This window comes from Loxodonta africana, chromosome 5 (assembly GCF_030014295.1).
Source record: "Loxodonta africana isolate mLoxAfr1 chromosome 5, mLoxAfr1.hap2, whole genome shotgun sequence".
Taxonomy (NCBI): Eukaryota; Metazoa; Chordata; class Mammalia; order Proboscidea; family Elephantidae; genus Loxodonta; species Loxodonta africana.
In genome coordinates, this window is record NC_087346.1 from 49,843,860 (window position 1) to 49,988,038 (window position 144,179).

General features: G+C 38.3%; 1 pseudogene; it reads right to left on the bottom strand.

The window, feature by feature from the left end:
• Positions 1–23,647: 23,647 nt before the first annotated feature.
• LOC100661344 (large ribosomal subunit protein uL16-like) lies at positions 23,648–47,932 on the bottom strand (annotated as a pseudogene).
• Positions 47,933–144,179: the final 96,247 nt, after the last annotated feature.

Here is a 144,179-nt window from a genome sequence, read left to right on the forward strand (position 1 = left end):
TGTCCCGTGTTTACACCATTACAGGATGTTGTGTTCAGCTCCCCTGCGCCCAGTCCAAAGCCCGGCGCCAAGGTTACCTGACGGGGACACTGGCTCCAGGCTCCAAAAACAGTCGCTGCTTCCCCGTAGTTGTTGGTTCTCCATCTCTGTCACTCAGGTCAACTCTTTAAATCTGTGTTTGTTGTTCAGGGTTTGTAGATTGTCATGTACGTGATCGATTCACTTGTTTTTCCAAGTCTTTGTTGCAAGAGGGATCTGAGGTAGCATCTACCTAGTCAGCCATCTTGGCCCCCTCTCCGATATGTTTTATTTTATGAGTCAATCTTCTGGGTTATCTTCCATTTGGCTTAAAGGTGATCTCCTGGAATAGTTTTAGTTCCAAGTTTAAAGGTATTCCCAAGGCAATAGTCTCAGAGGTTTCTCTAGTCTCTACCATTCCAGTAAGCCTGACCTTTTTTTTTGGAATTTGAGTTTTGTTCTACATTTTTCTCCCATTCTATCTGGGACCATCTATTGTGTCCTGAATAGTTGGTAAGGGTAGTTGGGCACTATCAAGTTCTTCTGGTCTCAAGGTAGGTGAAGCTGTGGTTCACGTATACTATTAGTCCTGTAGACTAGTTTCTTTGAGTCTTTGGTTTCTGTCTTCCCCTCTTGCTCTAGATAAGTAGACAGAAATAGTTATCTCTAAGATGGATGCTTGCAAGCTTTTAAGACCCCAGACACTACTCACCAAATCACAATGTAGAACATTATCTTTATGAACTACATTGTGCCAATGGACTGAATTGCCCCACAGATTAAGGTCCTGAGGCTTCATATCTAGTAAACCAATCCTGTGAGGTATTTGGTTATATCTAGGAAATACCCGTATCTGTGCCCCCTATGTGCTTTTATATATGAATATATATGCAGCATACATAAACATGTATGTACGTAGACTTACAGATACAACTATACGTGGACACCCGCATATTCATATGTGCCTTCCTATATGTATATATATGCACACATATTTATCTATGTAACCATTCACTTATTTTTTAGTCATTATTAGTGTTGTTGCAAAATTGTATATTATAGCATTTACAAAATGGTCCCTTATTCTTGTGTACTTCTTAGTATTACTATCTACTTTGGTCAAGTTGTGCTTCACCCTTATTTAGTATTCAATTTCCTGTCACCAAAACTAACAAGTGTCCACATCTAGAAAATGAGTATTAACACAAAAGTCAAAAAGAACACTTCAAGATTTATCCTGAAGTACAATACTGTCAGTGATAAGATAATATCCATACACCTACAAGAAAAGCTTGACTATTATTCAAATTTAAGCACCAACCACTAAGGTTAAAGATGAGGAAACTGAAGATTTTTAACAACTTCTGAAGTCTGAAATTGAATAAACATTCAATCAAGATGTATTGATAGTTACTGGTGATTGGAATTCAAAAACTGGAAACAAAGAAAAAGGATCGATAGTTGGAAAATATGGCCCTGGTGAGAGAAATGACGTGAGAGATTGCATCATAGAATTTTGCACGATCCATGACTTATTTATTTCAAATACCCTTTTTCAACAACTTTAAGGGCAACTATACATATGAACCTCACCAGATAGAAAACACAGGAACCAAACCCACCGTATTTGTGGAATGAGATGATGGGGAAGTTCAATATCATCAGTCATAAAATGGCCAGGGGCTGACTGAAGATAAGACCATCAATTGCTCATGTACAAGTTCAAGTTGAAGATGAAGAGAATTGAAACAAGTCTGTGAGAGCCAAAATGTGACCTTGAGTATATCCCACCTGAATTTAGAGACTATCTCAAGAATAGATTTGAAGCATTGAACACTGATGACTGAAGACCAGATGAGTTGTAGGATGACATCGAGGACATCACACATGAAGAAAGCAAAAGGTTATTAAAAAGAGAGGAAGGAAAGAGAAAACTAAACTGAATGTCAGAAGAGACTCTGAAACTTGCCCTTGAACGTAGGATAGTTAACATAAATAGAAGAAATGGTAAAGTAAAATAGCTGAACAGAAGATTTCAAAGGGCAGCTCGAGAAGACAAAGTATTATAATGAAGTGTGCAATGGATGTTAGAAAACCAAAAGGGAAGAACACACTCGACATTTCTCAAGCTGAGACAACTGCAGAAAAAATTTAAGCCTCGAGTTGCAATTTTGAAGGATTCTATGGACAAAATATTGAATGACACAGGAAGTATCAAAAGAAGATGGAAGGAATATACACAGTCACTGTACCAGAAAGAATATGTTGACATTAAACCATTTCAGGAGGTAGCATATGATAAAGAACTGATGGCACTGAAGGAAGAAGTCCAAGCCGCCCTGAAGGCATTGGTGAAAAACAAGGCATCAGGAACTGACAGAACACCAGTTGAGATGTTTCAACAAAGAGATGGCAATGCTGAAACTGCTCACTGGCCTGTTCCAAGAAATTTGGAAGACAGCTTCCTGGCCAACTGACTAGAAGAGATCCATATCTGTGCCTATTCCAAAGAAAGCCGATTCAATGGAATGTGGAAATTATCTAACAATATCATTAATCACATGCAAGTGAAATTATGCTGAAGATAATTAAAAAATGGCTGCAATAGTACATCGACAGGGAACTGCCAGAAATTCAAGCTGGATTCAAAAGAGGATGTGGAATGAAGAATATCATTGCTGATGTCAGCTGGATCTTGGCTGAAAATAGAGAATACCAGAAAGACGTTTACCTATGTTTTATCAACTATGCAAAGGCATCCAATTGTGAGGACCATATCAAATTATGGATAACATTGCAAAGAGTAGGAATTCCAGAACACTTAATTGTGCTCATGCAGAACTTTTACATAGATCAACAGGCAATTGTTTGAACAGAACAAGGAGATACTGCACTGTTTAAACTCAGGAAAGCTATCCATCAGTGTTGTATCCTTTCACCATACTTATTCAGTCTGTATGCTGAGCAAATAATCTGAGAAACTTGACTGTATGTGGAAGAATGTGGCATCAGGATTAGAGGAAGACTCATTAACCACCTGAGATATGCAGATGACACAACTTTGCTTGCTGGAAGTGAAGAGGACTTGAAGCATTTACTGATTAAGGTAAAAGACTACATACAGCCTTCACTTTGGACTACATCTCAACATAAAAAAAAAAACAAAACCAAAACAAATCCTAACATCTGTACCAATAAGCAACACCCTGATAAACAGAGAAAATGTTGAAGTTGTCAAGGATTTCATTTTACTTGGATCCACAGTCAACTTCCATGGAAACAGCAGAAATTAAATGACGTATTGCAATAAAAAATAAAAAAAAGGAATTTTTTTCTTTTTTTTATTGCACTGGGAAAATCTGCTACCAAAAAAAAAAAAACCTCTTTACGATGCTAAGTAAAGATTTCACCTTAAGGACTATAGTGTGCCTGACCAAAGTCATGGTATTTTCAATCACCTCATATGCATGTGAAAACTGGACAATGAATAACAAAGACCAAGAAAAACTGATACGTTTGAATTATAGTGTTGGCAAAGAATATTAAATGTACCATGGACTGCCAGAAGAATGAACAAATCTATCTTGGAACAAGTACAGCCTGAATGCTCCTTATAAGTGAGGTTGGCTATACTTTGTCTCACCTGCTTTGGACATATTATCAGGAGGGACCAGTCCCTGGAGAAGGACATCATGCTTGGTAAAGTAGAGGGTCAACAACAAAAAGGAAGACCCTTCAAGGAGATGGATTGACACAGTGGCTGCAACACTGGGGTCAAACATAACAACTATTGGGAAGATCGCTCAGGACTGGGCAGTGTTTCATTCTGTTGTGGGTGGGGTTATTATGAGCGGGCATCCACTTGATGGTACATAGCAATAACAACAACAAAGAATAGAATGGATAAATAGTGATATATTCATACAATAGAATATTATACAGCAATGAGAACAAACTACAATTGTAAAATGTAATATGGATGAACCTCACAAACATAATTTTGAGTGAAATAAGTCAGATGCCAGAGAGCACATATTTTTATTCCTTTTATATGTGTTTCAGAAATAGACAAAGCTAATCGTTGCTGTTTATATTTAAGATAGAAGTTATTTATGCAGGGTTTGTTACTAGGGGTAGGGAAGAAGGGGTGTTTTGGAGTTCTGGTAATGATCTATTTCTTGATCTGATTGATGGTGTTAAATAGGAAAATTAGTAACAGACATTTTACTTTGATTTTGAGGTTTTTCTTATCCACGTAACCAAATATTAACCATAAAAAGTCTAACTCACACTGCAAAAGCCTGCCGGACATAATATAGCCCATAAACACAATGTTCTACATCTAGGTTGGTAAGTAGCATCTGGGGTCTTAAAAGCTTGTGAAGGGCCATCTAAGATACACCTATTGGTCTCTACTCACCCAGAACAAAAGAGGAAGAAGGAAACCAAAGTCTTAAAGAGGAAACTGTTCTATAAAACCAAAAGCCTACGTGAACAACATGTACACCAGAAGAACTAGATGATGCCTGGCTACTACTACTGACCATTCCAACCAGGGACTCAATAGATGATTTTGGATAGAAAGGGAGAAAAATGTAGAACAAAGCTCAAATTTCTGAAAAAAGGCAGGACTTACTGGACTGGAAGAGAATACATGAAACCCTGAGAGTATTGCACTGAGATACCTTTTAAATTTGGAACTCAAACCACTCCGAGAGGTCACCTTTCAGTCAAGTGACAGATTGGCCCATAAAGTAAATAATATCACTGATGAGTACTGTGCTTCTCAACATAATCTTCTAGATGAAACCAGTTAACATTCTAAATCATAGCAACCCTATAGCACAGAGTAGAACTGCCCCATAGAGTTTCCAAGGAGCACCTGGCGGATTTGAACTGCTGACCTCTTGATTAGCAGCCGTAGTACTTAACCACTGTTCTGAGGCTGTAAATCTCTATGGAAGCAGACTGCTACATCCTTCTCCCTCCTCGGAGTCGCTGGTGGTTTCGAATCACATAACTTTCAGTTATAAGCCAATTGCCTTAACCACTGGGTCATGAGAGTGCCATTTTTTTTCTCTCTCCAACTCATAGAGAAAAAAAAAATTTTTTTTTTTTTTTTTTTTTAATCTATCATGTTAAGATTAGCCAGTGGTTGATCTTCTATATTTCTCCTTCCTCTTCTCTTTATGGAAAGGAACCCGGTGGCGTAGTGGTTAAGTACTATGGCTGCTAACCAAGAGGTCTGCAGATCAGATCCGCCAGGTGCTCTTTGGAAACTTCATAGGGCAGTTCTACACTGTAGTATAGGGTCACTATGAGTTGGAATCGACTCGATAGCAGTGGGTTTTTTTTTTTTTTTTACTTTTGGTTTTCTCTTTATGGAACCCTTGTGGCCTAGTGATGAGAGATCAAACACACAACACACGGTACAAAACATCAGCCCCTAGAGTCAATTGTTCCCTCACCACAGCTGGGGAACTAGGTAAAAATCTCCTGGGTTTGAATTCCACTCCTTTTGTGTTGAACTCTCCGAGTTTATATCTAAGAAGCTATGGGTGTCCCTTTCCTCGGTAGGTTAACCTTTCACATTGTCTGTTTGGGGAACTGGGTTCCCATCTGCTCTGTTCTTTTCTTTTCACTTTGGGGAATTTGTTTGGTGCTTGGGTTTTGTAGGGAGTTTCCCCATTTGCATTATCTAAATACTTTCTTTGGTGCATCCTACTTTGGTGAGTAGTGTCTGGGGTCTTAAAAGCTTGGGAGCAGCCATCTAAGATAGTTCACTAGTCCCACCCCCTCTGGAGCAAGAAAGAATAAAGAAAACTAAAGACGCAAAGGAAAGATTAGTCCAAAGGACTAATGGACCACAACTACCACAGCCTCCACCAGACTAAGTCCAGCCCAACTAGATGGCGCCTGGCTACACCACCTACTGCTCTGACAGGAATCACAATAGAGGGTTCTGGACAGAGTGGGAGAAAAATGTAGAACAAAATTCTAACTCACAAAAAGAAAAAAAAAAAAGACCAGACTTAAACTGGTCTGGCAGAGACTGGAGAAACCCCAAAAGTATGGCCCTTGGACAACCTTTTATTTCACTACTGAAGTCATTCCTGAGGTCCACCCTTCAGCCAAAGATAAGACAGGCCCATAAAACAAAAAGAGGCTAAATGGGCACACCAGCTCAGGGGCAAGAGCAAGAAGGCAGGAAGAAGAGGCAGGAAAGCTGGTAATGGGGAACCCACTGTCGAAAAGGGGGAGAGTGTTGACATGTTGTGGGGGTGGCTATGAATGTCACAAAACAGTAAATTGTTTAATGAGAAACTAATTTGCTCTGTAAATCTTCATCTCAAATACTATATATATGTATGTGTGTGTGTATATATATATATATATTCCCACCCCCACCACCCCCCCCCCTTTTGGGCTGCTTTCAAGGGATATCGAATTGAGCTCAATAAAAGAGGTTGGATTTAATCCAAGGGAGGCCTCAGGAGATAACTTGTGCCAGTTTGGATTCCAGGGCTACTAGTCCCAGTTTTGGAGCAGGGATTACTTGTCCGATTTTGGGGCAAGAGATCTTGAACTGTATCTGAGGGAGATATATCTCCAGTAATTTTAAGATGAGTATGCCTGACCGAAACAGCTCGACATAGCATAGCTATTTTGTGTGTGTGTGTTACCCTGTTTTGTGTTGTGCTGTTTTAAGAGTTATGCTGTTGCTAATTATCATAAAATAGAAAATTGTAAGGTAGAATATAGGCATGTTCTATAAGCCTGTTGTTTGAGCAAGCTCCAGCGATCCAGTGAATGTGTAATTCTCATCCAAAATGGCATTCCCATGGATGAAATTTGCAGTGGATCACCTAAAGAGATGAATAAGATTTTGTGTTGAGGGCTTCATTTTTCACCTAGAGAGAGCATTTTGTGTTTTTTTTTTTTTTTCTTTCTGTACACAGTCATGAGTTCCCATAATACTTAGTACCAATGTATGGACAAAGACTCAGAGTCAGAAGAACGTTAACTCTTTAAACAGATATGAAAAAAAAAAAAAAGTGATGGGTGAATAAAAACAAGTAAAATATTTTCTAAGCGAATTCTATGCAGATTGTACAGCTATGCTAACAAGCAGCAAGAGTTAAAAGAAAAGGAACTGTTTGAGTGGCAATGAAATTATGTTCTCCTGTTTGAAGTTCTAAGACTGATCTAAATAAACATTTGGAGTCTGAAAATTGTTATCAGCAGAGACTTCAGGGTAGCTAGTAATCTAAAAGTATTTTGGTAAACTCAAATTGTTTACAAAGATATAGGAAAAGAAAATTGTTTTTGGCAAAAATCACTTAAACTCAGCTGTAATGGAGTCAACTCAGACTTATGGTGCTCCCCCGTGTGTCAGAGTAGAACTGTGCTCCAGAGTGTTTTCAATGGCTGCTTTTTTGGAAACAGATCACCAGGCTTTTCTTCCAAGGAGGCTCCAAGTGAACTCAAACCTTCAGCCTTTACATACAGCATGTTAACCATTTGTACCACTCAGGGACAAAAGGTATTTCTTGTTGTGTGCCATCAAGATGATTCTGACTCATAGTGACACTATATAACAGAGTGGAACTGTCCCAAGGGTTTCCTAGGCTGTAACCTTTAAAGGAATAGATTGCCTGGTCTTTTCTCCCAGGGAGACACTAGTGGGTTCTAACCACAGACCTTTTGGTTAGCAGCTGAGCGCTTAACCACCATGCCACCAGGGCTCCTTCAAAAGGAGGTGCTTTATTCAATAATAATAATAGGAAATAGTGATATCTATTTTAATTTAAAATTATATAATTACTTAACACTTATAAATATTTCTGGGTGGCACAAATGGTAAACTTCTGGCCATTAACCAAAAGGTTGGTGGTTTGAATATACCCTGAGGCTCCTCCCAAGGAAGGCCTGGCTATCTACTCCCAAAAAGTCACAGCCATTGAAAACGCTATGGAGCACAGCTCTACTCTGACACACATGGGGTTGCCATGAGTTGGGATCAACTCAGTAGCAACTGGTTCAGTTTTTTGTTTTTTGTTGACACGTATGATTTCTAGAGGCTATGAATCTTTCAAAATAATAGACCTCTTGCCTTCATATCGATTTCTGTTCTCTCCAAGTTAATACAAATTTCTAAAATTCCTTCCTAAAATGTTAGACCCCCTGTACATAATAAAAACTAAAAAAAAATAAGCTTGTTTCTTCCACTAAATATGAACCATCTTAAATATTGTTTCTAAGCAAATTGATTGAAATTGCCTTCTATGAATCCTTTTAAAAATATCAAATTCCAAGCCTTTTCTCTGGATCTGGAGCCTCAAACCAGCAAATGAGTATACTCTCATGGCTGTTGTTCACTATCATAGCCCTAGAACGTAGCTGTGCGTGTTGTAGACACCTATTAAAATAACCGTTCAATGGAGTATTACTCTCTAAACTGACTTCTTCCTTCTTTTTTCTATGTAGCCTATTTCACTGTACTCCTTGTTGATAGTGGTAAACTCTCCCCATCTACTCCCTCAGCCTTTACCCTCCTTCACACCGCTCTTCTGAAATCCATTGGTTTATCATCAGTATTCTCCTTCCTCTCACTCTAAAATATCTGAAGTGTTTAAGAAATAGAGATATTTGCTAAGAAACAATTGGGAGTTTTTTTTATCTAGACCTGATCCTTGAATCAGTTATCATTTTAAAACAGAAAATAAGACTTTACATTTGTCTTCTCATTCAGTCTCCATCATCCAGTGTCTACTTGGATAACCCCAGCAGTGGGAAATCTAGCTCTAGTTACTGAGTCTTTTCAGCCTTCTGAGGTACTAAAAACTATTTTACATGAGAATTCTTCAAATACCTAAAGGGTACTTGTCATGGATTGAATTATGTGCCCCCCCCCCCCAAATGTGTGTATCTACTTGGTTAGGCCATGATTCCCTGTATTGTATGGTTGTCCTCCATTTTGTGATTTTAATTTATGTTAAAAGGATTAGGGTGGGATTGTAACACCACCCTCACTCAGGTCACATCCTTGTTCCAAGGTAAAGGGAGTTTCCCTGGGATGTGACCTACAGCACCTTTTATCTCTCAAGAGATAAAGGGAAAGGGAAGCAAGTAGAGAGTTGGACAACTTGTACCACCAAGAAAGCAGCAGCAGAAGTAGAGCGCATCCTTTGGACATGAGGTCACTGCGCCTGAGTTGCTCCTTGACCAGGGGTACATTGATGACAAGGAATCTTCCTCCAGAGCAGACAGAGAGAAAGACTTCCCCTGGAGCTGACACCTTGAATTTGGACTTGTAATCTACTAGACTGTGAGAAAATAAATTTCTCTTTGTTAAAGTCATCCACTTGTGGTATTTCTGTTATGGCAGCATTAGATAACCAAGACAGCCCTATATTCACTCTTCAAAGCTATATATTCTTTAGTTTCTTCAATCATTTATTTTACGACATGATTCCAAACAATTTCCTGCTTTGCATCTTCCCTTCTAAACCAAATCTAGGTAATTGTCTGTTTTAAAATAGGATGCTCTAAATTAAATGTAATTTCCCATATGTGGTCTTTCCTATACAAAATATAGTCATTGATTCTGTCCCACAAGCTGGATTGTAAACTTCTCTTGTTGTTGTTAGGTGCCATCAAGTCTATTCTGACTCTTAGAGACTTTATGTATAACACCATAAAATATTGCCTGGCCCTGCTCCATCCTCACTATTGTTGCTATGCTTGAGCCCATTGTTGTAGCCACTGTGTAAATCCATCTCACTGAGGGTCTTCCTCTTTTTCTCTGACCCTCTACTTTACCAATCATGATGTTCTTCTCTAAGGACTGGTACCTCCTGATAACATGTCCAAAGTACAGGAGATGAAATCTTGCCATCCTCATTTCTAAGGAGCGTTTTGGCTGTACTCCTTCCAAGAAAGACTTGTTTGTTCTTCGGACAGTCCATAGTACATTCAATATTCTTTGCCAACATGATAGTTGAAAGGCATCAATTCTTCTTTGGCCTTTCTATTTCATTGTCCAGCTTTCTCCTGCATGTGAGGTGATTGAAAATACCATGGCTTAGTCCTCAAAGTGACATTTTTGCTTTTGAACACTTTAAAAAGTTTTTTTTGCAGCAGATTTGTCCAATGCAATGGGTCATTTTATTTCTTGACTGCTGCTTCCATGGGTGTTGGTTGTGGATCCCAAAAAAATAAATTCTTGACAACTTCAATATTATTTTCGTCTATCATGATGTTGCTTATTTGTCCAGTTCTGAGGATTTTTGTTTTCTTTGTGTTGAGATGTAGTCCATACTGGAGGCTGTAGTCATCAAGAGGTGCTTCATGTCCTCTTTGCTTTCATCAGGCAAGGTTGTATCATCTGTATATCGCTGGTTGTTAATGAGGCTTCCTCCAATCCTGATGCTGCCTTTTTCTCCATATAGTCCAGCCTCTTTGATTATTTTCTCAGCATATAGATTGAATAATTACAGTGAAAAGATACAACCATGGCACATGTCTTTTCTGATTTTAAACCACACAGTGTCCCCTTGTTTTATTTAAAGAACTGTCTCTTGGTCTGTGTACAGATTTCTCAAGAGCACAATTAAGTGCGCTGAAATTCCCACTCTTAGCAATGTTGTTCATAATTTGTTATGATCCACACTGTTGAATGCCTTCACATAGTCAATAAAACACAGATAGACATCTTTCTGGTATTTTATGCTTTCAGCCAAGATCCATCTGACATCGACAATGATATCCTTTGTTCCACGCCCTTTTCAGGAGTTGTCTTGCATTTCTGACTATTCCTATCAATGTATGGCTGCAGCCATTTCTTAATTATCTTCAGAAAAAAATCTGCTTTACATGATATTAGTGTTGTTGTTGTTGTTAGGTGCTGTTGAGTTGGTTCCTACTCATAGCAACCCTACGTACAACAGAATGAAACACTGTCTGGTCCTGTGTCATCCTCACAATCGTTGTTATGTTTGAGCCCATAGTTGCAGCCACTGTGTCAGTCCATCTCCTTGAGAATCTTCTCTTTTTGCTGACCCTCTATCAGGCATGATGTCCTTCTTCAGGGACTGATCCTGATAACATGTTCAAAGTATGCGAGACATAGTCTCACCATCCTTGCTTCTAATGAACATCCTGGTTGGACTTCTTCGAAGACAGATTTGTTCGTCCTTTTTGAGGTCCCTGGTATACTCAATATTCTTCACCAACACAACAATTCGAAGCGTAAATTCTTCAGTCTTCCTTATTCATCATCTAGCTTTCAAATGCATATGAAGCAACTGAAAACACCATGGCTTGGGTCAGGCACACGTTAGTCTTCAAAGTGACCTCTTTGCTTTTCAACACTTTAAGGAGGTCTTTTGCAGCAGATTTGCCCAGTACAATGCATCTTTTGATTTTTTGACTGCTGTTTGAAGGTGTTGATTGTGGATCCCAGTAAAATGAAATCCTTGACAACTTCAATATTTTCTCCGTTTATCATGTTGTTGCTCATTGATCCATTCGTGAGGATTTTTGTTTTCTTTATGTTGAGGTGTAATCCATAGTGAAGGCTGTGGTCTTTGATCTTCATCAGTAAGTGACTCAAGTGCTGTTCAATTTTGGCAAGCAAGGTTGTGTCATCTGCATAACACAGGTTGTTAAATACCAATCCTTCTTCCTTGTTTCCAACTTTTTCATTTCAATCACCAGTAATTATCAATGCATTCTGATTGCCTGTTCAATCAATTTCGGACTGTAGAAGTTGGTAAAAATCTTCAATTTCTTCATCTTTGGCCTTCGTGATTGGTGTGTAAATTTGAGTAACAGTTGTCTTAACTGGTCTTCCTTGTAGGTATATAGATATAATCTTATCACTGACAGCGTTGTACTTCAGGATAGATCTAAAATGTTCTTTTTGATGATGAATGCAATGCCATTTCTCTCCAAATTTTTGTTCTGGCGTAGTAGACCGTATGATTGCTGATTCAAAATGGCCAATAACTGTCCATTTCAGCTCACTACTGCCTAGGACATGGATGATATCTGTTATATTAATGATATTATTCCATAATTTCTACATTCTGTTGAAGCACTTTCTCTGGAATGGGCATGAATATGGATCTATTCCAGTCAATTGCCCAGGCATGTGTCTTCCAAATTTCTTGGCTTAGACAAGTGATAGCTTCTAGCATTGCATCAATTTGTTGAAGCATTTCAACTGATATTCTGGCAGTTCTAGGAACCTTGTTTTTCAGTAGTGCCTTCAGCGCAGCTTGGACTTCTTCCTTCAGTACTATGGGTTCTTGATCATATGCTACCTCTTTAAATGGCTGAACATCAGTCATTTCTTTTTGGTACAGTGACTCTGTTTATTCCTTCCTAGTTCTTTTGACGCTTTCTGCGTTATTCAATATTTTGCCTCCAGAATCCTTCAATATTGCAACTTGAGGCTTGAATTTTTTCTTCAGTTCTTTCAGCTTGGGAAATGCTGAGACTGTTGTTCCCTTTTGGTTTTCCAACTCCAAGTCTTTGCATATTTCATTATAATATTTTATCTTCTCTATCCACCATTTGAAACCTTCCGTTCAGTGCTTTTTTCATCATTTCTCCTGTTCACTTTAGGTACTCTGTATTCAAGACCAAGTCTCAGAGTCTCTTCTGACATCCATGTTGGTATTCTCCATCTTTTTTTTTTTTATGACCTTTCACTTTCTTCATATATGATGTGCTTTATGCCATCCCACAACTCTTTTCATCTGCATCATTAGTGTTCAATGCATCACATCTATTTTTAAGATGGTCTCTAAATTCAGGTGGGATTTATTCAAGATCTTTCTTTGTCGTGGATTTATTTTAATTTTCTTTAGCTTTGACTTAAACTTACAGAGGAGCAGTTGATGGTCTGTTCCACGGTTAGGCTCTGGCCTTGTTCTGACTGATGATACTGAGCTTCTCCGTCGTCTTTTTCCACAGGTGTGGTCAATTTGATACTTGTGTTTTCCATGTGGTAAAGTCTACCTCTATAGCTATCATTTGTGTTGTTGAAAAACTGTATTTCCAATGAATAAGTCTTTGGCTTTGCAGAATTCCATCATGTGATCTTTGGCATTTCTATCCTCAAGGCCATGTTTTCTAACTATTGTCCTTTGTTTTCAACTTTTGCATTCCATCACCAGTAATTATCAATGCATCTTGATTGCATATTTGTGCAATTTCAAAATGATGAAGTAGGTAAATATCTTTACTTTCTTTGTCTTTGTCATTAGTGATTGGTGCATAAATTTTAATTAGTGTCCTAAAAGCTTTATTCTGTCCACATCATTAAAGTTGACTTTACTTTCAGGAGGTAGGTTTTCCTCAGTTGTAATCTGAGTGCCTTCCATCCTGAAATGCTCATCTTCAGCACTATATCAGATAATGTTCCACTGCTATCCTTAAGGTTTTCACTGGCTAGTTTTTAGGAAGTACGTAGATCATCAGATCTTTCTTTATAGTCTGTCTTAGTCTGGAAGCTCTATTGAAAGATGTCCACCTTCAGTGACCCTGTTTGTATTTGAAATACTGGTGCCATAGCTTCCAGCATCACAGCAACACACAAGCCACCACGGTAAGACAAATAGACAGACAGGTGGTGGAAACTTCTCTTAATGCAGCTCGAGTTGCTATTAATTCAACACCTGGCTTTAACCGTGAGCTGACTTTGGTAACTGATTATGGCAGTCCTTTTTCCTGGCAGATTCCAACTTTTAACCCACTTCTTTAGCATCTGTTCCACCAGGGTAGCTTAAAGTGCTCTTCTTACCCAGCTCTTCTTTTTTCTTAGTTTGTTCATCAATAACTTTATGAAGGTAAGTACCCTTACTTGCTGAGATTCTTTGTTTACCTATCTCACTCTGTCTATAGGACAATTTTATTTGTGTGTTCAAGCTTTATCACCAAGTCAAAATGACAGAGAAGAAGTCTATTATTTTTACTTAAAACAGTCCTCTCACTCGTCTGCATCACAATTAGCACCCACCCATTGTTGCTTTAAACATGCAGAATGGCAGGCACTCAAGGAATTTCCTAATTATCTTAACTGGATATTTGATGTTTCCCTTCCCCTTTTTTTAAATGCTATCAATGGCAATGGGTTTGGTTTGGGTTTTTGATGTGTGAACTAGAACTTAAATTCCTACTCTGAACTATCTATTAGAATTAAGCCATTACTTTGTGAGGAACACTGGCGACAATACTGATAAGAAAGAAATATTTATGTAATTGGATCATAGAATTTTAGAAGGAAATATTGTCTAGTGCAACACTCAAATCAGCATAGGAATTCCTCTTAACACATTCCTGCTATATATCCTTCCAGCTGCTGCTTGGAGGAGAACAATACCAGAGAGCTCACTACTTTTTTAGGACCATTAATTCAATTTCTAAACCTTTCAGATTATGAGAATCTTCTTCTTACATTTAGATAAATCTACTACTTTCTCTGTAGGTTTTTTACTTAACCTTTTTAATTATGCCTTCCTGTCAAAAAATAAATAAATCTCTTTCCCAGAGATAGCCCTAAAAATACTTAAAATTATTATATTTCACTGTGTTTTTTCTTGGAGAGGCCAATAGTAATAATATAAAAATAATAAAAACCTCTAATATTAAGCACTTTGTTAATTATATTATGTGTTATTTCTTTTGGATATCACAGATATCTACGGATATTTATTGAGATCATAATTTTATAGGTAAGGACTGTAGCAAGGGTCAAAGAAGTTAAAGAGCTTGCCCAGGATCACACAGTTGGTCAGTGATGGAGCTTGATTTTAAGCTCAGCGTCCTGCTCTAAAACCTGAGCTCCCAACTGCTTCATTATACTGCCTACAGTTTGGCATGGTTTCCAGATTTCTCACCATTGTGTTTTATCCCCCTTTGATTTGAGAATGTGCCTCTTTAAATATAGTGCTCAGAAATGGATGTAATACTCAACATGTGATGTGACCAACACAAATAAAATTTTCTTGCCATCCAGCAACTACACTTCATACATTAAGAATTGCAACATAATTTTACAAAAGCTTTTCTGTACTCACATTATAAATGTACTATGGTGGTGCAGTGGTTAAGAGCTCGGCTTCTAACCAAAACGCCAGTAGTTTGAACCCACCAGCCTCTCCTTGGAGACCCTATGGGGTGGTTCTACTCTGTCTTATAAGGTCGTTATGTGTCAGAATTGACTTGATGGCAACAGATTTTTTGTTTTTCTTTTTTTAAAATTGATTTATGTGCAAGTTGTGACCATCTTGTGTCCAACTCAAACCTTCTCTATCTCATCTTTTGAAAACAAAGTGTTGCTCTAATATTCTGTCTAGTCAGGTAATTCCACAATTGACTCCTTAAATGTAAAGGTAAGATTTACAGTTACCCCCATTAAATTTCATATTTTGATTTTGGACATTTTCCCATCTTTTTTGGATCTTTCAAAACTGTGATTGTTAACCATTATGTTAAATCTTCTTAGAGAATGCGTGTCATCTCAAATTTTCATCATAAAGTTGTTTACAAGTTCAACTTTAGGGTCTTCCCTCTTGGTTATTTTTGACCAACATGACTTAAGTGCATTTGCTCCATATTTCTCTATAAGTTCAAATGGGATATTATAAAAACAATTCAGTCTTACAAGAAATAAAATTGGAATGCTCCTTAGAAGCAAAGATGATGAAATACCATCTTGCTTAGTTTGGACACGTCTTCAGGAAAGGCCAACTCCTAGAAAAAGACATAATGTTTGGGTAGAGGGTCAGCAAAAATGAGAGAAACTCTCAATAAGATAGATTGACACAGTAGCCACAAAAATGGACTCAAATATCAAAGATCATAAAGATGCCACAGGACCTGCAACGTTTCACTCTGTTATAGAAAAAGTTGCCATGAGCCGGAGCCATGAGTCGGCAACTAACAACATCAACGATATTTACTTTGTAAAACATTGCCGAAATCCATACTTATTATGCCTACAGTATCTCTCTAATGCAGTAGTCCAAAAATTATTTTAATTTGGATTAGTGATAATAAGTACCATTTAACTTAGTTAAAATGTAAATTGCAGAACAGATTTTAAAGAAATGCGTTTTCTTTTATTTCCTAGTCCACACAGTGCTAACAAATACTTCAGAGTAAAAGTCTTTCTTAACTTCCTATAATTACTACATAAGAATAATTTCTAATTACAATGCATAAATTATTTTTCACTTTATAATAGGTTGAAAAGTAACCTTGAATCTCATTTGCATTATGAATTTGCTTTCAAACTCTTTATACATATTACATAGTACAAAGAAAAACTATTAATTAGTAGAGCTGGTTATGTTGGAATTGCACAGAATTGTTGGGAAGTTAGTGGAAAAGTATTCTTAATGCCTGTCTTGCTATTTGATTTATTCTTCCTGGAGAAAATCTCTTGTTTGTTTTGTGAGATATACATATATATATGTATGTATTTCTGACTTACAATCTCTCTATGTTAGTAATTTCACTATGTTAGTAATCTCATGGTAGTGGAGTTGTGTGGTAGTATGCTGTAGCCACATATCTAAACAGTGTCTCAGGCGAACTAGAATTCACTTAAATCTGAGTTATGCACTGATGATTCCTGAGGAGGACATGACCTCCAGATTAGACAATCAAGGCCTTGGTATTTTTATCAGATCTGCCAAGAAAAATCAATTACTTCCTTCAAAAACAAATTAAACAACAAACCTTTCCCAAGGAAGTTACACTTATTTGTTTTTGTAAGATGGGGTTGTTTTTGTGTTCCAAAATACCCATTTTCTTAAGAATGTATTGTAAGGAATGAGTCTAAAGAAAAAGATTTTGTTATTTTTAGATGGAAATTCAGTATATAAGCAATAGCTAGTTTAACTTTTGTAACTAGGGGTAGGGGCTGCACTAGGCTTGCATTTGATATGCTCCTTAATTAATTAATTAATTTAATTAATTTATTATACCAAGCCAGAAGACAATGAATCACTTGTACTGTGGGCATTCATTCTACCAACAATTTTTAGGCCTATGTAGTCACAATGGAAAACCCTGGTGGTGTAGTGCTTAAGCGATAGGGCTACTAACCAGAAGGTCAGCAGTTCAAATGCATCAGGCTCTCCTTGGAAACCCTATGGGTCAGTTCTACTCTGTCCTATACGGTCGCTATGAGTCAGAATCGACTCAGTGGCAATGGGTATATGGTCACAAAGTAATTATTTCAGTAACAAATGTTCTTTCCCTTGAATCTATAGCTTTAATGAAGTAACTGTATATGTATAGACTCACCAAAAAACCAAACACATTGCTGTCCAGTCCACTGTGACTCATAGTGGCTCTATAGGACAGAGTAGAACTGCCCTGTAGAGTTTCCAAACAGCAGCTGGTGGATTCAAACTACTGGCCTTTTGGTTAGCAGCTGAGCTCTTAACCGCTGCACCACCAGAGTTCCTGTATATACTTACCCTGAAATAATGCTGCAATACACCATTTATGTCTCATCTGTAAGTCTATTTCATTTCTTTAGCCAAAACTCGATACATAAAAGGAATTCACAGATGACTAAGAATTTTATTTAATAGAAAGGAAAAGAAAGTGCCACAAGCAATTATGTTACCATAATTATTTTATAAACAAATAAATATATATTATTGCAATTATTTTATGCTACCGATAAATCGTCATATATTTTTAATGGAAAAAATGTTGTTGTTAGTTGCCACTGAGTTAGCTCTGACTCATGGAAACCTTATGTACAGAAGAAAAAAGGTTGCCCTGTCCTGTGCCATCTTCATGATCTTTGATATGTTTGATTTCATTGCTGTGGCTATTGTGTCAATCCATCTCATTGAGGGTTTCCCTCGTTTTTGCCTACCCTCTACTTTACCAAGCATGATGCCCTTTTCTAGGGATTGGTCACTTCTAGCGATGTTTCCAAAGTAAGCTAATCAAGCCTCTCCATCCTCGCTTCTGAGGAACCACCCATCTGTCAGTTTCTAACATTGGGGTGGCTTGCTATGATACTGGAAGTTATGCCCCCGGTATTTTAAATACCAGCGGGGTCTGTGGGGCTCAGACTATGGCAGGCTTGGAAGAAAACCCTACCGATCTACTTCTGAAAATTAGTTAACGAAAACCCCATGAATCACTACAGAATATTGTCTGAATGGAAAAATACACCCACGTAAATATACTTTTTAACTAGAGTGAGTCTTGTTTACTTTAAACTGAGTGTTTGCAAACTGCACTATGTGAATGATGCATTGCGGAATAGGAAAACTCCAGTCTTATTAATTTGTCTAAAAAGATTCTTTGTATCATTCAAGAAAGCCCAAACTATATTTGGATGCTTCTTACCTCAACATGATAATCAAAATAAACCCTACTCTCCAAAGCCTGGACCTTTCTTTGTTGTCTTTGTATCTCCTGTGCCTGACTTTCTCAGTATAGAGTGTTGATGCACTTTGAACTGTGTCGTGGACCTGAATTGTGTTCCCCCAAAATATCTGTCAACTTGGCTAGGTCATAATTCCCAGTATTGTATGATTGTCTACCATTTTGTCATCTGATGTGATTTCCCTATGTGTTGTAAATCCTATCACTAAGATGTGATGAGGTGGATTAGTGGCAGTTATACTGATGAGACCTACAAGGTTAAATAGTGTCCTAAGCCAATCTCTTTCGAGATATAAAAGAGAGAAGCGAGCAGAGTGACGGGGGACCTCATACCATCAAGAAAGCGGTGCCAGGAGAAGAGTGCATCCTTTGGACCCAGGGTCCCTGCTCAGAGAAGCTCCTAGTCCAGGTGAAGACTGATGAGAAGGCCAACAGAGAGAGAATGCCTTCCCCTGGAGCCGATCCCCTGGATTTGAACTTCTAGCCTACTAGGTTGTGAGAAAATAAATTTCTCTTTATTAAAGCCATGCACTTGTGGTATTACTGTTACAGCAGCACCAGATGACTAAGACAGGCTGCCTCCAGAATTAGGTCGAGGTGGAGGCACTGCTTGAAGATTCTCATGCTCATGATGTGGTTATGAAGATGACAGTGACTATGACGATGACTAGCCGTGTTTTGCTGTCTCAGCATTTTGTCAAATATGCACTGTCACATTTGACCTTAAACTATCTTCTTCTGTGAAAGGGAAGACATTGTGTAAAATATGTATCAGACCAATAAGTATTTATGGGATGTTTACTGTGTCATTTCAAGATATAGCGTTTCCTTTTAAAAGATTAAAAATATGGATGGAGATACAAGATATTTATACATAAAAGTGAAATATTATCAAAACCTCAGATTTTATATGGGACATTGGTGAAGAAAGCAATTATATAATGAAAAACACATGAAAATTTATTCTTCGGTGTTAAGTGCTAACTTCTGCTATCAAGCAGGGTGAATGTCTGCAGAAGTATTTGAATATAAATCTCTGTGGTCTGACTTCTGACGGATTCTAAGTCTTGTAATTCCTTATTATTGCTGTTTAACTTCCATTTTTCCTTTTAAATGGTAGTCATTCGGAGGAGGGAATAAGCATTAGCTTTCTACATTGAGTGTGAATTAAATACTTCCATTGGACTTCCAGAGCATGGTAGCTCCTACCCACCCAGCACTATATCTTGAGGTTTATCAGGAAAGTTTCTGTTAGCTGCCAGATTGTATGTTGACCTAAGGAAATGAGTCTTAGGTTACTGGAAATACCTTGGGCCAAGGGCAACATTCCTTAATTGATATGGAAGGAGAGATCATTGTTTATGGTCCACCTCTTCACCCAGAAGAGTTGCTGAGTCCTAGTATTCCAAAAGGGCTTAGGATGGTGTAGTGAAGAGAGACTCAGGAGACCACTTGAAAGTATTTTCCCTACTTAATTAAGCAATAAAGACTCTCCAGGAAACTCTACTTCCTTAGATTAAGAAGTTTCTTAATATTGCAGATGTAAGATATTACAAAAATGTGTGTTTTGGGCTCTGTTTTCAAAATATATCCTAGCCATTTCACCACCTTCCACACTTGAGCATTGAAGCTAGCCATTATCATATCTCCTGAACCACTTGCAGTAGTCTCCTGCCTATTCTCTGTACAGTAATTTCTTCACACAAATGACAGATTAATTATTTTTAAATGTGAAGCATATCATGATACCATCTCACTTGAATTAAAAGCCAACATCTTTACAATGGTCAGTAGTTCTAGCTGACATTGTCTTTCTGCCCTCTCTCCCACTTTCCCCTCAATCACTGGTTCCCACAACCCTGGCTTCCTTGTTGTGCTTTGAAGATGATGCCTGTTCTCACTCAGGACATTCAAAATGTACGGTCCCCTCAGTGGGAATCTTACCACAGATACCTGCACAGCTCTTTTTTGTTCCCTCACACCTTTGTTTAAATGTTACTTTCTCAGAGGGGCTTTTCTTTGTGGTCTTATAAGATTATAACATTCCCCATTCTAATAGCTCATTTCCTCTTCTCTAATTTATTATCTCTATTATTTCAAAAGACATTATTATATAGCTCATTTATTTATTATCTTCCTTCTACTACTAGAATATAAGCTCTAGAATATAGAAAAAAATATTTGTCCATTACATTCATCACTAAATCTGAAAATTAGAAGAGTGGCTTGTCCAGAGTGGAGGCTCAACAAATATTTGTTGAATAAATAGAACAACAACAACAACAAAAAAAAACTGTTGAATAAATAGAATAAGTTGTGCTATAAATTAAAGTCTTTCTACTCTCTACAGATTTAAGAATGACCTTGAAGTTTTATCAATCACCTTGACCTTAAAGTCTTATCAAAATGTTTGAACTGCCCTCCAACAATTCAGTAAGTTTGAATAAAGCCATAGGTTAACTGACATTTTAGTTCTAACTCTGGGTTCCCTGGCTCTTGTTGGTAGCTGCTTTTGAGTCGGCTCCAACTCATGGTGACCCTGTGTGTGACAGAACGAAACACCGAACACTACTATAACATCTTCGTGATCATTGGCTGGTATGTTTGAGTACATTGTGACTATTGTGTCGGTCCCTCTCATTGAGAGTTTACCTTGTTTTTGCTGACTCTCTACTAAACATGATGCCTTCAGCCATTCATTTCATTTTTGACTATTACTTTTTTTTTTTTTTTTTTTAACTAATATCAAAACCTTCTGCATTACACTGGCTTTAAGGAGAATTCTTATGATGGGCTTTGGCACCAGAATATACAGGTGACAGATGCACACTTTCCAAAGTGTATCTAAGCACTTTCACGGAAGCCCTTTGTGATGGATTGAATGATGTCTCCCAAAAGTGTGTGTATGAGCTTGGTTAGGCCGTACGTGGTTGTCCTCCATTTTTTGATATTCCGATGTATTATAAATCATAATCTCTGCCTGTGGTTAAAAAGGATTAAGGTGGGATATAACACCCTTGCTCAGGCAACATCCCTGATTCAAGGTAAAGGGATTTTCCCTGGGGTGTGGCCTGCATCACCTTTTATCTCTCAAAGAGTAAAAGGAAAGAGAAGCAAGCAGAGAGTGGGGGACCTCATACCACCAAGAAAGCAGCGCCAGGAGCAGAGCGTGTCCTTTGGACCTGAGGTTCCTGGGCTGAGATGCTCCCAGACCAAGGGAAGTCTAATGCATCACAAGGACCTTCCTCCAGAGCCGATAGAGAAAGTAAAGCCTTCCCCTGGGGTTGATGCCCTGAATTCAGACTTTTAGCCTGTGGGACTGTGAGAAAATAAATTTCTCTTTGTTAAAGCCATCCACTTGTGGTATTTCTGTTACAGCAGCACTAGATGACTAAGACACCCTTGTAAAGTCCTATGGGGCAGTGACAGAGAAGCTCTAATTCTTTGGTGCTTCTCAACTGTCTTTCCAACATGGACATTTGCAAAAATTTCCCTTACCATGACTACAATGCAAATTCAGAAGAATGATAGAAAGTACACATGTAGAGAACTTTGACAATTTGTGTTGCTAGAAAGCAGATGAAAATATATAAATGTATATTTCACTCTAAGCATTTGGTATAAAAAATTAATAATTTTTGAGTTGCTTTGTCTTTTGTATGTATAATAGTCAAACAGATACAGCATAAAAACTCAATAGAGAAAAAAATTAAGGAATTTTAATTTCTATTTAAGGTACATGTAACACATAGGGTCACTATGAGTCAGACTTAACTTGATGGCAGTGTCTTTTTTTTTTTTAATGCATGTTATCTGGTATGGTAAAAAGGAAGGTATGATCTAATTTGATAATAAATGATTGGAAACTGACAAAGCTGGTCTCATACAAATGAGTGATACAAAAAATAATCCTGTGTAATTTTGTCAGACTTTCATTTTCCTGTGCAACATTGCCATCCTTGTGCTCAATCTGAAGTGAATTAAAAAAAAAAAAAAGGTATTTTCCTCAGGTGAGAAGCAACAAAGGGGAATATAAAGGATATATATGTATTTTTTAAGTTTCAAAAACAGGAAAGTCAAGTGACAGAAAACAAAAATGTAACTTAAATTCCACTTAGTATAGGATTTTATTATGTTAGGATAAAGTTCTCATTTTCATCATGAATGACAACTATTTGCCCTTGAAAGTTATATTTATATACTTTTATTAAATTTTAAAAATTCCTTGTGTTCTTTTATTTCTTAGATTTCACTCATGACTGACTCCTCTCCCATCATGACTTCTGACAATACTACATTGTCCTCTTTACACAAAAGTTAAGATTATAAATATCATCAGGGACCATTCACTGGTGTTCTACCAGGTGACAGACACTGTGTTGGGTACATTATGCTATTAACCCCCAAATCTTACAAGATTAGAAATTTCTATCCTTATTTTATAGATGTGAGGCTTGAAAACTGGACTAGATTGTAATCTGGGAAGGAAGGGGCATATTTAAGACTTGAATCAAGATCTTTGTGATTCTAAAGCCTATATTCTTTTCTCTATACCACAGTAACTTCCTAAACTACTTTTTTTTTTTTAAACTTTTCTTGATAAAATTTTTCCACACATGCGTGATAATACTTGGATCCATGTAAGGGCTAGAAGAAAATACTAAGTATTGAGAATTTACTATGTGTAAGCCTTTGTTTAATGTCTTACTTCCACTATTTCATAACTTCCAGTCAAATCACAGAGAGGTGTGTGTTATTACCCCATTTTACATATGGGAAAACTTAGGTGAAAAGAAGTATACACACTTATCAAGGGGATTAATTGTGATTTCCACTCAGATCTACCTGGTTCCAAGCTGTACATCATTATACACACTAAGACTGTTGACAGTGTGGAATAAAAATATACATAAGAAATCAGCGTATATAATTTTCATTCAAATGAGGCTATCTTTTTCTGATTCAGAGAGAAGTGACTAAAATGAAAATATAAGTGAAATTAGAATACTGAGTAATTAATTTTCTCATAATTTCTCTGTAAATCATGATCCACCTTTACTGATGTTGTAGAAATTAAATATCCCTCCCTCCCCCCCACCTTCTTTTGATAGGAAGTTCAATTTATTGGTGGGCAACATAGAGACAGGAAGGTCAATTTATTGGTAGGCACAAGTGAGATGGAGCAGTGCTACCAAGGCCCTCATGAATGCAGGGCCCACCACTTGTCCAAGGGGCCATAATTGGAGATATATTTGACTCCCTAACCATCTGTGATGAGGCACTTTTCAGCCGTCATGTCTTCAAATTCATTAGCATTAAACTTGGTAAAGCCCCAGTTCTTGGAGATGTAGGTTTTCCAGCATCCAGGGAACTTAAATTTGGCCTCAATGATATGCTCCTTGTTTTGAAGCTTTGTGAAGATGGACATTATGACTTGGGCATTGTGGACCCCTGGCTACTATACGCTGGAATTTTCCAAAGCCACCTCGCATACCTGTCTGGAGCCTCTCAGCCCCAGCGCAGGACATCTTATTAATGCAGATGACATGGAAGGGATGGAGCACACTAGATGTGAAAGCCATCTTTGCCACAACTTTTCATCATGTACTTGATGGCACAAATATGGGCAGCCTCCAGGGCTTCTGGGAAGATCTGCTTATATTCATCAGACACCATGTGGCCACAGAGCAGGAACTCATCCACTTTTGCCTTCTTCTGACCCAGGTCAAAGATGCGGATCTCGGCATCAGGAACACCTCAGCAGAAGCAGGATTTTTGGTAGGGCTTGTTCTTACAATACAGGGTAACACCAGGTGGGGTGGCAGCCCATGGCAATGCCAGGATCTTTGTGGATGCAACAAAGCAGAAAAAGTTGGAATAGAACACGAGAACAGGACTTGAACCAGGGGAAGGGGACAGCAAGGGCACAGTACTAGCCTGGCTATTTCTCTTGTTTTTATTGATGTTTTCTGAATATATTCAGAATTCAAAATATTTAAAAATAATAACGTAAGAAGAAAATATTTTCCTTAATTACTTGACTTAATTTCTTGTTGTTAGGTGCCATTGAGTTTGTTCTGACTCAGAGCAACCATATATAACAGAATGAAACACCACCTAGGCCTGTGCAATTCTCACAATCATTGCTCTGTTCGAGTCCATTGTGCAGCCAATGTATCAATCCACCTTACTGAGGTCTTCCTCTGTTTTGCTGACCCTCTACCAAGCATGATGTCCTCCTCCAGGAACTGGTCCCTTCTGATAATATGTCCAAAGAATATGAGACGAAGTCTTGCCATCCTTGATTCTAAAGGAGTATTCTGGCTGTACTTCTAAGACAGATTTGTTGTTCTTCTGGCTGTACACGGTGTATTCAATATTCTTTGACATAGTAATTCAAATGCATGAATTCTTCAGTCTTCCATATTCACGGTCTAGCTTTCTCACGCATGTGAGGAGATTGAAAATACCATGGCTTGAATCAGGTGCACTTTAGTCCCCAAGGTGGCATTTTTGCTTTTTAACACTTTAAAGGGATCTTTTGCACCAGAGTTGCCCAATGTAATACGTCATTTGATTTTTCGACTGCTTGCTTCCGTGGGCATTGATTGTGGGTCCACATAAAATGAAATCCTTGACAACTTCAACATTTTCTCCATTTATCATGATGTTGCCTATTGGTCCAGTTGTGAGGATTTTTGTTTTCTTTATGTTGGGATGCAATCCGTACTGAAGGCTGTAGTCTTTGATCTTTATCAAGTACTTCAACACCACTTGCTTTCAGCAGGCAAAGTTGTGTCATCTGCGTATCACAACTTGCTAGTCTTCTTCCAATCCTGATGTTAAGTTCTTCATATAGTCCCACTTCTTGGGTTATTTGCTCAGCACATAGACTGAATAAGTTTGGTGAAAGAATACAACCCTGATGCACACCTTTCCTGATTTTAAGGCATTCAGCATCCCCTTGTTCTGTCTGAATGATTGCCACTTGGTCTTTGTTCCACATGAGCAAAATTAAGTGTGCTAGAATTCCCATTAATTGCAATGTTACCCATAATTTGTATTATTCATGCAGTTGGAAGCCTTTGCATTGTCAACAAAACACAGATAAACATCCTTCTGGTATAGTTATACTTAAATTGGAGTCTTTATCCAAAGTGTGTAAGGGCTGCATTTACAGAGAAGAAAGTAGAGAAATGTTTAATGTGAAAAGTCAACTAAAAGAGAAACCATAAACCACCTTTATGCATGTTGAAAAGCTTTCCTAGATTTGAAAGTAATCTTCTTATGCTTGGATGATACCTACATTTCTTTCTTTCTTCCTTCCTTCCTCTTTCCCTCTCTCCCTCTCTCTCCCTCCTTCCTTCCTTCCTTCCTTCCTTCCTTCCTTCCTTCCTTCCTTCCTTCCTTCCTTCCTTCCTTCCTTCCTTCCTTCCTTCCTTCCTTCCTTCCTTCCTTCTTTCCTTCCTTCCTTCCTTCCTTCCTTCCTTCCCTCCTTCCCTCCCTCCCTCCCTCTCTCCCTCCCTCCCTTCTTCCTTTTTTCTTTCTCCTTCTTTCCTTTAAAACAGAAGGAAAGATATATGAAGTCAGCTACACAAATTCAAAACGGTTGCCACATTAATTGAGCATTTTCCGAGTAATTGAGATGCTTTATTATATAACCATGTAATGAGAGACCCTGTGTCCTGGAATAATCTTTACGCATAAGAGGTCAGAACTAAGGTTGCTATGGGAGTATTCATACTGGAATTTCTGACTTAATTGTGATTTAAACCAAAACCAAACCATATCCACTGCTGTCAAGTCAATTCTGACTCATAGTGACCCTCTTGGGTTTCCAAGGCTGTAAATCTTTATGGAGGCAGACTGCCACATCTTTCTCCTGCAGGCTGGTAGGTTTGAACCACTGACCTTTCGGTGAGCAGCCAACCACTATAACCACTGCACCACCAGGTCTCCTTAATTGGGATTAAGCTCAGATAATTAACATTCTGCAAATACAGCATTTGGGTTGAATTCATTTGGAAGCAGCAGTGAATTAAAACTAGCTTCTGAATTGATCTGTTCTGGACAAAAACAATGAAACTGTTGTTTTTCTATGGTCCTAGCTCTGTCTGTGGCCCACATGAAGTGCCCTTGTCCTCTCATACACAGTTGCTCACTTGAATCATGTCTTAAACATCTTATTTTCAATAGAAATAAGTGTAGAGAAAAGGAAAGAAAAAACAGTCAAGACTTTCCAAAAGGCTGTTTTCACAATTCCAGCAGGTTTTGTGAGTTGGGTGAAATAACTTTCTCTACCCAGAATTTGCAGTCACAAACCAAGGATAAGAAGTCTACTGCTGTTTCTGTTTTACAGCCAGTTCCGAAGGAAAAATCAAGTGTCACAAATTTTTACACATGCATCAAAAAGTATTAAATAGGAAAGCTGCTGAATGAAGGTGCTTGTATCTTTATGCCATTTTACAACTTCTCTACCAAATAACTATGGCCTTTAGAACCTTCAGTAATATTAATAATATTATTATATTTAATATTATAATATTATTACATAAAATATAACAATATTTTGCTTCTAGTTACTACCACCAGTTTGATTTCCTCAGCCTGATAGTTTGGGTATAGAAATGAGAAGGAAGGAAAACTACCTCATAGCTTTGCAAACTACCCATTTGGCCCCTTCCTCCCAGACTGCCAGTCCTGAAAACTGCCTCCCTTTACATCTCCTGCATTCACAGTTCAACACCAACCTCAGTGACCAACACTATTCGATTGACAAACCAGCTGGTAAATCTTTCAATTTCCATGGAGAAATATAATAGACACGTGTACATTATTGGATGGTGTATTCTCTCTGGTTGGAAAGCCTGTGAAACCAAAATAAGATCAAAAGAATGGGAGTTGAGTGTCACAACACATTAAAAGTAATTAGATGATTAATGAAAAATTAAAAAATGATTAATTAAAAGATGATGAGAATAAATTATTATAAAATACTCCTATTGTTTAATAGAGACAAATATTTAATTGTAAAAGAAAGAGAGAGTATGGAATCAGTTACCAGTAACCTGCTAATGGAGTTTTGATGAGATCTGCATGGGGATTTAAAACATTAAGGAACCATCTAGACTCGTTAAAAGATCTTACCCAGGAGATTCTTTTCTCCCTGAAGAGGAGCTGACTCTTCTATGAGACTTAGCGTCACAAGAGGAGGGAGGGAGTATCAACCTTGGCTTCTCTACTCACAATCTCTAATTGTTAAGAATGTCTTACAGTAAGACCATCTCTTCATGAGGTGAAAGAAGACCCCTCTTGGCAGCAGTATGTCAAAAGGCACCCTTTATGGCTGTTCCTTGATTAAAATATTATTTTACTGGGTTATTTCACTGAGGAATGCTTTACTTTTGTAAGCTTTTCAGTTTACATTTGCTTACAAAGCAATTGTCTTCCATAGTCTTTTGGATTTTAATTCCAAATGCAAATCCAATGATATTTCATTTTCCAAAGGGCCAAAAAAGTTTAAAAACATAACCTCATTTGCATTTCTTTGCCTCCTATAACCTTACAGACATGTGACTTTTCTGGCTCCCTCCCAGAGCAGAAGATAGAGAACGAAGGGTCAAACCACAACCCAAGCTCACACTGTGTCCAAAAGGCTGTGGATTTCCAAGACCAATTAATCAGAAGTAATTTTTGTCATTTCAGTTTGGGAATGGGGAGCTTTTTATCATTAAATCAGTTTATTTCAAGGTTATACGTGGGCATTTTCTTGTCCGTAAGTAATTTTAAGTAATATTTTAAAGTAACTTCTACAATCCAAAACTCAGAAAATGTGTAAGACAATTGCTTCTTAAGCAAGTAGAAAATGAATGAGAATTCTTAGCAAAGCTTACAAAACTGGAAGAATTACCTGTAACAGCATTTCTTTATCATCATTACATTTCCAAAGGCCTATTTGTTCGTAATTTCTTTCTTCCAGTTTATATCTTGGGACAAATATCCAGAGTTAAATTATTTCTATGAGCAAGCAAAGCAAACTCCCAATATCCCATGCTAATTATTAGTGTTCCCAAGAGGCAACTCTTCTGGGATGACATGATGCCACATAACTGGTGAAGAAAGTAAAAAACCGCATCTCCTCACCTGCAAAGAGCAAAACGTTTAGCTGTCCACAGACCACTGGCAAATGCAGCAGTGCTTTCCCAGGCCTTTTGACCCTAAAAATAGTTATGTTTTTGGTCCTTATTTTATTATTCTATTTGTATGGAACACAAGTAATTAGCGTAAAATTACAAATTCCTTTTTACACTTTTCTTCCAGACCTTTACATGTTGAGATATATATTTTTTAAATCCCTTTTTCTTTCCTATTTTTATTATAATGAATAGAAAATTCCAAACTTTTCTAATTAGTAAACAATAACCCAAGCCCTGGTGGCACAACTGTTAAGTTCTTGGCTGCTAACTGAAAGATTGGCGGTTCAAAACTACCTAGAGGCTCCATGGTAGGAACACCTGGCAATCTGCTCCCATAAAGATTAAAAACAAACAAACAACAACAACAACAAAAAGTCACTGTCGGGTTGATTCTGACTCATATCGACCCTATAGGACAACCCATAAGGTTTTCAAGGAGCGGCTGATGGATTTGGATTGCCAACATTTAGGTTAGCAGCTGAGCTCTTAACCACTGTTCCACCGGTGCTCCCCCATAAAGAGTACAGCCTAGAAAACCCTATGAAGCAGTTTGACTCTGTCACATGTGGTTGCTATGAGTTGAAATCAGCTTGACAGCACCTAACAATACCACCAACCAACCAAGTACAGGACCAATGTTACAAGATCAATAATGTCACCTTCATACATAAAGGAAAGCAGATTGTTCTTATTATAGTATTATTAGTTAAACATTTAGCATTTAAAATTTCACTGCATAAAAGAAGATAATTTTTATGATAGAAAAAATCATATTGGCATAATGCCACTTTCAAGCTATTGGTAGTCATGAGCAGTCTATTACAGTGCCTCTTTACTCATGTTAAAGACCTTTCAAGTATTTTTGAATGGGTGACACAGATTTTTTCCCTACAGCCCTTTACTGCTATCTGGAGAAGATGACGCCTCATCAGGAAAATAGAGTGGGTGGTTGCAGTGGCTGAATGGTTCCTGTTTCTCAGCCTGTAAGCAAGAATGGAGTTGAATCTAACCATTAGTTTCCAAGGTTAGAGATAAGAGTTAGAGATAGATTAGATACATGGGAAACAGCCACTCCTCCCATATCCTGTTCATGGAATATAGGAAATGACTAAAATAGGGACCAAAGGAAATTTGCTGTTTAACATATCAAGGATCAGGTTCCATAGTACAAAAAAAAAAAAAAAAAATCCCATCTCTTGTGTAAGAAAGAACTCTATTTTCAACGATAGATCAAGTGATTCTAGAATTTCTCAAAAACATTTTTTTCAATACATATTTGTCACTGAGTAAACAGAATTGTATTTATTCAAAGGAAATCTGTTATTTTGTTTTCTCAGAGTAAATAGAATGCTGCTGACTCATTCCACTGGGTGCTCAATAATTTGCTGCCTGCAGTCAATAAAAATACACTTCTCCTAACACTGACTCCAAAACTTTGTCAAAGTTCAGTGTGAGTTTAGACCGTAAACTGAGAACGCATGAATACAATTTGTGTACCTTTTCTCATAACCAGCATATTGCACTAGTGATTAATACATCATAAAGGAAGAAAAATGCCAAGCCATTTATTTATTTCTTTTTATAGAAATTAAGAAACGTGGATGGAAAAGCCCTTCCAAAAGGGTGGCATTAAGTAAGGAGAGTCAGTTTTTATGTTTGATTCCTCAGTCTTATCATTCCATAGTCCTGACATAAACACGGTGAGGAAATGTCGCACAATGTGTTGTAAGCAAAAGCAATCACATCAGAGTAAGGAATCTTTGGAAATGAAAACAATGTTTATGATAACCACCTACTGGCCTGTCATGTCTCACTCACAGTTTACACAGGCGAGGTGAGAGAGTCTGGTGATTGAATTCATTTTCCTAGGTGTCTAATCTCCTCAGGGGTGGACAGAGAAGTAAGGGATTTGTAGGTGCATGTATCTTTTTTACTTATTTACAAGAACATTGATAAAGGAAGGTAAACCACTGAAGGTACTGAGGAATAAATTTACCTTGGTTCCAAATCTAATGCAGTAATATGATGCTACTAGATAGAGTTCTGGACTCTTTGGCTCACCCCTTCGCCACTACCTGGGTGAAGAGGGCTGGCTAAGATCACAGCAAATCCTGGAATTGCTGCTAGACTCCCTCTCAAATTAAGGTGCTGGAGCATTTAACAATCTTTTTTGTTTGTTTTGTTTTACGTATGTATAAGTTCAAAACTACACCACCAGAGTTCAAACTTCTCCACCATTTGCTTCTCTGCAGTGTCCCTTCCTCTGTCTCACCCTGTTTCTTACAACCTTTTCTGATGAGACAGAGGTGTCCTGATCTGGCCTGTTGGTCAGGAGTGGTCCAGAGTATATAATTTAGTTTAAGAGCTGTTTCTAGCTACTAAGGAAACTTAATAGAAACTAAGAGAACTCATTGAGGATCTGCAAATTAAAAAATCTGTTCACATCATGAATCATAGGCAAAAAAATAGAACTTGAAATATCACATGGAAGATGCTCCACCTCACTCAAAATAAGATACATTTTTTCACCATCAGGAATGAAGATGATTAAATATGGGATATCACTCAGTATTGGAGTGGATGAGGAAATGTAAATTGTCACACTCTCTTTGGATAACAGTTTGTCCATCTATCAAAGCTTTGGGGAGCATTGGTGGCACAGTGGTTAAGAGCTTGGCTGCTAGCCATAAGCAATTTGAATGCTCCAGCTGTTCTTTGGAAATCCTACGGGGCAGTCCTACTCTCTTCTATAAGGTTGCTATGAGTCGGAATCGACTCCATAGCAATGAGTTTGTTTTTGTATTGTTTTGTTTTATCAAAGCTTTAAGTGCACGTATTCCTGGACCCAACAGTTTCATTCCTAGGACTTTTCCCTAGATCTGCTAATTCAAGCAGGCAAAGATGTGAATGCAAGGATATTTAATACAGCATTTTTTATATTAGTGAAAAATTGGCAAAAATTTTGTTGCCCGTTAACAAGGGACAAGTTAAATAAATTATGGCATATCCATTCAATGGATTTTATGAGAGATGTTAATAAGATAGATATATTGTTTGGATTATGGAAAAATGTCAAAGCCTAATAAATGAAAAGCAAATATATACACACGAAGCAAGAGCTATATAAACACAAGAAAATGTTAGCAGTCATTACCAGTGGGGAGTGACAAGGAAGGTCAGAAGTGCTTGAATTTTTTATCCTGAGCATATTTTTAGCTTTTCCATTAAAACAAACAAACAAACAAACACGTTTTTAAGTAAAGAAAATTAGAATGGAAGAAATAGTGGCTTTTTTTTTCTTATAGTCAAACCTTGTTTCCTGTAGTTTTTTTTTCTTTTTTTAAATTAGTTTTTGAATCAGATAATTGTCATAAAATTTCCTTACATTAATAAACTTATGACTGCAGTTTATGTGACATATTTTGTACTAAAATTTTTTGTACCTACACTAAATAATGAAAAAGCGCACCCAGCAAGAACTCCAGGCCAGGCTGGTGATGCTCCTAGAGATGCTGGCTTTGCTGAAGCCTTAGGCCACTGCCCACAACTAGCTCCCCAAAGAGAGGCCTGGCTTTTTATAAAAATCTCTCTCCAGACACAAACTCATCAAGTTCTGAAAACCTGCTTTCTTTAGTGCATAACTAAGGTTATGTTATACACTTACAAAATGCCATATAAACTTGATTTAATACTTCAAGGTGCATTAGTTATTTGGTTGCTGGGGGATAAAATCTTGGGTAAACACTTTCATTACATGTGAATCTCTCTTTTCCCTCCCTGTTTAGGAAAAGATAATTATTATTAATGAAAATTACATCAGACATTTACGTAAGAATCTTAGCCTCATTACACAGTCTTAAAACTTGCAAGATACTGCTGCCAGGTTGATTGTGACTCCTAGCAATCCCATGTGTTAAAAAGTAGAACTGCTCCATAGGGTTTTCTTGGCTGTAATTTTCAGGTAAGCAGGTCTCCAGGCCTTTCTTCCATTGTACCACTGGGTGGGTTCAAACTGCCAATCTTTAGGTCAGTAGTGCCACCCCAGGACTTCTAAAGATATTTTAAGGGATCACTTTGTCCACTAATGGTATCAGTTTCCTCTGGTGTGAAACCGTGGGGCACAGTGGTTAAGAGCTCAGCTGCTAACCAAAAGGTCAGCAGTTCAAATCCACCAGCCACTCCTTAGTAACCTTATGGGGGAGGCAGGGCCAAGACGGCGGACTAGGTGGACACTACCGCGGATCCCTCTTGCAACAAAGACTCGGAAAAACAAGTGAATCGATCACATATATAACAATCTACGAACTCTGAACAACAAACACAGACTTAGAGACGGAGAACGAACAAATACGGGCAGACAGTGATCGTTTTCAGAACTAAGAGCCAGCGTACCAGGCAGGTGACCTTCGGAGCCCGGGCTGGGGCAGAGCCCAGGGGGGCAGATGGCACAGACAAGGGGCCCAGTCCTACCCCCCCGAACCCATCCTGGGAGGAAGTCTAGCTGGTTGGCGCAGGCGGCGTAGCAGTGCAGCCGGTGGGAGAAACACCTGGGAGGCAGTGACTGATCTTGGAGCGGGGAGAGCAGCATCCCAGCTGGGTAGCCGTCCCGCCGGGAGTTTGGCGGGAAGGGGGCAAGGTGAGAGCGTGGGGATCACCTATATTTCCCTAAAGCGATCCCGGGGGGGTGCGCCCAGACGTTCGTGAGGGCCACGTCCACCCAGATTGTGCGAGCGGTGCGGCGCACCGGAGGGAGAAATCCCCGGGAGGAAGTGACAGATCTTGGAGCGGGGAGAGTAGCGTCCCAGCTGGGGAGCCGTCCTGCCGGGATTCTGGCAGACGGGGCAGAGCGTGAACGTGGGGATCAGCTCTATATTCTGTGGTGCTACACGCCTAGCTCTCTGATCCCTCCCCCACCCTCCCCAGGCAGCTCCATTAACATCCGAATACCCTGAGCCAGAAGGAGAATTCAGATAGGGATCTGACTGCATTTTTTTTAGCTGATTACCTGGAAAATCCAGTTTCCCAGTGATGGCTCGGAGACAGCAGTCCATATCAAACCACATAAAGAAACAGACCATGACAGCTTCTCCAACCCCCCAAACAAAAGAATCAAAATCTTTCCCAAATGAAGATACAATCCTGGAATTATCAGATACAGAATATAAAAAACTAATTTACAGAATGCTTAAAGATATCACAAATGAAATTAGGATAACTGCAGAAAAAGCCAAGGAACACACTGATAAAACTGTTGAAGAACTCAAAAAGGTTATTCAAGAACACAGTGGAAAAATTAATAAGTTGCAAGAATCCATAGAGAGACAGCATGTAGAAATCCAAAAGATTAACAATAAAATTACAGAATTAGACAATGCAATAGAAAGTCAGAGGAGCAGACTTGAACAATTAGAATGTAGACTGGGACTTCTGGAGGACCAGGGAATCAACTCCAACATAGCTGAAAAAAAATCAGATAAAAGAATTAAAAAAAATGAAGAAACCCTAAGAATTATGTGGGACTCTATCAAGAAGGATAACTTGCGAGTGATTGGAGTCCCAGAACAGGGAGGGGGGACAGAAAACACAGAGAAAATAGTTGAAGAACTCCTGACAGAAAACTTCCCTGACATCATGAAAGACGAAAGGATATCTATCCAAGATGCTCACTGAACCCCATTTAAGATTGATCCAAAAAGAAAAACACCAAGACATATTATCATCAAACTTGCCAAAACCAAAGACAAACAGAAAATTTTAAAAGCAACCAGGGAGAAAAGAAAGGTTTCCTTCAAGGGAGAATCGATAAGAATAAGTTCAGACTACTCAGCAGAAACCATGTAAGCAAGAAGGGAATGGGACGACGTATACAGAGCACTGAAGGAGAAAAACTGCCAACCGAGGATCATATATCCAGCAAAACTCTCTCTGAAATATGAAGGAGAAATTAAGATATTTACAGATAAACACAAGTTTAGAGAATTTGCAAAAACTAAACCAAGACTGCAAGAAATGCTTAAGGAGATTGTTTGGCCTGATGACCAATAATATCAGGTACCAGCCCAATACAAGGTCACAAAACAGAACGTGCTGATATCAACGCAATTCAAATAGGGAAAGCACAAAAACAAAGTAAGATTAATTCAAATAAATAAATAAATAAACAAAATAATACACATAACAGGAAATCATGGAAATCAATAGATAAACGATCACAATAATTAAAAGAGGGACTAAATATAGGAGGCATTGAACTGCCAGATGGAGAGTGATACAAGGCGATATAGGATGATACAAGTTAGGTTTTTACTTAGAAAAATAGGGGTAAATAATAAGGTAACCACAAAAAGGAATATCAATTCCATAACTCAAAAAAAAGTAACAACTCAACAAACATAAAGTTAAACATTATGAAAATGAGGATCTCACAATCTACTAAGAAAAACGTCTCAGCACAAAAAAGTATGTGGAAAAATGAAAAGGCCAACAACACACATGAAAAGGCATCAAAATGACAGCACTAAAAACTTATTTATCTATAATTACGCTGAATGGAAATGGACTAAATGCACCAATAAAGAGACAGAGAGTCACGGACTGGATAAAGAAACACGATCCATCTATATGCTGCCTATAAGAGACACACCTTAGACTTAGAGACACAAACAAACTAAAACTCAAAGGATGGAAAAAAATATATCAAGGAAATAATAAGCAAAAAAGAAGAGGAGTAGCAATATTAATTTCTGACAAAATAGACTTTAGACTTAAATCCGCCATAAAGGATAAAGAACACTATATAATGATAAAAGGGACAATTGATCAGGAAGATATAACCATATTAAATATTTACGCACCCAATGACAGGGCTGCAAGATACATAAATCAAATTTTAACAGAATTGAAAAGCGAGATAGACACCTCCACATTTATAGTAGGGGACTTCAACACACCACTTTCTGAGAAGGACAGGACATCCAGTAAGAAGCTCAATAAAGACACGGAAGACCTACTTACAACAATCAACCAACTTGACCTCATAGACTTACACAGAACTCTCCACCCAACTGCTGCAAAGTATACTTTTTTTTCTAGTGCACATGGAACATTCTCTAGAATAGACCACATATTAGGTCACAAAACAAATCTTGGTAGAATCCAAAACATCGAAATATTACAAAGCATCTTCTCAGACCACAAGACAATGAAGCTAGAAATCAATAACAGAAAAGCTAGGGAAAAGAAATCAAATACTTGGAAAATGAACAATACCCTCCTGAAAAAAGACTGGGTTATAGAAGACATCAAGGAGGGAATAAGGAAATTCTTAGAAAGCAACTAGAATGAAAATACTTCCTATCAAAACCTCTGGGACACAGCAAAAGCAGTGCTCAGAGGCCAATTGATATCGATAAATGCACACATACAAAAAGAAGAAAGAGCCAAAATCAGAGAACTGTCCCGACAACTTGAACAAATAGAAAGTGAGCAACAAAAGAACCCATCAGGCACCAGAAGAAAACAAATAATAAAAATTAGAGCTGAACTAAATGAATTAGAGAACAGAAAAACAATTGAAAAAATTAACAAAGCCAAAAGCTGGTTCTTTGAAAAAATTAACAAAATTGATAAACCATTGGCTAGACTGACTAAAGAAAAACAGGAAAGGAAACAAATAACCCGAATAAGAAACGAGAAGGACCACATCACAACAGAGCCAAATGAAATTAAAAGAATCATTTCAGATTACTATGTAAAATTGTACTCTAACAAATTTGAAAACCTAGAAGAAATGGATAAATTCTTAGAAAAATACTACCTACCTAAACTAACACATTCAGAAGTAGAACAACTAAATAGACCCATAACAAAAAAAGAGATTAAAACGGTAATCAAAAAACTCCCAACAAAAAAAAGTCCTGGCCCAGACGGCTTCACTGCAGAGTTCTACCAAACTTTCAGAGAAGACTTAACACCACTACTACTGAAGGTATTTCAAAGCATAGAAAAAGACGGAATACTACCCAACTCATTCTATGAAGCTACCATCTCCCTGATACCAAAACCACGGAAAGACTTTACAAAAAAGGAAAATTTTAGACCTATATCCCTCATGAGCATAGGATGCAAAAATCCTCAACAAAATTCTAGCCAATAGAATCCAACAACACATCAAAAAAAAAATTCACCCTGATCAAGTGGGATTTATACCAGGTATGCAAGGCTGGTTTAATATCAGAAAAACCATTAATGTAATCCATCACATAAATAAAACAAAAGATAAAACCCACATGATCTTATCAATAGATGCAGAAAAGGCATTTGACAAAGTTCAACACCCATTTATGATAAAAACTCTTACCAAAATAGGAATTGAAGGAAAATTCCTGAACATAATAAAGGGCATCTATGCAAAGCCAACAGCCAATATTACTCTAAATGGAGAGAACCTGAAAGCATTTCCCCTGAGAAAGGGAACCAGACAAGGATGCCCTTTATCACCACTCTTATTCAACATCGTACTTGAAGTCCTAGCCAGGGCAATTAGGCTAGACAAAGAAATAAAGGGTATCCAGATTGGCAAGGAGGAAGTAAAGCTATCACTATTTGCAGATGACATGATCGTATACATGGAAAACCCTAAGGAATCCTCCAGAAAACTACTGAAACTAATAGAAGAGTTTGGCAGAGTCTCAGGTTATAAAATAAACATACAAAAATCACTTGGATTCCTCTACATCAACAAAAAGAACATCAAAGAGGAAATCACCAAATCAATACCATTCACAGTAGCCCCCAAGAAGATAAAATACTTAGGAATAAATCTTACCAAGGATGTAAAAGGCCTATACAAAGAAAACTATAAAACTCTGCTACAAGAAATTCAAAAGGACATACTTAAGTGGAAGAACATACCCTGCTCATGGATAGGAAGACTTAACATAGTAAAATGTCTATTCTACCAAAAGCCATCTATACATATAACACACTTCCAATCCAAATACCAATGTCATATTTTAAGGGGATAGAGAAACAAATCACCAATTTCATATGGAAGGGAAAGAAGCCCCGGATAAGCAAAGCATTACTGAAAAAGAAGAAGAAAGTGGGAGGCCTCACTCTACCTGATTTCAAAACCTATTATACAGCCACAGTAGTCAAAACAGCCTGGTACTGGTACAACAACAGGCACATAGACCAATGGAACAGAATTGAGAATCCAGATATAAATCCATCCATGTATGAGCAGGTGATATTTGACAAAGGACCAGTGTCAGTCAATTGGGGAAATGATAGTCTTTTTAACAAATGGTGCTGGCATAACTGGATATCCATTTGCAAAAAAATGAAACAGGACCCATACCTCACACCATGCACAAAAACTAACTCCAAGTGGATCAAAGACCTAAACATAAAGACTAAAACAAGAAAGATCATGGAAGAAAAAATAGGGACAACCCTAGGAGCCCTAATACAGGGCATAAACAGAATACAAAACATTACCAAAAATGATGAAGAGAAACCAGATAACTGGGAGCTCCTAAAAATCAAACACCTATGCTCATCTAAAGACTTCACCAAAAGAGTAAAAAGACCACCTACAGACTGGGAAAGAATATTCAGCTATGACATCTCAGACCAGCGCCTGATCTCTAAAATCTACATGATTCTGTCAAAACTCAACCACAAAAAGACAAGCAACCCAATCAAGAAGTGGGCAAAGGATATGAACACATATTTCACTAAAGAAGATGTTCAGGCAGCCAACAGATACATGAGAAAATGCTCTCGATCATTAGCCATTAGAGAAATGCATATTAAAACTACGATGAGATTCCATCTCACACCAACTAGACTGGCATTAATCCAAAAAACACAAAATAATAAATGTTGGAGAGGCTGCGGAGAGATTGGAACTCTCATACACTGCTGGTGAAATTGTAAAATGGTACAACCACTTTGGAAATCCATCTGGCGTTATCTTAAACAGTTAGAAATAGAACTACCATACAACCCAGAAATCCCACTCCTCGGAATATACCCTAGAGATACAAGAGCCTTCACACAAACAGACATATGCACACCCATGTTTATTGCAGCTCTGTTTACAATAACAAAAAGCTGGAAGCAACCAAGATGTCCATCAACGGATGAATGGGTAAATAAATTGTGGTATATTCACACAATGGAATACTACGCATCGATAAAGAACAGTGACGAATCTCTGAAACATTTCATAACATGGAGGAATCTGGAAGACATTATGCTGAGCGAAATAAGTCAGAGGCAAAAGGACAAATATTGTATAAGACCACTATTATAAGATCTTGAGAAATAGAAAAAACGGAGAAGAACACATACTTTTGTGGTTACAAACGGGGGAGGGAGGGAGAGGGTTTTTTATTGATCAATCAGTAGATAAGAACTGCTTTGGGTGAAGGGAAAGACAACACACAATACAAGGAAGGTCAGCCTAATTGGACTGGACTAAAAGCAAAGAGGTTTCCGGGATAAAATGAAAGCTTCAAAGATCAGCGGAGCAGGGGCTGGGGTCTGGGGAACATGGTTTGAGGAGACTTCTAAGTCAACGGGCAAAATAATTCTATTATGAAAACATTCTGCATCCCACTTTGAATTGTGGTGCCTGGGGTCCTAAATGCCAACAAGCGGCCATCTAAGATACATCAATTGGTCTCAACCCACCTGGAGTAAAGGCAAAGGAAGAACACCAAGGCCACACGACAACTAAGAACCCAAGAGACAGAAAGGGCCACATGAACCAGAGACCTACATTATCCTGAGACCAGAAGAACTAGTTGGTGCCCGGCCACAATCGATGTCTGCCCTGCTAGGGAGCACAACAGACAACTCCTGAGGGAGCAGGAGGCCAATGGGATACAGACCCCAAATTCTCATAAAAAGACCATACCTAATGATATGAATGCGACTAGAGGAATCCCAGAGACAATGCTCCCCAGAACTTCTGATGGCACAGGACAGGAACCATCCCCGAAGACAAATCATCAGGTATGAAAAGGACTGGTCAGCAGGGGAGGGGGGAGAGAGATGCTGATGAAGAGTGAGCCAATTAAATTAGGTGGACACTGGAGAGTTTTTTGGCAACTCTTGACTGGAGGGGGGATGGGAAGATAGAGAGAGAGGGAAGATAGCAAAATTGGCACGAAACGAGAGACTGAAAGGGCTGACTCAATAGGGGGAGAGCAAGTGGGAGAAGGGAGTATGATGTATGTAAACCTACATGTGACAGACTGATTGGAATGGTAAATGTTCACTTGAAGCTTAATAAAAATTAAAAAAAAAAAAGTAACCTTATGGGACAGTTCTACTCTGTCCTATAGGGTCACTGTGAGTCAGAATCAACTCAATGGCAATGGGTGTGGTTTTCATTTTTTGATGTGAAAGGACTTTGCACCTCTGCCATTACTCAGCTATTTAAGTCAGAAAGTGAGGATCTTAGTCTTGTAACCCCATTCAGATAAGAAAGACAAAGAGGTCCCATAGTTTGTATAATTACAGTTGATGTCTACCTGAAAGAGAGAAAGACAGGGAGAAAGAGAAAGAGAATAAAACAGAAGAGAGAAAAAGGGAGAAGTAGAAAGACAAATGGAAGAGGTAAAAAAGAAAAGGGAAAAAGAAATGGGAATTCAGAGAAAAAAGAGAAAATGCACGAAATAAAGGGAAGGAGAGAGGGAAATTAATACAGAAAAAAAAAAAAAGAAAGAAAATAAAAAGGAAATTAGACTGGAAATTTATACTTGAAATATTTTAAGGATGATTTTGCCTAGGCCATTAGCTGAGGAACAGAAACTCAGAAAGTCTTCCTGAGAGTATAAGGAGACAGGATGGCTTTAACAATGGAGGGAGGTCCTAACTTTTCCTTTACCACCTTTTATTTTATATAGTTTGTTATTTATCTTAATAGTGAAATATTGCAGAATAAAATTAAAAGATAGTTCATCTTTGCATAAATAATACAAGTGGCCAAAGCTCTGAGTGTGATGGTAGATATACATGCAACTCTACTCATTCCAATTTGCAATAAATATTTTGATTCTTACTGCATGTAAGGCATTGTGCTGGGTTCTGGGCAGGACCAGGTTAGCAGAAGAAGTAATGCCCCTGGGTTCATTGTGTTTTAGTACTAGAATTCCTTAGCAGCTTGGCAGAAATAGGGTTTCTTCCTAATAATAATTGGAGAAATCTTTCAGGTAATCTTGCCTCTGTCAACTATTTTTGGTCCTTGTGGAAAGTCCTTGTCCATGTCAGTTTGTTGACCTGACATCACATTGCCTTTCTCCTATATAATCTTCCCTAGATAGATCTGGATAGAAGATAGATCTATTCTACTTTAAATTTACTTTGTGTATGATTTTAAAGTATGAAACATTTTACCTAAGTGTAATACACACATTTTCGTTTTACTTTATTTTAGACACATCTAAACCCAGAATGTGCAGTGCGCATTTGGCAATAACAACGCACTACCACCTTCCCAGATGGACAGAGCCATATGCTACAAGGGCCCCCTGTGGAGCCCATCTTTTTCTGCTCTAGAAATGAAACCAATCAGTCTCTAATATCTTCTGTGTTGATTCTAAATCTGGGTTGTTTTGAGGCCCTAGGGACAATTCCACTCTCCTTAGGGTTGTATAAGTGTAATTTCATGTCCTGGGCACTAAGAAAAACTAGCAGTTTAAAAACACACCCATCTGGGTTTGTGTTACTTTACAGTCTTTCTCCAGAAAATTTTGGGGAGTGGTGAAAACTTAAGGAAAACGATAAGAAGAATTTCTCCAATGCCAAAAATGTTGTAACATCAAAGTTTACCAACTGACCTGGTTGAAATTCTTTACTCCTACTCCTGCTTCTTATTTCTCCAACTTCGTAGCATGCTCCATCACATGATTATGGCAAGAACTTTTATTTCAAAATGACTTTACTTTTACATCATTTACAAATTTTTATCAATACTATTTTTACAGGCTACTATTGGTCAACTTTTGATGAATAGACTCAATTCTTTTTTATAAGGAATGGCTCAAAGAGGAATAAGTGGCTTATTCTTCCTGATGCAGCGAAGTCATCATCTTCCCTGTAGTCAAGAGTGCAGTTAAGAATGGCAATGAAATTTCCCCACTGTATAGTGGTTCTCTTATTCCCAGGTTGACTCAGGCTTTAAATGTGGGTCTTTTTGTGTAAGATGAACTATATTGGGGGGGTGGGAAGAAGGGACTCTTTTGGAAGAGTTTCCAGAGGATCGCAATTTAGAGTATTCAGCAGAGAAATTGCTCTGTGTGTGTGATTTTGAAATGTGGGATTGGATCTGAGCTTTTAATGTGAAAAACATGTGTCCAAAATTCTAAGTAGGTGAGTCTTAAATATAACTTAACATTTATTTTGGCAATTTCTTTTATGTTTTATAGGGGAATAGATCTTTTTATTTAAGCAATTTTATTCACCTCAACAAACATTTTTTTGAGCGTTTAGCAGGAACAAGACAGAGTATTTTGTTCAATAGAGGATTAAAACTAATGACTCTTTAGAGCCAAGGGACTTACTGGGAGAAATAGGTGTTACACAGAAAATTCTGTAACTCTACCAAAAGAAGCTGGGTCAAATGCTAAAATGAGGGCAAATAAAGTATTATGGTAGGGTAGAAGTGGGAGAAATTAATTTTGACTAAGAGAATGAAGGATGTCTTGAAAAAGGGTACAATTTCAACAACCATAACGCAAAACCTTTCAGGTGGTGATCACCAAAGAAAGAAGTGTGAAAAATTTTAATTGGGGAAGTAATATTGGGATCAATATTAAAGAAAATATTAAAATACCTTTTACTATTATTCAAACTAATTATTTGAAATTACTATTTTTTCTAAGGTACAAAATATGTGTTCAGTAGTATTTGTATTTAATTCATAATTCTAAAAGCATTTACTGGGGCTGCGTGAGACTGCTCAATTTTTTTACTAATGGAAATGTCTGTTCAAATACATTACTCTTGGGTTTCATAACTGGAAAGCATGTGTTAGATCAGGAAGTGATAGTTGGCCACTGCCCACAGATATTACCTTTTTAAGGCAAACCTTTATTTTCACCTTTTCCTGGGGCTTCTCTCACTTTAATTCTGCCTCTACTGCCCTACTTGCTGAGACTTAATAAAGACTCAATAAATACAAATTGTAAACATACACCTACCACACCACCACCACCACAGTAACAACTACAACAAACCTAAAAACAAATCAGCTTTTAAATGACAGATTTCTGGTACAATCACAGCTCAGATGCCTGTAAGAATTTCAAACAATGTATTATCCACTTCTTATAAACTAATCACAATCCACTGCAAAACACTTACATGGTATCTCAAGCACTTTGCTTCAAGTTTCTTTAATATCTCCGCATAGTATGTTTACCTTAATTCCTAGCATACAAGCTAATTTGCCTTTTCACCTTTACAATCAATGTCAAAAAAGCTCTACCATTGTTACTTGGTAAGTATTTGTCAAAGACTTTTATTTATTTATTTATGTTTGCTTTTTTTTTTTTTTCATTGTGATTTAGGTGAAAATTTAATAGTAAATTTGTTTCTCATTGAACAGTTAATAAACAAATTGTTTTGTAACCTTGGTTGCCAACCCTGCAATGTCTCAACACTCTTCCCTTCTCCATCCTGAGTTCTCTGTTACCATTTGTCCAGTTTTCCTGTCCCTTCACTGTCTTCTCATCTCTGCTTTTGGGCTGGTGTGCCCATTAGTCTTGTATACACAATTGAACCATAAAGCACGTTCTTTAAATGTGTTATTGTTGGCCCTATATATAGACCTGTCTAATCTTTTTTTTTTTTTTTTTAATCTTTGGTTGAAAGGTGAAACTCAGGAGGGACTTTGGTACTGAGTTAAAAGGGTGTCTGGGGCCACACTCTCAGGGTTTCTACAGTCTCTGTCAGACCAGTAAGCCTAGTCTTTGTGTGTGTGAATTTGAATTCTGTTCTACATTTTTCTCCAGCTCTGTCTGGGACCCTCTACTGTGATCCCTGGCAGAGCAGTTGGTGTTGGTAACTGGGCACCGTCTAGTTGTTCTGGGCTCAGTCTAATGGAGGTTGTGGTAGTTGTGGTCCATTAATCCTTTGGACTAATCTTTCCCTAGTGTCTTTGGTTTTCTTCATTCTCCTTTGCTCCAACAAGGATGGGACCAGTAGATGTACCTTAGATGGCTGCTCACGGGCTTTTAATACCCCAAATGCTACTCACCACAGTTGGATGTAAAATATTTTCCTTATAGACTATGTTATGCCAATTGAGCTAAATGCCCCCCGAGATCATGGTCCTCAGCCCTCAACCCAGTAGCTCAGTCCCTCAGAGTGTTTGGAGGTGTCTATGAAACTTCTATGACTTTACCCTGGTCAAGTTGCTTTGACTTCTCCAGTATTGTGTACTGTCTTTCCCTTCACCGAAGTTAACACTTATCTACTATCTAGTTAGTGTTTTTCTCTCCCCACCCCTCCCCTCCCTTGTATTCATCAAGGATTGTTTCCTTCTGTGTGGAAACATTTTCATGTGTTTTTTTAATAGTGGTCTCTTACAGTATTTGTCCTTTTGTGATTGACTTATTTCACTCAGCATAATGTCCTCCAGATTCATTCATGTTGTGAGATGTTTCACAGATTCATCGTTGTTCTTCATCGTTGTGTAGTACCCCATTTTGTGTATGTACCATAGTTTGTTTATCTATCCATCCATTGATGGGCACTTAGGTTATTTCCATCCTTTTGCTGTTGTGAATAATGCTGCAATGAACATGAGTGTACATATGTCTATTCACATGATTGTTCTTATTTCTCTATGAGTTTGGTTTCTTATTTGAGAGTTACATTTAAAGGATTACACTACCCACATATAATCACAGTGAATCATAGTGGTTGAGATTTCATTGTATAGAGCAAGAAGGAACATTGTCCCCAATATATAGCCACCGTATAGTAATACTTCAATAATTAGGATTACGGTCATAAAAGAATTATATGCTTAAGTAAGAGAAGATATATTTATGTTGCTGGGATAGGAGATTGGATAAGGTATTCTAGGTCAAAAGAAAAACAATTACAAAGACACGAAAAGTAAAAGGACAGGCTGCTTGGAAATCTGAGTAGTCTGGTCTGTCTATAATACGTAGTGTTCAGAGATAGTAGGGGAAAAGAAGGCTAATAAGGTATGTTTGGGAATATATTAAAGAGATTCCTATTTGCCATAACAAGGGATTATGGTGGTATTTTGCAGACCGATGGTTCTTAAACTTTGTGCCAAGGCATCTGGGGCAACACAGAAAATTCACATGGGTATAGAAGGATCATCTGAATCTTCTAGGTTGACCTCATAATATTCAACATCTGTTGGATACTGGATGAACTCTTTGCTCTAGATTGTTTGTGGTTTCAACAAGAGAATGAACTACATTATTTTTTATGACATCATATCTTTAAAATTTGGGTGTTTGGTGGTTAAGTGGAAGAATTGCTGTGACTAAATACAGGAACTGTGCAGAAATAAACATGGTACAGAAAAAAATGGCAATGTTCAATATGACTCCAAAATTTGAGAAATTGTGCAGTGCCCAACAGGCACACATATCCCATTACTAAGTAATTGTAGTTATTTAAGAATGATATAAGAATGATCATTCTTTTAATTTATGCATATTATTATTTTTTTTCAATCATTTGTAAGTTGTTAACCAAATCAAAACCAAACCAGTTGTGGTCAAGTGAATTCTGACTCATAGCGGCCCTACAGGACAGGGAAGAACTGCCCCATAGGGTTTCCAAGGAGCAGCTGGTGGATTTGAATTGCCAGCCTTTTAGTTTGCAGCCAAGCTCTTACCCACTGTGCCATCAGGGCTCCTCTAAGTCATTAAGGCATAGTAATTAGGTTGTTTGGAGCCAAGTACTAAGTAAACAGAACTGGGTGCCTATGAGTTGCAATTGACTCCATGGCTGTGGGTATGGTTTTGTTTTTTTGGGTGGTGTACAAACTGTTAATGCCTTTAGCTGGTAACTGAAAGGTTGGAATTTAGAGTCCACCCAGAAGTGGTTCAAAGGAAAGGACTGACAATCTGCTACTGAAAATCAAACATTGAAAACCCCATGGAGCACTGTTCTACTCTGACACTCTTGGGGCCATTATAACTTGGAGTCAACTCAATCGCAACTGTTTTTATTTGTTGTTGTTGTTTGGTTAGGTATTTCTTTTGGTCTGGGGTGGAAATTTCTTGTGAAGAAATCACTGAGAGACCAAGGGTTCTATGAACAGAGAAAGTTTGGGAGCCTCTGTCCTCACAATTCCCAGTATCCAATGCATCAGCAAATTCTATTGGGTCAACTCCCAAAATTTATCCCAAATCCATTAATTTCTGTTCATTCTACTTCAGATAACTAATACATATCCCTACAGCTTGTGCCATTCTCCAGCAATAGCTTCTTAACTTGATTATTTACTTGCTCCATTCTGTCATCCCCCAATTTTTGTTTGTTTTGTTAGAGTGTCTCAGTTTATTCTCTATACCTTCGAATTTCTGTTTCATATATTCCATTTCTTTACCTCTGAGCGCTATGCTAAGAGATTTTCTAATTTCTATTTTCAAATGCACTAATTAGCCTTTTATCCAAAAGATGTTCATTTTTTTAATTTTGGTAAGCCTATAACTCATATCTATAATTTTTGATTGACATTTTGTATCTGCCTGTTCATTCATATTAATTTGTTGCCTCATGGAAGCTATTTGTCCTTTATCTTTTTAGTCATTTAATACTATTTCCTTAAAATACTATTTAGATTGATCTATTATTTCTATTTCCTTGGGCATGCATTTCTCTTGGACGAGATCTTTTTCCTGTATTATCATGCAACATGTGATTTTAAATCCTGCTTGTGGGTTGATTTTTCTACCACATGCATCTTCCCTATAGGATTGTTTTGAGATAGTCTCTGCTTCAGTCCTACATAGATTTGGATTAGATATTACGTTGGTCACTTGGATGAAAGCACTTACCCTGCATAGAGTGTAGAGCAAGCGCAGTCCCAAGTCCTAGTTTTAAACAAACATCTCAGCTTCTGCCCCAGGCTAGATTCTGGATTCAATCTAGGCATGTGGATAGAGCTATTTCAGCCTCAGTTCATTGAAAGTCTGTGTGGCCCTAGTTGGAGTTCCTGTGAAAATCTTGATTCTGGGCCTTTGCCACACAAAATATGTGTTTAACATCTGTCCCAGCACAGGAATTGATATTCTGGTAACAAACAGTCCTTATTTGGTCCCACTTTCTCATGCTTACATAGCTTCAATTACTGTTGAGTGTTTCATATCTGGTTCATAGATAATTATCTTTTATTTGGTTTTGAGTGTGACTATTAAAATTGAAATATGCATGGTCAATTTCATTCAGAGTATACCAGGAGAGGGGGTAGAGAGGCATGGGTTCTGTGTGCACAATCTTGCATCTTAACTCAGAAGTCTTTGAAATCATTCTTTACCCAGCAGTTAGTCATCTTTTTAAAAAGTGAAATCAGATAATGCTATTTTCATGTCAAAAAACATTCCAATGGATCCTTGCACCCTAACTTTATTTCATGACTTATAATGCTTAATTTTTTGCACACCAAACGTTTTGGGGTCGCTAAACTTCCACTCCATTATGTTTATTAAAAATGCCAGACTGTTTCCATCAGACTTTTTACTTCTTCTTCTGAAAATGCTTGTTCAGCAGGAAGCTTTCTCTGATTAGCCTACACAGATAGTCCCTGACTTTTGGAGTTCCATTCCGGTGATTCTTTAGTAAGGTAGTTCTGACTTAAGTCGAATACCTCTTTTTTTTTTTTTAGTTTTCATTATTATTGCCTTTTATTATCAGTATCTTTATAAATCCTATCCTTACTTGTCTTTAGGAGTTGGAAACATTACATATAAACTAACAGATGTATTTTAACACATACATACATTAAAAAAAAAAATGCATGTCTTAAAAATTTGCTCCCAACATAATTACGAGTTGGATGACATTGGCATTTTGTCAGTTGTGGTAATAACTTCACTTGTGGAGGGTTCTGGATCACCTGGATTACCCCTATGAATGAGGTTGGCGTTTCTAGTCAGAAAATTAGTGAGGGTTGTCTGTACGGCCCTTTTCTTTTTTCCTTCATAAATCGCCTGGTAACATCTCACTGCTTCCCAAATCTGCCTACAGACTTTAGCAAAGCGATCAGCATTCAGGTCCATGTTTTCAAGGAGCTGAAGCCCCTGATTTCGTTTAGAAAACTGAATCTATATGGCACTGTTTTGAACAGTAAATCATAAAATTGAACACCTGAGGATGATAACATCTGCAAATTATATACTGCAGCAATATGTGTAGTACATATTGGGAACAATAAGATATACAAAAAAAAAAAAAAAACCGACAAAAACCGTACAGTTTTAAGTGTGGTTTGTTGTAATTACACTGTAAGTTAGGGACTACCTGTGCAGTAAAACCTATGAAAGCCAGAACCTGTGTAAGGCAAAAACCTGTCAGAGAAGGAAAACTAAAATATTTTCCACTAAAATGAGTGATAGGAAAATGGTAAGATTGTACCCTGTTAAAGACAGGAAACTTGCAAGACCCAGAAAAACAAGGCAGTCTCATCAGGTTCTGGCTCTCACAGGTTTCACTGTATAATGTAACACTCCTTTGTAATTTTCTATTAAATCATATTATACTTTTCCTCACAGTGCTTAAAAAAAAAGTACTTATCAATATCTAAAATCCACCTATTTATTTACTTTCAGCTCTGTGAAAACAGGGGCCATGTACTCCACTCTATCCTCAGGGACTAGACCACTGGAATATAATATGAAATGGATAACTGAGTGAATGAATGACTGGGAAGCTATTAAATAAATATTTAGAGAGTGAAGATTAGAATATATGAATGCAGCAGTGCCTAAATTATTTATTTAGAATTCAACATACACAAACTGACCTGAGGCAAACTAAGATGGTGATGGAGAAAATAGAAATTAGAAGTAAAAATATTTTTTGAGGAAAAGTCATCAAAACGTGGAAGCTAATTTGATATAGTAGAAGAATCATAAATTGAATAAATAAACAATTTGAATTTGAGTTCCCAGTCCTGGGTCACAGGCAAGATAATTATTTCATTAATGGAGACTGGGAGAATCATAAAAGGCATGCTAAGTTGTGAAAATGCATTTAGTGTAGAGCACATGGAGTGTGATGGCTGAGTGGGACACCCAGGTGGAGGTATCCAGTGAGAACTGAAAATAAATATGGGCTTGAGAGTTGGGGACACAAGCTTAGAGACAGAGATCTGGGAACCATGCACAGAGGTGATAATTGAAGCCATGGGAGCTCATGAGATCCTGTGGAGCATTTCATCTTCACTTCTTCTAGACAAACACAGAAATTACCCCTGTGCAAAGCCTTTCCTTAGGAATTTATAGATGTTTCATATACTTGAATGAAAAGGCCTTGCCTTAAAATATAAATTTCTCATTAGACATTGGCATCAGACAGTGATTTTTTTTTTTTTTTGCCTAGGTATTTCATGAGTATATTGCCTTTGATAAATATTGGCCAAACCAAAAGCTCTGGATTAAGGAGGTATGGAATGTAAGTTCCTACATCTATAGGCAACACCACAATCAAGAATCAGAGAATAAGGAAATATTCATTTTAATGCTAGATGCTGGGGGTAATGTTTATCTTAACAATTTCCTATCTTTGTGTGGGAAACCAATAGAGCATGACTGGGATTAATTTTCAATAGAACAGAGGCACATCAGTCCAAGTTTCTTCTTGCCTACATTATGATTCTCCTCAAAATATGTCTGGAAGCAACTGCAGGAAAGCAAATTGTTAGGATATCACCATACATCTGATTAACCTAGTGCCTTCAAGTGAGAAGTTTTTTACTTTTTTATATGATCTACCATTATAGATTTTTACAGTAAATCTTTTTGGAAGAAATGAGAAGAAAAAACTAATAGGACAAAAGCTTTTGAAATGGAAGAAGAAAAGTATCAAAGCTCTGTTGTTTGGTTTATCAAAATTATGATTAATTGGTTTTTCATATTGAAGCACTTACTGATGAAGATCAAAGACCATAGTCTTCAATATGGATTACACTTCAGCATAAAGAAAGCAAAAATTCTCACAACTGGACCAATAAGCAACATCATGATAAACAGAGAAAAGATTGAAGTTGTCAAGGATTTCATTTTACTTGGATCCACAATCAACACCCATGGAAGCAGCAGTCAAGAAATCAAAAAACGCATTGCATTGGGCAAATCTGCTGCAAAAGACCTCTTTAAAGTGTTAAAAAGCAAAGATGTCATCTTGACGACTAAAGTGCACCTGACCCAAGCCATGATGTTTTCAATGACTTCGTATGCATGTGAAAATTAGACAATGAATAAAGAAGGCCGAAGAAGAATTGATGCCTTTGAATTGTGGCGTTGGTGAAGAATATTGAATATACCATGGACTGCCAAGAGAATGAACAAATCTGTCTTGGAAGAAGCACAGCCAGAATGCTTCTTAGAGGCAAGGATGGCTAGACTGTGTATCACTTACTTTGGATGTGTTATCAGAAGGGATCAGTCCCCAGAGAAGGACATCATGCTTGGTAAAGTAGAGGATCAGCGAAAAAAAGGAAGACCCTAAATGAGAGGGATTGACACAGTAGTTGCAACAATGGGCTTAAGCATAACAATGATTATGAGGATGGCGCAGGACAGGGCAGTATTTCAGTCTGTTGAACATGCAGTCGCTATGAGTCAGAAATGGCTCGACAGCATGAACGACAACAACAACAACAATATGTCCTGCTGTGTATTTTCTTACTTGCTCATCCCTGGCTGACAGCTGTTATTCCTGAATGCTGATATTAGCTAGGCTTTGGATATCTGTAGTTTGTTATCCGTGACAGTTCTCATATAGATGATCTTTAAAACAGTGCATCAAGCACTGTCAGTATACATAATCACTTCATGGTCTAAAAAGACCCGAGAAATGTAATTGCATCTGCTAAATCCCACTTTATAGCCTGTTAAAATTGTGCCATTATGGGAATTTCAAATCATTAGTACTACTTCTGTTGTTGTTTGTTGCCCTCGAGTTGGCTCAGACTCGTGGCAACTTTATGTACAGCAAAACAAAATATTGTCGAGTCCTGTACTGTCTGCATGATCGTTAGTATGATCGAGTCCATTGTTGCGGCTATTGTGTAATGCCTTCCAGCTTGAGGGCTCATTTTCCAGCATTATATCGGACAATATTCTGTTGTGACTCATAAGGTTTACATTGGCTGACTTTCAGAAGCAGATACCAGGCCTTTCTTCTTAGTCTATCTCAGCCTTAGAATCTCCACTGTCCACTATGGGTGACCCTTCTGGTATTTGAAGTACCAGTGGCATAGCTTCAAGCATCATAGCAACACACCAGCTACCTCGGTTCAACAAATTGACCAACAGGTGGTGGAAATACTACTGTAGTGCTGAGGGAAAGAGCTGAAAGTAAAATTATACTTTTACTTGCATAGAAGAAAATATTGCATTCATAGCTTTATAGGTGTAAACATATTTCAGATAGTTGGAAAGGTATTTTTAAGAAAAAAAGGAGAAAAAGTAGATATAATTTATTTATACCTTCTAAAAGATTTTTCTAAAACACTACACTTGGGGATTTAAAAAATTTGACATGTACAAGGTGAGAAACAGATCACTGATATGGATTTTAAAGTGGTTATAAGAGAATACTTGTAAAGTTGGAAAAAAAAAGTCAATATTTGGTCCAGAAAATTGCAGGCAATGTAGCAATCTGCCTTTAGGTAGTATTAGCAACTTGTAAGAAGAAAGTAAATAATAAGCTATTAAAACTGTGCCTCCTTGACACGCCGGTTTACTCTCTGACAGTGGAATCTCATTTAGGTTAAATAAAAAACAAATAAAATTCTAGATTACAATTTTTTTTTTTTTAAGAATGACAAAGAGAGAAACAAACTATGACAGCTTTTTTAAAATTAAACTTTTAATTATGAGGTAATTGTAAATTCACAAAAGAAATAATACAGACAGATCCTAAGCCTGACATATGGGCTGTTAATGATTCAAATGTCTGATAAATGATTATCTAGAATTCATGTCAGATGGTATTCAGATATTCAAATGATGTTCAACATTGATAAAGAATGGAATATAATGAAGGCAGGACTCTTGTGTGACATTAAAATTATAACCTAATTAAGACTGTATGACATAGATTTTTTAAATCTTAAATGGAGATTTGTTGTTTTGGGCCTCATTTTCTTTTTTGGGGGGTGTGACCTCACCTTGATTTCTTTTTGAGAACTTCTCTCTCCTAAATAGTCTGCTCTCTCAGTGGGACTGTCAAAATATCTCTTCAAACACTAGCGTGAGCTTAACACCCAAGCCAGTTTCTCTTTCCTGGGTCTCTGAATTTTAAACAGAACGGTGCCGGAATGGAAAATATAGTCAGAGATCAGGCATCTGAGCTGTGAATCACTGATAAAATTATCAGATCCATTCCTGCTGCCCTGATTTCCAAGAGCTGCTCGAACTCTGGGTCCTACCGTAGCCTGGTATTTTTGCAGACCCTTTGATTTTCTAAGTAACAGAATAGGCTTCTAATAAACTTCTCTTTCCATAAATTATACAGAGTTGTTCTCTGTTGATTGCAAGCAAAGATTCATACTGATAAAAGCCTCTCTGTCTTTTCCCTGAATAATTATATACTTTTTTCTAATTATATGTGATGCACGTCAGTGTAGAGAATTTGAAAAATCATGAAAAGTGTCATGGATTGAATTATGTCCCCCCAAAAATGTGTGTATCAATTTGGTTGGGCCAGTGTTGCATGGTTGTCCTCCATTTTGTGATTCTAATTTTATGTTAAAGAGGATTAGGGTGGGATTGTAACACCCTTACCCAGGTCACATTCCTGATCCAATGTAAAGGGAATTTCCCTAGGGTGTGCCTTGTACCACCTTTTCTCTCTCAAGAGATAGAAAGGAAAGAGAAGCAAGCAAAGAGGGACCTCCTACCACCAAGAAAGAGGCACTGGGAACAGAGCGCATCCTTTAGCCTCAGGGTTCCTGTGCACAGAAGCTCCTAGTCCAGGGGAAGATTGAAGAGAAAGAACTTCCTCCAGAGCCAATAGAGAGAGAAACCCTTCCCCTGGAGCTGAGGCCCTGAATTTGCACTTCTAACCTACTAGACTGAGAGAAAGTAAATTTCCCTTCGTTAAAACCATACACTTGTGGTATTTCTGTTATAGCAGCACTGGATAACTAAGATAAAAAGTATGAGGAAGAATATAAAAATACTCTGTAATTTCACCAGTCAGAGACAGCCACTGTTATTTTCATGTTTTCCCTTATGGTTTTATGTTTAAGGATGTGTCTGCATATGTTAAAGAAAATCTGAGTTGTAGTTTTGCTATCATTTTCTGTTTCCTATTTTTGTCACTTAGTTGAAATCATTAGACTTTTTAAAAGAGGCATTCTTAAATTTTTTCTTGTATTTCATTCTTTGAACATATTAAATTTATTAAAAGATATCCAAAATAATGGTGTGAATACCAAAATTTAGTTAAAATTATTTCTGCATAAATGTACTTTATCTTTTACTTCACAAATCTTTTTCTCTTATTTCTTTTATATCCTTTTTTTATAATTTTGTTTTAGGAATAAACAGACTTTTTCTGATAATTTTAATAAAAACTAACTAATTAGTAAGGTCAACTTTTAAGGTAGAGGACATCTGCATTCAAAAATAGGACCTGATTATTGAGCTTCTCCTACCCTGAAACAGTAAACAATTAAGACTTACATGACGTTCAAAATGTGGTCCAAAAACACGACCTTTTTCAATCTGTTTCAACTTCCATATCCTTTATACCTTAGAATGGCAATCCAGGCCTCAAACCACATGAGAATTCATCTTCCGCTTCCTACTTAAATTTAATAACCTGTCACATGTTGCTGAAGCTACTTTATTATTGCTCTCACATCTGAACTCCTTTTCATCACCACAGCCACACAGTACTTTTGGCAATCAGTGCCTCTCATCTAAAGTATATGGCATAGTGTCTTAGTTGTCTAGTGCTGCTTTAACAGAAATACAAGTGGGAGGCTTTAACAAAGAGAAGTTTATTTTCTCACACTAAAGTAGGTTAAAAGTCCAAACTCAGGGTGTCAGCTCCAGGGGAAGTCTTTCTCTCTCTGTCGGCCCTGGAGGAAGGTCCTTGTCCTCAATCTTCCCATGGCCAAGGAGCTTCTTGCAGCAGGGACCCTGGTTCAAAGGACACACTCTACTCCTGGTGCTGCGTTCCTGGTGGTATGAGGTCCCCAAGTCTCTCTGCTAGCTTCTCTCTATCTCAAAAGAGATTGGCTTAAGACACTAATCTTGTAGACCTCATCGGTATAACTGCCACTAATCCATCTTATTACATCACAGTGATAAGATTACAACACACACGAAAATCACATCAGAAAATAAAATGGTATACAATTCTACAGTCATATAAAGAAATCATGACCTAGCCAAATTGACAGATGTTTTGGGGCTACACTATTCAATCCATCACGCATAGCTAGAAAGCTCTCTGAGACAATTCCCTCCTGTACCCTTTTAAATTCAAAAAGAAGTTCCTATAGCACAATTTTGAACATATTCTTATTGCCCTCAAAACTCTTATGTATTTTTTAGCTAATTATTCTTTTCCACTAAAGCAACAATAAATGCTTATTAGAGAAAACCTAGAAATATTAAAAAAAAAAAAAGCAGCATTTCCACAACGCAGAGATAAACAGTGATAATGTTTTGATGTATTTATTTTTCTGCTCAAATTTTTATTTTCTGCTTATATCATGATAATTAATATAGTTGTGTAAAATGCCTTTATATTTAAAAATAAAATTGCTTATGGAAGTAATGCAAATTCTATGAAGAAAATTAGAAAAATACTGAAAAAAACAAAAACTCCAAAAATTCTATTCTTCAAAGATAATAAAAGATGATAATGTAGTAAGATTTTAATAAATACCCTAGTAATATTTACTCTGACTTTTTTTCCATATTTGAAGTAAATACATAAAATTTAGTTAAATGAAAGTGAGCACAGGTCCTATATAAAAATAATGCAAGGAGAAATTTATTGAAAATTAATATTTACCACTACCTTTCTTTCAGTTATAACCAATTAAATAGTAAAAAACCTGTGCACAAATAACACTTGGGAAGGTCAATAAGACTTTTTAAAATCGCTGGAAATCATTATTGATTTTCTTAGCCATAAAAATGACCATCGTGTTCCCTTTCCAACTTTATTCTTAAGGAAAGGGAAAGAAACCTTTAGTTTATGATTCCTTTCATAGTGTCCAAGGAGTATAAATAATAAGCATTTGTGGGGAAGGGCTGAACCACAATGGAACCAATTATTATTTAAATATCTTCAATTATAATAGAGACTTTATGTCAACTCTGGGGTGAAGGAGATTTACCTTTGATAATAGAGGTCTGCAGGATCCCTAATGGCGGAGGGGTTAAGCACTTGGCCTGCCAAAGATTGGAGAAACCTTGAGAGTATGGCCTCAGGACACCCTTTCAGCTCAGTAATAAGGTCACTCCTGAGGTTTACCTTTCAGCCAAAGATTGAATGGGTCCATGGAACAAAACAAGACTAAAAGGTTGTTCCAGCCCTGGGGCAGGGACTGGAAGGCAGAAAGGAACAGGAAAGCTGGTAGTAGGAACCCAGGGTTGAGAAGGGAGAATGTTGACATGTCTTGAGGTTGTTAATTGATGTTGTAGAACAATGTGTGTACTAACTGTTTGATGAGAAACTAGTTTGTTCTGTAAGCCTTCATCTAAAGTACAATAAAAGAAAAAAGTGGCAATCTGCTTCCATAAAGATTTACAGCCCAGGAAACCCTATGGGGTAGTTCTAATCTGTCCTATAGAGTTGCTATGAGTCAGAATTGACAGGATGGCAATGGGTTTGTTTTTTTATTTTAGGACAGAGGTCTGAGTAATTTAAAACAAACCCTCCTTCTGAGGAAAACTAAAAGAGCTAGAGGAAATGTTAAAACAAAAGGAAAAACAAAATGAAAATCCTAAAGACAAACCAACAAAACACTAACAAGATAGGTTTGGCCAGCTACAATCTAGTAAATTTACCTAACCAAAGCCTAAGTGAAGTCAAGAAGAAAGAGAGGAAGTCCTAGAACTCACACCTGCTTTTTGCCTTGAGTGCATTTATCCAACTAGAAGTATCAGCTATGAAATTGAACTCTGGTTTAGTAGATTGGTAGGGCACTGGAAGGGGGAGAATAACATCCAGGGCTCGCCAGACTAGGGATTTTGAAATGCTCCTAAACGCCCACTTTGAAATAAGACTAAACAGGACCAGAAGTAAACCAATCTTTGGTCCACGTCAATTAGGTCATTGAGTGATTCACAAGCATGGAATTTAGATAAATTATTCCTGGACTGGTACCCTCCCAAAGGTCTGGCAGAAGCTCACAAAAATCATATCTAGAGGGTTGTATGATTGTCCCAAGCCTCAAATTATTCCTACAAAGAATTTTCCAAATAACTTGCTGTCAAAGGTAACAAAGAGTATGAGGAAACAAGGCATTCACTGTGAGTGAGAAACAAAAAAGTTGATGAAGATAAACTCACAAAAGTTTTGGCAATGGAATTACCAAATACAGAATATAAAACAACTATACTTCTTATGTTTAGAGAAACAAGAATGCATGAAAATGTCTGATGTGTACAGGAAAACATAAAGATGGGCATAGCAAATTTGAAGAAGAACTGAAAAAGATAATAACTGAAATTAAAAACTCAAATGATGAGTTTTATGGTAATTAAATTTAGATACACACTGCTGTAGAAACAATTAGTGAATTCCACATAAGGTAAGACAGGCTATCTAGAATAATATAAGGGAAGCAAAAAACAAAAACAAGAAACAAAAGAAGAGGAAGAAGGAAATAAAGGAAAAATAATCAAACAGAGTGTAAAAGACAAAGACTGTTGCATATAAAAATCCTAATATTCATTTAATTACAATTCCAGGAGAAGTGAGAAAGAATGGGAGAGAAACATTATTTAACAAAATAATAACTGAGACTTTTCCACATTCAAGATATGTACCAAGGTTCAAGGTAGATAAATAAAAACAAATCTTTATCTAGACTAAACACAGTGTCACTGTATAAAACTATGGCGTACAAAAGGCCCAAAGTCAGTTAAATGGGGAAAAGACAGTCTTTTTAACAAATGGTGCCGGCATAACTGGAGGTCCATCTGCAAAAAAATGAAACAAGACCCATACCTCACACCATGCACAAAAACAAACTCAAAATGGATCAAAGGCATAAATATGAAATCTAAAATGATAAAGATCATGGAAGAAAAAAGAGGGGCAATGTTAGGAGCCCTAGCACATGGCATAAACAGTATACAAAATATTACCAACAATGCCAATGCAGAAGAGAAACTAGATAACTGGGAGCTCCTAAAAATCAAACACCTATGCTCATCCAAAGACTTCACTAAAAGAGTAAAAAGATTTCCCACAGACTGGGAAAAAGTTTTTAGCTATGACACATTTCCAGTCAGCATCTGATCTCCAAAATCTACATGACACTGCAAAAACTCAACTACAAAAACACAATAACCCAATTAAAAAATGGGAAAAATATATGAACAGGCACTCCACTAAAGAAGACATTCAAGTAGCTAACAGATACATGAGGAAATGCTCACAATCATTAGCCATTAGAGAAATAGCAAATCAAAACTACAATGAGATTCCATCTCACTCTAACAAGGCTGGCATTATTCCAAAAAAACACAAAATAATAAATTGGAGAGGATGGGAGAGACTGGAACACTTATACACTGCTGGTGGGAATGTAAAATGGTACAACCACTTTGGAAATCGATTTAGCGATTCCTTAAAAAGCTAGAAATAGAACTACCATAAGATCCAGCAATTCTACTCCTTGGACTATATCCTAGAGATGTAAGAGCCTTTACACGAACAGATATATGCACACCCATGTCCATTGCAGCACTGTTTACAATAGCAAAAAGATGGAAGCAACCAAGAAGCCCATCAATGGATGAATGGGTAAATAAATTATGGTATATTCACACAATGGAATACTACCCATCGATAAAGAACAGTGAGGAATCTGTGAAAGATTTCATAACATGGAGGAACCTGGAAGACATTATGCTGAGTGAAATTAGTCAGATGCAAAAGGACAAATGCTGTATAAGACCACTACTATAAGGACTTGAGAAATAGTTTAAACTGAGAAGAAAACATTCTTTAATGGTTACAAGAGGGGAGAGGGAGAAAGGAAGGGAGAGAGGTTTTCACTAATTAAATATAAATATAAAGAACTATTTTAGGTGATTGGAAAGACAACACACAATACAGGAGAGGTCAGCACAACCGTACTAAACCAAAAGCAAAGAAGTTTCCTGAATAAACTGAATGCTTCAAAGGCCAGCGTAGCAGGGGTGGGGGCTTGGGGACCATGGTTTCAGGGGACATCTAAATCAATTGGCATAATAAAATCTATTAAGAAACCATTCTACATCCCACCTTGGAGAGCGGCGTCTAGGGTCTTAAACACTAGCACCCGGCCCTCTAAGATGCATCAAATGGTCGCAACCCACCTGGATCAAACGAGAATGAAGAACACCAAAGACATGAGGTAATTATGAACCCAAGAGACAGAAAGGGCCACATAAACCAGAGACTATATCAGCCTGAGACCAGTAGAACTAGATGGTGCCCGGCTACAACTGAGGACTGCCCTGACAGGGAACACAACAGAGAACCACTGAGGGAGCAGGAGAGCAGTGGGATGCAGACCCCAAATTCTTGTAAAAAGACCAGATTTAATGGTCTGACTGAGACTAGAAGGACCCCAGAGGTCATTGTCCCCAGACCTTCTGTTAGCCCAAGACAGGAATCATTCCCAAAGCCAATTCTCCAGACAGGGATTGGATTGGATAATGGGATAGAAAATGATACTGGTGAAGAATGAGCTTCTTGGATCAAGTAAACACATGAGAGTATGTTGGCATCTCTTGTCTGGAGGGGAGGTGAGAGGGCAGAGGGGGTTAGAAACTGGCTGAATGGACACGAAAAGAGAGGGTGGAGGGAAGGAGTAGGAGTATATAGCAAGGTATATATAAATTTTTGTATGAGAGACTGACTTAATTTGTAAACTTTCATTTAAAGCCCATTAAAAAATTAAAAAAACGAACAAAAAAATAAGGTGTAGAGCATATACTGTTGCTGTTAGATGCCATGGAGTCAGTTCTTACTCACAGTGACCCAGAGCAGAGTAGAACAGAGTTACCTGGTCCTGCTCCATTCTCACAACTGTTGCTATGCTTAAGCCCATTGTTGCAGCCACTGTGTCAATCCATCTCATAGAGGGTATTCCTCTTTTTTATTGACCCTCTACTTTGCCAAGCATGATTTCCTTCTCCAGGGACTGGTCCTTCCAGATAAAGTATGCAAAGTATGTGAGACAAGGTCTCACCATTCTTGCTTCTAAGGGATATTCTGGCATGCTTTTTTCAAGACAAATTTGTTCATTCTTCTGGTCGTCCATGGTATAGTCAGTATTCTTCACAAACATCATAATTCAAATGCATCAATTCTTCTTCAGTCTTCCTTTTTTGTTGTCCAGCTTTCTCATGCATATGAGGAGATTGAAAATACCATGGCATGGATCAGGTGTACCTTAGTCTCCAAGGTGACATCTTTGCTTTTTAACATTTGAAAGAGGTCTTTTGTAACAGATTTGTCCAGTGCAATGTGTCTTTGGATTTCTCGACTGCTGTTTCCATGGACGTTGACTGTGGATACAAGTAAAATGAAATCCTTGACAATGTCAGTATTTTCTCTGATTATCGTGATGGTGTTTTTTGGTCCAGTTGTGAGGACTTTTGTTTTCTTTAAGTTGGGGTGCAATCCATACTGAAGGCTGTAGCCTTTGATCTTCATCAGTGTTTCAAGTCCTCTTCACTTTCGGCAAACTAAATGTTGCCATCCACATATTGAAGGTTGTTAATAAGTCTTCTACCAATCCTGATGCCACATTCTTCTACACATAGTCCAGCTATTTGGAGTATTTGCTCAGCATACAGATTAAATAAACGTGGTGAATGGATACAACCCTGATGCACGCCTTTTCTGATTTTATACCATTCAGGATCCCTTTGTTCTCTTTGAATGGCTGCCTCTCGGTCTATGTACAGGTTCCACATGAGCAAAATTAAGTCTTCTGGAATTTTCATTCTTTGCAATGTTATTCATAATTTTTTATGATCCACACATTTGAGTATGGTATGTAGTCAGTAAAACAGAGGTAAACATCTTTCTGGTAGTCTCTGCTTTCAACCCAGATCCATTTGATATTCAGCATGATATCACTTGTTCTACATCCTCTTCTGAATCCAGTTTGAATTTCTGGAAGTTCTCTGTCAATTTACCGCTTCAACCATTTTTGACTTATCTTCATCAAAATTTCACTTGGGTGTGATATTAATGATATTGTTCTGTAATTTCTGCATTCCACTGTATCGCTTTTTTTTTTTTTTCCTTTTTGCAATGGGCGTGAATATGGATCTCTTCCAACTGGCCAGATAACTGAAAAAATTAGGTATGAAGGTAAGAACTTGTCTGGTTTGTTTACCACTTCATACCCCCCCCAGAAAAAAAAAAGGCAAACGAACCTGTTGCCGTCAAGTTGATTCCAGCTCATAGCAACTCTATAGGAGAGAGCAGAACTGTTCCATTGACTTTCCAAGGAGCAGCTGGTGGATTCGAACTGCTAACCTTTTGGATAGCAGCTGAGCTCTTAACCTCTGTGCCACTGGGCTCTGCTGCATACCTAGCACCTAGTCTAATGCCTAACATATCATAGGCTCAATAAACATTTGTTGAATAAACAAAGAACTGAATGGGGCTAGACATTGCCTATGGAACTGCTCATCGATATCAATTGAATGACTTAGTCTGAGCCCAGAGCTAATTGGAAAACAACTGTCAGTTTTTCTAATAGAAAAAATTTTGAGATTTTAAATTTGATTTGTCTCTAGTTCAGTTTAAAGACAACTGTATGCTTATTTTTTTTTTCAAGAAAGATAATTTATTGGATATTGTTGACTCCTTACTTACATCCTTTCCATATCCCTCCATCTGCCTTTTTCACACAACCATGACTTAGTTCAGGCATTCATCCTTCTTCATAGGTCCACAGTTAACCAAATCTGGATTGGTTTAAGTAAACTGTGATTACACTCCTTTTGCATAATGTTGGTTTATGAAAAGAGAAGAAAGCGCACATGACCTAATTCTGGTCAAGAAAATGTGTGGGTTGGTATCCTGGAAGCTTCTGGTAAATGATTCTGTGTCTGTAATAGATGCACAGGGAGCAATAACCTCTTGCTGTTTTGACCTGGTGCTCCAGGCTTGTGATTAAGATTGTAGTTAGACTAAGAATAAAACTGACAGTGGCAGGAAACAAAATGGAAAGAACCTGAGTACTTGATATATTGCTAAGGTACTGATTTATCCTATCTAAGAGCCACCATACTGCTGGACATTTTATTACCACACTGTTTAAGCCACTGCCAGTTTTTGTTGTCATAACTGAGGTTCCTTGCAGCTAAAAGCTTACAAGTGATACACGTAACATACATGTAATCTTTTGTAAATTCTTGAATATGCTACAATGTCTTTATATTGTCCCAGATAACTGTGCTAGAATAATTAAACAAGAGTGTTTTTTTTTTTAATCCTAGATTTTGTAGATGCTGTTCCATTGTTCTTGTGTAAGTGTAAGTTTGCTTTATATACAGTATTGCTTAGAATTCTGAGATTGGTCTGATTTCTCTTGTAAGGAAATCTTATCAATTGTATTTGTCTTATATTTTTAAAATTTTGCTAGGGTATTTTTTTTCCCCTTTTATTTTTATTCTGCTTTAAGTGAAAGTTTACAGTTCAGGTTAGTTTCTCATACAAAAACTTATACACAAATTATTATGTGACCCTAGCTGTTCTCCCCACGCAGACTTTTCCTTTTCCACTCCGAATTTCCCTTGTCCTTTTAAGCCTTCTCATCTCACCTCCAGACAGGAGCTGCCCGTTTAGTCTCATGTATCTACTTGAGTTAAGAAGTACTCTATTCACAAATATCATTTTATATCTTATAGTGTAATCTTTGTCTGAAGAGTTGGCTTTGGAAATAGCTTCAGTTCTAGGCTAACAGTGAGTCTCGGGGCCATGTCTTCTGGGGTCCCTCCAGTTTCAGTCAGACCATTAAGTCTGGTCTTTTTACTAGAATTTGAGTTCTACAACCCACTTTTCTCCTGCTCCGTCAGGGACTTTCTGTTGTGTTCCCTGTCAGGGCAGTCATTGGTGGTAGCCGGGTACCATCTAGTTCTTCTGGTCTCAGGCTGATGGAGTCTCTGGTTTACGTGGCCCTGTCTCTTGGGCACATATTTTTCTTGTGTCTTTGGTGTTCTTCATTCTCCTTTGCTTCAGGTGAGTTGGGACCAATTGTTCTATCTTAGATGGCCGCTCATTCGCTTTTAAGACCCCAGACACCACCCACCAAAATGGGATGCAGAATATTTTCTTAATAAACTTTGTTATGCCAATTGACCTAGATGTCCCCTGAAACCATGGTTCTAGACCCCTGCCCCTGCTACTCTGTCCCTCAAAGTGTTTTATTGTATTCAGGAAACTTCTTAGCTTTTGTTTTAGTCCAGTTGTGCTGACTTCCCCTGTACTGTGTGTTGTCCTTCCCTTTAACTAAAATAATTCTTGTCTACTATCTTTTTTTTTATCTAGTTAGTGAATACCCCTCTCCATCCCTCCCCACCCTCCTAAACATCAGAGAATATTTTCTTCTTCTTCTTTAAGCCTTGTCTTGAATTCTTATAACAGTGGTCTCCTACAATATTTGCCCTTTTGTGACTGATTAATTTCACTCAGTATAATGCCTTCCAGATTCACCCATGCTATGAGATGTTTTGAGATGTCATTGTTGTTCTTTATTGTTGCATAGCATTCCATTTTGTGAATATACCATAATTTGTTTATCCATTCGTCTATTGATGGGCTACTAGTTTGTCTCCATCTTTTTGCTACTGTGAACACTGCTGCAATGAACATGGGTGTGCATGTATCCATTCCTGTAATGGCTCTCATTTCTCTAGGGTATAGTACAAGGAGTGAGATTGCTGGATCGTATGGTACTTCTATTTCTAGCTTTTTGATGAAGTGCCAAATTGATTTCCAAAGTGACTGTACCATTTTACATTCCCACCAGCAGTGTGTCAGTGTTCCAGTCTCTCCACAACCTCACCAACATTTTTTATTTTGTGTTTTTTGGAATAATGCCAGACTTGTTGGGGTGAAATGGTATCTCATTGTGGTTTTGATTTGCATTTCTCTAATGGCTAAAGATTGCAAGCATCTGGTAGCTGCCTGAATATCTTCTTTGAAGTGTCTGTTCATATCCTTTGCCCATTTTTTTAAAATTGGGTTATTTGTCTTTTCGTTATTGAGGTTTCACAGTATCTTTTAGATTTTAGAGATTAGACGCTGATCAGGTTTGTCATAGCCAAATTTTTTTTCCCTGTCTGTAGGTTGTCTTTTTACTCTTTTGATGAAGTCTTTTGATGAGCTTAAGTGTTTGATTTTCAGGAGCTCCCAGTTATCTAGTTTCTCTTCTAGTGTTTGTGCATTGTTAGTAACATTTCGTATTCTGTTTATGCCATGTATTAGGGCTCCCTGCTGGAATATTTTAGCTGGATTCTGTTTCCAAAGGCTTTGCTTGGATTTCACTTACCCTTTAAATTTGTGTATTATGTAGGTTTTCATTTAAAGAAATGAAATCAGGATAGTTTTTATTATTTTATTTTGTCTTTGATAATTGCTTCTGTTCCAATCTTTCTTATATCTTATTGAGGAACACCAATAATTCTTGGGTTAAACTTTCAATATATACCCCACATTTATTGTGGTAGACATGGTTAGTGTCTTGCCCAGATGCCCTTCACTAGACCTTGCACCCATTCCCCTGCTGCTGTGATTATTGGTTGCTAGCAGATCACATCTGCCTCCTTTTCCTCACAATCACCCCTGGCTCATGAAGAAAAGCCTAGGACTTTCTTTGGAAGTGCAAAACCTGGGTGCCTTGCCGCAAGGTGGGGCATCTCTGTGATATCATCAATTTTCCAGAGTTCACTGTAGAATATGTTGAACTTAGCTAAGCAAACATCTTTGTCTGGCTACTTCCTCAGCTTTACCTTGTTTCCATCACTCACTTTTGAGCTTTATCTAGGACACTTCTTGACTAAATGACTTGTGAGAGAAACCCCATCTCAGCCTTTGCATCTAGAGAGCCTGACCTAAGATATCTATTCTTCAATTTCACCTTTGACATTTTCTACAGCTGAGATAACTCAGTATGATTGACTCCTACATCTCTGTGGTGGATTGCATTATTACTCAGAAAATAGTCAGTCTTCTATATAGTAGAAATACACTTTACTGCTTCAGCATCAGTCAATGGAAAGTGAAGTGAAGTGACAAGAGTCAGTTCTGAGCAGAGCCTTTAAGAGACACAGAAAGTTTCCGCCATCCTCTTGCACTCTGTCACAAGAATAGCAAAGTTTACAGAGAGGGTGGTCTTGAATAAGAAGACATATGGAACAGACTTGAATTTGACCTGTAGGCTGGAGCTCAGCCAAGCCCAATCAAGATCATGCAAGTGGAACAGAACCACAATTGGCCACAGATTTGTGAGCAAAAAGAATGTTTGTAACTAGAAGCCACAGAGATTTTGAGGCTGCTTGCTACTGCACAAAAAGCTGATTAACACAATTGACAATTTAATTTCCTGTAACATCAATTGTGCTTTATTTTTATTTCTATTTGTTGCAATCCTTCTTTTTATCCTCCTCCCTTTTTATTTCATCCTTAAGTCTTCTCATCTTATCATTTCAGTTTTTCATTGTTTACTGGTTTTGTTTTCTAGATTCCAAGTATCATATTCTTCTACTGAATATGTCTTCATTAAAAACGAAGGCTTTATTTGAGTGGTCCATAAACTACCTTAAGACACAGACATTTTTTAGAATATGATAGAATTTATGCATCTTCTCCAGAGGAAAATACACATTTTCAAATACAATACACATACACAATTTTGCATACAAATTCAAGAGATGCATGACACCCCTATTGCTCACCACGGTTCTGGATCCTGGGTTAAGAATATATACCGTAGCACATAGTTTTATGTGATTTTCTGTTAGGAAAATATTTCCTTTCACTTGTTTATTGGTAAAAAATAGACTTCATATAATTTTATGTCTCAGAATTCATTCCCAAACAAGGAAAGAACTACACGAACACAATGTTTGCCCACAAACAGGATATATTACTGTAGGCCCCTTAGGATTCCATCATATCCCCTTCTTACGTTTTTCACTGGCTAACAGCCACTCGGTATCTGTATCAGAGTTTCATCTCAGTGTGTCTACTGGTACAGAATTTGGATTTTTCTTCTACCTCCTCTGCTTAGCTTTCTGACACTTCCAACCAGCAAAGTTGTGAGAACCTGTAGTTCACTTTATAAACAGTGTTTGCTTTCCTAAAAGCTAATCCTATTTCTGTTCCCACTTATGATGCTTTAAGTTGAGTGGCCTATACTTCTCATGTTGAGATGAAGTATCACCAGTTTCTCTTCCATCTATCTCTTGCCCATTGGGAATTCTTTCCCCCATCCAAGCAGGAAGTATTGGAGAAGAAATATGATAAAACACAAGAGAAAAGATCTTTCAAAAAAAACTCTCAAAAGCAGTATCCATGAGATAGTTTCCTGATTATTAAGACACCGGTTTACGATAAAGGGGGCAAATAGGCAATAGCAATATCTACTTTGGGGCAAGTAGACCAGTTGTCTCCAGAACCAAAACAGGTGTTTCATTTACTGTGCTTTCCAATTTAGATGCATCTGGCTTATCACTACTAGAAATTATCCCTGCCACATCCAGGGAAATTTTGACTCCTAGCAGTCATTTTTCCCAGAAATATGACTTCTCACTTTTTTCTTTACTTCTGTGGGTGTGTCTTAGTTATCAAGTGCTGCTATAACAGAGATACTGCAAGTGGATGTCTTCAACAAACAGAAGTTTATTCTCTCACAGTTTAGTAGGCTGGAAGCCCAAACTCAGGTCATCGGCTCCAGGGAAAGGCTATCTATCTCTGTCAGCTCTAGAGGCAGGTCCTTGTCAATCCTCCCCTGGACTAAGAGCTTCTTGGTGCAGGGACACCAGGTCCAAAGAATGTGCTATGCTCCCAGTGCTTCTTTCTTCGTGGTATGAAGTCCCTTAGGACAAAATTATGACGTAGGGTTGGAGAGTTGATATAGCCCTAAGGTAAGCAACTAAAGGTGTGTCGTTAGCCCTGCCAGCTGAAGAAAACTGCTTCTGGTGGTCCTTCGAACCAGGTATGGACAAAAAGGCATTAACCAGATCAATAGCTACATACCAGCTAACAGGAGATGTATTAATTTGCTCATGAAATGAAACCACATCTGGAACAGCAGCTACAATTGGAGTCACCACCTAGTTAACTTTTCAATAATCCAGTGTCATTCTCCAAGATCCATCTGCCTTTTCACAAGCCAAATAGGTGAGTTGAATGGGGATGTGGTGGGAATCACCATCCTTGCATTCCTCAAGTCCTTGTTGGTGGCAGTAATCTCTGCAATCCCTCCAGGAATGAGGCATTGATTTTGGTTTACTATTTTCCTAGGCAGGGGCAGTTCTAATGGTTTCCACTTAACTTTTCCTACCATAATAGCCCTCACTCCATTTGCAGGGGTCCGATGTGGGGGTTCTGCTAGTTGCTGAGTATATCTTTTCCAATTATGCATTCTGGAGCTGAGGAAATCGCTATAGGATGGGTTCGGGGATCCACTACAAGAGGGACATGAGCCAAGACTCCATTAATAACCTGACCTCCATATGTCCCCACTCTGATTGGTGGGCCACAGTGACGTTTTGTGTCTCGTGGAATTAGTGTCAGTTCAGAGCCAGTATCCAGCAGTCCCTGTAAAGTCGAATTATTTCCTTTTCCCCAGTGAAAAGTCAGTCTTGTAAAAGGCCACAGATCCCTTTGGGGAAGCCTGGGAGAAAGATTAACAGTATAAGTTTTTGGCAGTGTACAAAGTCCTTCCTCAAGGGGACCTGGCCTCCCCTTCAAGTCTGGGAATTAATCGAGGTACTGCCACTCTCTATTCTGGTGATTCAAGTTAGACTGCTGTTCACTTGACCTAGAATTCATTCGCTTGTATAGATCAAGAAAATATTTAGTATATTTCCTCTCTGTTTCACTCCTAGGGACACCATGACTAAGTAGCCAATGCCATAAGTCCATACGAGTCATCCTATTCTGATTACTGCTTTGATTCCACTGCCCATTACAGTAACTACATCCACCTTATCTTTGATGATAGAGTGCCACCACTTGGCCCCTACACCATGGGGTTCAATCAACCCCATCATAGTCACAAACACACAAACCCAGTGCCGTCAAGTTGATTCTGACTCATAGCGACCCTATAGGACAGAGTAGAACTGCTCCATAGAGTTTCCAAGGAGCACCTGGCAGATTTGAACTGCCGACCGCTTGGTTAGCAGCCTTAGCACTTAACCACTACGCCACCAAGGTTTCCCCATCATAGTTAGGCATCTTAATTCAGTTAGATGCCTTATAAAATAACAATCACAGCAGTTTTCAAGGATACTGGGGCTCCCTTCACAAATTTGTTCCTCACCACTGTGGTAAATGCTGTGTCCTCTGGGCACTCCATTTGTGGGTCTGTGGGTCTAACCAGATAAATCCACTCTAGCATGCCAATTTCCCTAAGCCTTGGGATACCTTCTTCTACAGTATACCAAGGCAGTGCTGGTACTTCAACTTGATTTACTGTAGGCCACCCTGTAATCCATGCTTCAGCGACCCAACTAAATAAGCTATTAGATCCTTTCTAGCTTCTGGAACTAAAACATTGAATGAAGAACCTATGCTTATTAGTAGGCCCATATCAATAAACTCAGACTGATCCATCTTTATGTTCCTTGCACCATTATCCCGCACCCTTAATAGCCATCCTTACACATATTCCCCAGGTTTCTGTTTGTACATATTAGAAAAGTCAAGCAGTCCTTTTGTAGTGTAGCGTACCCCCTCCTGGGTCACACTTTGTACTTCACCTTTTGGGGTTTTCTGGGACTTAAGTCTAGTTATAGGTCTGGAAGCCAAAATCAGTGGTGGGGAAATGTTTTTTAGAACATTCAGTATTGTCTTGTAAAAGATCCGTCTCAGGCAACGATTCAGTCTCTTTAATCTCAGCTGGGTTAATCTTATTAGATGGGAGTGAAAGGGCTAATGGTTTTACTGGGTTGGGTGGTTTAGTGGACAAACATGGAGTAATCTCTTCAGATGGGAGTGAGAGGGCTGGTTCTGTTGGCAAGAGTGATTCAATGGAACTTAGGGGCTCAGTGTCTCCAGCTTCCCGATTATCTGCCCATATGTCCCCATCTCAGGTTTCAGGATCCCATTTCTTCCTAATCAATGTCCTCACTTTAACTTCAGTCACCTCTTGAGGTTGGCAATTGCATTGGCATTGTAATTTAGCCACTTTTACCATATGACTCTAGGTTGGGTTTTCAGCGATATCAACTCTATTACTATAAGAATAAGGCTTTCTTTCAAGGCGCAAGTGGAAACTTTGAGGTCATTTATGCAGTACTGGAGCTTTGAGTCTGAAGCCCTGAGCTCATCTCTTTCTTTCACCCGTTTGTCTAGCAAAAGTAGGACCAACGAACCTGCTTCCTTATACTTCTTGTTATGACAAAATTTAGAAAGGTATTGAGACAGATAGGGTTAACTGTGTTGGCAGAACAAAACAGATATTAAAAGGTTACCATCTAGAAGCTGGGTAAACAAGACCCACACCCTGTCAACATAAGACAAGGCTGAAACAACCTGTGAATTACTATGTCCTTCTTAGTGATTTTTTCTAGTCCCTCCCCCCTTTACAGGCTCCCACATGCACAGAAGAACAAAGTGTGACTGCTGTTTAACCTTCCTTAGCCCTCTGAAGATGGTGATATAGTGCCAAAATCAGTGTGTTTCAGTTATATCCCACAATGTGATGCCAAGGGCTGCTGAGAGGAATCCGTCTTGAATATCAGTGAGGTCCACCTTGGATTCCAGATGCTTAAGCAACTATTAACATGCACTGCCATTCTGAGAAGTACCCACCCCTTGAAAGAAGCCCACTAAATGTTCATTACTCTATTGTCTCTGCCAAACCCATATAAGCCCTAACCTTGCTTCCCTTTTCGAGTCAGTCTTTTGGAGAGGCTTAGATCCTCACTGACTCTTTTTGCTTGACTCAAGCCGAATAAAGCTTGCTGAAGATAAAGCTTGTCTTTTGCGTGTATTCTTACTTAGGAAAAGACAAGGACCCTTTGTGTCAGATTGGCAATTGGTTACAGTATCACACATGTAATCACCCAGAGCCTCACCTTTCACCAATACCTGATCTATTGGTGGTAATAGTTTGTGTATTTATATTGCCACCTCATGCCATGGATTAGCAGTGCCCGCTTTACAACTGGAAGCAGAGTCGCCAACATTTTTAAGACTAACTAGACTTGAGAATCAATTTAGAAAACTCACTTTCAATTTTGTTTCTCTAGAACCACTCTCAGTACCAAATGTCTGATGCTGGGTTCTCTAGAGAAGCAAAACCAATAAAGCCTATATATGTACTTATATATTGAGTCAATTCAGACCCTGAGTGACTGTGTAGGAAGGACAGAGGGACAGAGTAGAACTGCCCCATAGGGTTTCCAAGTGGTGGCTGGTGAATTCAAACTGCTGACCTTTAGTTAGCAGCTGTAACTTTTAACCACTGCACCACCAGGGCTCATATATAGAGAGAGGTAGAGAGATTTATATCAAGGTAATGGCTCATGCCATTGTAGAAGCTGGAACGTCCCAAGTCCATGGATCAGGATAGAGGCTTCTCCTGATTTACATAGCCGCAGAGGCTGGCTAAGCCAAGATCAGCAGGTCAGAGATCAGGGCTCTTGCTCACAGGCTGCAAAGATTGATGAACAGCAAGATCAGCAGGCAAGGCTGCAAGTAAGCTGCTAGCTCAAGTCCCAAGAACCGAAGGTCAGACAAACAGGAGGAACCTGCTGCAGGATCCCAAGTGAGCAAAAGGCCATGAGCCTTGCCAGAATGTCCATTTATATTCAATGCAGGCCACATGCCCAAGGAAACCCCCTTTAAACTTACTGGCTATTTACAGCAGAGCCCATCCTGGAGGTGATCACATTATATCAAATCTCATCATGGAAGTGATCACAACATGATACGACTGCCAAACACCTAAGAATCATGGCCCAGACAAACTGGTACATAGCCTTAACCATTACAGGATACCTTTAAGTTATGTTTGGGTTGAGAGACAAATACTTTTGGAAACAGGAAGCATCTTCAAATTGATTACTAAATGAAACCATAACTCCTTGGCAGTTTGTGACAAAAGCACTTACTGGCATGGCTTGAAACTATTTTTCTACTCATGTTATCTAGTATCACTACCTGACAGCAAAACCTATCTCTGGAACCAAGGAAATAGAAGAATCCCAAATCATTAGTAATATTTTTCATTGCTATGAACTGAGCTAAGTAAGCACATTACAAACATTGTTTCAATTAGTCTCAAATCAACCTATTCAGCCCTTATAAAATTAGTGGAGCCAAGGTTTTACGTTTTATTTGTTGGATTCCAAAGCTCATACTATTAATCGCAACATTATATTTTTCCCCTATTTAAGAAAACCAAGAAAGCACAATGAACTCAGACTCAAAGCAAGCTAGCTTTGATATTCTAAGGTTTGCTTTGTGGAAGTACAGTTATTAATTTCTTATTGCTGCTTTAACACACAGCCACAAACTTGGTGGCTTAAAACAACACAAATCTATTATCTTACCGTTCTCAAAGTCAGAAGTCTGAAATGGGTTTTACTGGGTTTTGAATTAAGGAGTTGACAAGACAGCGTTACTTCTGAAGGCTCTGTGGGAGGATATTTCCTTCGCCTTTTCCAACTTCTACAGACTGCCTGGGAAAACCTGGTGGCACAGTAGATAAGAGATATAGCAGCTAACCAAAAGGTCGGTAGTTCAAATCCACCAGGTACTCCTTGGAAACACTATGGAGCAGTTCTATTCTGTCCGATGGGGTCACTATGAGTAGGAATCGACTCAACAGCAATTAGTTTTAGAGACTGCCTGCATTCCTTAACTTATGCTCCTATTTCGTCTTCAAAACTGGCAATGACCACTTGAGTCTTTCTCATGCTATATCACTTGGACAACAACACTCCTTCTTATCTTTCACGAGTGTCTTTCCAATGGTGTGACACAGTTAGGCGTCATGACAGGCCAATAATCTGGTTTAAAGTAGAACCGTAACAGAAAATGTGGGCTGTAGAAAAGTTCAGTCCCTATTGGTCCAGCAAAATTTATGTTAGGCATCTGAGTCCCCAGCAAGTTAGCTAAGAAGCAGGATAGAATTCTAGATTTAGCAGTGGAGATGAATTACAGAGCAGAAGACTAAAGCAGTAGTCCTATTACAGTTAAGTCTAAAAGATGAGAGAAGGTGCTCCAGAAAGCTTAGTAACTGCACAAGAGCCTGTAGCTCGTCTCAGACATCTTGGCTCAAGGCAGCAAAATCAATGCTCCACCCCACCTTCTGCTGAAAATAGTACTTTTAATATTTGCTTACATTTAGTCTGAATATTGAGGAAGTGTATGGTACAGAGTCTTTGCAAGAGGACATCAATGCCTATAGCTGACATTTCCTTCCACTTATAATGCTATTCATCCCACAAAGTCAACTGCAAATGCCACAACTACCTTGAGACATTTCCTAATTCAGCCATCAGGAATGATCTCTCTTCTTGGGTTGCCAGGGTGTTTTCTATGCATAATTTCTGTGTAGACGATTTCTTAGTATATGTACTATTTATTGCCAATCACTCTTCAGCTCTCTTCGAGTCCTGATGTCATGACAAGCCTCAGACAAGGTTGGAGAGATGTGTATGATGCCCTTAACATCAGAGGGTTTTTATTATTCCCATATTTCTGCTAAGCTTTAGCTTCTGCCTCTTCAACCATTTCCTAGAATCCATTTAGAGACACTAAAAAATTTTACTATAACATATAGCATTTCTCCCTTTGTTTCTTCATAGCAGATTCATCACTTTTGCTTGTACACTTTTTGTAGTGATTTTTTTCTCAAAACTATTCAGAAAAAAACAAAATGAATGAGAGAAGAGGCCCAGAATAGAGTGAAAATACACACTGTTGAATATGCTCAACTCTAAAAAACATGGCAGGGAACAAAGTGTCTGAGGTTATGTGCCGTATGGTGTACTAACACTTGATTTCATTGGCTGAGAATTATGATAGAACTGAGAACGTAGGAAAACACATGCACTTTGGCTGTGTACCCTCGTGAGTTGTTTATATATTTATAAACATTTTAGTTAAGAAGTTATTTCAGAAATAAATAGCTTCATATATAAATAACATGTAACAAGTAACGTTAAATGAAGAATTCATGTGTTACTTGTTTATTATTGAACTACAAGTTCCCTATAGTCATTAGATAAACATTTTATATATAAAATGTTATCTATATATTTTATGTATATATAAATGTTTAGTAATTATAAGGCCCTCAATGAGCGCTTATTAAAACAATATGCCACATACTGAAGGAGGTATTTTATAAATATAAAATTTTAAATAAGTAAATCTTGAATTCATCAGACTTTTTTAAATTTGTATATTTCTGTGTGTGGATAGCTAGATGGGGAGATGGACAGACAGACAGATGATGGCTGGACAGACAGAAGACAGGCAGACAGCCAGTCAGACCCACAGGCAGACAGGCAGACAGATAGACAGACAGATAGCTGTTGTTTTTAGGTGCTGTCCAGTCGGTTCTGACTCGTAGGTACCCTATATACAACAGAACAAAACACTGCCCGGCCCTTCACCATCCTCACAATTTTGCTATGTTTGAGCGCATTGTTGCAGCCACTGTGTCAATCCATCTCATTGAGGGTCTTTCTATTTTTCATTGACTATCTACTTTACCAAGCATGATGTCCTTCTCTAGGGGCTAGTCCCTTCAGATAACTTGTCCAAAGCATGTGAGAGGAAGTTTCACAATCCTCACTTCTGAGGAGCATTCTGACTGTACTTCTTCTAAGGCAGATTTGTTCATTCTTCTGGCAGTCCATGGTATATTCAATATTCTTCACCAACAGAGGTGTCGCTTCTTCTTCTGTCTTCCTTATTCTTCGTTATACCACGGCTTGGACCAGGCGCACCTTAGTCCTCAAGATGACATCTTTGCTTTTTAGCACTTTAAGAGATCTTTTGCAGCAGATTTGGCCTGCTTCCATGGACGTTGATTGTGGATCCAAGTAGAATGAAATCCTTGACAACATCAATATTTTCTCCATTTATCATAATGTTTCTTATCGGTCCAGTTGTGAGGCTTTTTGTTTTCTTTATGTTGGCATGTAATCCATCCTGGAGGCTGTAGTCTTTGATCTTCATCAGTAAGTGCTTCAAGTCTTCTTCAATTTCAGAAAGGAAGGGTGTGTCATCTGCGTATCACAGGCTGTTAATTAGTCTTTCTCCAACCTGGTGCTCCATTCATCTTCATATAGTCCAGCTTCTCATATTATTTGCTCAGCATACAGATTGAATAATTATGTGAAAGGAAATAACCCTGACACACACCTTTTCTGATTTTAAACCACATAGTATACCTTTGTTCTGTTACAACAACTGCATCTTGGTCTAAGTACAGGTTCCTTATGAGCACAATTAAGTGTTCTGGCATTACCATTCTTTGTAATATTATCCATAATTTGTTATCATCTATAGAGTCAGATGCCTTTGAATAGTCAATAAAACAAAGGTCAACATCTTTCTGGTATTCTCTTCTTTCAGCCAAAACCCATCTGACATCAGCAATAACATCTCTTGTTCCATGTCCTCTTCTGAATCCAGCTTGAATTTCTGGCAGTTCCTGCAGCTGTTTTTAAATAATCTTCAGCAAATTTTACTTGTGTATGATATTGATGATATTGTTCAATAATTTCCACATTCTGTTGGATCATCTTTCTTTGGAATGGCACAAATATGGATCCCCTCCAGTCAGTTGCCCAGGTAGCTGTCTTCCAAATTTCTTGGCACAGGTGAGTGAGCACTTCCAGCATTGTGTCTGTTTGTTGAAACATCTCAGTTGGTATTCTGTCAGTTCCTGGGGACTTATTTTTGCCAATACCCTCAGTAGAACATGGACTTCTTCCTTCAGTACCATCTGTTCTTGATCATATGTGACCCCTGAAATAGTTAAATGTTGACCAATTCTTTTTCATACAGTGACTCCACGTATTTATTCCACCTTCTTTTGATGCTTCCTGTGCCATTAATTTTTTTTCCCTGTAGAATCCTTCAATATTACATCTAGAGCCTTGAATTTTTTCTTTGTTTCTTTCAGCTTGAGAAATGCTGAGTGTGTACTTCCCTTTCAGTTTTCTAATTCCATTATTATACTTTACTCTGTCTTCTGGCGCCACCCTTTAAAATCTTCTCTTCAGCTCTTTTATGTGATGATTTCTTCTGCTCACTTTAGCTACTCTATGTTCCAGAGCAAGCTTCAGAGTCTCTTCTGACATCCATTTTGGTCTTTTCTTTCTTTTCTGTCTTTTTAAGTACATTGCCAGGAATATTTATGAAGTGATACCTCCAGTAAAACATGCAGAATCCTGTTTTTACCTACCATATATTATGCCTTTTGATAGAGAGGAAAAATCCTAGTTTTTCTTTATCATTTTTAAGTTGAAAAGATTGTCAATCTTATTTATAAATATACAAAATGAGAACATATAAAAATACCTTGCGTGTTATTTTCATTGAGTATTTTCCATTCGTAGAATAGTGACAGATCATAGCCACATAGTCCAGCATCTGTTCTGTTTTTATTATTATTATTTATGTGATACTATTACTATTTTTAACCAAGATTGAGGCATAGCTGAACCCACTCATCTTCTGTTAGTACTAGAGAAAGTGAGGAGGCATTGCTCCAATTTTGGTTACTGTGGAGATGAAAATCTAGCCAAGCAGAAGCCAAGGTGGCTAGTTAGCATGATAGCCAACCTAGCTCTGGATTGAGGATGTTTTCTTTCCCTCTTGCTTTACACGTCCTACTGCTTCATTTGCCTTTGGTTAGAATATTTGCTTTACTTTTGCCAAGGTGCTGTCACTTTTGGTATAAGTCAGATGGCGGAGGATGTGGTTACACAAATACTCAGACGTCTATAGTGGTGCTACACATGATGCATAGGAGTCAACATAGGAGAATAAATGGGTTATTATGTCTTGGCACCTATGGCTATGTCTTTGACCTGCCAAGTCCAAATTTCACCAGGCAATTAAGGGATTCTCATAATGCTCCTTAAGTCCATCCTTTGGCAGGTATCCTACAGGTTATGCCATTTTGCCTGATATAAAAGGAAAAACGTAGGTGAGCCAGGACCAGTAATAGCAGATGGGCTATGCTTGTAAGTTCAGAAGATAAATGAGATGACCAAACCTGCAGTCAAGAAGCCCACTTGAAATAAAATGATCAAAAGTTGAAATCAGTAGACTTCTGAGTGATGTTGATGCAAGCTTAATGTTAGTGAACTAAGACTAGGGTATTGAACTGGTGATTATGATGATTCTCAAAGGACCATAACTAGAATACTTACAGTCTAGACAGTTTTGAGTATCACACGGCCATAGAGACAGAATGAGAATTGTACTCCAACTAGGAAAGAACCAGTGTTTGAAATATTATGCAGTTAGGAAGGAGTGGAGGGAAAGGACATGTTAAGTTCTCAATAGAAGGTCATGGATTTAGGATCATGGTAAACTGGATGGTGGTTCAGTAAGCTAGGGGAGATATTTGTGCATCTATCTGTACTTCTATAAAATCCAAGAAGTAATTCTGCTGCTTATGTGGGTTTAATAACCATTGCTAAATATTTATATCAATCTTTTTTTTTTTGTAAGTTTATTTAGCAAATGATACTTGAACTACTATCTTTTTTCTCTGGCTAGTTATTGGATGAATGCTAATTTATTTTGTTACTTAAGGTATTTGAAATAACTTTACACTTTTGTCCAGTTCTACGTAATCACAGAATACATTCGCAAAGAATTTTGGTTCTGATGATAAGCAATGGAAGCAACATTTCATAAATGGTGTTTTTGCTACCTTACAGGCATCATCACATTTTCAAAGACAAATAAATGTCTAAATGAAAAGATGTTTTATTTAGTGGCTCTAACTCCCTGAGCAATGCTATAGGACTGTTTAAGTTGTAAATCTCAAAGGACAGTTTGGGGTTGACTTTGGTGGGAATATAAATCAGTTGACATTATTCATGCACTATGTGAGCAGTTTAAGGAGTAAGGTACTTACATAACCATCTGTTATGCTTATATGATAGTCTCCTAACAAATATTTCAAATAATGTAAAATTATACCAGGTATTTTTTATTATTAGCAATTTACATAAGCCCATCTAACATAATGCTGATAATGAAATGGTTTAATGTGTCATTCAATTTACTTCTTTCTCTCTTCTTTCCATTCTTAAACAGTTTACTGAGTATATACTAAATGCTACTCTATGCTAGGTGTTAGATGTCACAAAGAGAATTAGGACAAATGAGGTCCTTACCTTTAATGAGCTTACAATCAAGTGGGGAACAAGACGCAGCATAGGAGTATATGATAGCCTTAAAAATAATCAGAAAATTTCAATACTGTGTGGTAAGAGATATGATAGAAAGTTGCACAGAGTGCTAAGGGTGCCAGAGGCACGTCACTTCTGCTAGAAGAAAGGTAGGGAAGGAGGTATTTATGAATGAATTTTAACAGACTTCACCTGAATTGTGATTTGAGGGGAAAAAAGGGGCTGGCAATGCAAAGAACGGGGCGGGGGTGGGGGAGAGGCAATATGCAATGGGGGATCAATAGATGAAAAGACCACAAAGCAAGAGAAATTACATTGTGTTCAGAACGGACATTTAGTATTGCTGAAGAGAAGAATGAAAGGAGAGTGAAGGAAGAAGAGATATAGCTAGCAGTGGCCAGATCATGAAGGACCTTGTGTTTTGTGCTAACAAACTCAAATTGTCCTGAAAGCCACAAAACAGGAAAAATGAAAGATTTTAAGCAGGGAAAGATTTGAGTTACTTTTCCTCCTCTGGACAATGTATTTTCTGAGAACTGCACACTTTTGGTACTACGTGACTCTGCTCCCTTGCCCCCACGTACCCACAAAATTTGATGTGCTAATGATGTCTTCCTATACGAGTTAAGACAATCATATTGTCTCTACTAGGGATTTGACATTCTGACCGAGATACTAAATTCTATATAAGCTGAAAGATGGAAGCTATGGGGGTGGTTGTGTACATGGAAAAGCAGAGAAAGTCAGAATGCACAGAGACAATGAACAAAATGGCACAATTGCTGCTAAGAAATATAAAGCCTAGGATTATGGCCAAGTTGGGAATGTCAACCCCTAAGGATGAAAAAGGACAGAAATACCAAGAATGATGAATACGCTTAGTCTGGAAAGCAAAACTGAACCAAACACCAACACATTCAGTGAATAGTGAGCAGATGGTTGAGTAGAAATAGTGAAGAGGGGTAGAGACTGATATAGCCGACTGATGGCCTTAAAAATAAACTTTGTTAGAATTTAAAAGCATGATTATATAAAGGCACCAACGGAAGACAAGGAGAATTGTAAGTGCGGTTCCTGACTTTGAGAATTATGATATGAGAAAATGAGTTGTCTTTATTAAAAAAGACTGAAGAGGGTTATGGTATCCTGTTATGGATTGAATTGTGTCTCACTCAGAATTTGTGTTGTAAATCCTAATCTCTGTGCTTCTGGTTATAATCCAATTCGGGAATGGGTTGTCTTTGTTGTGTTAATGAACAGGGTTAGTGTAGGATGTGTCTTAAATCAATCTCTTTTGAGATATAAAAGATACTAAACAATCAATTGAAAGAGGAGAGATGGGGTAAGGTAGATGCCAAGACACATGAAGATGTCCAAGGAACCAGGAAATAGAAGCTGAAGAGATAAGGACCTTCCTCCAGAGTCAACAGAGAAAGAAAGCTTTCCTGAATTCAGCACCCTGAATTCAGACTTCTAGCCCCTAAACTGTGAGAAAATATATTTCTCTTTGTTAAAGTTATCTACTTGTGGTATTTCTCTTATAACCACCATAGATAACTAAGACATACCCTCATGGGAAGAGCCAGGCTGAGTGGTACAAAAAATAAGTATTGAAAAGAATAGAAATGTAAAAGAATTTGTCTTGGAATGTGGGTTTCAGAGGACATGGTGGGAATAGTTTGAGACAATGAAAAAATGAGGAATTGCATTAAGGAGAGGAAACACAGTGCATTAAAGTTGTCTTTGGGGCCATTACATCTTGTGTAATGAGGAAAGGGTAAGTAAGTGTCAAGATTGCTTATAAGCCATATCCAAATTGACAGGGAAGCATAAATAACTATAAAGTACTTGGAGACAAACATTGACGTAGAGGATGTTTTAGTTTTAATGTTATGAAACTTGCCTCACAATGTTTGAAAAGCTGTTGTTGATGTTAGGTGTCATTGATTTGTTTGTGACTCATAGTGACCCTATGTACAACAGAACAAAACACTGCCTGGTCCTGTGCCATCCTCACAATTGTTGTTGTATTTGAGCCCTTTGTTGCGGCTGCTGTGTCAATCCAGCTTGTTGAGGGTCTTCCTCTTTCTTGTTGACCCTCTACCAAGCACGAGGTCCTTCTCCAGGGACTGGTTTCCCCTGATAACATGCCATCCTTGATTCTAAGGATCAGTCTGTTTGTACTTCTTCCAAGACAGGTTTGTTTGTTCTTCCGGAAGTCCGTGGTATATTCAATATTCTTTGTCAACACCACAATTTGAAAAGATTTGAACCAATAAGAACTTGATCTTCTTATGGGTGAGTCTACAGATACAATTATTAAGTGAAAATTATGTTCCTAACAGTATTGAAGAAGGTGAATCATCCTAGAGAAGCCTTGCTTCTGGAGTGAGGGCTGACCTCCAGTCATAGGGTAGAGCTGCAGCGATAGAAAACATTGTTGGGCTGATGATATGTTGAAACCCACCTTGACTTGTTAGTTTGTCCCTTTTGAAGAATAAATTGGATCTGGGGATCCATGCAAGTAACTTATATCAATTCCCTTCTGAAATGAGGGACTCTTTCCAACTAAATATTAGCATTATTATTGTTTGAAAGGTCTTGTATAGATTCATGCTAAGATTCTTGATGGTAAAAGAAAATAACAATAACTGTCATTTACTAAATGCTTACTACACTAAACCAAAAATCCAAACCTGTTGTTATCAAGTTGATTCCAACGGCCCTATAGGACAGAGTAGAAATCCCCCAGAGGGTTTCCAAGGAGCAGCTGGTAAATTCAAACTGCTGACGTTTTGGTTAGTGGCCAAAAGACTAACCACTGCTCCAACACTATGCAAATATGATCTCATATAATTCTCCTAACAAAATAATGGTGTGTGGTTATGCTCCTTTTATTGATGAGGAAATGGAGGACTAAAAGATTACATAAGGTTCTCATTTTTAGTAGGAGTCAGGGTCACACAGTTTCCAGTTAATAATTTTTTTTTTGTAAAAATACCTATGAGTCAATAAAAGATTTTCTTTTTCCTATATGCACTTGTACTATATTTATGTCTGATTATTTAGAATTAGTCTTCCTGAAGCTATTTTGTATTTTTCCAAACACATACTGTGAATTTAAGTAAGCTACCATTTCCATGTAGGCAAGTAGGTAAGGGATGTGGCCTGAGTTGTAAGGTTTGATCTAATAGCCACAGTTTCCTACAGGTTGGGTCTAACAACCAGTTTCCTACAGAAGGGGTTAACTGCATTAAATATCAGCCCCTTTTCCTAATTTGGAACCCTGTTGGTGCAGTGTCTTAAGAGCTCTGGCTGCTAACCAAAAGGTCTGCAGTTTGAATCCATTGGTTGCTCCTTGGAAAACCTACGGGACAATTCTACTCTGTACTATAAGGTCACTATGAGTAGGAATTGTCTTAAAGGCAACAGTTGTTTTTTTTTTAATTTAATTAATAAAAAGCAATAGTAACTTAATGTCCTTATGTTAACTGCAACATTATAGTTAACTATGAAATAAAATTTAAATGGAGATTTTAAGAAAGACATTGTAGATAAATTTTTTTTTTTTAATTTTGTTTTACCAATTTTCACCTCTGTTCAAACTTCATTTAATTGGGTTATGATCTCATAGAGAACACCATGGTATCAACCTGAAAATTTCCCAAAGGTCAAAAATATATCTAGGACATTAAAATGCCTCAAGCTTCAACTTGGATCTTCTGTCAACTTGGTATCAAAAATCTTGGAGGTTGTTCTCCAATTAACATTTTATTTTATTTTTTTAATGCTAAATGCTTAACCATTTCCAAGACAAGCAGAAAAGTAAAGGTGCTAAGTGGCTTTCTTAGAATTCCTTCTCTGCTTTCTAATAGTCTCCAGTCTTCCATGCCTTATTACAGTGGAAGAAAAAAAGTCGCGATATGATTATGCAGAATGCTTGAAATAGTAAACTTGTCCCTACTAAGAAGAGCGTTTCCAGACAGTTACTAAGATTTTTCAAATTTCTCTAATGTTTTCTTTGTATCTGTCTTCAACCGGTTTCTTTATTACCTTCTGTGGGTCCAAAATCATTTTACTTTATGAGCTCTGACAGTGTTCATTCTTACAGGGGTCAGTTCCATTTTTTACAGACTGTTAGAGACCTAACTTTTTAAAAATATTGAAGCAAAACATGACAAGTTCTCCAGACAGGTATAAAATAATGTAACTTTTCAACAATGTCTAATAAGCTTCTTTATATGCCATGATTCCAAATTCAAACTCTCAGAGGTTGTTACCAAAAAACAAACAAACCTACCTAAAATTGTTTTCTTTTGGCAACATGGATATCCAGGTCTAACCTCTTGGTTCTAAGTTAAGTGTACCTTTTGCCTTCAGAGAGTTCTCTCACAGACAACTGAGAATTTTCTGGTAGTTTGTTCTTCCATCATTGAAATGCAATACTGCGTATTTTGCCTGAGAAAAATTTACTTGCTTTCATGACTTGTAGCAATTTTAAAACTCTAAATGACTACCATGTTTACATTATTGATCCATTTTCATCTTTTGCTTCTGTTCCCTTTTCCGTTATTTTTGTTACTATATTCCTAAGTCTATTTCTAAACATATTGTGCATTCCTACCATTTTTTGATGCAGAAGATGATGAATTACATAAAACATTTCCTATTCATAGAGATATTTGAAAATAATGTAATCATAACTTTTGTTTAAATCTTAACACTTCCTTAATGCATATATATTGCACAGGGAAAATGTTCCTGTCAAATGTAAGAAAAACAATTAAGATTGTTTCATCTGTACAGAGAATCAAGCTCAGAGAGGGAGAATCAGCAAAACATCGCAGAGTGGAAGATGGGTGTTTAAATATTTGTCCTTGTAGTCCTTTAACATTCACTGAAATGTCACTTTAAATCCCGCTGGAGATTTATCCTACTCCTGCAATATCCACACAATCCCATTTTATGGAAAGAGAAATAAAGGAACCTTATTTGTTTTGCTATTTGTCTTGCTCAGACTTTGCCCTTTGCCCTCATATGACTTAGAGTCTAATCAAGGAGACAGACAAATAAATAAACTCGTTCTTCTCACTCACATGCAAGTTCTTGTTGAGTTCCCTTCAAGTGTCCCAGCTCTGTGGGACTAGGCTTTTGTTTCATTCTGCAATCTTTCTAGAGACTAAGGCGGCCTCCCTGGGCCATGTGTTATCAGATCTCATCCAAATGTCCTTTTGTGTGCATGTCCTTCTGCAGATTGAACAGTTTCCCTGATGTCTTGCTCTCCTGTAAAACTTTAGATCTTTGCCTGAATTCACTGTGCCTCAAGAATGACTTTCTGACTGTCCAGATCCCAGCTGATTACCTGTGTTCCCTTTCAGATTACTCTGGTCTTCTGGGCCTGGCCAGACTCTCTCTGATGTTGACTCTTTCATAGGATATTGCTTTTGACTAGGCAAGGATGGTTTTGAAATCCTAGCTGTAATACATGTTGTTAATCACTTAACTCATGAGTAGTCGTTTCTTCTAAGCAAGAGGATCAGAGGAAGATGGTGCCTAAAATAAAAGCAGCAAAATCCAAGCAGAATTGTTAAAAAAAAAAAAAAAAAAATGCAGTAAATTACATGAAAAAAAAAGAAAAAATGTAGCTGTCCAGCAACATGTATTGATAAATTGCTTTACATTATTACAGTCAATATTTAATTTTTTCCTAATCATACCAAAGTAAGGTTGAACAGTGGTGGGGGGGAGGAGGATATTGTAAAATGAAAATGAAACCTAAGTATTTAAAAGTTTACAATATGAGTTTAATTTAAGAGTGAATAATTTGGGGGGAAAAGTACAATTAAAATCAAAAGTCAATTAAAATTAAAAATACTTAAAAAATTTGAAAAGCACTTTACAAAGGAGGGTATCCATTTGGTCAAATGAGCATATAAAAAAAGTGCTCAACATCATTAGTCATCACATATATCACATAAAGGCAAATTAAATTCATAATGAGATACTATTACTCCCCACCTGAATGGCTAAATTAAAAGGACTGATCATACCTAAGGTGATAAGTATGTGGAAAACTGGGATTCAAATACATTCCTAATGAAGGTATTAATTGGTACAACCACTTTAAAAAACTGTTTGCCAATATCTAATAAAGTTGAACATATACATATCATTTAACCCAGCAATTCAACTTTTGTATATATACCTAAGAAATCAGAAGTGCTTAATATCCACACACACACACAAACATATGTAAGAATATGCATACCAGCCTTATTCTTCATAACAAAAAACTGAAAACAACAAGAGAGTGGCAATAAATGTGGATTAAATCTCACAGACATAATATTGAGAAAGAGAAGCAAGACAAAAAGAATCTGTGATGTATGATTTCATTATACAAAAGTATAATGATGATAGGGTCGTTATGAGTCGGAATTGACTCGACAGCAATGGGTTGTTTGTTGCTGAGTATCAGAATAGTGATTGGCTAGTGGAAAGAATAGACTGAGATAGGGCATAAGGGAACTTCTAGAATGCTGAAATGTGTGTTGGTGGTAGATAGATTTTTGCATATTTAAAATTTATAAATCTGTATTTTATATTTCAGTAGAGAATTTTCCAATAAAATTATTAATGTATAGGTTGATGCATTTTCAGAATGTGAATAGAGTCCTTTAGCCAGAGCAAGAAAAAGAACATTATCTGTCCCCAAAGTACCCCCTATATCTCCTTTATGTCTTTTCCACCCCAAAGGGTAACTACTTGCCTAACTTCTAACACCATAATTTTTGCCTATTTTTGAACTTTGTGTGTTTTGAATCGCTTACAGTTGTTTGTTTATCTTCTGCTTTTTAGTATTCCATTGAAAGAATATACCACAATTTTATTTTTATTCATTCTACTGGAGATTGGCATTTAGGAATTTTCTAGCTTGATGCTATTATATATAGTCCTTCTATGAATATTCTTATATAGATTTGTGGTGAACAGAAGTATGTATTTCTGCTTTGTATATTCACTGGAATGGAATATCTGAGCCTATCTAGATGTTTTTCTTTCCCTAAGGCAGAGATTAATTATTCATCCAATTTAAATTACTTTCATCCCTTAACAAACATTGATCTTTATCACCTCTGAAATCCAAGGGCACTTGTTCTTAATCGCTGACTTGCGCTCTTTATTGATCTTCACCTTAACTATTTTCTAGGTTTATGCCTTCTTTTCCTAATAAGAATGTAAGTTTCTAAAGAAATAATTTGGATATCTCATTCTGTAACTTATAAACAGCTCCCTGTATCTTCTTTTCTGGGTTATTAGGCATCCTTTACCAGTAGATACTTTTGCCTCTATGTTACTTTTCAGCTGGATCTTCCCAATTCTCTACTTTTCTACTTATCTGTTGTAGACCCTTCTCTTTGAACACCGTTCTTCCTTTGAATACTCCAAGAAACCTATGTTCCTTGAAATTTGACACTAAGAACTAGCCCTTGCTTCCCAGGCTCACCTTTATCCAGAATTTATTCTTTGCTTCTCCTTTGCTACATGACCCAAAGCCTCACGGAATTCTCAGCGAATGGTGAGTATAGATATGTATTAAGTATCTACAATTAGATATGTATTAAGCGTCTATAATTAGATATGTATTAAGTATCTATAATTTGAACAATATTAAGTTACCTGTGGTAGGGATACAAAGATGAGTAAGAACAAGGTAAAGAACCCCTCCTTAAAGACTTAAACTAGTTAAAGAGAAAACTAGTTAAAGAGACACTATGTAAATTCAAATAACCATGTCCAATTAGTGCTGTTAGAAGTTTTAAGCAATGGAAATATTGTGGTGCCCAATCTTATTCAAATTAAAAACAACAAAAAGTCATAAATTAGGCGTAAGCAAACCCAAATTGTTCTTACTTTTCCCACGACATTAATTTATAAAAAATAAATAAACTAATTACAAAAATATAAATTCTCATTCTTTATACACATGTATCTTAACCTAACTTTCCTAGAAAACAAAAGCAAAAAGTTTCTGCACTTGCATTTAATTTGGGATGGAAGCCTGAGAAGTCAGAGGAATGAAGGCTGAAGAAAAGAAGGAAGGAGAACAAATATATTGTTGTGTTAAGTCCTTGTAGTCAGCTCCAACTCATAGTGACCTTGCTTATAATAGAACAAAACTTTGCCTGATCTTGTGCCACTCACACAATAGTAGGTGTGCTTGAGCCCATTGTTGAAGCCACTGTGTCAATCCATCTTGTTGACAGTTTTCCTCTTTTCCACTCATCCTCTGCTTTACCAAGCATGTTTTTCCAGGGATTGATCCCTTCTGATAACATATCCAAAGTAAGCAAGACCAGGTCTTACCATCCTCACTTCTAAAAGCATTTTGGCTGTACTTCTTCCACAACAGATTTGTAAATTGTTCTGGAAGTTCATGCTATATTCTTCACCAACACTGTAATTCTAAGGCATCGATTCCTCTTCAATCTTCCCTTTTTCATTGGCCAGCTTTTGCATGCATGTGAGGCAACTGAAAATACCATGGCTTGGGTCAGGTTCACCTTAGTCCTGCTTTGCTTTTTGACAATTTCTTTTTAAATAATTTTTATTGTGCTTTAAGTGAAAGTTTACAAATCAAGTCAGTCTGTCACATATAAGCTTATATACACCTTACTACATACTCCCATTTACTCTCCCCCTAATGAGTCAGCTTGCTTCCTTCTTCCAGTCTCTCCTTTTGTGACAGTTTTGCCAGTTTCTAACCCTCTCTATCCTCCAATCTCCCCTCCAGACAGGAGATGTCAATACAGTCTCAAGTGTCCACCTGATACAAGTAGCTCACTCTTTATCAGCATCTCTCTCCAACCCATTGTCCAGTCCCTTCCATGTCTGATGAGTTCTCTTCAGGAATGGTTCCTGTCCTGGGCCAACAGAAGGTTTGGAGACCATGACCACCGGGATTCTTCTACTCTCAGTCAGACCATTAAGTGTGGACATTTTATGAGAATTTGGGGTCTGCATCCCACTGTTCTCCTGCTCCCTCAGGGGTTCTCTGTTATGCTTCCTGTCAGGGCAGTCATCGGTTGTGGCCGGGCACCATCTAGTTCTTCTGGTCTCAGGATGATGTAAGTCTCTAGTTCATGTGGCCCTTTCTGCCTCATGGGCTCATTGTTATCGTGTGACCTTGGTATTCTTCATTCTCCTTTGATCCAGGTGGGTTGAGACCAATTGATGCATCTTAGAAGCGGCTTGTTAGCATTTAAGACCGCAGACACCTCAGTTCAAAGTGGGATGCAGAATGTTTTCATAACAGAATTTATTATGCCAATTGACTTAGAAGTCCCCTTAAGCCATAGTCCCCAAACCCCCGCCCTTGCTCCACTGACCTTCGAAGCATTCAGTTTATCCCGGAAACTTCTCTGCTTTTGGTCCAGTCCAGTTGAGCTGACCTTCCATGTATTGCGTATTGTCCTTCCCTTCACCTAAAATAGTTCTTCTCTACTAACTAATCAGTAAATAACCCTCTCCTACCCTCCCTCCCTCCCCCGTCTTGTAACCACAAAAGAATGTGTTCTTCTCAGTTTATACTATTTCTCAAGAACTTATAGTAGTGGTCTTATACAGTATTTGTCCTTTTGCCTCTGACTAATTTCGCTCAGCATAATGTCTTCCAGGTTCCTCCATGTTATGAAATGTTTCACAGATTCGTCACTGTTCTTTATCAATGCGTAGTATTCCATTGTGTGAATATACCATAATTTATTTAACCATTCATCTGTTGATGGACACCTTGGTTGCTTCCAGCTTTTTGCTGTTGTAAACAGTGCTGCAATAAACATGGGTGTGCATATATCTGTTCGTGTAAAGGCTCTTATTTCTCTAGGGTATATTCCGAGGAGTGGGATTTCTGGGTTGTATGGTAGTTCTATTTCTAACTTTTTAAGAAAACACCAGATAGATTTCCAAAGTGGTTGTACCATTTTACATTCCCACCAGCAGTGTATAAGAGTTCCAATCTCTCTGCAGCCCCTCCAACATTTATTATTTTGTGTTTTTTTGATTAATGCCAGCCTTGCTGGAGTGAGATGGAATCTCATCGTAGTTTTAATTTGCATTTCTCTAATGGCTAATGACCAAGAGCATTTTCTCATGTGTCTTTTAGCTGCCTGAATATCTTCTTTAGTGAAGTGCGTGTTCATATCCTTTGCCCACTTTTTGATCACGTTGTTTGTCTTTTGGTGGTTGAGTTCTAACAGAATCATATAGATTTTAGAGATCAGGTGCTGGTCAGAGATGTCATAGCTGAAAATTCTTTCCCAGTCTGTAGGTGGTCTTTTTACTCTTTTGGTGAAGTCTTTAGATGAGCATAGGTGTTTGATTTTTAGGAGCTCCCAGTTATCTTGTTTCTCTTCGTCATTTTTAGTAATGTTTTGTATTCTGTTTATGCCTCGTATTAGGGCTCCTGAGGTTGTCCCTATTTTTTCTTCCATGATCTTTACCGTTTTAGTCTTTATGTTTAGGTCTTTGATTCACTGGGATTTAGTTTTTGTGCATGATGTGAGGTATGGGTCCTGTTTCATTTTTTTGCAAACGGATATTCAGTTATGCCAGCACCATTTGTTAAAAAGGCTATCTTTTCCCCAATTAACTGAGACTGGGCCTTTGCCAAATATCAGCTGCTCATATGTGGATGGATTTATATCTGGGTTCTCAATTCTGTTCCATTGGTCTATGTGCCTGTTGTTGTACCAGTACCAGGCTGTTTTGACTACTGTGGCTGTATAATAGGTTCTGAAATCAGGCAGAGTGAGGCCTCCCACTTTCTTCTTCTTTTTCAGTAATGCTTTACTTATCTGGGGCTTCTTTCCTTTCCATATGAAGTTGGTGATTTGTTTCTCTATCACATTAAAAAATGACATTGGAATTTGGGTCAGAAATGCATTGTATGTGTAGATGGCTTTTGGTAGAATAGACATTTTTACTATGTTAAGTCTTGCTATCCATGAGCAAGGTATGTTTTTCCACTTATGTAGGTCCTTTTTAGTTTCTTGTAGTAGTACTTTGTAGTTTTCTTTGTATAGTTCTTTTACATCTTTGGTAAGATTTATTCCTAAGTATTTTATCTTCTTGGGAGCTACTGTGAATGGTATTGATTTGGTGATTTCCTCTTTGATGTTCTTTTTGTTGGTGTAGAGGAATCCAAGTGATTTTTTGTATGTTTATCTTGTAACCTGAGACTCTGCCGAACTCTTCTGTTTCAGTAGTTTTCTGGAGGATTCCTTAGGGTTTTCTGTGTAAGATCATGTCATCTGCAAATAGAAATAATTTTACTTCTTCCTTGCCAATCCAGATGTCCTTTATTTCTTTGTCTCGCCTAATTGCTCTGGCTAGGACCTCTAGCACAATGTTGAATAATAGTGGTGATAAAGGGCATACTTGTCTGGTTCCCATTCTCAAGGGAAATGCTTTCAGGCTCTCTCCATTTAGAATGATGTTGGCTGTTAGCTTTGTATAGATGCCCTTTATTATGTTGAGGAATTTTCCTTCAATTCCTATTTTGCTGAGAGTTTTTATCATGAATGGGTGCTGGACTTTGTCAAAAGCCTTTTCTGCATCAATTGATAAGATCATGTGGTTTTTGTCTTTTGTTTTATTTATATGGTGGATTACATTAATGGTTTTTCTAATATTAAACCAACCTTGCATACCTGGTATGAATCCCACTTGGTCGTGGTGGATTAATTTTTTGATATGTTGTTGAATTCTATTGGCTAGAATTTTGTTGAGGATTTTTGCATCTATGTTCATGAGGGATATAGGTCTGTAATTTTCTTTTTTTTTGTGGTGTCTTTACCTGCTTTTGGTATCAGGGATATGGTGGCTTCATAGAATGAGTTAGGTAGTATTCCATCATTTTCTATGCTTTGAAATACCTTTAGTAGTAGTGGTATTAATTCTTCTCTGAAAGTTTGGTAGAACTCTGTAGTGAAGCTGTCCAGGCCAGGGCTTTTTTTTCTTGGGAGTTTTTTGATTACCATTTCAATCTCTTTTTTTGTTATGGGTCTATTCAGTTGTTCTACTTCTGATTGTGTTAGTTTAGTTAGGTAGTGTTTTTCTAGGAATTCATCCATTTCTTCTAGGTTTGCAAATTTGTTAGAGTAGAATTTTTCATAATAACCTGATATGATTCTTTTAATTTCAGTTGTGTCTGTTGTGATATGGCCCATCTCGTTTCTTATTCGGGTTATTTGTTTCCCTTCGTGTATGTCTTTAGTTAGTCTGTTCAATGGTTTATCAATTTTGTTAATTTTTTCGAAGAACCAGCTTTTGTTTTTGTTAATTCTTTTAATTGTTTTTCTGTTCTCTAATTCATTTAGTTCAGCTCTAATTTTTATTATTTGTTTTCTTCTGGTGCCTGACGGATTCTTTTGTTGCCTGCTTTCTGTTTGTTCAAGTTGTAGGGACAGTTCTCTGATTTTGGCTCTTTCTTCTTTTTGTATGTATGCATTTATTGATATAAATTGACCTCTGAGCACTGCTTTTGCTGTGTCCCAGAGGTTTTGATAGGAAGTGTTTTCATTCTCCTTGCATTCTATGAATTTCCTTATTCCCTCCTTAATGTCTTCTATAACCCAGTCTTTTTTGAGCAGGGTATTGTTCAGTTTCCAAGTATTTGACTTCTTTTCCCTGATTTTTTTCTTATTGATTTCTACTTTTATGGCCTTGAGGTCTGAGAAGACGCTTTGTAATATTTCAATGTTTTGGATTCTGCAAAGGTTTGTTTTATGACCTAATATGTGATCTATTCTAGAGAATGTTCCATGTGCACTAGAAAAAAAAAGTATACTTTGCAGCTGTTCAGTGGAGTGTTCTGTATAGGTCTATGAGGTCAGGTTGGCTGATTATAGCAATTAGGTCTTCCGTGTCTCTATTGAGCTTCTTACTGGAAGTCCTACCCTTCTCCAAAAGTGGTGTGTTGAAGTCTCCTACTGTAATTGTGGAGGTGTCTATCTCACTTTTCAGTTCTGTTAAAGTTTATGTATCTTGCCGCCCTGTCATTGGGTGCATAAATATTTAATATGGTTATATCTTCCTGGTCAATTGTCCCTTTAATCATTATGTAGTGTCCTTCTTTATCCTTTGTGGTGGATTTAACTTTGAAGTCTATTTTGTCAGAAATTAATATTGCTACTCCTGCTCCTTTTTGATTGTTGTTTTCTTGATATATTATTTTCCATCCTTTGAGTTTAGTTTGTTTGTGTCTCTAAGTCTAAGGTGTGTCTCTTGTAGGCAGCATATAGATGTATCGTGTGTCTTTATCCAGTCTGAGACTCTCTGTCTCTTTATTGGTGCATTTAGTCCATTTACATTCAGTGTAATTATAGATAAGTATGTGTTTAGTGCTGTCATTTTGATGCCTTTTTGTGTGTGTTGTTGACAATTTCATTTTTCCACTTACTTTTTCGTGCTGAGACATTTTTCTTTGTAAATTGTGTGTTCCTTATTTTTGTAGTACTCAAATTTATGTTTGCTGAGTCGTTATGTTTTTCTTGGTTTTTATTTTGAGTTATGGAATTGTTAGACCTCTTTGTGGTTACCTTAATATTTACCCCTATTTTTCTAAGTAAAAACCTAACTTGTATTGTCCTATATCACCTTGTTTTCCTCTCCATATGGCAGTTCTATGCCTCCCGTATTTAGTCTCTCTTTTTGATTATTGTGATCTTTTACATAATGACTTCAATGATTCCCTGTTTTGAGCATGTTTTTCTTTTTAAAATTAATCTTAATTTGTTTTTGTGATTTCCTTATTTGAGTTGATATCAGGATGATCTGTTCTGTGACCTTGTGTTGTGTTGTTATCTGATGTTATTGATTTTCTGACCAATTTCGTTTAATATTTCTTGTAGCTTTGGTTTGGTTTTTGCAAATTCTCTAAGCTTGTGTTTATCTGTAAATGTTTTAATTTCGCCTTCATATTTGAGAGAGAGTTTTGCTGGATAAATGATCCTTGGCTGGCAGTTTTTCTCCTTCAGTGCTCTATATATGTCATCCCATTGCCTTCTTGACTGCATGGTTTCTGCTGAGTAGTCTGAACTTATTCTTATTGATTGTCCTTTGTAGGAGACCTTTCTTTTATCCCTGGCTGCTTTTAAAATTTTCTCTTTATCTTTGGTTTTGGCAAGTTTGATGATAATATGTCTTGGTGATTTTCTTTTGGGATCAGTCTTAAATGGGGTTCGATGAGCATCTTGGATAGATATCCTTTCGTCTTTCATGATGTCAGGGAAGTTTTCTGCCAACAGATCTTCAACTATTCTCTCTGTATTTTCTGTTATCCCTCCTTGTTCTGGAACTCCAATCACATGCAAGTTATTCTTCTTGATAGAGTCCCACATGATTCTTAGGGTTTCTTCATTTTTTAAAATTCTTTTATCTGGTTTTTTTTCAACTATATTGGTGTCAATTGCCTTATCCTCCAGTTCCTCCACTCTGCATTCCAATTGCTCGATTCTGCTCCTCTGACTTCCTATTGAGTTGTCTAATTCTGTAATTTTACTGCTAATCTTTTGGATTTCTGAATGCTGTCTCTCTATGGATTGTTGCAGCTTATTAATTTTTCCACTATGCTTTTGAATAATCTTTTCGATTTCTTCAACTGCTGTATCAGTGTGTTCCTTGGCTTTTTCTGTAGATTGCCTTATTTCATTTTTGAGGTCATCCCTGATGTCTTGAAGCATTCTGTAAATTAGTTTTTTATATTATGCATCTGGCAATTCCAGCATTGTATCTTTTTTTTGGAAAGATTTTGATTCTTTAATTTGGGGAGTTGTAGAAGCAATCATGGTCTGCTTCTTTATGTCGTTTGATATCAGCTGATGTCTCCGAGCTATCTATAAGATATTGTAATGCTTTATTTTATATTTGCTCACTGAGACTTATCTTGTTTTGTTTTCTTTCCACATACGTAGATGGGCTACTAGATTGTGCTGTCTTGATTGTTGTAGCCTTTGAAGCACTTATGTCCTCTTACGAGCTGGTTTGGGCCTTTACCAGAAATATAAGCCTAAGAGTCCATTCACTATTCTTGAGTAGAATCTGATTTGGGGCCACCAAGTGTGTGGGGTAGACTGTCATCTATTAGCTTAGAGGAGTAGTGGTGATAGTTGTGTGCACCAGATTCTAGTAGCAGCAGGGTGTCACATTCCAGGGGAGGCAGGATGCTGATAGGCTTCCCCAAGTGCCAGCGAGGTAGGTGTGTCTCTCTTCCTAAAGCACTTTGGTAGGTGGGCTCTGCAGCTGTACCTTAGGCACCCAATGCATGTACCTCTACAGATTGGTAGATGTCACTATCCTCAGACCCGTATGGCAGGAGGTTAGGTGCCTTGGGTGGAGCTTCAGCCCTGAGTTCTCTGTTGTGGGTCAGTGAGGGCTCTGTTTAATAGGTAGAGATATCAGACCTGGGAAACTTGTCTTCCCAGTAATCCACTAAAACAATTACAGTCAGATCTCTATCAGAATTGCCCTTGCATTTTAATAGCCACCTTGTTCCCTGTAGGGATGAAAGCCCAAGACTGTGGATCTCATATGCTTGGCTGGAGCTGGTTCTGTATTTTTAGTCCTATTTTGGGAAGTCAGGGAAGGATTCTTGGTCCCTGGGTTTTTTGTAGCTGCTTCTCTCAGTCCAGGAGAATGGGTTAGGAAAAGACAAAACAAAGAAACAAACAACAACAACAACAAAAACGCAGAGCACTTCACTCTCTGGCCCAGGAAATTCCAATGTTAATGAATCTGCCTGAGAAGGTGGGGGGAGGGATCAGATAGATAGGAGAGAGTAGCACCCAGGAATATAGACAAAGTTACTTATCTTGCTTGGTGAGGACTGTTTTATCTGAGATTCCCAAGGGGCATGTAGCCTGTGTGCGTTGGCTGGGTCGAGATTGCCCCTGAGGGTCAGGCCTGCATCCTGTGCATGTGCTGTCTCAGAAGTCATGGTCAGTTCCTCTGCTCCCAGTCCAAAGTCCAGCGCCAAGTTCCCTGGCTGGGACACTGCACTCCAAGCTCCAAAACCAGTTGCTGCCTCCTGGTGACTTCTCCTCCTGTCAGCTGTGTGGCTGAGCTGCCTGCGTGCACTGGCTGGGCTTCCTCCAAGGTCACTTCTGGGGGCTAGGGCTGCATCCCGTGTTTGCGCCATCTCAAGATGCCATGCTCAACTTCCCTTGTGCCCAATCCAAAACCCGGCGCCAAAGTTTTCTGACTGGGAAGCTGGCTCCAGCCTCCGAAAACCGTTGCTGCTTTTCCGTGGTTGCTTGTTCGTTCTCTCATTAGCTGCGTCAGCATGCAGCCTGCTTGTGCTGGATGAGTCTCTACGGAGGTTACCGCAGGTGGCTAGGGGTTAGGGCTGTGTTCCATGCGTGCCCCGCCTCAGCAAGCCGCTATCAGCCCCGCTTCTCGGCACTAGGGAACCGTGAGGGCTCAAGGCTGTGGAGTGGGTTGCAGGTTTCAGAAGTGCACACTGGTTCAGGGTGCAGCTTTTCGCTCACCTGTCACTCAGGTCAACTCTTTAGATCTGTGTTTGATGGCCAGGGTTTGTAGATTGTCATGTATGTGATTGATTCACTTATTTTTCCGAGTCTTTGTTGCAAGAGGGATCCGAGGTAGCCTCTACATAGTCAGCCATCTTGGTCCCGCCTCCGCTTTTTAACAATTTGAAGAGGTCTTTTGCAGCAGATATGCACAATCCAACAATTTTACTTCTTGACTGCTGCTTCCATGGGTATTGATTGTGGATCCAAATAAAATGAAATCTTTGACGAATTCAAATATTTTTTCCCTTTATCATGATGTTGCTTATTGATCCAGTTTTGAGAATTTTTGTTTTCTTTGTTGAGTTGCAATTCACACTGAAAAACGTAATCTCTGATCTTCTTCAGTGAGTGCTTCAATTCCTCTTCACTTTCAGCAAACAAGGTTGCTTCATCTGCATTTCACAGGTTGTTCACGAGTCTTCCTCTAATCTTGATGCTGCATTCTTCTTCATATAGGCTGGCTTCTCTGATTATTAGCTCAGCATACAGACTGAATAAGTATGGTGAAAGGGTATAGCTCTGATGCACATCTTTTCTGATTTTGAACCATGCAGTATAACTTGTTCTGCTTGAAAGACTGCCTCTTCGTCTTTGTACATGTTCTGCATGAGCACAGTTAAGTATTCTGGAATTTGCATTCATTGCAATGCTATCCATAATTTGTTATGATCCACGTAGTCGAATGCCTTTGTGTAGTCAATAAAACACAACTAACCATCTATCTGGTATCCTCTGCTTTCAGCCAAGATCCATCTGACATCAGCAACGTTATCGTTCATTCCATGTCCTCTTCTGAATCTGGCTTAAATTTCTGGCAGTTCACTGTCAATATATGGCTGTAACCATTTTTGAATTAACTTCAGCAAAATTTTGCTTTCATGTGGTATTAATGATGTTGTTTGATAATATATACAGTCTGTTGGATTACCTTTTTTTGGAACGGGCACAAATATGGATCTCTTCCAGTCAATTGCTGGGTAAGCTGTCTTTCAAATTTCTTGCCATAGATGAGTGAGTACTTCCAACATTGCAACAATTTGTTGAAACATCTCAATTGGTATTCTGTCCTTTCCCAAATCTTTGCTTTTTCCCAATGTCTTCTGTGCATCTTGGATTTCTTTCTTTGATACCATTGGTTCTTGATTACATCCTACCTCTTGAAACGGTTGAACTTCAGCTGGTTCTTTTTGTTATAGTGACTCTCTGTGTCTCTTCCATCTTCTTTTGATGCTTCCTGTTTCATTTAATATTTTGCCCATAGAATCCTCCAGTATTGTAACTGAGGGCTGGACTTTTTCTTCAGTCCTTTCAGCTTGAAAAATGTTAAGTATTTTCTTCCCTTTTGGTTTTCTAACTCCAGGTCTTGCACACGTATTGGTAATACTTTACTTTGTCTTCTAGAGCCATGCTTTGAAATCTTTTGTTCAGCTCTTTTACTTTATAATTTCTTCCATTTGCTTTAGCTACTCTGTTCAAGAGCAAGTCTCAGAGCCTCTTCCAACATACATTTTGACCTTTTCCTTAATTCCTGTCTTTTTAATGACTTTTTATTTTCTTCATGTATGATGTCCTTTATGTCATTGTCTTCTGTCATTACTGTTAAGTGTATCAGATCTATTCTTGAGATGGTTTCTAAATTCAGGAGGGGTATATTTCAAGTCATTCTTTGGCTCTTGTGAGTTTGTTTCAATTTTCTTTCATCTTCAGCTTGAACTACTATATGAGCAATTGATGACGTATTCCACCGTTGATCCCTTGCCTGGTTCTGACTGATGATATTGAGCTTTTCCATTGTCTCTTTCCACAGATGTAGTCAATTTGATTCCCATGTATTCCATTTCAAATACTAGCAGGGTCACCCATGGTGGAGAGGTTTCACTAGAGCTTGCAGACTAAGACAGACTAGGAGGAAGGGCCTGTCAATCTACTTCAAAAATAATTAGCCAGTGAAAACCCTTTGGATAGCTAAATGAATAATTTATTTTATATGGGTCAGCATAAAGTTGGTTTCTATGAGGCAGAGGTTAAAGTTGTCCCAAATATCCAAATTTTCCAAGCAGCTGTACTACTCCTAACATCAACTGCTTTCTCTTCCCTCAGTACTCTCCCTCTCGTCTTTAGATTCCCTAATTTGCTGCAACATCTCACAGAACTCATGAGCCATATCAAGGAAATGGCTCACACAGTTGTAGAGGGTGGCAATCCCAAATTTGTGGGTCAGGCATAGGCTTCTCCCAACCCACATGGCTGCAGGAGCTGATGAATCCAAACCAGCAGTTCAGAGCACAGGCTGCTGGGTCACTAGGCTGTGGAAGCTGGTAAATCAGGTCATATGATAGGCCACCAGCCCAGGGGGCTGTGAAGGCAGGTGAATTCCAGAATCAGCAGTTCAGACAGCAGGACTCTAGGGAGGTCAACTGATCAGGAACTGGACAAGGGATCCAGATGCAGAGAGAGAGCCTCATCAGAACACACACGTGTATCTTAAATGCAGGCCACACCCCAGGGAAGGGTGTAACTTTAGTAAGGGTGGGGCTTGTGTCATGCCTTCCTGCAAGGCTATGACCCAAGACACACCTTATACCAGTGCTGCCTCATCAACATGTAGAGGTCAGAGTTCATGATACATAAAATGGGAGGCAACCACAGAATACTGGGAACCATTGCCCAGCCAAGTTGACACATAACCGCAACCATCACAGTTTCTGTATACCTTATCTGCATAGTCCCACTGAATCATTGTGTATGAGTCACAAAGATTGTGGCTACAAGGGCCACATTAAGTAATTCATTGCACCACAATAGCAGCAGAACATTATCTGATATAGTGCTGGAAGATGAACCTCTCAAGTTGGAAGGCACTCAAAATACAACTAGGGAATAGCTACCTCCCCAAAGTAGAGTAAATCTTAATGATGTGGATGGAGTAAATCTTTCAGGACCTTCATTTGCTTATCTGGCAAAAATCAAAATCAAAAGAAACAGTTGCAAACATCCATTAATAATGGGAACATGGAATGTACAAAGTATGAATCAAAGAAAATTGGAAGTCATCAAAAATGAAATTGAACACAGGAAGATTGTTATCCAAGGCCATCAAGTCAGTTCTGACTCATAGTGACCCTATACGACAGGGTAGAACCACCCCATACGGTTTCCAAGGAGTACCTGCTGGAATCAAACTACCGACTTTTCGATTGACAGCTGTAGCTCCTAACCACTACACCACCAGTGTTTCCAAGGCATTAGTGAGCTGAAGTGGACTGGTATTTGACCATTTTGAATCAGACCATCATATGGTCTACTATGCCAGGAATGACATCACATTCATTGACAAGAAGAACATTTAAAGTTTATTCCTGAAGTAAAATGCTGTCAGTGAAAGGATAATATTCATACACCAACAAGGAAGGCCAGCTAAAGTGACTATTATTCAAATTTACTCCCCAACTAGTAATGCCAAAGATGAAGAACTTGAAGATTTTTTAACAACTTCTGCAGTCTGAAATTGATCAAACATATAATCAGGTGATTGGAATGTGAAAGTTAGAAAAAAAGAAGAAGGATCAGTAGTTGGAAAATATGGCCTTGGTGGTAGAAATGATGCCGGAGATTGCATGATAGAATTCTGCAAGACCGATTACTTATTCATCAGAAATACCTTTCTTCAGCAACATAAACAGTGACTATACACATTGGACCTTACCTAATGGAATACACAGTACAAATATAAGTGAGGTCATTACCAAGCAGGTAACAATTGACTGACAAGCTGATTGCTCATTCTCTCGGGATGTTTTCACAGAGGCCATATAAAGTCACTGAATTTCTGAATAGTCTATGGCAGTAGGCAAGCAAGGGACACAAATTTATCTATTAACTCCCAACTCCTGCTGTCCCAAATTCTCCTCATGAGCATATACTTCCTTGAACGTCTGGGTTGCATGTGCATGGATGCTAAGTGAGATCTGAGATAGCTCATGCTTTAGTTGCATCAGGGAAGCCTCAGGGTATGACATGAAGGTACTTGGCATAATGTGAGTTGAGGAGCTGTTTGAGCATGTGTGTTAGCAACAGAAATAACTGGAAGCAGTCTCCCAGGAAGTCTGTGGTGGTGTTGGTGGGGCAGCAGCAGTAGGAAAAGTAAAAGCTGCTGCTAGAGCTCATCCTGACCTGAAAGCAAAGCAAGTGCCCTAAGCTGGGGTGTCACATAAACAAGAACTCCCTTTCACAGCCATTCATTCCTTATTCTGACATCCATGATTCTCCTAAAATGAAGATGCTCTCACATCTTCCTGGAATAGGAGATACTAGTCAGTCTGTTAAGATGGTGGTATGTTTCAACCTTCCAAAAAAACCTCATAAAGAGTTAGGAAAGCATGCTACAGTAGCCAGCCTCTGCTGCAATTGGTGCCCAGTCTGTAAGTGATACTCATTATCTCTCTACACTATCTTCCATTTTAGATCCCCTCCTTCAGTCAACATTCTTGCTGATCTACACTGCTGATCTAGTGGGATGACTCAGATCTTTATTCTCAAGAGATCTGAGCCCGTAGTTGCCTTACTCTTCTCAGGCTGTGGCTGCTACAATTGTCCATTTACAGTTTTCACTTGGCAGAGAAATTCTGAGGGACACCACAGTTTATTCCGTGGGTTGAATATACTCCTCTCTGTCTCCATTGCGTAGCAACAATCCTGGCTTCTCATGATAATTATTTTTAATTACCCTTACTAGTTATAGTAGCTCCTTTCTTTGCCTTAAAAGGGTTAAGATGTAGCTGCAACCTCTAGTTCAGTGGAACCTCTATTGTGTTTCTTAGAAAAAGTTTTCCTCAAAGTGGGGTGGCTTATTACCTAATTCTGCATCCCAGAGGATTGCACCCCAAATTCACAGTGCCCTGGCCCCAACTTAACACCTCATCTGAGCATTCAATAGGCTTTTTTTTTTTTTTATCATTCTAGCAGGGTTACTACTTATGGTTAATAGGATATATATAGCCAGTGCTATAGCTAGGAGCCAAGGATTGCATGTCTTTTGATGTAGAATGAGTTCATTGGTCAAAAATGTATGGCATGTCATTTTCACGAGGAAGGCATTCTGTCAGCACTTGAAGACTGGTGCATGAAGAGATACTGAAGACAGGAAAGGCAAGCCCATAGTATGCATATGTAATGATGCAATTATAAGAATGCATTGTTGCCTCCTCTAAGGTAGAAAGAGATAAAATTGTCTTGTCACCAAATGGTTCTCTGGTTTAACTGAGGAATGGAGCCATACTGAGTGTTTAATATTGGTCTCCACAACTGGAAGTTTGGGCATTCAATAGGGCAGTAGTTAGATGAGTCTTGGTAAGGATAGCTCTAAGTTGTCAGGACCACGCATTGTCTACAACCCTGCCTGCCTTTTTCCATTGCTCCAAGTTCAACCCATGGAATGTCAACTTCCCCTCAACTATAGGTTATGCATGTGTGGGCACTGAGTATTTCCCATGGAATCTCATGCCTCCAAAAGGAAAGTCCTGGGATATGAAGTGAGAAGCACATGGTGCATATTTGGAACGTTTGTGAGAAAGTAGTTACCAAGATGAGCCCCAGATTTATAATGATGGAGGAACCGTGTATGCTGGTGCTAGGACTCTTCTGACCTAAAGGCAGAACAAATGTATAGAATGTGATGACATACACCCTGGATCAGCTATGCTCTGATTTTCTGGTGCCTTTAGCTGCTTTGTCTGCTTATTTGGTAATGCTTTGTCTGCTTTTTTGGTAAGGTAATCCTGTAAATATAATGAAAAGCAGAATACATGATATACTAAAATTAGGACTGACACTCAGCCAGTATGTCCTGGTGTGGCATACTGGTCAGTGTCTGTTCTGATGGTTCAGGCTTCCATTGTGTTTTGCTGGCCATCATATGATGCAGGCATTGAAAATCACCCTCTGGCCATAGGGAAAATTATGACAATTAAAAGTTGATTGAGCCCACTTACAGGGAAGTCTCACACACAAACTGAGTTTGAACTTAAAAGATAAGTGGCATAAAATTTCAGAAGGCATAAATAAGAGCAAACAAAGAGAATTCCAAAGTGTCATGGCTTGAATAAAGACAAGCAAAATCAAACCAAACCCATTGCTGTCAAGTCAATTCCAACTCATAGCGACCCTATAGGACACCATAGAACTGCCCCATAGGGTTCCCAAGACCAGCTGGTGGATTTGAACTGCTGACCTGTTGGTTAGCAGCTGCAGCTCTTAACCACTGTCCCACCAGGGCTCCTGAATAAAGACAGAGAGGTAAGAAATAGAATGCATCACACTGGAATTTACTAATTGACTCATTCTTTATCTGGAAAGGTAAGCTGAAGGTGCAGGATCCTGAAGTGACTTAGAGACAAACTAAAAAGTTTGCCCAGATTTAACAGACAGTGAAAGGAAGGCAACAGAAGGTTTTAAAGAGGGGCAACACCATAATCAGAACTTGGTCCTAGGAAATACAATTTGATAAAAGTATGTAGGAAAAGAAACTTAAGGGTAGGAGACAAAATGGAAGGTTTTGACCTCAGCCTTAGCTAAGGCATAATGAGGCTTGAATTTCACTAATATCAATGGAAATGAAACAAAACGTAACTGAAGTAAGACACTACTAAGCTTAAGGCCTTGAAGGGTTGGAGGTGAGGAGGAAAGATATATCAAAGATGACTTTGAAAAGTTGATCGTAGTTTATTGACATGAGACTGAGGCCATCTTTTAATTTTGATCATGTTAAATTTTAGGTGTTAGAATACCCAGGTTAAGTTTGGCAGGTGGTACATACGTACTTCTGCATGTATTTACGTGTGTCTATGTGTATGCATGTGTGTATATAGCTATTAGGGCCCACAGATAGGCAGAGCAACCTCTCTGCTGATTTCCTGGGGCTGCCATAACAAAATACCTCCAAGTGGGTAATTTAAAGACCAAAAATTTATTTTTTCACAGTTCTGGAGGCTGAAAGTCCAAATTCAGGGAGTCAGCATGGATAAGTTCTCTGTCAGCTCTAGGGGAAGCTTCTTCCTGCTAGCCCCGGGGGTTTCTAGGCTGTGTTCCTTGGCTTATAGGCTAATCTACACATGGTGTCTTTCCTTGTATACATGATTTTGTTTCCCTGTCAGCTCTCCCCTTTTATAAGAGACCAATCAGAAGAGATTAGTATTAGGACCCCCTCCCTACTTCACTGTGACCTCGTATGACTTAACTCATAAGAGAAAAACTGCATTTCCAAACAAGGTCACATTCACAGGTCCAGGGGTTAGGACACAATTTAATCCATAACGTCCTTCAAAGAAGGACTTGTGGTTTAGCTGCAGCATATGTGTTCAGAAGTCAGCATCCAGCTGTTTTGCCCATGATATCTATCCCAGCATCAGAGAACTCCTTTGCTTGAGGTCACGCGTCTCCCGGAGAAGCTTGCATTTGGTGACTGAGCAAGGTAGGCTTGTCCAATTCTGGACACTGTGACCTGTTGCAAGATACCCCAGTAAGCAACGCTTGCTCTAGAGCTCTCCACCAGTTCCACTTATTCTTCTACCCGATTCTGCTTCCTCTCTCTTCCTTTTTACCTTTGTTGGTCCTTAAATAAACATTTTCTACCCAAACTCCATCTCAGCATCTGCTGCTGCAGAATCCAACCTGTGACAGTAAAGCCACATCATTTGGGGTTCTTTTATAGGCACTGCCAAAGCTAGCACATTTGGGATTCTTTTAGATGCAAACAATGGACTAGCCAACTAAATGTGCCTTGAAAAATTACATTATCTCATCAATTAAAAAGTCCTGAAGTAAGATGGTTGCAGAGTAGATTAGTAAGCTGCTCAATGATATCAGCATAATCTCAGGTTCCTTCTGTCTCTCCCTTCCCTCTTCAGGAATGTTTTTTTGTTCAAAGAATTGTCCCCTCATAACCAAAAGATGGCTGCCATAAATCCAGGTGACATATCCTCATAACTAAATTCAAGGACAGGATGATAGTGTTAGAGACAATAAAAAACTTTGACAATTAAAGCAATCAACTATTAAGAGTGAGAGAAATATAGACAGAGAAAAGTTTGCAAACAGTTCTAGAGAAACTACTGAGACTATAACAAAGTGGTTTTTTGCATACATGTCATTTACAATCTTGTGATAAAAGAAATAATGGACAGTTGGTTTTTTTGAAGTGTATACAGTAGTGCAGAAGAACAAGCCACGTGGAATACACAAACTATAGTGATACAGGTCTTGGGAAAAAGAAATTTTAGGTTAAACATCTGCCATCTGTTATGAGCAAAATCTTTGAGAACACAAGAAGGGGTATTCTTGAAGGATTACTGAGGTTAGTTTACAGGGGTATATCTAATGATAAGACACCCAAAGTCTTAAAGTGTTGACTTCTGGGGAGTTGTTCAATTTAACAATAGTTTCTTTTCTCAGGCCTTTTCCCTCTTTTTTTTTTTTTTTCTTAATCTTTAGGTCCCATTAGCCTGGATTGGATCACATTCCCATTGCATATAAGGAGGCTGAGATAGCAGTTTCTGGAATGTTCAGCATCTCTAATCAAAGATCATCTCTGCCAAACCCAAACCCATTGCTGTCAAGTCAATTCTAACTCATAGTGACCACTATAGGACACAATAGAATAGCCCCATAGGGTTTCCATGAGTCGGAATCAACTCAAGAGCAATGAGTTTGGTTTGGTTTATAGGGTTTCCAGGGCTGTAAATCTTTAAACAGGAGCGGACCGTCATATCTTTTTCCCACTGGAGTGGCTGGAGGGTTCCGACCACCGACCTTTCAGTTAGCAGCCAAGCGCTTAAACTCTGCACCACCAGGGCTCCTTTCCATCTCTGCCAGCAAGGATAAATGTTAGGAAAGAAGTGGCTGTTGGGTAAATAAACATCAGTGTCTGCCAAAAAAGGGTATGAATTTGATACCACAATTGCAGTATGGAAGAAATATTTCATTACTCCCTTTAAATTGAATTATATTTGACCCTAAGTACCCATTATTCTGTGCACAGGAAGAGATTTAATCACAGTCCATAATCTGGGTTACCCTGATGCTATGTTTCTGTGATATTATCTGATGTCAAAGCATCAAGGTAAACCCTCCACTAACCAGCCAACACTGGTTTCCCCTGAAGCAGCCAGTACTGCAATGCATGTAGTATCTTCATGTCTGATGTCTCCACTGCTTTACTGCTCAGGCATGTGAAACTTGGTGTCATGTTACCATCTCCCTAGGTGCACCACCCTCCAAACCATCCTCTTCAAAGTCTTGCCACTGCCCTGGTGTACCACTTTCCAGCACTGCGCTGTCGTTTTTGTTTGCTGTCAACTTGATTCCAAATCATAACCACTTTATCTGTCAGAGTAGAAATAGCCATAAGGTTTCCTAGGCTATAATCTTTAGGGCAGCACATCACCAGGTCTTTTCTCATGGAGTGGCTGGTGGGTTCGAACCATCCATATTTTGCTTAGCAGATGAATGCTTAATTACTGCGCCACTAGGGCTCCAAGCAATGCACTAACCCCTGATAAATGCAAGACTTACCAACCTTTGACCACTCTCCATCTAAGGGAAATATCTCCTTCAGGTCACTATTCCTTCTCTTCTCTCTATTCTTACCCTTTTAAAAAAAGCATAATCTTTTCTTTTTCAGCTTGTGTTTTATAGCCTGTAAAAATCCTAGAGATCAAAATTGCTTAGAGCTGGATTACCGTTCAGAATTAGAAGGGAGAATGCAGAGATGAAAATACAACATAAAACAACCCCCACCTCTAAGGTTGCCAGAATCAACAAATAAAAATACAGGAAGCTCGGTAAAATTTAAACTCCAGATAAACAATGAGTGATTTTTTTTAGTATAAGTGTGTCCCATAAACCCGAAACCAAACCCATTGCTGTCAAGTCGATTCCAACTCATAGGAAACCCTGGAGGCATAGCAGTTAAGAGCTACAGCTGCTACAGCTTCAGCAGTTGGGGTCCACCAGGCACTCCTTGGAAACTCTATGGCGCAGTTCTACTCTGTCCTGCAGGGTCATTATGAGAAGTCCCATAAGTATGGGTCAGATTTAACTGGGCCTCCTTCATTTTATCTGGCAGCTTAACTCGCCCTCCGAAGTTTTTTTTACAGATGTAATTGTTAATGTTAGTTTGAAGCTTAGAAAAGAGGATGCTGTTGAAAATACAGATTTCACAACGAGGGCGCAGTTGAAGCCATGTACAAAAATTCAAGCTTCATCCAGAGAGAAAGAAAGACTCTTTCTATTCTCCTTAGTGTCTAGAACAGTGTTAGACATATAGAAAATCTCAATAAACATGGGGAAAAAAAAGAATCAAAAAAGAAATAACCAAGTGGGAGTGGGAGAAATCTACTTAGTAATAAACTGTTGCTTTACTAAATTTTGTTTTTCTGCTGAAGTAATGTATTCCTTTCTCCCTGTTTTCATCATCTCTTTAGTAGATTATGTCGTACAGACATATGCAGTAATTATTGTGAGGCCTTTTATGAATTCTTAAGTATAGAAGAGAGATTTATGCTTACATTATACTTTCATGGTTATTCAAATTGTCCATGAATGTAATCTGAATATTAAATTGGTAATAGATCCTCCCACATGTGAATAATCAGAAAAACTAATTGAGAAATGAGTATCTTTTTCCATTTACTTTCAGGCAATGCAAGGTATCAATAAAGCCTAAATCTCAACCAGTGTCAAAGTCAAATTTCAACAGAGGTGCTGTCCAACTGCTTGGGAGTAACTTAAATGTGCCATACAATTCACTTCAGGCTTCTTGGGCAGGTCCAGAGCTATTGTCTAGAAATCAGCATTGTAAGTCTCCCTTGAGGCACCCTAACATACCCGATTCTAGAAAGTACTATCCCAGGCACTCCTTGGAAACCCTATGGGGCAGTTCCACTCTGTCCTATATGGTTGCTATGAGTTGGAATCGACTCGACAGCAATAATTTTGGTTTTTTTTGGTTTAAGCATATAGATTTGAGATGCCCTGCAATATAATCCATGTTGTTGTTGTTAGTTGCTGTCAAGTTGATTCTGACTCATGGTGACCCCACATGTACACAGTAAAATTGCTCCATGTGGTTTTCAAGGCTGTTGCCTTTCGGAAGCAGATTGCCAGACCTGACTCCTGTGGAGTCTCTGAGTGGGTTCGAACCACCAACCTTTGGCTAGTAGTTAAACACTTAATAATTTAGGCCACCAGAGACTCATACAACTCACATACAACTCATACAACTCTTTTTCCCATGGAAGAATAAAAAGAATAAAAAGCACAGAGAGCCTGCTAGCTAGAGGCTGGAGGACGACACCCTCAAGCACAGTATTGATTAAAACCACAGCTGTGAATAAAACAGCTTGGCAAGCCTTAGATGTGATGTGGTTCCTTGTGAACAAAGGTATGAGTTAGAGCCCAGGTGGCCAGAAGATAGCACTGCAGAGTGACAGGCCTCCCAATCACTGCCTCCAGCTGCCAAGGAAATAACAGTGTTCCTGGGGAGCACTCAGAAAGGCCCAGCCTCCGCTATGGTCCCTGCACACATATGATGGCTCCTTTCACAGTACTGTATTCAAAGATGGGTGTTACACTCTTCAGATATTTTAGAATCCCTTTGACTTGTAACATTTCCAGAAAATAAGAATACCGTATGTCTAAATTGTCAGCAGAAATGATTTTGAGATGAAGCAAGGGGAAGTTTCCTTGGATCTGAAAGATCGTGCAGTAACTTCGGTGGTGATTATTATTCCATCTGTTGATGTGATTATGGAAATTCCGGCTGAGACTGTGAAGCCTTGTGCACTCTGCTGTCCTCCACTCCCCAAAGGATGGAAGGCTGCCAGCTATGCAAAGTGTTGGAAAGGGATGAAAGCAAACCACTGACCTTGAAACTCTGTTCAGGAGTTCTTAACCCTTTTTGATGTGAGTGCATTTATGCATATTTATGTAGCCTTGCAATGCTCTTCAGATATTGTCCCTAATCAAGTTTTTTTTTTTGTTTTTTAAAGCTGGCCTCTGGACTGGAGTGCACGGCACCCAGAGAAGCTGGTGAGGCTCAGAGGAGAGAAAATTTAAAGCAGCAGTAAATTTAGCTGCAAAAGGAGGATGGTATATGCACTTGGCAACTTGAGCAGCTGCGAAAAATGCAAATAAACCAATGCTCATATTATGGAGCTGAACCCAAAAATAATTCTTGTGAAGAGAAACCACAACGTAAAGGAATGAGCACTCTTACCTCTGCCCCTGTGCCTCAGTGTTTCTTGCTTGGGAACTTAAAATGTGTACCTTGTTTTGGTCAGTAAAGGCAGTCAGGGATTGTAAGAAACACTTCTCTTTGTTGTCTAGGGCGATCGAGTCAATTTCGACTCATAGTAACGCCGTCTGACAGAGCAGAACTGCCTTACTGGGTTTTCTAGGCTGTGATTGTTACAGATTGCCAGGTCTTTCTCCTGCAGAGCCACTGAGTGGGTTTAAAGTGCTAACTTTTCATTTAGCAGCCAATGGCTTAACCGTTGCTTTCCCAGGATTCCTTGTAAGTGACGCTACTACTTAGAAATTATTTGGCATTGAATCATTAATTTATTTTCAACAACAACAAAAAACCAAGACTGAGACTACCACTTTATGACATCAAATTTCTCAAAAAGAGTTTAAAAAAAAAAAGGCAAGAACACGTGGATTTTTCCAAACTCTTTGAAAGTTTGAGTACCACATGGACTCAGTCTGGGTTTCTAAGATGCTCCTGCCTGAATGCCCCGGCCCTTAGGTGTACCCTTCCACCACCTGCATGTTTCACAAAGGAAAGATACTTTCTCTCTGAAAATAATAGGGTGGGCAATTTTATATCCCTCTTTAGGCTACCAGGTGCTGTGTCATTTTTGTGATTCACCTTCTACAATGAGCCATATACCCAATTTGACCTTATGAATGAGGATAATGAATCCTCTGGGCATAAGAATTTATTGAAATATCTTTGAATGGGAAGTGAATCATCCCAGCCTTTGAGAGTGTCTTGAGTGGATTCAGTCATATTCTTGTCCACTGAAGCTATTTATTACTTAGGAGTTTTTTTTTTTTTTTTTTCCTTTTCAACTTAATAATCACACCTCTCCCCAGAAGAGCCAGAATGAGGACACAAATGAAAGGTGAATACCAGGGTGCATTGTTACAGACCGAGCAGGATCAGCTTTTAGATAACACACAATCATAGCTGAAGGTCTTTAGTGCAGTATACATCCTCAATTCATAGAGAGAAGAAGAAAAGTTTTGTTTTTATTTCTTTAACCAAGGCATTTCTTTGTTCGTACTTTGGGAATTCTACTCCTAAGCCAGGTATGAGAAGTTAGAATGGCCTCAAAGTCAGAGTGGGTTTACAAAGAGTCAGTCTGGAGGCAAGCATTTCTTTTAAGCCAAAATACAGAAGGTGAATGAAATTGATAGCATTAACTCTAATATTTTTAAATGCCAAGTGCATTTTTCCATTACGTGGAATATCGTTGTGATTTGGAAATATGGCTCGTGTTGTTGAACCTCTAATTAATTTAGAAAAATGTGTGCTGTTGGCTAATTTTTAGTAAACCGGTCTTTAAAATGGTTTCTTCCTTCCTAAGTACTTGTCCCTGCATATTATAAAATGACTCCTGTTGGGTCTGGTGGCCAGACCTAATGAATATGCCACCTTGTTCATGGAGCCAGGAAGTCAATGCAGTGGGGCATCAGACTTCTCTGGAAGGCCACAGGTTTTTCAGGACTCCTTCCTTCTCTTCAGTTATGAGTCCTTATTGTATCAGAGCTGCAAGCCTGGGCTGCATTCTTTTGGACCCCTCTTTATCTGTTTTTATTAATATCCATAGGGAACTATAGTCTAGCTGTCTTATAAGTAATAAAACTGGTATTGTTTGAATGATTCTTTTATTATTTTAACAAATATTTGTTAAGGACCTACCTACCTTATGTCATCATTCTCTTATTGGTTGTTGTTGGTTGTAATTGAGTTAATTCTGACTCATGGTGACCCATGTATTATGGAGCAGAACTGCTCCATAGGATTTTCTTGCCTGTAATATTAACAGAAGCAGGTTGCCAGGTCTTTTTTTTTTTTTTTTTGTGGCGCTGCTGGTGGATTTGAACTACCAACCATTGGGTTAGCAGTTGAAAGCAAACAATTTGTGCCACAAGGGACCTGCCACTGTTCTAGTAACTCTCAAAATAGCTTTAAAAAAAGAAAAAGAAAAGAAACAAATAAACAAATGAACAAATCAGAAATATCTAGTGGGAGAAAACAGACAATAAACAAATAAGTTAAATACGTAGGTCATAAGATGTAATTATTTCTACAGAAAAAAAAAATGGAGGGGGTTAAGGAATTCTGCAAGTGAAGGAAGGAAATGCAGTTTTAAATAGGGTGGTCAGGAAAAGCTGTACTGAAAAATGTAAATCTTTTAAACCAGAGGCACATAATAGGTGAGGGAGCGAACTTTTTGGGTAGGGAAGGGAAGGGAAGGGAAAAGCATTTGAGACAGAAGGAAGAGCAAATGCAAATGCCCTGATGGAGGCATGCCCAGTTACAAGAGAGAGTCTCATATTACTGGAATGAAGTGAACAAGAGGTGGCAGTGGGTGTGTTCAGGAAAGACATCAGAGTTAGAGAAGGCCTGATCAGCTAGGGACTGCTATAAAAATTTGGATTTTACTCTGAAAGAGATGGCAAATCATTAATATGGTCTGCCTTAAATTTGAACAGGATTACTCCAACTACTGAGTTGAAAAATAGATTACAGAAGGGCAAGGGCAGGGACAGGGAGGCCAATTAAAAAGCTATTACAATAACAACACAAACAAGACAACAATAGTCACATGGACCAGGGAGGTGGCAGTGCTGCTGGAATTTTTGGCTTGATTAGATATAGGATATAGGAGAAAGAGAGGAGTCAAAGAAAACACCAAGTGTTTGGTCTGATAAACAGGAAGCAAAATGTTTCCATTTATTGAGATAGGGAAGACTACAAAAGAAGCAGATTTGGGGGAGTCTGACTGAAGCTCAGTTTTTGACAAGTTAAAGGTCGGATGCCTGTTGGAAATCCAAGTAGATATGTACAGCTGGTACCAGTCTGGAATTCAAGTGAGAGATTGAGCTGGATATATAAATTTGAAAGTCATCAGCATCAAGGTAGTACTAAAAGATACTGAAATGGAAGAGATCACGAAGAGAGTGAGTACAGATAGAAAAGAGAAGAGGTCCCAGGACTTAGCTCTGGGCACTCTCCATTTTAAAGACAAAGCAGAGTAAAGAAACTAGCAAAGGAGATAGGGAAGGGGCAATCAGAAAGGCAGGAGGAAAAACAGGGTAACATTGTGCTTAGAAGACGTGTAAGAAAATGAGTCAGTGAAGAAGAAATCAGCTCCCAAATGTTTATGCCAAATAAGATGAACATTGAGAATTGATCATGGAATTTAGTAATGTGGAAGCTGTTGCAAATTTTTTTAAAACACATTTTTTTGTGGCGTTCTGGGGCAAAGGCCTGATCAGAGCAGATTCAAGAGAAAATAGTAGAATAAAAATAAAAACAGTTCATATATACAGAAAATTCTTTGAAAGACTTTTGGCATAAAAGGAAGTAGAGAAGGAGGCTTATACACAGAGGTGGAAATGAGTCTAAATCATGTTTGTTGTTTTGAATATATAGTAGCACAATTTATGTTGAAAAGAAGCATTCAGTAGTGAGGAAAACACTACTGATGCAAGAAAGATAGGAGAGGATTGCTATAGCCGTGTCTTGAGAAGGGAACAGGGGGTAGAATCTAGTGTGCAGGTGTGATACTATGGCTTTCTTTTATATGGGCTTTCTCGCCCTGGGTTTGCAATTCTCCCAAAATAATTGATCAGGCCACAGTCTGCCAAGTGATAGGTCCATTTGCTACTTGCCTAAGCGATTTGCAATCCACCCAATAGAATTGTTTGGTTTATGACCCATCTAAAGGATAAGTCCTCACAACTGGACCAATAAGGAACATCATGATAAGTGGTGGAAATATTGAAGTTGTCATGAATTTCATTTTACTTGGATCCACAATCAATACCCATGGAAGCAGCAGTCAAGAAATCAAACAGTGCATTGCACTGGGCATATCTGCGAAAAAAAAAAACCAAAAAACAAAAAACAACCCTCTTTAATTAAAGTGTTAAAAAGTAAAGATGTCAGTTTAAGGACTAAGATGCACCTGACCCAAGCCATGATATTTTCAGTCGCATAATGTGCATGTGAGAGCTGGGCAATGAATAAGGAAGACCGTAGAAAAATTGACGCCCTTTGAATTGCGGTGTTAGCGAAGAATATTGAATATACCATGGACTGCCAAAAGAACGAACAAATCTATCTTGGAAGAAGTACAACCAGAATGCTGCTTAGAAGTAGGATGGCGAGACTTCATCTCACATACTTTGGACATGTTATCATGAAGAACCAGTCCCTGGAGAAGGACATCACACTTGGTAAAGTAGAGGGTCAGCAAAAAAGAAGACCCTCAATGAGATGGATTGACACAGTGGCTGCAACAATGGGCTCAAGAATAACAATGATCATGAGGATGGCATAGGACCAGGCAGTGTTTCATTCTGTTGTACTTGAGTCAGAACTGACTTGAGGGCATCTAACAACAACAACAAAGATTGGTTGGTTTACAATCCTGCTAGGATAGCCACACCTTAAAATTAACAACAAGTATTTCCTATATAAGTGGCCAATCTCAAAGAAGTGTTTTGGAGACCTCCTAATAAACAAGAGCCTGGAGAGGAGCATGCCTTTTGACCCAGGGTCCCTGTGCTGAGGACCTATTAGATCTGAATAAAAGAGGTATAATACAGATAAGGGGTATAACACTGAGCTAATAACACCGAAGGTCCAGGGTGGCCCAGTGTCAGAGAAGGCCAGTGTGGCACAAATGGCAGGAGCTATGCAACCTGCAGACAACAGTAGTCAGGGCAACGGTATTGGTGGACAAGTTGGCCCATGGAGCACAGCTGGGCCGGAGGTTGCCAACTAAGCTGAGCATGTGTAAAATGGAACCAGTCACAGTCTGGGCCCATGCAGCTGGATCCCTGAGGCGAGCAAACAGCAGCATGGTGGCCAAGCTAGCCTGCTTTTGGCAGCAGGGGAAGCACCAGCTATGCTGAAAGCTGTAGTCATAAGCCTGAGAGGGACAAGTCCTAAGGAAAAGAGGAGGGCTGTCTATGAGCTGAGAGATTACCTCCAGAGGCTTGGGCGTACACTGTACAGGGGATGCCTGTAAAACAGTTTTGCCTCAAGAGCTGTTGTAATGCTGGCCTAACCCTGGCACTGGCCCAGGGTTGCCCTAAAACTGCTGGTTACAAACTGGACTGTTAAGCAGAGGGGGCAAGACCTGGCCAAGAGAAGCAGTCCCATGATTGTTTAGGATTAGAGGTATAACCTGTGTTTATATGTACACGTATGTGCACATATATGCACATACAATAGGCATTCCATCCATAGCAACAGGAAGAAAGGTAAAATACATGCTATAGGAGCAAGTAGGTGAGTTGATGTGGTGGTGAACACTTGTAGAAATTCTTTTCTGATTGCTTCTATTTTCTCATGTGTATCGGAAGCAAGGTCTTCAGCTAAGAGGGAAAGTGTAGGAAGAACAACGGAGAGGTTGAGTGGAGAGAAGAAGATGAGAAGTAGTTGTTAAGGAGAGCTGGAAAGTGAACAGACAAATGTAATTACTAGACAGCGTAACTTAGTGACCATGAGTTACAAGTCAGATCAGGCAGCACAGTTGTGTGTTGTTTCTGCAGGCATGGCCAGTTGTTAATTGCAGATTTAGAGATTTCGAGTAGGCAGAGTAGGAAAATAGGATGGTACCTTCACCCTTCCATGTCTCTAGTGCCTCTTAGTGCCAGAAATTCTATAATTAGGTTTTAATATCTTTGGCTTAAGGCATTGTATAGCTAGGAGTCTATGTTAAAACACAGCTAACCCCTCCAAGCACTAACACTCTGAAGTCCTTGTCTACTATTAATAAGCTGGCTTTTTCACCAAATTGCTTTCCAAATTGAGGCTAAGCTTGGATGCCCAATTCACTGGAATCACAACAGAGAGAGTTCAGAGTGAATCTGTAAATTTGAAGAAACTAGAAGCTAAATTAAAAAAAAAAAAAAACAGAAAGACTGAAGTGCCGTGTTGCAGGGGGAGAAGTTGAGGACAGTGGGTGTCAGGGAAGGACCAGGGCCCACACTGTAGTGAGAGATGGCACTGAATGCCAGTCTTGTTGGTCTAAGGCAGCTCTATATAGGAGACTCTTACAGGAGAGGATACAGGAATCCTCTCTTGAAATAACTTCATGCATTCATGTTGATTTGAAAGTCTCAAACTGGTAGAATGCAGAAGCAATCATCTTCCAAATTTCTTTCCAGTGTGCTTATAATGGCCATATCAGTGCAGTAGATCTTTATACAAGTATTGCTGGTTTAAGATAGAATTAGCAGAGCTACAAAAAAATGTTTAGAAACAACTCTGTATTATCAAAGTCGTTCATTGTCCAACATATTTTATTTTGGACCCACCTCTTGAACTCCTTGATAGTTGCTCCTTAGCATTGGCCTAGCACCTTGATCTGTTGCAGAGAGACAATCCTTCATTTCCTTCCCTCTCTCCATTCCCCAGCCATTGGGTATTTAGACAAACCCAAACCGCTGGTATTCATCTTACAGCTCAGAACGTGGGCAACTCAGGAAGTTTCACATTTTATCAACATGATTATTTGCCAACGTTTTACAATGGAATAAAAGTATGGGTGTTTGTGTGTTTATGTTGTTGTTGTAGTTATTTAAAGATCTTAATGTCTTAAAAGGAGGATTATGAGACTAACCCCTCATAATTTCTCCTTGCTGAGGCAGAAATCAAGCTGGGTGCTTGACACACTTGGGTCGATGACTTTTAGCTACACTATTGTTTCTATCTTGGACACTTGTTTATTTTAGACCTTGTGACAGATGAGCTCACCCAGGCCTTAAAATGCAGAATTTAAGGTTGTGTCAGACCATAATTTTATGCTAACTTTGTTTATCCCCCTCTTAAATTACGAAGTTACCACCCTTAACTCTGGAAAATAACTGGAGACAATGTTTGTTTGGTAGCAAATTAGAAGCTGGCGTCCTTTTTCTCCCTGAGTGTGACTATGTGTATGCAATTTAATTATATCAAAACTGCACATTATGGTGTCTAAATAACTTTCCTTTATTCTATGAAATTTGCTTCATGTTTGGGAAAATCAAGGGAAAGTGATGAATGTCTTCTAACGTGGAAAATTTCAAACCCCGAGCTATGGAGATGGAATGCACATGTATAATATTTACATAAAACAATCACTTCTGTGCTAGCAGGAGAGCAGAGAGTAGAAAGAAGGGAGGGCTCGAGCCTTCATCTTTAATTGGGTTGCAGGAATGGATGTTCTGAGGCCTCTATCTTTGGGCAATGCAGTAAACCGTGATTATGACTGTGGCTGGGAAAACATTTTAAATGTGCAGTAAGGTAACAGAGGATCAAGAATGTCTATTTTATGGACTCTGTGGGTTTTATTTTCGACATTTGTAAATCTATAGTCCTTTATAAACAGAACAAAGTGGTCAATTTTCACAGGGGCTGTGCTGGCTTAGTTTGGGAACAAAGTCATTAAAAATAACTAGGAACAAAGAACTCAGTCATAAATAATGTGCCACAAAGGATCCAAAGAAATCTAAAGGCAATAAATGATTTACTTCAGTGCATTTAAAAATTTGCTTTAGGCTGGCTCCCCCTGTGTGGAGAATCTGCAAGGGACTGTCTCCTATTCTTCTTTTTTTCTTCTTTCCTCCCTTCCTTCCCTCATCCTCCACCATTCTGGACAAAAGCACTGATGGCGTGTCAGCCGTTCAGGCAATCGGCCAGAGAGTAAGAGCCAGTGCAAAGAAAACAGAAACTGAAAAATGCTGAGGCCCCTTTGCTTTTCCATTTGCGTCTCAAATTGTGTCATAGCCCCCTGGGTGAGTTTGAGCCACCAACCTTTCAGTTAGTAGTTGAGTGCTTAAATGTGTGTGTCACTCAACACTATACATGGATATAAATATAGGAATAGATATAGGTAGAGGTAGAGAGAGATAGATTATATAGCTAGACATTCCTCTCTACAAAGCTTGTCCGGACACTCTGCCCTCCCCAAATAGAATCAAACACTCCCTGTGGCCCTAACCACAGGTTACTAAAGCAAGTAGAACATTAATTGATTTTTTAAAAAACTGCTGATCTTCCCTTGCTGGATGAGAGCCAAGAAAAAATATATCTTCTTCACTTTTCCTTCCAGTGCCTGGCACATAGTAGATACCTAAAAGGTCATTGAATGAATGTTTATATCATATTAGTTGCTTTCATATAGGTTATGTCGTTTAGAGTTTACAGCAATTTCTATAAGATTTGTTTGTTTGATTCTGTTTTCAATTTTTTTTTTTCATAAATGAGAAAACAGTAGCTGAGGGGATATAAGTCACATGTCTAATTACTGAAAGTGACAGGATTCAATTGCCATGTTCTTTTCATTTCCTTGGATTTTCAAATTTGAGCATGAATCAGGATCGCCTGGAGATCTTGCTAAAACACAAATTGCTGGATCACAGCATAGAGCTTCTGATTCAGTAGGTCTGGGATGGGGCCTGACAATTTGTATTTCTAATAATTTCCCAAATTTTGCCAATGCTGCTGGTCCTAAGAACACACTTTGAGAGTCACTGCCTTGCCTCCTAATCTGTGAGTAGCTGTATTTTACTGGAACAGTAGATAGCTGAAATTTTGCAAGAAGTCTAGGAGCTTATTTGTGTATCAAGCATTGTCAGTAGAGAGAATGTGTTTCTCTCCTCTCTCTCTCAAACACACATTTCACATGCATGTATATATATATATTTGTGTGTGTTATGTGTGTGCGTGTGTGTATATATATATGTGTGATATTTCAGACGCATATAGACGCGGATCACTAATCTACAAAAGCATTAAAGATGTCACTGAATTCATGGGAGGTTTTTATCATGTATTCTGTTCTTCCATGGATATTGAAGTGCAATGCTGCCATACGATGAGGAAAACATGTTAGCATTATAAATAGAGATGATCATAAAGTCGCAATAATTGGGTAAATCATGGCTCAGTTTTATGATGGATAACAATCCAGCCAATAAAACAGGTGGTCTAATGCATTTCTGTTCGTGAAAATATGTTAAAGATCAGACGTTGAGTGAACATACCAAATTGCTAATAATATCGTTAAAAAATCTAGGTGCATATTCATACAATCTGTGTCAAAAAGAAATAAATAAAATTTTTATGGTACTTATGTTTGGGTGGTAGCTGACAGGCAATTTTTCATTGTTTTCTCTTCCTCCCCCTCATCTTTGTTCTCTTCTTCCTTTCTATCTATACCTTCTTAGGTTTCTACAATACCTATCTTCTACTCATGTAATAAACACAAACTTCAAATGATAAGAAAACACCCTTTTACACCACACTCTGCATCTAAGTTGTGATTTCTTCTTGGCCTTGAAACCCTCTAGAATGACTGTGGTTATGGCAACTGTATGCAGTACAGCTTTTCCCACTCCATCCCTGGCCTTACGTTTTTAAGGCCATCATATACGGACAGTTCACATTTATATAAGCCCAGCATTGCTCTTTGTTCAATGATACTTCCAGGCAGGGCAAGACAGAGTTCCTTGCTCTTCCTAACAATGTTCCTTGCTCTTTCCTAATGAGTAACCCACTCAGGTTGTTTATCTTCACAAGACGGTGTCTGTTTACCAAAAGAAGAAGAGAGTTTGCAGGGAGTGTTTGTGTCATGGTTGGCATAATTATATTCTCTTAAGTTAAACAAAAGGACCCCTTAGGTATAGTGGCTAAAGTGCTTGGCTGTTTACCAAAAGGTCAGCAGTTCAAACCTGCCAGCTGCTCTACAAGAGAAAGATGTGGCAGTCAGCTTCTGTGAAGATTATAGCCTTGGAAGCCCTATGGGGCAGTTCTACTCTGTCCTATGAGTCAGAATCAACTCGACTGCAATGGGTTTGGGTTTGTTTTGTTTCGTTTTTTGGGGGGAAGTTAAACAGAGTAACAAAAAAGCAGAAATAGTTTCTATTCCTGAGATTGAGATGCTGAGGAGAATTGCTAATATTTATTGAGCACTGTGATAAGCATGTCATATCTCATTAGTGGCATCAAATTCACCCAGTTTCTTAAACATGTCAATGCTATTCTGAATACAATGTCTGGCAATTGCTCTTTCCTCTCTCTGGAAACTTCTGTCCCCAAGTGTTTGCATGATTGGCTTTCTTGTTTCTTTTAGATTTCTGCTCAATTAAAACCTTCCCAGAGAGGCTTTCTCTGACAACCATATCTAAAGTGACACGTTGTTATTCTCTGTCCCCTTATCTCAAAAGATTTTTCTTCATAGCACTTGTCATAGGAGGGGGTCAATAAATATTTTTGACTATAGGAAAAAATTTAATCTTCATAAAAGCCTTATTCAGTGGGTACTGGCACGGTCCTTGTTTTCAAGGCTTATAGAGAATTATGTAACTTGCTCATTTGAACTAACGTGTCTGACATCAGGGTACATGTTCTTAATCATCACATATTGGAATGTTCTTTTACTGACTGGTTAAAGTCTGTTGTCTTAATGTTAAAAACAGGCACTTGGAAGAGTGGAGATGGATAGCTAGTAAAATATTGCTGATAATGAAACATCCAGACATATCACAAATTACTAGGGATATAAGTATGAAAAATGATGTGTTCTTTCAATCTATCAGCAAGCAATTGAAAATACCTTCCTTTATGAGAGGGTCAAGATGGTTTTATTTTAAGATCTGTGCTTACCAGCAAAATTGATTGCAGTATGTGCAAGGGGAAATACTTCATTCTCCTCTATCTCTGACAGAAAGTGTAAAAAGAAAACACTAAAAACGGGAAAATATATGTGATATCTACAGATCAGCAGACATGTAACTCACTGAGCAGCTGAGAAACTAAAACAGAGATATGTTTTGGCACCCTTGAAAGACTTTACTCATTCCCCTTAGATTTTTTTTTTTCTCATTTATCATATAGGTCCTGGGTCTGGTGGCCCCTCTCTGTCCCTGTGCCTGACAGTCACAGAATACCACTGGCAAGCCTCTCCCTGATAATAGCAGGGAGTCAGGTGGACACTCAAAGGAACAACAGAATGGGGACCTTGACACACAGCTGAGTCAGCTGCCCCTGCAGTAGCTCTGGGCCTGGCCTGGATCCCATAATGTTGCTGTTAGTTGCTGTCAAGTCAATTCTGACTCATCACCACCCCATGTGTGGCAGATTGGAACTGTGCTCCATGGAAATTCAAGGCTATGACCTTTTAGAAGCAGGTCACCAGGACTGTTCTCCGAGGTGCCTCTGAATGGGTTCATACCACCAATCTTTCAGCTAGTAGCTGAATACAACCATTTGTGCCGCCCACGGACTACAAACCAACAATGCTAGGGACTTATTGGCCAACGCAATTCTTTCTCCGGTGTAAGGACTAAACGTTTTGGAAATAAACCAGTTACACTGAGGCTTGAGGTTCTTATGCATTGTCCTTCAGGGGTGATATGGTTCACTCTCTTTCTCATTGCCTGGGTCAGATATCTCCCATAGGGAATTAACCTTCTGTAGCCTGTACTCTAAAGTGACTCCTAATCTTGTAGAGATTGTCTTTTACACTAATATTAAGCATCTTCAGATTTTTTCAGAAAGTCTTGTAAAGAGAAAGGGGATAAACAGACAGGTAAAACTGAAAAACAAATTTACAGTCTACAGAATAAATATCAGTATGTTTTGAGTGGATGGCATAATTTTTGGAGGGCTTCCGGTTTCCCTCTAATCATATTGCCACTTGATACCCTGGACCAACACCCTGCTTCAAAGTCCTACAGAAATAAAACCTATACTGATTTCGAAACCCTGTGACCACCAATTTTGCATATTCCAGCATAATTTCAAACAAGAAATGAAATATCATTAGTTAAAGTACGTACTGAAGTCTGACCATCTATTTGCATCTCATGGGCAAACTAACTTCTTTTTTTTTTTCACTCTTCTTCATAGAAAAAAAAAAAAAACTAAGAATATCCTATCTCATTTTCGCGGGCATAGAACATAAACCAAGGAAACCCAATATATCATACTAGGAGTTCTAGAAGAATAATTTTTTAAAAAGGTGGGGGGCACAACAAGTATTTAGAGATATATTTCATTAAGACTTTCCTGAAATAAAAGAACACCTTAGTCTAGTCTATGTGTTTAATGGGAATACCAAAATGCATAAACTCAGGGGCAATTTTTCTCATCTATCCCTCTGGAGGAATCTAATGGAAAATAAGATTTATCCAGTAGGGAAATGACTAGAAAACCACAGCAAAGTAACTCGTGTTGACCATTGATTTCTATTTAATCATAGCACAGAGATTGACATAAATGGTAAGATTAAGAGATCAGGTAAAAAAAAATGTAAATATTATAACCTGCAATAAGTATAAAACGGACAAAAGTTAAAACTATGCTGATCCCCTCTTTAACAAATCAAAGAGTAAGAATAAGATCATACTTAACACAAATATGAAAAAAGTGAAGTATTCATAAAGCTATAGAAAATCTAAAATGATGTAACAATAAATTAGTGATATCAATAAATGTAAATGGACTTAACTCACAAGTAACTTAAAAATGACTAACTGGATTACAAAACAAAATGACAGTCCATGCTAAAACAAAAGAAGAAAGAAGTCATGCGAGCGAATAATAACACAAAAAGTTGTATGCCTTATCCTAATATTAGACAGGATGATACTGTAGGAGAAATAGAGAAGGATGTTAAAGAACTCCTTTCTTGTCCAACTCTCCTGCGAACAATGTGTCCAGATCATTTCATCAAGAATTCTAGTGAATTACCAAAGGACAGAGAATAAACGTGCTATAAAAACTATTCCTGTGCATTAAAAAAAAAGAATAGAAAGGCATAACATCAAACCCCCCCACACACACTCATACACACACATATTTGTTTATGTTTGCAAAAAAATATTTCTATAAGCCTATCCAAGAAACCGATAACGTTAAGGAGGAGGATTGAATAGTAATAGGACAAGGATCTTGGGATTGGGAAAACTCTTCATTGTATATCCTTTACTACCAATAAGAAAAATAAATAACATGGAATAGAATTAAAGTGAGACATGTTAGTTGGAAGCAAAATCTAGCAATTATGAAAAATTAGCCATTGAAAACCCAGTGGAACACAGTTTTACTCTGACACATGGGATTGCCATGCATCTGAATCAACTGGATGGCAACTGCCTTTTTGTTTGTTTTGTTTTGATGTATGGTAAGAGAGCTACTCATTTTGTCAAGGATCATCTTCCTAAAGACTAAAGAAAGTCATTAAGTCCAAAGGAAGTCATGTGTTTTTTCAAACATTGAGAAACCACCATAGCCTGGATTTAACTGGCAGGACCAGCCTCTGCAAGGCAGTGAGGAAAAAGAGTTGATGATCTGAGTGGGCCAATCTCTGGGTGTTGCCTGGGCTCCAACAAGTAGAGACAACCTCAGTGATGGCAATGCGCAAAGCATGTAGACGATCGGAGCCAAGCAGGTCTAACAGAACCCCTTACTAAGAAATCCCCAGGTATTCAGCAATACGTTCAAACGAGATGAGTGACATCTAGATGGGCAGAGGAAAAGTTACCATGAAAATTTAGCATACTTTTTAGAGATCTTCCCTTACAAATGAATTACTGGATGGTGCAAATGATTAACATGCTAGGCTGCTAATCAAAAAGGTAAAGTTTCAAATCCTCCTGAGGCTCCTGGAAAGAAAGGCCTGGCTACTTACTTCTGAAGAATCAGCCATTGAAAAACCTCCTGTGGAGTACAGTTCTACTCTGACACACATGAATTTTCCATGAGTCCAAGTCAGCTTGAGGGCAACTGGAGTTTTCCCTTACACAGCCCCCTTGGATTGCTGGAGGAGTTATTGAAGGTTTAGAGCGTTCTGGGGGTGGGGGCAAGAAAAGCTACATAGACTACACTGAGAAGGCATTTTTAGGAAGAATTTCTGGCAAATTGCCTAAAGCGAATCACAAAAAGGACCTAAATTTCCAAGTTTTCTGCAACATGTGATATTTTGCTCTCAGTCTAAATAAATATTCCCTTTTGTACTTAATTATGTACCTGGCATTTATGATTTTGTAATCTTTTCTTTCTTAGAAAGGATCCTCGGATTATATGATTCTCTTCCCAGAAAACCCTAGATTTGCCCCTGGGTGTGTAAGCCTATGCTTTGCTAATGCCAGCGACCTAGTTTAGGGGCTCTTTTTCCCTCCCCCACCAAGTGTAATAGAAACAGGAGCACAGAGCTCACTTGGGTGCAGTGGGCTCATGTGATTTCCTGCCCCTGGGGCCACAGATGGTGGCCTGTGTACTGGCAGCCCAGACAGCGGCCATTAGCAGGACCTATTGGAGCATTCTCCAGGCCTTGGATGGGATGGGATTTCTACTGCCTTGGCAAGCAGATGGGCAAGCTCGGACTATGGTTTTTCTTTACGTACCAGACTTTACGAGACTGGGTTTCCTGCTGATTTGAACAGGTGGGAACATTGAGCCTGAGCACATTGGGGTACCCAATTAGAGAATGACATTGTGCCCTGGGCTGATGGAAATTGGTCATACTAGTTTTCTGACATTCTATTAACCCGGTGCTGTTGAGTCTATTAAAAAAAAAACAAAAATTCTATTAAGTACCTTAAATTGAATCAAGGTGCCTCTATTGCTGCCTCTCAGCTTACCAAGTATATGGAAGGAAAATGGGCTTAATGGGGTTTCCAAACATCCCAGAAGCCACTTTTTCTTACCAATTTCCTGGCTTTTTTTCCTCCCATTTTCATGCTGTTTCTTTTTCTTTAAATTTCTTGTTTCCTTAACCAGGAAAAACAGTCACCTTCTCCTGATGATTATTCCAGTTCTTGTCTACCTTTCAGGCCTAGGGATATAAAAAATGTGAACCAACTGACTCGTATTTCACAGCTGCTGTACAATAGCAGAAGGGCTCCTGAACATTTAATTATTTCAGGTGAAGGAAAATTAATTGAGAGAAAAGAAAAACATGTAAAATTCAAGTTCGATCATTGCTTTTTGACAGCATGCCTCAAGTAGGAATATAATCATGCAAAACTTTCAATTATTGAACAGCTAATTATAAACAGGATATTTATTATTTCTACCTGCCCCTTAGCTTCTTCTTTCAGAGAGAAAATATTCTAAAATAATAGAAAGCTTTGGCAAGATAAATATTTATTTTAATTGATTCATCACGGGGCTGAAAAAAATGGAAAAAGTAATGTCAACTTTATTGTTTTTTTAAACAGTTGTTGAAGTATTTGTGAGAAAGGATAATTTTCTCCACGCTTCTCCTTTTTTACCCCATAGCTCTCACATCACAGTTGGAGAGTTAGCAATTCCTTTCAGCAGTGTATCTGAGTAAGCAGACAATCTTCCCCCACACCACCCCCTCCACCAAGCTTTGAGGTTAAAGCCCAAGCTTTAACCTCTCAATTTACACCACATAAAGCCAAAGCCTCCTAATTCCATCCCTCCTGTCCCCGCCTACCTGGAGAAAAACTAGTACCAGAGGTAGTTCACCCTGAAGCAAATGAAATGAGCTTCACATTCCTCCCTTCCAAGGGGTATTTTGAAAGGCCTAGGGAGAAGCTATAATAACATATCACGTGGTTGTATGTTGTTGCAAGACTTGAATATTTTCCCAAATTTCCAGATAAATTTAGAAACAATCCTAACATTTACACGGTATTACATTAATTAGTTTTAAAGCTAAAGTACATTTTGATAGATGATAGATAATAGACAGATAGGTAGATAGGTGGATGGATGGATGGATGGATGGATGGATGGATGGATGGATGGATGGATGGATGGATGGATGGATGGATGGATGGATGGATGGGCGGGCGGGCGGGCGGGCGGGTGGGCGGGTGAGTGGATGGTTGGATGGATGGATGGATGGATGGATGGATGGATGGATGGATGGATGGATGGATGGATGGACAGACAGATGGCCAAGCTGCCATGCAGTGAACATGGCAATCTTAAGTATAACAGAATGAAACATGGCCTAATTCTGCATCATCCTCACGATAATAGGCAAGATGGATTCCATGGTTGTGGCTTTTGTGCCAATCCATCTCACTGAGAGCTTCTTCTGCCCTTATTAGCCCTCTGCTTCTCCAAACATGACGTCCTCCTCTAGCCATTGATCTCCTGATGATGTGTCCAAGGAATGTGAGTTGAACAACGTCTGTTGAGATCCATAAGTTTTAATTAACTAATTTTTGGAAGTACATCACTAGGCCTATCTTCCTAGTCTGTTTTAGTCTGGAAGCTTCTCTGAAACTTGTCCACCATGAGTGACCCTGCTGGTATTTGAAATACCAGTGGCACAGCTTCCAGTATTATAGCTGCACCAAGCCACAATAGGAAAACAAACTTCTCTAAACTATCAATAATATTAAAATGATCTATTTTAAACATAGAAGGCTGGCAATTAATTTATCTTTCCATTTTTTTCTATATAAAATGGCATGACAAAAACTTTGTCATGGGAAAAGATGATCAATGAGTACTTGGCCAAAAATTATAGGGAAAAAATATTACAGAATTATATCCATTTGCTAACTGTTAAAAAATTATCTTAATTTCCCAGGTATTTTTTGATGTGCGTATTGAGCTGTTTTTTTTAAGGTTTAAAATTTCATGTGATTTTTTTCCTTGTTCTAAATATTCACTTCTACACCTAATTTTGTAGTTGTGATTTTGTGTTCTTGTCTTAAAGACCCATTGCCATCAAGTCAATTCTCACTCGAAGCAATGCAGAGTAGAACTACCCTGTAGGGTTTCTGAGGCTGAAATCATTACAGAAGCAGACTGTTACATCTTTCACCCCTGCAGTGGCTGGTGGATTTGAACTACTGACCTTTCAGTTAGCAACTGAATGCTTAACCACTGCACCACTAGGGCTCATTTTTCTTAAAGAGGGCCTCCAAATTGTATATACTTTAATAGGTACAAAACCTGGATCCTCTTTATAAGAACAGTTTCCAGTTTTATAGAACAGTGATTAGAACTTAGAGCTCTGTAGTCAGACAGCCTTGATTCAAATCTTGCTCCTGTAGTTTTTTAACTATATGAACTTTGGGCAAATTCTTTAACTTCTCTAAAATTTACCTGTTAAGATGAAATAATATTAGTACCTATCTCACGAGATCAGTAGGACAATACAAAAATAATGATGTGATATATGTAAAAGCAGTTGACACAGTTCCCAGGACTAATATGGATGTCCAAATAGCTGTCAAACAAATTTCTTAAATTTATGAAGCCCAAACAGAATTCTTTTTTCTCCTTTAAACTGACTATTCCCCTTGTATTCCCCACCTAGTATTATCATCCACCCAGTTGTTCAGATAAAATACCCAGGACCTTCTTGTCTTACATCTATCAGCTAACTCTGTTGGTTTTACTTTCAAAAATGTTCCCCAGATGATAATCCCTCACCACCTCCACCTCTACTACCCTAGTCAAAGTCACTAATGTGACTCTTGTACAACTGCAATGGCCTCCGACTCTTCTCCTTACTTTCTGACTTGATCCTCCCTCCTACCCAACCCCAATCTCTTAGCTCACTATTGCCACTTCTATTGCCAGGGTGGCCTCTCCTTTCTTCTTCCGCAGCTTTAAATGTTGTACTACTCATAATCCCACTCTTCGTATCTGCTGTCACCTCTGGAGTTCTCAGAACTTTTTCATTTGTTGAAGGTACTGGACTGGACTTAGAGTCCACATCTCCAACTCAATTCCTCTGCCATCAAAGGAGGCTATAATGTCTACATGAAAACACACCTTAAAATTTAGTTCCCAGTTCCTTTGGCCTTCTCCATCCATAACCCATGCCACAAAAACCTCAGCAACAACAGCAATCCACTTCATTTTGCTGACATTTTACCTTGCCCTCAGGCTGAAACTTATCACCTAGAAACCTCAGTACTTCCTAAATAATAAATTCCAATATTCCATTCTCTGGCAAAAACAAGACATACCCCAAACCTGTTGCTTTCAAGTTGATTCTCACTCATGGTGACCCCACATATCGCAGAGTAGAATTGCTCCATAATATTTTCTTGATTGTAGTCTTTACAGAAGCAGATCACCAGGTCTTTCTTCCCCAGTGCCACCAGGTGAGTTTGAACTGTCAACATTTAGGTTAGTAACACAGTTTGTGCCACTCAGGGACCTTCTCTGTGACGGAACCCCTTATCTTTTCAGATTCTCACACCTGCCACTACTCCTTTCCTCTGATTTCCTTAGGTGTCCTAATCGTTGCGTCCTTGTCTCCTGATCCCTGTACCATTGCCTTTCATTCCAGGCCAAACATTCCTCTATGAAGTCATTTCTTTTCCTATCCTGTCTATATTCCATGACACATAACGGCAACTTTTATTTAAACAGAGGCAGTAGCCTTTGGCAGGGGGAGAACTGGAATGTTAGGTCAACACAGCCATCTGCCTCCTTGTTCTTGATAGCTGAGCAATTCTGGAGGAAATCATATAATCATGTAGATTGGGGCCATTACAAATACAGAGTTTCCTCAGCTAGGAAATCCTTTTTTTAGGGTCTCTGATGAGCTACTTTGACAATTACCCACAGTAATTATTCCAACGCTTCAGCATTTTCCTCAAACTACCATCACTTCTGCTTTCTTTCACCATGAAGCAGTTAATTTTGTCTCTTTCACAAAGTAAATGTATATGTTTAATTAATTCAACAGAAAGTTATTAAGAATCTACTATTTTCCGGGCAGTGTTCTAAGCACCAGGGATACATCAATGCATAAGTCAAGAAAGTCACTACTATTATGTTTAACTTTCAACTGCCTATCCAAAACTCACTCAGAAAATATTCAGCAAATATTTTTGTGTGTCTACTTTGTGCCAGCTATTGTTTTTAGTGAAAGAAATACAACAGTGAAGAGAACAAAATAGTCTTCCCTCACAAAGTTATTTCAGTGAGGAGTTGATGAGAGAAACAGCAAAAATAAATAAATTTAAAAGGAATATATATTATGTCAGGTGAAGAGGGCAAAAGGGATAACGTGTGAAGTCAATAAAATTATTTTTTTGGTTAAGTTAAATAACTTTCAGAAACCATGTACTGCTTGTAAAGAATGGAGATGAGACAACTCAACTCCAGATTCTGTACTCATAATCAGAGTTGACTGGAACATACAAAGCATCTGAAAAATGGGAAGGTAGACTGATCCATATTGCTTCACTTGTTTGCCTTCTCTGTAAGGTCGAATTTGAATACCAACAGGAATTTTCAAATGTTTTAGACTGGAAGTTGCAAGATTAAGAAATATCCCAAAAGTTTTAAGTCTACATAAATTCTATGATCCCTAAAATTAGCATTAGCCTCACATACATTTCTCAAGCCTCCCCCACCTGGCCATCTGCACCTCCTGCTCCAGCTTTCTATGCCACCAAGAAAGAGAACACAACCATCTGCTTTCATCAAGTACACCCAGTTGCCTTACAGACAAATTTCCGTGAATTTCAAACAAAAAAAGAAAGAAATTAAAGTAAAATTAAAAGGACTGGACTTAATATGTTTTGCACAAAACCCACTTATCAGTATCTTCACTAAATTTCCTGAGCATATGTTTATTACTTGCTACATTTCAGTGTTCTATTATTCCAATTAAAAATGGATTTTTTCCTTAACTGTACACTTCTAAGTTTAAAAAGCTGTTATTTCTTACAGAGTCCTCTATCGATAATGCAATTGTGTAGTAGAATTATACTGAGCCTTGGTCTCTTGGAATCCATTCCACTTTCTCTAATAGTGCCATTTCCCTCTGGGGAATCTCTCTTTAACAGACAGCACATAGCTTGTAGTGGGTTTGTCTCAATTCTCAGCTACAGTAGTCAACCCATTCTTCAGACCGAGGCAACTAGAAACCACAGTAATTATTTTGGGAAGGTCGTGTGATCTAGTCAGCTCCAACAACACTCATGATACTTTTTCTTGGGCTGCTAGGAAAGAGTGGTCTTGAGACAGGAAGATGACAGGCTGAAGCTATTGCAGCAGTATGACCACTCACATGAGGGTGGAGTCAACACAGAGGAAGTAGAGTAAGAGTTGAAGAGGGAAAATATGGATTCTGATGACATTGGCTGTCTCCAGGAATTTACCTAAAACCAGACTTACCTATGTAGTTATTAGTTATGAAAGCCAATAAAATTAATTTCTATTTAAGTTGTTTGGAGTTCACCCACATACTCCATTTGTTAAAATCTGTATGAATTTTAGATCATTAAGCAAAGTGGGAGAATCAAGCAGAGAGGGTATGAAGTGGGAAAATTTAGTAGTATTCTAAGAGTGGGGCAATGGGATCAGTTCATACTAGGTACAGGAAATAAGAGAGGACATTGTTGTAAAGAATTTAAAAACAATAATACTCTGCTTGGATTTTGCTCCCAGTATGGCAAACTAAACCCCTAATAAAGTAACCGTATAAACTCTTAACAAAATATAAAACAAAGTAAATCAAACAAAAAACAAATATATGAGAGGGCAGGGCCAAGACAGCAGAGTAGTCAGATGCATCCTGTTGTTCCTCTTACAACAAAGACCCAAAAAAACAAGTTTTTCGATTATACAGGACAATCTAGGAGCCCTGAACAACAAAGGCAAAGCTGAGGAATCAAACTAAGTAGTGGGGGAGGGAGAGATGGTTCAGAAGCAGCGAGGAATTGCCTGACCTGACCGGCAGAAATTGGCACTCTGCAGGCTGGATTGGCTGGCACTAACGGTAAGGCAAACAGTGGCATTTGGGATGCATTTTCCCCATTGGGAGAGATCAAGTGCCAGAGAGTCTGCCCAACCCTCCAGAACCAGTGAAAAGTGGTGCTCAACTGGCAAAAGATAAGTACATGCACCTAACCTACTGCATGGACAAAAAAACACCCCTTTGGGAAAAAGCTCTCTCCCATTTATCTGCCTCCTTTCTGCTCTGTACTGGATCCTGGGCAGGCTTCAAAGACTGCCAAGCCCCCTGGGCCAGAAATAGGACCCATCGCGCCCCCCGAGCCATTCTCCTGGCCTTGGAGAGGGAACAAATTAACAAGTAGGAAAAAATAATCTGCCAATTCCCCTAAGCTGGGAACTCAGGGAAGGCACAGGTCCTTTGCCTAGCTACAGGCATAAGGGTCCATGGACTTTGAATGCCTTTCACCCCTGCATAGACCCGTGTGGGCCCATTTCAACAGCATAGGCCCTCATTAACACGGCACAACAGGGTATGAATCTGAAGCCGAACTTCAACTGTATCATCCATATGGTAGAGTGGTAGGTTCTTGACATTTCAAACCCCTCTGCCCATTAAGCAGGGTTCTTGCAAACCCACATAAGGGGCCTACAGACTGGTGGCTCCACCCATGCCACTTAGCCACCCAAGGCATGGGTCCAAGAATAAGTGGTGCCTGCCAGTCCTTATAGCCAACAGCTTTGGGTGCTGTGGTGTGGCTGCAAAACCCACTCACCTATCCGCTCCAGGAAACAGGGACATGCTTTCCTCACAGACACTCAGAGGCAGCTGTGAGCCCCTTGCCTTCCTCAATGTGTGACCCTCTACTGCAGCCAGGTACCTGTGCCTACACCAATCACCTCTGCTCATTTAGGACTGTAGGTGAAAGCCTGCACCACACACTTGGTGATCAACTACCTGGACACCTGAGCTGAATCCATACAAGAAAAGTAAGCAAACTCCTGGGTTCACACACCCAGTAACAGATCAAAGCACCTAGTGATAGGATGTGAGAGCTTCAAAGGTGCTAATAATCAAACTAGATCACAGGAGCAGCCCATTTGGGCATATCAAAACAGAAAACAGAACACAGCAAGCATGCACAAAATAAATAAATACAACTTATTGGTGCTCAGAGACAATGGTCAATATCAAGTCACATAAAGAGTCATACCATGATGGCTTCAGCAAGGCCCAAAACAAAGAACCAAGAAATCTTCCAGAAGAAGGGAATTTGTTGAAATTACTGGAGGTAGAATACAAAAGATTAATATACAGAACTCTTCAAGAGATCACGAAGGAAATCAGGAAAATGCAGAACAAGACAAGCAACACACAAGCAAAGCAATAAAGGGACTTAAGAGCATAATGACAAATTTAATAGGCTGCAAGAATCCATAGAGAGACAGGAGATAGAAATCCCAAAATAAAGAGAATTTTAAGAGTGGCTAGGTATAAACGAAAACTCATCTACAAAGGAGACTCAATAAGACTGAGCTCAGACTACTCAGCAGAAATCATATGGGCAAGAAGGCAATGGGATGACACATATAAAGCCTTGAAGGAAAAAAAATTGCCAGCCAAGAATTACATATCCAGCAATAAATAAATAAATAAATAAATAAATAAATAAATCTCTCAAATAGGATGGCGAAATCAGGGCATTTCCAGGTAAACAAAAGTTTAGGGAATTTGTGAAAACCAAGCCAAAATTACAAGAAATGCTAAAGGGAGTCCTCTGGTTAGAAAACCAATAACATCAGTTAACAACTCAAGACTAGAACACAGGACAGAACAACCAGATATCAGCCCAGACAGGGAAATCAAAAAACAAATCGAAGCTGAAACACTGAAAATAAGGAACCAGAGACTTCAATGTGTAAAAGATGACAACACTAAAACAAACAAAAGGACTAAATAATGTAGTCATAGATCTTTCATATGGAGAGGAAGTCAAGGTGATATCAAGAAATAAAAGATTGGTTTAAACTTAGAAAAATAAGGGTAAATATTATGGTAACCCCAAAGAAAACTAACAATCCTATATACCAAAAAAAAAACAAGAAAAATGTAGACTCAGCAAATACAAAATCAACAACAATGAAAAAGATCAAAAGAAAATGCATAAAGGAAAACGACTCAGCACAGAAAATTAAGTGGAGCAAAGAAATTGCCAACAACACAAACAAAAAAAGACATCAAAATGACAGTATCAAACTTATACCTATCAATAATTATGCTAAATGTAAATTAACTTAATGCACCAATAAAGAGACAGAGAGTGGCAGAATGGATTAAAAAAAACACAGTCCATCTATATGCTGCTATCTTAGTCATCTAGTGCTGCTATAACAGAAATACCACAAGTGGATGGCTTTAACAAAGAGAAATTTATTCCTTCACAGAAAATAAGCTAAAACTCCAAATTCAGGGTGTCAGCTGCAGGGGAAGGCTGTTTCTCTCTGTCGGCCTTCTCATCAATCTTCCCCGGATTAGGAGCTTCTCTGAGCAAGGACCTCAGGTCCAAAGGACGCACTCTGCTCCCAGTGCTTCTTTCTTGGTAGTTTGAGGTCCCTCTCTCTGCTTGCTTCCCTCTCCTTTTTATCTGTTGAGAGATAAAAAAGTGCAGGCCACACTTGAAGGAAACTCCCTTTACATTGAATCAGGGATGTGACCTAGGTAAGGGTCATGTTACAATTCCACCTTAATCCTCATCACATAATGGAGGACAACCACAGTATACTGGGAATCGTGGCCTAACCAAGTTGACACATATTTTTGGTGGGACACAGTTCAATCCATGACAACATCCTACAAGAATCTTTGGGACACAGCAAAAGCAGTGCTCAGAGGTCAATTTATAGCAATAAATGCACACATCCAAAAAGAAGGGCCAAAATCAAAACATTGACTCTATAACTTGAACAAATAGAAAGAGAGCAGCAAAAGAAGCCCTTGAGCACCAGAAGAAACCAAATGATAAAAAATTAAAGCAGAATTACAAGAAACAGGAAAACAATTCAAAGAGTTGGCAAGACCAAAAGCTGGTTCTTTGAAGAGATCAACAAAATCGATAAACCATTGGCCAAACAGACAAAAGAAAAACAGGAGAGAAAGCAAATAACCCAAATAAGAAATGAGATGGGTGATATCACAACAGATCCAGCTGAAATTAAGAGTCATAACAGAATACTATGAAAAATTGTGCTCTAAAAATTTTGAAAACCCAGCGGAAATGGACAAATTTCTGGAAACACTCTGCCTACCTAAACTAACACAAACAGAGATAGAATAACAAAATAAACCTATAACAAAAGAAGAGATTGAAAAGGTAATCAAAAAACTCCCCACCTCCCCCCCACCCCCAAAAAAAGCACTGGCCCTGATCATCTCACTGGAGAATTCTACCAAGCTTTCAGAGAAGAGTTAACACTGCCACTACTAAAGGTATTTCAGAGCATAGAAAACGATGGACTACTCTCAAACTCATTCTATGAATCCAGCATAACCCTGATACCAAAACCAGGTAAAGACATCACAGGAAAAGAAAATTACAGGCCAATATCCTTCATGAACATAGATGCAAAACTCCTCAACAAAATTCTAGCCAATAGAATTCAACAGCATATAAATAATAATAACAATTCGTATTGTCCAAGTGGGATTCACCTTTTCAATCTCTTCTTTTGTTGTATATTTATTTAGTTGTTCTCCTGTTTGTGTTAGTTTAGGTAGGTAGCGTGTTTCTAGAAATTTGGTCATTTCTTCTAGGTTTTCAAATTTGTTAGAGTACACCTTTTCATAATATTCTGTTATGATCTTTTAATTTCAGTTGGGTCTATTGTTATATCACCCATCTCATTTCTCACTTGGATTGTTTTCTTCCTCTCCTGTTTTTCTTTTCTGGGTTTGGCCAATGGTTAATCAATTTTGTTGATCTTCTCAAACAACCAGCTTTTGGTCTTGTTAACTCTTACAGTTGTTTTTCTATTCTCTATTTCATGTAATTCTGCTCTAAGTTTTATTATTTGCTTTCTTCTGGTGCCTGAGGGCTTCTTTTGCTGGTCTCTTTCTATCTGTTCCAGTAGTAGGGTTAATGTTTTGATTTTGGCTCTTTCTCCTTTTTGGATGTGTGCATTTATTGCTATAAATTGACCTCTGAGCACTGTTTTTGCTGTGTCCCAAAGGTTCTAGTAGGATGTGTTTTCATTCACGTCTGATTCTGTGAATTTCTTTATTCCATCCCTGATTTCTTCTACAACCCAGTAGTTTTTTAGCAAGGTGGTGTTCAGTTTCCATACATTTGATTTTTTTCCTTGCTTTTTCTGTTATTGATTTCTACTTTTATGGATTCATGGTCAGAAAAGACACTTTGTAATGTTTTGATGCTTTGGATTCTTTTAAGGCTTGCTTTGTGGCCTAATACGTGGTATATTTTGGAGAATGGTCCCTATGCATTGAAAAATAAAGTATACTTGGCTGCAGTTGGGTGGAGGGTTCTGTATATGTCTATAAGGTCAAGTTTGTTAATTGTGGCATTTAGATCTTCCGTGTCTTTATTGAGCTTTTTTCTGGATGTTCCTTGCTTCACTGAAAGTGGTGTGTTGAAGTCTCCTACTATTATTGTGGAGCTGTCTATTTCTCTTTTCAATGCTGTTAGAGTTTGCTTTATGTATTTTGGAGCCCTGCCATTGGGTGTGTAAATATTTATTATGTTTATGTCCTCCAAGTACATTGACCTTTTAATCATTATGTAGTGTCCTTCCTTATGCTTTGCGGTAGATTTAGCTTTAAAGTCTGTTTTGTCAGAGATTGATATTGCCACTCCTGCTCTTTTTTTGACTGTTGTTTGCTTGATATAAATATTTTCCATCCTTTGAGTTTTAGTTTTTGTGTCTTTAAGTGTAAGTTGTGTCTCTTTTAAGCAGCATATAGACAGATTGTGTTCTTTTTTTATCCATTCTGCCACTCCCTTTGTCTTTACTGGCACATAATTATTGACAGATATGAGTTTAGTGCTGTCATTTTGATGTATTTTGTGTGTGTGTTGTTGTTGACTCTTTGTTCCACTTAATTTTCTCTGCTGAGTTCTTTTTCTTTGTGCATTTTCTTTTCATCCTTTTCATTGTTGTTGCTTTTGTTTTTGTAGAGTCTTTATGTTTTTCTTGTTTTTTACTTTGATGTGCAGGATTGTTAGTTTCTTTTGTGGTTACCTTAATATTTACCTCTATTTTTGTAAGTTTAAACCAATCTTTTATTCCTTGATATTGCCTTCCTCTCTATATGAAAGATCTATGAGTACATTATGATTCCCTCTTTTTTTGTTTAAATGTTGTCATCTTTTACATGTTGATGTCTCTGTTTCCTTATTTTCAGTATTTTAGCTTTGATTTATTTTTTGACTTCCCTGTCTGGTTAATATCTGGTTGTTCTGTCCCGTGTTCTAGTCTTAGGTTAGCTGATATTAATTACTTTTTACCCATAGGAATCCCTTTAGTATTTCTTATAATTTTGATTTGGTTTTTACAAATTTCCTAAACTTCTCTTTATCTGGAAATACCCTAATTTCAGCATTGTATTTGAGAGAAGGTTTGCAGTAATTCTTGGCTGGCAATTTTTTCCTTCAAGGCTTTATATATGTCATCCCATTGCCTCCTTGCCTGCATGCTTTCTGCTGAGTCATCCAAGCTTAGTTTTATTGACTCTCCTTTGCAGATGACTTTTCATTTATCCCTAGCCACTCTTAAAATTCTCTTTATCTTTGGTTTTGGCAAGTTTGATTATAATATGTCTTGATCACTTTCTTTTGGGATCTACCTTGTGTGGGGTTTGATGAGCTTTTTGGATAGATATCTTCTCATCTTTTGTGATATCAGGGAAGTTTTTTACCAACAAATCTTCAACAATTCCCTTTGTGTTTTCTGTTATCCCTCCCTGTTTTGGTGCACCAATCACTTGTAGGTTATAGAGTCCCACATAATTCTTAGGTTTTCTTCATTTTTTTTAATTGTTTTATCTGATTTTTCCTCAAGTTGGTGTCAAGTGATTTATTTTTTATCTCACTAATTCTGACTTCTATTGCCTCAATTCTGCTCCTATGACTGTCTATTGAGTTGTCTAATTCTGAAACTTTATTGTTAATCTTTTGGACTTCTGTTTCCTGTCTCTTTATGGATTCTTGCAGCCTGTTAAATTCATCATTATGCTCTTGTATAACCTTCTTAAGTTTCTCTATTGCTTTATCTGTGTGTTCCTTGTCTTGTTCTCCATTTTGCCTGATCGCCTTCCTGATCTCTTGAAGAGCTCTGTATATTAATCTTTTGAATTCTATCCCTAGTAATTCCTCCAGGTTTCTTGTTCTTTGTTTTGGGCACCTGCTGAAGTCATCATGGTCTCTCTCTTTATGTGATTTGATATTTACTGTTGTCTCCAAGCCATCAATAAGTTATTATATTTATTTATTTTATGTTTGTTTACTGTGTCCTAGCTTCTTGATTTGTTTTGTTTTGATATGCCCAAATAGGCTGGTCTTGTGAGTTAATTTGATTATCGGTGTCTTTGAAGCTCTCACATCCTGTCACCAGGTGGTTAGAGCTGTTACTAGGTATGTGAGTCCAAAAGCTCATTTACTTTTCTTGTATGGATTCAGCTCAGGTGTCCAGGTAGTTGGTCACCAAGTGTGTGGTGCAGGCTCTCACTTACAGTCTTAGATTGGCAGGGGTGATTGGAGTAGGCACAGGTATCTGGCTGAGTAAAGGGTGATGCACTGAGCAAGACAGGAGGCTGATGGCTGCCCCTGAGTGTCTGGGAGGAAAGCATATCCCTGTGTTCTAGAGTGCATAGGTGGGTTGGTTTTGCAGTCAAACTATGAGCACTCAATACTGTTGGCTGTAGGGACTGGGAGGCACCACTTATTTTTGGACTGTTGTCACTGGTGGCTAGGTGGCGTGGGTGGAGCCACCAGTCCTCAGGCCCCTGATGTATGTAGGTGCAGGACCCTGCTTAATGGGCAGGGCAGTGTAAAATATTTCGATTCTGCCACTCCCCATTATAGCTGATACAGTTGAAAATAGCCTTCAGGTATATACTCTGTTGTACTGTGCTAATGGTCCCACATTGGTCTATGCAAGGGTGAAAGGCATTCAAAGTTCGTGGACCCCTTATGCCTGTGCCTAGACAAAGGGGTTGTGCCTGCCCTGAGTTTCCTGCTTAGAGGACCTGGCAGATTACTTTTTCCTGTTTGTTAATTTGTTCCCTCTCCAAAGCTGGGAGAATGGTTCATGATGTGTGACGAGTCCTACTTCCAGCCCAGGGGGCAGAGCGATGTCTGAAACCAGCCCAGGACCCAGTGCAGAGCCAGGAGGGGGCAGGTAAATGGGAGAGAGGTTCTTCCTAAAGGGGGTGGTTTTTTGATCTGCGCATTAGGTTAGACATGTGTACTTACCTTTTGCTGATTGATCACCACTTCTCACTGTTTCTAGAAGTTTGAGCACGCTCTCTGCTGTTTTGTCTCTCCCAATGTGGAAAATGTTCCTGGAGTGCCTCTGCTGGCTTTACTGTGCATGTCAGCTGATGCAGCCTGCAGGGTGCCGGTGCCCTCCAGGTCAGGTCTGGCAACTCCTCATTGCTTCTGAACAGTATCTCTCTTCCCCTGCCATTTAGTCCAATCCTCAACTCTGCCTGTAATGTTCAGGGCTCCAATATAATCAATTCACTTGTTTTTGGGGGTCTTTGTTGTAAGAGGGACCACAGAAAGCATCTGACTACTGCACCATCTTGGCCCCTCATGGTTAAGATATTAATGACTGGAGGCAAAGTGCTAGAACCCTGTCTGTCTTACTTTAAAACCCATGTTAACAACCATCCTCATAAGTCTGGCCAAAGTAAAACACTGAATATTAAAGTTCATAGATAATTTCCATCTCCCTTTGGCTTGCACTTATAAACCCAAAGGCTTCCTGGTGAGAAATTCAAAAGCTCAAAAATGGAAATTATAATATGAAAAAAGGGTTTGGAGTTTCCTATGATTCTAGTCAAAATTTCCATCTTCCCACAAATATTCCTCTGAACTTAGAAGCAAGTATATTTACAATTGTTATGGTCACTTTTAATCTCTGCCCAGGTAACCAGTAAAAGACAGCAACTTCTCTTGGAAGTGTCATTATTTTTTAGAGTAAAGAACAGATCTGTCATGCCCATCAATTCAGAATATCATCACTATGATAAAAAGAAACAAGACCATTCATCTACTCAATTTTTTTTAAAAAAGAAAGAAAAAGACATTGAAGATAGGTTTCCTCGTTAACGCTAAAAAAGGCTATGTGCTTCCAACTTGAATAACGTTCCTAAATTATTTTGCAGGTAGATAAGAAAAAGGATTGGGGAGGCAGAGAAATGTGCTTATGTGTTGAATTAATGTGGGTACGTAAAATTTATCTGTCACATTTAGGTAGTATTTTTATGCATAAAAGCCTTGAACTCAAAGTAATTTTACAGAAAAGAGATATGTGCATGGTATATTCATTTCTGTGTGCTGAGCAGTTAAGAAGACACTTTTTTTTTTTTTATACAAGAGTGAAAAATATGTAGTATTAGGTCCTGGGCTACAGTTCTTATTTTATCATTTAGTGGCTAGGAGATTTTGGGCTAATCCCTTAACTCCCTTTAGCTTCAGTTTTTCATCTATAAAATGGTGATAACATAGAGTTTGGGGATCTTAATGGGCAGCAAAGCACTATACAAATGCTAATAATGGTTATAGCTTTTACTCGTCATTTTCTTACACTTTACTCCTTTTACTCCTAGAAAGCTCCATAATGCACAGTCATCATTTTGAGACACCCAGTAAAAATTCCCTTTGTTCATCTCTTCTTCACCAATCATGTCAACTAATTAATTTCTCCTTATATGTGTTAGGAAACTCTGGTGGCTTAGTGGTTAAGTGCTATGGCTGCTAACCAAAGAGTCGGCAGTTCGAATCCACCAGGCGCTCCTTGGAAACTCTATGGGGCAGTTCTACTCTGTCCTGTAGGGTCGCTATGAGTCGGAATTGACTCAACGGCACTGGGTTTGGTTTTGGTTTTGGTTTTATATGTGTTAAGAGTCCCTGTGTGCACTGCACTGTTAACTGAAAAGCTGGCATTTCAACTCCACCAGAGGTGCCTTGGAAGAAAAGCTTGGTGGCCTACTTTCAAAAAATCAGCCAGTGAAAACCCTATGGAGCACAGTTCCACTCTGACACACACAGGTTGTCATGAGTTGTAATCAATTCAATGGCAACTGGTGGTGTTGGTGGTTTATGTAGTTATTTATTTAATAAATGCTAATATATATTTAAGGAAACTTGGTGGTGCGATGGTTAAGCATTCAGCTTCTAACTGAAAGATTGGCAGTTCGAACCTACCAGTGGATTTGCTGGAAAAAGTCCTGGTGATTTACTTCCATAAAGATTATAGCCTAGGAAAGTCTATGGGGCAGTTTTATTCGGTCACATGGGGTCACTATGAGTTGGAATCACCTCAACAGCACATAGCAACAACGACATAAGAAGGCAAGTCAAAAATTATTGCTACAGAATCATAGAAAACTTTATTAAACAAAAATTAAAAAAAAATGTGAAGCTATTGTTTCTCTACATATCCTTCATCTAGGGCTATACATTTCTAAAGATGGTGTTTCAATCTCTCTAATCCTTCCCTGAAGAATTCTGCACTTTTCAATTTATACCACATCAAAACAGCAGTTTTAGCACCCTTGAAGGACACAGTGTTCCTTCTAAATGTTCTTTGAATTTTAGAAACAAAAAGGAGTCTGAAGAGGCAAGATCAGCTCTGCAGGGCAAATGAGGTAAGTTTCCCCAACCGAATAGTTATAGGACAGTTCTTGCCACCTTCGAAGACTGAGCAGGTGCATTATTGTGATGGAAAAAAATTGCCCGGCACAAACGCCCTGGCCTTTTTCTCACCAATGCAGTTTTCAATTTTCTTAAAACTTCCTCATAGTAAGCCCCTGTGATTATCCCATGTCTTTTCAGAAAATCTATCAAGATTACCCCTTTGGGATATGAAAAAGCAGTCATCATAACTTTCTGAATGGTCCTCCCTCTCTTGGCCCATCTTTGAGGTCTTCCAGACCTTCCTAAAAGTGCTTGATCCATCTAAAAACTTGTTTTATGTGGGGCAGCATTCCCATAAACTTGTTGCAAAGCTTAAATGATTTCGGAAGATGTCCACTTGAGTTCTGTTACATATTTAATATTAGCCCTGACCTCAAAATAGTTTTTTTCAGTGGCACAAAAAGTATCCTTTTTTTGGAAAGCACCCTAATGAGATGAGTGTCTTACTGAGAGAACTTGTCTGCAGCCATCCGCTGATCGCAGAGATATGTTTAAACATTTTTTGTTTGAGATAAACCCGTGCATATAAGAACTGGAAACCTAGCAGCAATGCTTTTTGACTTACCCTCACACATGTCTTGCCTTATTATCTATTTTAGATATGCCCCACAAGTACACCCACCTTTGTTCACATACTGTTACAGTGGTATGGGTATAACCACCTATTTGCACATTTGTCTCTCTCACTCTACTTAGAGCTTATCATCATCTTAGAACACTATCAGCAGATGTTTGCTGAATGGGTGAATGAGTGCTTCTCTTGATTCCTATAATAATCATTACTATATGTTAAGTGGTATTGAAACTCTTCTTTTGATAATGATTATGAAATGAAACAATAAGTTTGAACTATGGGTACATGCTAATATATTAATGGAGCGTATTCTAAGTAGAAACCAAAACAAACAAACCCATTGCCATTGAGTCGATTCTAACTGATAGCAACCCTATAAGACAGAGTAGAACTGTCCCATAAGGTTTTCAAGGAGCAGCTGGTGGATTTGAGCTGCCCGCCTTTTGGTTAGCAGCCATAGCTCTTAAGCACTAGGCCACTAGCATTTCCCAGCTCATACTAGTGGGATGTAATATCTGTTTGAGACTGAAGAAGCCAGCCCTTTAAACAGTGAAGGATATTTTTCAGCATCCTTGTATTAAAGTCCTTACCATTCCATTCCAAAAATAAAGATGCTACATAAAAAGTACAAAATTAAATTTTAAAACAGTAGGGATCCTACATTGTATCCATGCAATTCAGGATAACAATATTTATTGAACATAATATGTTCACATGATAGTAAAGGGAAAAAAAAAGATCCAAACACAAATTCTTCAGTTCCTTTGGCTATGTTTCATGTTACATGGTGTCTGGTGTTTGCTCATTCAGTAAATTTTTACTGAGTGCCAATTTTGTCCCATACCCGTAGCTGAGCACTAGGAGTGACCAAAATACTCACTGAACTTTGTATACACCGTGTGTCTCTTCAGCAGATTTTGTTATGGCGATGTCCTGCTTAAAATATACTGTGTGGTCATATCACTGAGTAGAATGAGGCGGAGATTGCATTACTTCATGAAAAGCCATTTTATACTGTTGCCTTTGATTGTGTTTGTAACCAATTAAACTTTCAAGGACTTTTTTTTTATATGAAGAAAAGCTAAGCCATAAATCGTCTCTTCTTTGCTCTGCCTGTATTCGATTTTGAAATTCAGTGTAAAAGTGTGTTTTCCTTGTTAAATTTTATGTTGTTCATTTGACTTTTGAAAACTAGCTTTCATTTTTATTCAGAAATGTAACGTGGTAGGTATCCTTCATGATTTTTTGTGTCTAAAATTTCTCTAAATATGCTATATCTTCATCCAGGATATAGATTAAAGTATACTAAAGACTGGGCCAACCAGAGAGCCCTTTGGCACATCAGTAGCAGCATTCTTCTATTAATTACTTAGGTTGATTTTTAGCCAGCAACACATAAACCGACTTATACCACCATTCAGTAAAATTAAAACATTAAAAATATTTGTGTCAAAATGTTTGAGCTACTTGGTCAAATACTTTTTTGAAACCATCATCATTGTATCATAATTTAAATGTGATATGTATTTCCAGAAATCACACAGTTCTCTTAGTGGTTATTACTTATTTTTAAGTGTCCATATATATTTAACTAAAAATACATTCTCAAATCAACATTTGAAGTTTCCTACTTGTAGTTTCTGTTATATTCTCTCCTTCAAATAATCAAATATTTGTATTTTGTAGTATCCTGGGACAGTTTCAGTTTCTAATTTTGCAGAATACCAACAGATATTCTACAACAGCAGCTCCAATTGCTTTTTTGCCTAGGTTGTAATTCATATGAACTTCCTCACGTAATAGAAAGTAGAAAATAGATGGCTCTGGAGTTGAACAGGCTTAGGTTCACATTCCTGTGTCTACTCCAAATATGCTTTATGTCCTTAAAAAAAAAAGGAACCTGCTGTCATTGAGTCCACTCTGACTCACTGTGCCCTATAGGACAGAATAGGACTGCCCCACAGGGTTTCCAAGGAACAGCTGGTGGATTTGAACTGCCAACCTTTTGGTTAGCAGCTGAAGTCTTAACCACTGCACCACCAGGGCTCCATTATGTCCTTGGGAAACTGAATTACCCTCCCTGAGCCTTGATTTTCTTGTCTATAAAAGTAATACCTTTAAAATTCCCAGGAATATGTGAGATGTTTGTATAAAAAAATCACTGGAGATTAGTTTCTTGACTGTGAAGGCTTATTTAACTTGTTCATTTCTATATACCCAGAGCCTATAAGTGTAAGTGTAGTAAATTTCCAAAATGCAATTGTTGAATAAATGCATGGTACATAGTAAAAAAAAAAATGTCAGTAAATGTTGGTTTAATTTCTTCCTTGCATACCTCAAGCCTTAATCTCTTCTTGGCAAAGTTTTACCCTGTACACTTTGAAGATCATTGTCTTTCATATGCAAAGTGGAAGGAAAATAAACCTTGCCTTGTTCCCCTTTCTCCATTTTAACAGTACAACATCCAAGCCAAGATCAATCCTTCCTTATGGTCTTCTTCCACACACAAAACAAAGACAGACATTTTTGTTGTCCTCAGTATATTTCACAAATGCTTGCTTCTTCTGGGCTCTAATATTTTTGTACTGAGTTTTCTGGTTAGAATACTTCTTTATATTTTCCTTCAAAATGTGCCTCTTCTATCATTTGTGCATTATCAAATAACTCCCTCGATAACTACGCGGATTTTTTTAGAAGTCCCTCATTTTTCCTTTATAGGATTATTTAAGATTGAATTGTCAGATTTATTTTTTTAGAGATTCCTATCCATTTGAATTACCCTCTTCTTTTAAGTTCCTGGACATAGATTCATGTTTTCTGTGAATATTTTGAGGCTGCTTTCCTCAAAGCCAATGCACACATCAGACCATGCCCTGTTTTGATTTGATGCCAATTTTTACACACTAAAAACACAACTCTTCACTTTTTTTTCAACAAAGTTCAAAGTAGCTATTCCCATGGTTGCTTCATCCACCTTCTAGAAAATGAATCTATTAGTGAGGAAAGTCAATAATGCTTCGGATTTTCTACTTTAAGCTTCCTGAAAACATTTTTATATATGAGAGCCCCAATACACTTCTTTATTTTTTCTATATTAGTTACATCTCTGTAGCCCTGAATTTTGACTGCATTATCGAAATTGGCCAACTTGCCTAATATGTGAACTCCTACAATAACAGTGGCTAGTGCTTTTCTCTCCTTTTCTGTCCTTTATTCTCATTTGAATGCCTTCCGAATGAATACTACCACAATGACTTTGTGACTTGCCCTATAGATGAATGCTATGATAACTTGGGTAAGGCTTGGTTGAAAAAAGTCAGCAGCAAGATGTTTGGTCAGACTGAACTGACACTGGCATAGAATGGTTCATCCAAATTTTAGGGCTGGCCCTAGGATGAGGGTGAGATGACCAGCAGAAATCCATTAGATAATTTTCCTTGTGGTGAAGTCAACCTTGAGTCCAACTGGGGAGAAATATGGTGGCGTTAGTTCAGACCATGGAATGATATTTAGAGTCAGCTGGACAGAACTGGGCTTTCAAGTCAAAGACATTGGTGACTACTGCTGTGCAAGAATGGGAAAAGCCAGAGCAAGTATACCTTGTTGCAGATAGAATTATGCTATCATTTCTAATCTGTTCACTTCTGTAAACAAGCATTTCTTTTCTATTTTTATGGTATAGCCAAGAGTTCCATCCAACCTGTCAGTGATGCCTGTGAGAAAGTATACACCTTCTTCCTACTCTAATTTCAAGTGCACCATAATAAATTGCATATACCCTGACAAAGTGACATCTCAGGAAACAAATGCTACTCGTGCTTCTTCTCGCTGAAGTTTTACCCTGATAAGAGAACACTATTTCCATTGTTGCTCTTCCATACACTTCTGTAACTCTTACAACTCACTGGATCCAGTTTTATCTGTATATTTCTCTAACTCAAATATCGAAATACTAATCAGCTGACTTAGAATTTTAATAAGAATAGCCCTACTGTTTTTATTAAATAAAATTTATAGCATCTATGGGACTAACTTCAATATCAAGCAACTTAAAAAAAAAAATCTGAGAGGCCATTTTATTTTCTTTTCAGAGCCCCATGTCAGCAGGCAGAGACTCTACTCCACTATCAACCAGGGAGGCATCCAGACAATTTTGAGTATGTTTCTGTATCATCCTTTAGGGCCCTGGAGTCCTCAACTTGATCCTCAGCATTAGGTCACTCGATGAGTGAAACAAGTATGATGTTATTAACCACCTCTTTCCAGACACAAGTTACTTCTACTCGTATTCCACTGGAGAAAACTGATTGCATGGTTCCACACAAAAGGGAGACTGAAAAGTAGTTTAGTGGTGTGCCAAGAAAAATGCAAACATGGATATTATTTAAAAACTAGGCAGTCTCTACCACAGCAGAATTCCGTCATTCTACTATCATAAACTATTATTTAGTGAATCGAATAACTCCTTTCCTTTCCATTTTGTTGCCACCATCCACACAATCAAATATTTATTTCTCTTACTTTCTCTTTCAAATAGAAGGCATAAAATTAACATCTTTTCCAGAAATTTTTTTTTGCTCCCAAATTTTGAAATCATTAAATACGTCCTTGATTTCTTCTGCGAGGTCTCATTTATATGAAACTTTATGTATAAAGAAAAACAAGCAATAATAAAAGGATTTGGTTTATTTGAAGTCTCTCCTCATTATCTCTTGATGTAGTAGAATAAATAACTTCATGAAAATCAGGTTAGGTGGCTGCTTCTGAGTTTTGGAGCAGAGAAATGATCACCCATCCTTACAAATATCTTCAGTATAAAGTTAAGAAGAGAGTTTTTCTTAACGATTCTGTGGAATACGGGATATTAGTTCTTCCTCACAGGATTTATTTTATCTTCCTAAGCAATTGCTTCATACCAGTAAAGGGCTATGGGGTCAGACATATCTGAGCTTGAATTTTAACTTTGCCACTTATTAGTCACATGACATTGGCCAAGTTACTTAAACTCTCTGAGCCTCAATATTGTCAACAGTAAAATGGAAAAAATAGACCAGTGTTTCAGAGTTGGTTCAAAAGGATCAGAGTTCATGTATAAAACCACCTAATATCTATTTAAGGAATGACATATACCCCTATTTCTGCTTTGGGTTACAGTTTTCTTCTGAACAACTCCTTAATACCAATTTTGAGTGTTTTCTAAGTTCTCCAAGTCTTCTTTCTTGATTATTTCCTCTATCCAGTCATTGAGAAGTCTGGATCAAAACATTTCACCTTTTCCTTCTATAGAAAAGCCAATTTGAGTAATTGTGCACCTCAGTGACCCAAGCAAGAACATTTTCTAAAACATGCTTCCTGAAACTTGCTGAAGAATTCAGACGATTCTTAGATACCCCTGGCCTGAGGTTTCTTGAAGGCCTTTGCGGTTCTTTTGTATACAGGTTTCCCCCACTATCCAAAAGTAGGGCTTTCCTATGAAAATTTTTGTGAACTGAAACGGCATAAAGCAAAGAAGCAATTAACATTAATTTATAGTGGGATTTTTTTTTTTAGCATTCTCAGGCCCAAAAAATAATCTACCAAATCATACCAAATAACATATGAAACTTACTGACATGTACTAAAAACAGGAATGATATGATAAATACACAGCCTATAAAAAGTAGAAATAAAGTATGTACTGTGTAGTTTGACTCTTGCTGCTCAGGGTGCATGCTGCCTCTTTAACAGCTCACTGCTAAACAAATGGTGAAGGCTATTTCCGCTTTTCACCTTTTTTCATAAAAGCGAAAATCCTCTGTGGATTTCTTTCAGTAAGAGAAAACATACTGATGTACATCTTCCATAAAAGTGAGGTTGCTTAAAGCTAACTTTCGAAAAGTGGGGCATACATGTATAAACATGTTAAACTGTCTGTAGGGCGTCTAGATGTTTAGTGGGTTCTGAGAACATTGCTTATACCTGACTCTTATTTCTCCTTACATGTAACTTTGGCCAACCCCTTAACTATTATTAATTACCTTGAATTTAATCTGCAGTATCATGTGCCTGTAGCCCTCCTGGTGCAGTGGTTAAGAGCAGGGCAGCTAACTAAAAAAGGTCAGTAGTTCAAATGGACCAGAGGCTACTTGGAAAGCCTGTGGGGCAGTTCTACTCTGTCCTATGGGGTTGCTATGAGTCGGAATCAACTCGATGGCAATGGGTTTGTTTTTGTTTTTTTGGGGGGGGGGGTGGCAGGGAGGTTGTGACATGCCCAGTGTCCTTTAGTATACTTTCAAAGATGAAATTATGATCATCTTCTTCTGGTCAGGTGCCATCTAGTCAGTTGTGACTCATAATGACTTTATGTAGTACAGAACGAAACACTGCCAGGTCTTGTGCCATCCTCACAGTCACTGTTCTGCTTAAGCCCTCTGTTGCAGCCACTGAGTCAATCCATGTCTTGAAGGTCTTCCTCTTTTTTGCCGACGCTCTGCTTTACCAAGCATGATGTCCTTCTCCAGGGACTGATACCTCCTGATAACATGTCCAAAGAATGTAAGAATAATCTCACCATCCTTGCTTTTAAGGAGAATTCTGGTTGTACTTCCTCCAGGACAGATTTGTTCATTCTTTTGGCAGTCCATGGTATAGTCAATATTCTTTCCCAAAGCCACAATTCAAAGGTGTCAATTCTTCTTCTTCAATCTTTACTCATCCTCCAACTTCCAAATGCATATGAGGCAATTGAAAACACCATGGCTTAGGTCAGGAGCTCCTTAGCCTTCAAGATGACATCTTTGCTTTTTCAGACTTTGAACAGATCTTTTGCAGCAGACTTGCCCAATGCAATGTGTCTTTTGATTTCTTGACTGCGGCTTGCGTGGGTGTTGATTGTGGATCCAAGTAAAATGAAATCCTTGACAACTTCAATCTTTTCTCCGTTTATCATGATGTTGCTTATTGGTCCAGTTGTGAGGATTTTTGTTTTCTTTATGTTGAGGTGCAATCCATACTGAAGGCTATGGTCTTTGATGTTGATCTTCTTCTTGCTACTAGGAAAGTTACAATATATAATGACAGGTACATGGAAATATGTTTCTTTTTTGAGGAATATGCATTGTATATAAATTGTTTTTTTTATAAATTCTAAAGTATGTATTTCTTTGAGCATAATCCTAATTGAAACATTAGACCATATTTTCCTTTCCTCTACATTCTTATGCTTGAAGAAAAAGACTAAAAATCTTGTGGAAATCACGTTGTAGTCAAATTTTAAAACATTTTAAAGGCTTTTCTCCATTGCTAATTAAATTTTCTATAAAATTTATACTATAGGTGACTTTTGGAATCTTGGTTATACCATCAAATATGTATATGATATAATCATTTTTGTTGTGTGAATATTAAT